Source organism: Protopterus annectens, chromosome 6.part0 (genome assembly GCF_019279795.1).
Source record: "Protopterus annectens isolate FY-2018-M chromosome 6.part0, PAN1.0, whole genome shotgun sequence".
NCBI lineage: Eukaryota > Metazoa > Chordata > Ceratodontiformes > Protopteridae > Protopterus > Protopterus annectens.
In genome coordinates this window covers 112410786-112554964 of record NC_056737.1, presented here as the reverse complement: position 1 = coordinate 112554964, position 144179 = coordinate 112410786, and positions in this window count along the sequence as shown.

The following is a 144179-nucleotide window of genomic DNA, read 5'->3' as shown; positions in this document are numbered from 1 at the left end:
ATGTAGGGGGATGATGTGGGAGATTTTCCAGATGTCTGGGATGATTCCCACATTGATGGTTCTGTTAATTAGGATGGATATGGGGAAGGCAATGACTTTGCAAATATTCAAAAGGTAACTGGTCGGCTGAAGGAGTACAAGGTTTAAGTTTTAGTAAGATTTTGTAGATGAGAGTGGTTGAGATAGGTTGAAATTGGAATGTTGGCAAAGATCCAGGTAAAGAGGTTGGGAGCCTTGTGTTGTCCGTGGAAAGCTGACTAGCTAGAGATTGTATGGTCTCTGTGAAGTAGGTGTTGAAGTTGTTGGCCATTTGATATGGGGTATTATGATCAGCATCTTGAGGGAATGGTGTGCTAGAGTGGCCAGAGTGAAGGAGTCTATTTAAGTTAGTCCAAAATTTCTGTAGATTCTTTTGGTATGTTTGCTGTAGTTTACAATAGTAGTTCTTTTTGTCAGTGAGTGTAGCTTTATTTGTTATATTTCTTAGCTGTCTGAAAGTTTGTTGTTCAGGGTAAGTTCTGTTAGCTCTCCACTTAGCCCATGCTTTGTTTCTAAGTAGAATTTTCTGTCTGGTTTCTTTTGAAAGCCAGGGGGCTGATTTGGATTTCATTCTAATAGATCGTTTAGGTGCGTGCTCATCAAGGATTGCTATAAATTTAGAGTTAAAATATTTAACAGCCTCATCTAGTGGTAGTATTTTTCGAGGTTTCCAGTCACAGGCATTGAATTCATTTTGGAATAGTAGAGGGTTAAAGTGTTTCTTGGTTCATGAGATCCTATAATTAGGGGTGTTAGAAATGTCATTCTTTTGTCTTATAATGTAAGTTCGAGTATGATCACTTAGATCATCTGGTAAAGTTCCTACATTGTAAGTATGTGGATGTTTACTAATAAGTATCCAGTCTAAGGTGCTCTCTTTTTTGTTTGGTTTGTTAATTCTGGTAGTTGAGGTGATAGTTTGAATAAAGCTACAAAGATTAATGTGTGAGGAAGGGTTATTAGTATTTATGGTTTCCCAGTCAGTGTTAAAGTCACATAGTATTATTGTTTCTTGTGGGTAAGTTGAGGACACCCAGCTAAGAATATCTTCTATTATAATGTTGTTATTACCGGGGGGGGGAGGTAGATACAGATGACATAAAGAGATTTGTTAGGGTTGATTTGAAGTCTGGAGATGAGGACTTCAGCCTTACTGTTCAGAGGTGGGTTATAAGTTATAGAGGAGATCAGTAGGCCATTTTTTTATAGGAGTGCTACTCCCCCGCCCTTACATTTTGAGCGGTCTTGTCTCAATATGTTATAGCCCGGGGGGATAATTTCATTATCCTTAGTTCCAGGTTTTAACCAAGTTTCTGTAAGGCAGAAGTTGTCAAAGGAGTGACTATCAAGGAGGGCATGGAGATGGGCAATTTTGTTGTTGATACTGTGGATATTGAGATGTCCTATTAGTAGAGAGTTGGTTTGGATTGGAAGGTTTGAGGGTGTGGTGCAGTGAATATTTACTGTAGAGGCATTGGTTGGGCCAGGATTAGGGTGGATGTCCCCATCCTGTAAGGTAGGATTCATTAGCTTAAATACTGGGTTGTATGAAGTTTCCATTTTCTTACTAAGAGGTTATTGTACTTAATGTGTGTGCGTTGATGGAATTGAGGTAGCAGATAGCAAGGAGTGGAGATGATGTTAATGTGTATATGGGAGTGGGAGATATCATGAATGGTTGTTTGTTTTGGAGTAGTTATGGTGGAAGTGATCAGACTTTTCAAAAAAGGTTAGGAGCTAGGCAGAGGTGAGGTCAGGTAAAAATATGGTTAAGAGTATTCGTTGGTTAGGATAACGTTCATTGTAGTTTGCATATTGTTATGAATACCTATACAAATACAATGGAGGTAGACTGGGATAAGATAATAAGAACCTAGTGAGAGTGGGAGAGACTTAAGGAGAGGGAGGAGTAGTGCTATAGGGTATGGAAAAGCACTTTAAGTAGAGATACTAGAGAGAGTTAGATGAGTAGGGTATAGCTAAGTGGAGTAAGTGGTTGGGGCAATGGATTGGTTGGATGAGAGAGAAGGAGTGGTTTAGGAAGTATAAGTGTAGGACCACTGGGGGTGGGTGAGATTTGGGGGTAGGGTAGGAGAGCGGAGTGAGCCCGCAGGGAAAATGGAGCGGGTTCAGACAAGAAGAGAGGTTTTGAGGGAAAATAATCAGTGATTTGGGAGGAAAGTCCAAAGTAAGGTATCTAGGAGGTGAGAGACTAAAATAGCAGAGTAAAAGGAGAGATGACTAAGGGTTGATTCAGAGGCAAAGAAATAGGTTCAGGAGAAACAGAGGTAAGAGGGAGACAAAAATAAGGTTTAAAGGCTGAAATATAGGAGCAAGGTAAGTGATGGATAAGTAGGTAGAACTACTGCCCTTTAATGGTTATTGCAGGTAATGTATGTAGAGTCTACCAAAAGGGGTTTTAGAGAGACTAGGGGATGGCAGAGGTGAGAAGAATAAATATATAATTTACAAGCGGGGGGAGAGTTTTAGAAGAGAGGCTAAGGAGGGTATAGGGAATGTGACTATAAGAGACAATATGGGAGGGTGTAACTCAAGCAGGCAGGATGTAATATAATAAGAGACTATGGCTGCTGATAGTCCTGCAGGTAATGCTCACTTAAACTAAGACAGGCGTTTATTGCAGTTTAAGACAGTTGGAGTATTTTGTACATACTTCCAAATAACTATTTCTGCTTCTCAAGGCAGTATAACATAGGGAAGACAAGACTCTTTCCAATCTCAGGAGTAGGTATCAGACACTTTACAGAATTCAGGATTATCTCTGGGCCTCAGGTAGATAGCAGGAGACTGAAGCTGGGGGTATGCACTGGCAGGTGGGTTGCACTCTTAAAGGAAGCAGAAAGGAAAAGGTTAAGTAAACTGCTCTATGGATACCCAAGCAAAATTAAAGCAACTGCAGTTTTACTCCGATGTAGTTAAATACACTGTATACAAAAAAGGCTTCAGAGTAGTAGCTAGTCATAAACTAAAAAAAATATTTAAATATCAATGTTTAAATAACCATGAAAATCATTAAGTAGATTTTAGAATACACTGTATCACTGTATACAAAAAGGACTTCAGAGTAGCAGCTAGTCATAAACTAAAAAGCATATTTAAATATTGATGTCTAAATAACCATGAAAATCATTAAGTAGCTTTTAGAATACACCGTATACAAAAAAAGACCAGAGTAGCAGCTAGTCATAAACTAAAAAACATATCTAAATATCAATGTCTAAATAACTATGAAAATCATTAAGTAGCTTTTAGAATGGCAATTAGGCAGTATCAAATTATCAGCGATAAGGAACTAGCTAGAATATAATGTAACTAGGCATGCTCTAGGTTAAAATATACTAAATAACCTATCTATATGCTTATATACAAGTCCAGCACTTTAACAGCTAAGAAGCGATTCAGTTATTCAGTTAAACAGCCGTTAGAAAAAAGATGCCAGACTGAAGCATATCCTGAGGGTTGAAGCACTGGGGGTGAGAGTTTCTCAGGACTTGTTAAAGAATTAATGTAACAACTGGGAGACTGCTTACCTACGCAGATCCTGCTGTGCTGAGTTACAATTAGCTCAAGCACTATGTTAATAAGGGTAAAAAAAAAAAACTTGTAGTTTTTTTATCAGATTTAAATTGTAGGGCAAAAATTTTAGGAGAGTAGGGTGGAAGTGTCTGTTCCAATACATAAATATTACACGTTCGCCATTAGGAACTAGTGCACAAGCAAGCACTGGTTTTCAATTAATTTCCTTGAAAGCTGAAGTAGTTTGGAGATTTAGGGTAAAAGTATCTGTTCCACTACTTAAACATTGCTAGTTCATCTATTGGGAAAATACAGCTGAATGAACAATGGTGTAAAAAATAAGCCAATTTAAATTTTAATTGTAGGAAATAAGGGAAATAGAAGCAAATGCAGTACTCGTTCAGCACTTAAGCATAGTAAAGAAAAGCATGCAAACGAGTCTCTTTATCAATCAGGTATGACCTTAAAAGGATACCAGTATAGCAAGGTGATTAAAAGGTAGTTTACAAACACAAAACAGAATCAGCGTTCACCAAACAGTAAAATAGCACTTGCAACTACTTCACTATCATTTGCCGAAACATTAAATATGGGCTGGAGTCATAGTAGACAGGAATAGAAAGGTAAAATGACCCAAAACACTTTTATCCCTCAGTTTATGCAGAGCAGGCAGTGTTCAAGACAGTATAAAACTACTAAACATTGCTTTAGATTTTGACACTCAGCATCCTTACAACCTGTAAGGAATAGGAAAACCATATACATTAATTCCGCAGTATGAATTCAAACACAACATCAGCAAAATATAAACTTCAAGTGAAAAAGGGAATTACCCTCTTAGAAAACATTGTTTTATAGAGAGACAAAGGCAGAGGTAAGGTACAATCAAAACTTAAGGCAAACGCTACCAACAGGGAAAACTCAGCAGCCAGGAGTGGGGCTAGCCTAAAAAGATGGCACCCTGAAAGGTGGGGTCGATTTATAAGCTTGGGATAAGGGGAGGAAGTTAAAAGAAGGGGAGGAGGGGCTGGGCAGGTACGTGCATGTTGGTACTAAGTGGGGGAAGGGAGGAGAAGGGTGGATGTACGAGAGAAGAGGGGTAGTAAGGGAGAGGACAGAGAGAGAAGAGGTGAAAAATAAAGCAAGACATAAACTAAGAAGACAGGTTTTGAGGGAAAATAATCAGTGATTTGGGAGGTAAGTCCAAAGTAAGGTATCTAGGAGGTGAGAGACTAAAATAGCAGAGTGAAAGGAGAGCTGACTAAGGGTTGATTCAGAGGCAAAGAAATAGGTTCAGGAGTAACAGAGGTAAGAGGGATACAAAAATAAGGTTTAAAGGCTGAAATATAGCAACAAGGTAAGTGATGGATAAATAGGTAGAACTACTGCCCTTTAATGGTTATTGCAGGTAATGTAAGTAGAGTCTACCAAAAGGGGTTTTAGAGAGACTAGAGGATTGCATAGGTGAGAAGAATAAATATATAATTTACAAGCAGGGGGGAGAATTTTAGGAGAGAGGTTAAGGAGGGTATAGGGAATGTGACTATAAGAGACAATATGCAGGGGGGGTTAACTCTAGCAGGCAGGATGTAATATAATAAGAGACTATGGCTGCTGATACTCCTGCAGGGAACGCTCACTTAAACAAACTAACACAGGAGTTTATTGCAGTTTAAGATGGTAGGAGTATTTTGTACATACTTCCAAATAACTATTCCTACTTCTGAAGGCAGTATAACATAGGGAAGAGAAGACTCTTTACAAACTCAGGAGTAGGTATGAGACACTTTACAGAATTCAGGATTATCTCTGGGCCTCGGGTAGGTAGCAGGAGACTGAAGCTGGGGGGTATGCACTGGCACGTAGGTTGCACTTTCCAAATAACTATTCCTGCTTCTCAAGGCAGTATGACATAGGGAAGACAAGACTCTTTCCAATCTCAAGAGTAGGTATGAGACACTTTACAGAATTCAGGATTATCTCTGGGCCTCAGGTAGATAGCAGGAGACTGAAGCTGGGGGGTATGCACTGGCACGTGGGTTGCACTTTGCAAATAACTATTCCTGCTTCTCAAGGCAGTATAACATAGGGAAGACAAGACTCTTTCCAATCTCAGGAGTAGGCATCAGACACTTTATAGAATTCAGGATTATCTCTGGGCCTAAGGTAGATAGCAGGAGACTGAAGCTGGGTGGTATGCACTGGCAGGTGGGTTGCACTTTCCAAATAACTATTCCTGCTTCTCAAGGCAGTATAACATAGGGAAGACAAGACTCTTTCCAATCTCAGGAGTAGGTATCAGACACTTTACAGAATTCAGGATTATCTCTGGGCCTCAGTTAGATAGCATGAGACTGAAGCTGGGTGGTATGCACTGGCAGGTGGGTTGCACTTTCCAAATAACTATTCCTGCTTCTCAAGGCAGTATAACATAGGGAAGACAAGACTCTTTCCAATCTCAGGAGTAGGTATCAGACACTTTACAGAATTCAGGATTATCTCTGGGCCTCAGGTAGATAGCACGAGACTGAAGCTGGGGGATGTGCACTGGCAGGTCAGTTGCACTTTCCAAATAACTATTCCTGCTTCTCAAGGCAGTATAACATAGGGAAGACAAGACTCTTTCCAATCTCAGGAGTAGGTATGAGACACTTTATAGAATTTAGGATTATCTCTGGGCGTCAGGTAGATAGCACAAGACTGAAGCTGGGGGATGTGCACTGGCAGGTGGGTTGCACTTTCCAAATAACTATTCCTGCTTCTCAAGGCAGTATAACATAGGGAAGACAAGACTCTTTCCAATCTCAGGAGTAGGTATCAGACACTTTACAGAATTCAGGATTATCTCTGGGCCTCAGGTAGATAGCACAAGACTGAAGCTGGGGGATGTGCACTGGCAGGTCGGTTGCACTTTCCAAATAACTATTCCTGCTTCTCAAGGCAGTATAACATAGGGAAGACAAGACTCTTTCCAATCTCAGGAGTAGGTATCAGACACTTTACAGAATTCAGGATTATCTCTGGGCCTCAGGTAGATAGCAGGAGACTGAAGCTGGAGGGTATGCACTGGCAGGTCGGTTGCACTTGCAAATGCTACCAACAGGGAAACTCAGCAGCCAGGAGTGGGGCTAGCCTAAAAAAAAAATTGAGTTTTTTTCTCTCCCATGCTTAAAGCAGCAACAGCAATAATAATGGGAATTGTGCCTACCAGCCCCCCAGCCAAGAAAAGATAATCACCTTCTGAATATCTCTTTGCTTGGTGGTTGGAGTGAAGACACAAACTGCTACAAGGGTCTATATTAAATCAGTGAATGCTTAAAAAAGTGAACGCTGATTTATCGACCCCATGTAAGCAAAAGCTTACAATCCCGAACACTTAGAACAGCGATTTTTTTTCCCAGGGAAAACATGTTCTGTTTATTGTGGTGATGAGGTTTAGGTCCCTAAAGCGTGTTGCTCGTAGGGATTGGGATTTCATTAAGTGGAGCATGTCTAAAAGCTCTGGGTTTGACATAGCTTTGTGTGTTAGGCAGAGATCGCCTCTGAGTAGGCGATATGCAACGGAGTAAAGCTGCAGTTTTTTGAGGCGGTCTGCATAGGGCATCTCTTTGAGGCCAGTAGTCCTCTTTGTGAGGTATTTCTGTGGCCTTTCCAGTTGTTGTAGATGTCTTGTGAGGTACATACCAAAAGGGGCATTGTACTCTATAATGGGTCTAATGATGGTGTTGAAGTATACCAAAGCATAGGGATAAACTAACAGATTCACATGAAGAGCATACACGCTCTACTCAAAATAGCCCAGTGCCAAGAATCTAACCAGAGATATGTGCTGGCAGATGGCAGTGCAGTTCACTGTACCACTGTACTACTGAGCAGTTACCTTCACACACTCACATCCTGCTCCTGCTAGATCACAAAAAATGGCCTCTTATTATGTGCAGTGCTTATGCTTCTGATGAAAGTGAAAGAATGGCTACTAATATACTATACTGACATTTGAAATAGTTTTCACGCTTGCTGCTATTTGCTAGTCCAACATTCAGGGAAAGGCAGCTCAGCACATTCAATAGTAAAGCCACATAATCTTACCTTCTTTGCAGGTTGACTGTTCAGGCTTGGGATTTTGCAATACACCATCACATGGCTCTTCAGGTGGATTGCATCCCTTAAAAGCATATTTTAGTGGTAGATTCTTTTACCAGGTCTAGGACAAACCATCGTGAATGGATGCTTTACAGGGAGGTATTTCTGGACATTGGACATTGGTGAGGTACTCCTCAGATAGACCTTTATGCCTCTCCTCTGAACAGGCATTTTCCCCAGTTCTGTTCCAGACTGCCAACTCCTTTGGCTTTGAGAGTGGACACCATATCTTTTTCTTGGAAGGGGATGTTTCTGTATGCTTATCCTCCTCTTCCTCTACTTCTCCAAGGCCTTATACAAGATCATATGAGACACACTCAGAATCTAGCTGTTGACACCCTTTTGGCCCAGACAGCACTGTTTCCCCCTTCTCTTTATCCTAGCTAGAAACAATCATCACAAGTTCTCATATATTGGATCATTTCACACAAGACTGGGGATCTCTCGTTCACTGTCATTTGTCCACACTTCATCTGACATGTTGGGCGATAGGGATTTAATTCCTTTCAGGCACCAGTTTTCTGAGGATGTGTTTTGGCATTTGCATGAGGACAGAAAATCCACTATTAGAAAATTCTATGTAGCTAAATGGAAGAGATTTTCTATTTGGTGTCTCACGCATCACTTGGATCCTTGCCTTGTGGGGGCCTCTGTAATCCTTTCTTATTTGTGTGAATTGCTCAATGTTGGTTTGGCATACTCTTCTGTTAAAGTGCATTTGTCAGCCATTTCTGCCTGTCTGCCTCTGAGTCCACATTTGGCTTCTGGTTTTGAAGTAAAACAGTTCCTAAAAGGTGTCCTTTATATCAGGCTTCCAAGAAAACCTATTCCTCCTTCTTGAAATCTTAGTTTTGTTCTTGAAAATTTGACTCAGTCCCCTTTTGAGTCTGCCTTTTCTTCTTCCCTCTAACATTGTACTTGGAAGACTGTATTGTTGGTGGATCTTACTTCTGCCAAGAGGGTTTCTGAACTCCAAGCTCTCATAGCGGTTCCTCTTATTTTTTTCACAAAGATATGATCTATTTTTATACTTCTTTTATGCTCAAGGTACAGAAGGATAGCTGTTTCAACCAGCACCATGGGCCAGTAGTATGAAAGAAGCACTTTTACTGTAATAAGCCAATTGCTACATCAATCACTATATGATAAGATTATTACAATTAGCTCTATGCAACCCCCCCACATGCACAAACACACACACACCACACACACATGCACACATACCAGAGTGTCCACTGAAAAGCAAAAAAAAAGGAATGTTCCTTCTACTGGCACACCAACCAGGAGGTCAGATGCAACTCAGGTCCCATTTCTCTGCCCTCCCCCAACCCTCCTTCAACATATTTTATTACAAAAAATGTTTTAAACTGTAGCAAACTCTAAATGTAGCAAACAGTTGCTACAGTTTATACCTTACTTGCAAAGAGTGCTACAGTACTTATGGTTTAAAGAAAAAAAAGTCTTCTTTTTAACCTGTATTAAACTGCTTGCTACAAATGTAGCAAACATTTGTTACAATTTATACCCCGCCTGCACTTTTATTTTTATTTATTTATTTTTTTGCATTTAAACTATAACAAACTATTTGCTACAATGTAGCAAGCAGTTACTACAGTTTAGACCTCATACAGAGTGCTATAATGCTGAGGTTTGACCACAAATACACTACTGGCTTTTAAAGTATTGCAGTATTGCATTAAAAAGAGATTGGGATCAGCTGATTGCACCCTCCCACTACTTTGCAGCTGGGGCAGTTGCCCCTCTTGCCATATACTAGCTACATGACTGCCAAGGTGGTTAATGATTTGTCCTTGAATCAGACCATTAATCCTGCCTCTTTTCTTCTCTCTACAGACTTCTAGCAAGATGTTGCTACATACCTTGGATTTACATAGCTCAGATACTACTTGGATAAGACAAAACATATCAGAAAATCTGAACAACTATTTGTCACATTTCATGCCAGGAAATTGAGCTTGGCAGTGTCTAAGCAATTTATCTCCTCCTGGATTTCTAAGGCCGTTTCTTCTTGTTATTCATGGCAAGAAGCAATAGCTTCTTCTGGTGCATTTTTCAAGTGTCTGGATACTATATCCATCTTGGAAGCTGCTATTTGTCTTCTGTTCACATTTTAACCAAACATTATAAGTTGAATGTTATCACCAAGGCAGGGCAGGATTTCCCAGGGCTATCTTTCATGGGTTTGTTGAGGTCTGCCTTCTTCCTGCTTCCTCCTCCTCCCATACTTTCTAGCAGCTTTTGTAGTCTCCCAAGAGTAAAGAATACTGCAATAATAATGAAGATGGACATAGTACAGTTGTGTACAATTTTACCATAGCAGTGGATGTCCTACTTCTCACTGTTGCAGTATTCTGTTTTCCCTCCTGCCCCCTATTGTTTTCTGATGCCCTTCTTCTGGCCAACATTTCCCTATTCTATCATTATCTCCTGGATATGCATATTGTTGTTCCTCTGGGGTTGTTCCATTCACCTGGGGCACTTCAGTTCTGAGGATTAGGCATATGCAGATCACATATGTGCCATACACCTTGCTCATAGGATATCAATCTTACGTCTGATGCCTGGAAGGTGTAAATGCTTTCATATATTGGCTGGACATTAGGTCATCCTTGATAGGAGAGCCCAAGAGTAAAGAATACTGCAACAGTGAGAACTAGGACATCTACTGTTTTAGTAAAATCTTATACAACTGCACTTTCTCCCATGTTTGTAAATTCTGGGTTTAGTATGTGTGCACTCCTAGGTTACATATGAACTATCTTGGCCAAGGTGTTTGTGTTTACAAAGACTAGTGATCTCCAGGTCTGTAAGTCTGGTGTCATGTAAGTATCCCAGTTTTTAGTGGGGGGTAGCTAAAGTTGCCAATGGATATGGTAAAAGTGAGATTGTCCAGTAAGTCCAACAATGAACTATAGGTTTCTTGGGCCACATAAAGTGACCCATGGCTTGCAAGGATATGTATTAGGGATTTTGCCAATGGAAACCTGGACATGGAGAAGCTTAAGTGTGTTATCCTGTTTTGCTAGTCTTGAAGTGACTAATAATAATAGGCTAATAGGCTTAGAAGCAGACGGTCCATGACATGCGGCTGTACGTGTTGATGTGGGTGTTATTCTGAAAGATGCATTCAGGGCCACTGAGAGTATTTGTTATATGTTCTTCATCTAGGTGGTCTCTGGCATTTAGGAATGTTACATTTAACTGCCTCAGCATATGTAGGTCCATGTATCTGCTTTAAACTGTGTGTGATGGCTGCAGCCTGCGTGTTATTGACAACCTGAGTGACATTACGAGTGCTTTTATGTAACAGTTTTGCCTCCATTGCATTGTATAAATACATCTCTCACATACTTTATGTTTGTTTGAGATTTAGCTGGATGTCAGTAAACATGAGGCAATTTTCACATTTCCTCAGGATGACCATAGACACCAAGCTGGTAAGAGAGATAGTGGGAAAATTCATATATATGGGAACAGGCCCTTTTTATTGATTATATGGTTGCAGTGAGAATATAAAGTAATGTCAGGAATATCTGGTTTGAAGTTCTGGGAGCAGTGCTTGCCACTGCTGTTGTCCTATGTGCAGCTAGGCTTAGGTGAAATTTTAAGGGTGTTTTACAGGAAAAAGTCAAATCAAGGTGTTTGAATTTATACAGAGTACTGTCAAACACTTGAGGTGAAAGTTCTAAAGTAAACCCTGATGATTTATGGATGAAATATTTAGGGAGCTCTTCTGAAGTCATGTTAGACAGCAGCTAATCAAACAGTGCTTACATAAAAGAAAGAATTAGCTTTGTCAAAAATGATGAAAATGGCATTCAGCTAAATGGCTACTGCCTGGCTACTACTAGTTTTGGTCTTACCCCAGCTTCAGGCTATTTGGTGATCAATAGTCTTGTAACAGATGATGCAAGTGTCTATAGGCTTGTTGTAGCCTTTTTCTGTAGATGCTTTAAATAGCAATGAGACCAATCAGGGTGGTCCCACACAGATATTCACTGCCCAATCAGAGACAATCAAGATATCAATGCCATGTGATCTTTCTTTCACCAGGAGCAAAATATAAGCAAAACTTCCAAGCTGGCACCTATGAAGAAGTTATTAAGCTTTCCAGCGATCAGTAGTCTCTGGGAAATAATGTCCCTATGCTCCTTCTCTCAACAGGAGCAGAACATAAATACTAATTCCATGATGACTACTGAGAAGCAAAATGTGGGGTGTCCAATAATTGGTGGTCTTGGATTAGATGTAATCCTGTAAAGCCATAATACAGAGCATATAGCAGTTATGAATCCTCCTCTAGACACCTCAGTAATTACAGCTAACTTGTCTGATGTCATAGGTTCATAGGTTCATAGGTTCGTAGGTGCTTACAAGGCTAATGACTACAAAGGCCTTTTTAAGCCTAGCCATGCATCCCAAGTCTTTGAAAAGTTCTGGTACCCTCGATAAGTGTAAGCAGGGGTGTGGGAGATGAAACATTTACAAACAGGGGCCTGGCAGATAAACCATTTACAGGTTGTTTGTGTCCATTAAAGACATAGCTGTCAAGCCAGGGATGAATTTCCTGCTCCCCATCCAACTGTCAAGTTACACTTGAATTGGGGCAGGGAGAAACTCTAATTTACATAAATGTGGAGCCTGTTCCAGAGACGGGGTAGTCTCTGAGATACCTACCTATCTCTCCAGCAGGTCCTATTTATATCACAAGCAAGGCTTATGTCTTTAGAATGGGTAATTCTGGTGCTGTTTGTTTTGTGGATATGCAGGAGGTCCATCAGTGTGGGGTCTGACAAAGCCCTGTATGCCAGGCATAGATCTCCCCTCAACAGCCTGCAGGAGACAAAATACAGGGATAGGGCCTTGAGGCAGTCTGCAAAGGACATTTTACTTATGCCCTGTATTCTTTTAGTGAGGAACCTTTGTGGACGTTACAATAGGTTCATAGGTAGGTACTAGGCTATCGGCCCAAGGGCCTAAGTAAGCCTAGCCAACAAGGTTCCCTGTCTTACGCCACCCAAAAAAGTTATTTTCTTGTGCCCCTGTCGAGCAGAGCCACAGAAGTGATCCCTGGGGTGTATTTCCTATTTCCCATCCACTTATCAAGATTTTTCTTGAAGAGTGCTAATGATTTACTTTGATTGACATAGATGGGTAGCTTGTTCCAGAGTATGGGAAGTCTCTGGGACAGGAATATATCCCTCCAGCATGTCCTTTTTATTGTGGTGACAAGGTTTAGGTCCCTAGAGCATGTAGCTCAGAGTGATTGGGATTTCTTTAGGTGTAGCATGTCCAACAGCTCTGGGTTTGACATAGCTTTATATGTTAGGCAGAGATCACCTCGGAGTAGGTGATATGCTACAGAGTAAAGCTTGAGTTTTTGAGATGGTCAGTGTAGGGCATCTGTTTGAGGCCAGTAATCCTCTTTGTGAGGTACTTCTGTGGCCTTTCCAGCTGCTGCAGATGTCTTGTGAGGTACATTCCAAAAAGGGCATTGTACTCTATAATGGGTCTAATAAGTGTCGAGTAGAGGGGAACAATTACCTCTTTTTTCCTAAGTGAGAGCCCTTTTGTGATGAAGTGTGCCACGTAGAAGGATTTCCTGACTACTCTGGTGATGTGATTATCAAAGGAGAGACTACTGTCCACCTGGGTCCCCAGGTCTCTTATCACACATTCGGCATTAAGTAGACTGCCGCCTGTGTGGTAGTTCATGGGTACAGAGTTTTTACCAAAGGGGATGATAATGCACTTTTTGGCAATGAGCTTGAGGCCATGCCTCTGACACCAGGCATCTGTCTCAGTGAGGCCCTTCTGTAGGATGTCCACATAATTTGGGGACTCAGCTATGGCTCCCAGTTTGCAGTCATCTGTGAACTTCATTAGCCAAAGGCCTTCTGTGTTAGCCTGTACTTCAGAGAAGTAGATACCAAACAGGAGAGGTCCCAGGACTGAACCCTGTGGTAATCCACTTGTTACTGGTTTGAAGTCAGATTTGGAGTCTGCAACTTTTACAGTGTGGGTTCTGTCAGTGAGCCAGTCTGGCAACCCATCTTGTGACGTAGGGATTTATACCTAGTTTAGTGAGTTTAGCTATAATTCCAGAATGAAGGATGATGTTGAAAGCCTTGGCGAGGTCAAGATAGGCTGTGTGAACCACCTTACCCTCATCTATAGCTTTGGTGACTGCCTCAAAGAAGTCGATCAGGTTCAGAAGGCATGATCTGCCTTTCACAAACCCGAACTGGGTGGGGTCCAGAATTTGGAGGTTACCAATGTCTTTGTTTATAAGTTCCATGATGACACGTTCCATGGACATACAGACCAGGCTTGTCAGGCTAATAGGGCGATAGTTCCCAGGATCAGTGGTGGCTTCCCCTTTGTGGAATGGGATAACTGCTGCTGTGTGTCATTCAGTGGGTACAAAGCCTGATGTGAGACTATGATTGAACATGGTGCTTTGGTGGGGAGCCTGTTCGTTCTGAAGTTTGTGTAAAATGCAGACTGGGATGTTGTCTGGTCCCATGAATGCTGTGTTTTTGGCTTTAGAGAGTGTAGCTTTTACCTGCGTAGTTGTGATTACAGGGACTCTGCATTCTTCCTTTATAGTTATGGGCCCTTTAGGGAAAGAATCAGGAACAAAGCCAAAAAAGTATTGTGGACATCAAATCCCAAAATCAGGACATATTTTAAATATTACTCTTTCATACTTGGAGAGTTGGCCGAATACAGATGTGTGTAAAGCATTCATAGAAATTCACGTGCCATTATTTAGCAACTGCAACATTGAATGATTGGCCAGAAAGCATACACTTTACGGCAAACAAGCCACTAACATGACACAAATGAGGGGGCATTCATATCTCTCATGTTAATAATGTGGGCAGAAGTCCAATAATCATTGTCAATTTTTAAATATTACTATAGAATGGTAGCAGAACAGCTTGCCTTACATCAGCATGCATTTTCTGTGCTATAAGTCGTGAAAACCTCTAATCTCTAGCACTGATTGCAATTCTTAGCAATTTATCAGAAGGACCACAACAAAAATCTGAATAAATAGCAGCAACATTCTGGAAAATCAAAGAATGTTAGGAGGGTTGAATTATGGACAACTGGTATATACTCTGTCTGCCCTGCAAAAAAGTCTGCCATTCAGTATACCTGGTTGCCTGGCTGTGCCAGAAAACTGAAATGCACAGCTAGGTTGTGCCTGGCATATACACAGCGGCCAGTATAAACAACCAAAGTTCTGGCATACAATAATGAGAAACCTGCATACACCTATGTACGGTCACATAGCTATCTTTACTTCACAAGTGGTATGAAGGTAGGATTTTCATTCTACTGTGTCCAGTGTAGGTGAGGTATGTCTTTAATGTGAATTTATCATCCTCTACAGTTATGTTAATTATATTGAAACATTAAATTGGTAGACATTATTAGCTTTGAGCAGTGAGGGCCATTAGGATAGAATAATGCCCTTACAGCCTTTTTTAAATACTCAGGATCATAAAAGTATTGCAGATGGGCATACAACACCTTCAGACAAGGTATTGCCCTGTAAGAATGCATCATGTTCCTTAAATGTGTGTGTGTGTGTGTGTGTGTGTGTGTGTGTGTGTGTGTGTGTGTGTGTGTGTGTGTGTGTGTGTGTGTGTGCCTATTTATGAAATTGGCTCGTACCATATGGCATATGCTGTTTCTCACAGTAGCCCTGAAATCTAAACATAGTACCACCAATGCCCCTCAGATGTTAAGTAAACATAGCCATATAGTGGCAGAGACTGTTCTATGCGCTCAACATACTCCTAGCCTGTGATGGTGCTGTGCCCTTATGTTGACAAATGCCTTTGGTTTTACATCTGTTTTGTACGCCAGCAAGCAGCAGTTACACACTTGATAAATGCCCTGATTGTTTGCCCTCACACTAGAGAGCTTAATGCTTGGCCCTTATCTTCTCTTTTTTAATATACTCAAGTTAAATATTATATATAAAATGGACGTTTGGGAGGAAGAAAGTTGACGGGAGAACTTGAAATATGAAATATTCTCATACTGCATTGAATTTTTTTTCAAGGCAACATTGTGGGTGCTGGATGATTATAGATATCTAATCAATTTCTTTTAGTTCTTGCTAGCTGCTTATCCAGCTGCTACATCTACCAAAGGTTATTGACATTTATGTGCATAGGATGATACCTCATGACCACCACTGCCCCTCCCCCCAAACATATCCTTTCAACCGCAAATGCCTTCAGCAAATACCAGCTATGCACTCTAATGTTAATAAAAATATGCTGATGGGTGCTTGTTCTGCAGCATATAGTGCACCATTAGTATACGCATCGTACTGAGCAGTAGTCAGGGCACTGAACATTTACAGCTTCAGTACACACACTATAAGGAGACTGCAGAAGCCTGCTGTGAATCACGCTTGTTTTTACAAAAGACAGATCAGCCTCCTTGATGTCTCTAGCATACTGTTCGGAGGGGCTTTGTGAGTAGCCTTGCATGACTTTGGGTCTGGGTTATAGATGTAAAGCATGCTAACTGGTTGTCAAATGACTAAACCTGTATTAGCCCTTAGCAGCAGTCTTCTACTAAGTGTTTTATATCAGCTTTTTGAAGGTAAAGGAATGCAGTTTTACAAAGGGTTCAAAATGAATAGAGGAAAAATGTGCAGATGTCAAATGCTTCACAGCTCAGCTAGTTAATGTTTCAGACTTCACAATGTTGAAATGCTTGATGTTTCACCTGCTGCTGTTTTTACCTACTGTCAGTGTGAGCAGTCAAGCAAATCTCTGAATAAAATAGGTTGGCCTTTAGGTTCATTGCTGAAGACAAGCGTATGTGGCAATACTGCTAAATTTTCTCTGCTTTCAGCTTAGACAGATTAGCTATAATAGTTGTTTTCATTTTGTTTAGCATCGCATCAAGTATTCTGCAAAGAACTATGGAAGGAACATTAGCCCTGGCCAGCACTGTTGATGTAGGAGCTATCTTATGTATCTTTCATATATTTACAGAAACAATTTCACATTCTTAAATAAAACCACACTTTACCAGCTGATTTAACTTTAAATAAGGCTATTATTTTATAAATGATTCAATAGATCTAGCCCCAAAGAGAGACTGATTCATATTTCACTCCGTTTGTAAGGTAGGTGAGTGGGTGCACTACATTCGCATACCTCTAATGTGTACAGATTTTTGCAGAATGTCCAAATTTTTGCCTCATATTTTTGGTCCGTTTTTCATAAAATTGTGTTTTTTCTGGCAAATTAGTGATAAATCATTAAAGACTAAAGTCAGCAAATAATGACAAGACAATTGATTTTCAGACTTCATACACCAGAAAAGTCATGCTAATGCAAAACCTGTTATTCTATCAACTTTCTAGGTTTGTAAGAGCAGTATTTAAAAACTGTCCATATTTTGCAGCCTCTGTCCCACTTTTATTTATGGCTTTGTCCAGATTTCTTGCTCTTAGGGGTTGAGAGGTATGTACATTACTTTTTATTTTATAACAGATGTGTGCTTATTACAAAAAATGCCATTTTCTGTTAGCTATAGAGTTTGTATCAGTTTTCATTTGTCTTTTGTCTATGTTTACAGCATCTATTCTTTTTCTTCTTAGGTTATTTACAGTGAATGGAGCATCATGATTACACTATGAAAATGGGAAAAAGATGAGCTAGTTAAGCAACTTTTGACATTAGAGAAGTGCCTAACAACCTTCTTAAGCACTCCTAAGCACTGTTAAGATCAGGACTCATGCTAGAGATGAACAGCTGACAGAGAACCAGAGGCACTGGAAGCTGTTGAAGACTGGGGGGGGGGTGAGAGAGACACTTAGTGATCTAAAAAGGGCAATTTTTTAAAACTATTTATTACCACAACACAGGTTCACTTGGAGAACATTTTAAGCTTAGCCAATTTCCCTTTTTTGGTGCATGAATTAACATTTCCTGATTGGTCTTACATATCCCATGGCTGATAATTATATATTAGCCCTAGTGAGAATAAATGTGATCATACTATAGATACATTGAGTGGACCCATGTAAGGGATGCAGCATTTAGGAACTGCCTCTATCCATTACTGCCATACAGGGCAATCCTGGAGTATGTTTTCTATTATCCATCCTTAGATCCAAGTTGTATTTGAATATGGACAGGGATGAGCTTTGTTTTACTTGAATGGATAGTATGTTCTGGAACTGTGGTAGCCTCTGTGATATATCCTTCTCTCCACAACATTTAGTTTAGATACCTGGACTGAGTATGTCTGATGCCATTTGACTTGGTGATGTTCAGTAGGTCCATCTGTATTAGGTTGGAGGATGCCTTGTATGCCAGACAAGTCACCTCTAAGCACTCTGTAGGATATTAAGTATAGTGATACATTTTTGAGGTGGTCCATGCAAGACCTACTGTTTAGGACTTGTTTCCTTTTAGTAAGGTATCTCTGTGGCTATTCCAATTGTTGCATGGATCTGGACAGATGCATGCCAAAGTGGGCATTATATAAAATGATTGACCTAATGTGGGCTTTGTAAAGGGGGACAATAACATCTCTAGATCTAGTTAAAATCAATGTGTTTATAAGCTGTGTAATATAGAAAGACTTTCTTATGACTCTGGGCACTTGTTGGTCAAAAGTTAGGTCACTGTACATGCAAATTCCCAAATGTCAAACAACTGGGTCAGTTCTCAGGAGGCATTGTCAATTTGGCAGTTCCCTGGAGTAAATGAGATAATGTATTTCTTAGAGTTTAGTTTCAATTCATGATTCTGGCACCAGTTATTGTTTGGGACAAACCTTCCTGCATGATGGCTAAGTCATTTGCGGATTCAATAACTGCTCCTAGCTTGCAGTCATCTCAAACTTATTTGGGCAAAGCCCTTTGGTATTTCCTTCTACTTTTGAGAAGTATTTGCCAAACAGAAAAAGTCTCAGCACTGAACCCTGGGGGACTCCATTGGTGACTTATCTCTTCCCCTATTTTGATCTACTGCAACCTGTGAGCAAGCATACATGTATGCATTATTTGATTCACCTTCCTGATTGTATTTACCTGATTGTATTAAATTATATTCCTTGTATAATACAGCACCCCTTGTTAGAATGTGTTTTAAACTTATAGTTTGGAACAGTCTTCTAGTAAGCAATGAAACAAAATCTATGAACCAATAATGACAAAACTACCCATTTCAGAAAATTTCAACCATAAAAGGCCACTCAGAATTCTGTCATTACAATCTAACAATATCAGCAAATATGCAAAATCTCTGCAGAAGTAAGTCATCTAAATAATTCTACATTAAAGGGATCTGTAACTAATGAAGAGGTTGCTGCTAGCAAACAACTTTATATTTCATTATTTCATCTACAAAAAAGTGTCTGTTGCCCTTGAAGAATAAATTGCCTATGCTATATTAAAAAAAAATGATAAGCTAGTAATTTTGCAATGGGGAATGGATGGCAAACTGATAACAGAAACATGGTTACTAGGTAACTCCCCCAACGAAAGACATTTATAGGACTGCATCATCCACTGCCTTTAAAGTACAACACCAGCAATCCATCTCCATACTGAGAGAGGAGAACCCACAGCCTTGTGCATCAAAAGCCAGTATACTACCAATAATGCAAACAACTTAGCATAAGTAGCACTAAACTTCTCTTCCCCTGAAGCTCTCAGCTCCTTGTAAAATCCATTTGACACTCAACTAAATCTTTTAACTTCACACAACAAGAAATCTGGAAAAAAGCCAAAATTGGGGGGGCGGGGGCAAAGGCCAAAAACGAGGTACACTTTAAATATTGTTTGTTTAATCACAGAAAGTTGCTAAAATAAACTGTTTTGTGTTGCCATGTGTTTCCTGAAAGACAGGAAGACTGAAACTTAAAGGGCTATCATTATTTAGTGAATTCAGTTCTCACTGATTTGCCAGAAAACCACAAATTTTAAGAGGAACAGACCAAAAGTATGAGCCAAATATTCTGTGAAAATCTGGACAGTTGAAAGCTATGGTTGACTCCCTGAATCACAAGTGGTGGTATGGGTAGAGAATTCAGGCTCTTGTTTGACCTGACTAACACTAACCACCATGTATACCTAACTGGGGCATTTTACACACACACACACACACGCACACACACACACACACACACACACACACACACACACACACACACACACACACACACACACACACACACACACACACACACACAGGAGCAGCATAACTCCTGCAAATAAAAGAACAAAACTCTCATTACTGGCCTGACTCTGGCTCTGGCAGCACCAACAGAACAGCAGAAGCATAACTCCTGTAACACAGAGCAATAAGAGAACAAGAACAGCTAGTTTAGTTAGTTTAACATCCACATGCAAATCCATGTTAGTGTGAAAACTCCACTTCATTATTTTTTTCTGACAGGTCTTGCAGCTGTAAAAGTGAGGGGATCCCCCTCACCCTGGCTCTATGGTTCCAGAACCCATGCAGAGAACAAAAAACGGAAGTTAAAACAGCTTTAAAACCTGTTATTATTTCATACTACCACACTTCTAAACAAACAGTTTGTCACAACAAAGTGCCTAACAGTTTTAAAAGCCATTCATATTTCAGAGAGACACTGTTTCTTTCTGCTGTCTTTTTGCTAATGCTTTGAAGGCTGGTGAAACACTTTCTACACTTTCCTTTTTTCAGTAACTGGTAGTACATGGAGTGAGTAAAGCTTCATGCACTAAAAAGCACTATGATTGTCTCACAAACTGTTAATATGTGCTCTCCACATAGATGCCCAATTTCACCTCTCAAGCTTTGCTCTCAGATTGAGTATCTTGACAGCCATGTCTCGAACACATAGTAAGTTGGTTATGATAGGATACCTGATCAGAATTCTCTGCATCACACAGATACAGCACATGCTGTAAGAACATTTTAAGTTTCAAATTCAGTGTAACACAATACTAAATGTCTTTACCCACTAAACAGACAAAAAATAGTCCAAAGACTGAACAGGTAGTCATATTCAGAATATACAGAAGAGATATGATCAAATTGCTATGTTATTTTGTAAAATTAATAATGTAGGTGTTATTGATCCTTTGTGCTCTGCATTGTAATTTTGCATAACTGTTGAGTTGTGATGTCTACAATTTTTTTCTTAACTGAAAATAACATTTGTTTTTATTTTTGATCACTTTTTAAGATTGTTTCAATAATCAGCTGTCATTTATTTATTTTAATTTAGAAATGTTTAAGCCCCCAAAGTCACTGAAGGCATGAAGGGAAGCAGTTACAATAACAGAAAATGCATTTGAACTAAGGGGCACATTTATAAAGCTGTAGTGAGGGATAAAGGCCAATGTATACATTACAATATGAAAGATAATAGGATGAATGAACACTGTAAAGTGTAAACAATGGACAGTGATCACAGTAATATGGATGAAAACTATTATGGATTGCACAGCAAAATTGGTTGGGCATGCAGTAAGTGAAATATGGTATGTTGGTTGTTACAACCAGTGACTTCTAAGAGAATCCAATAAGTGCAGTCTTTGTGAGAGAAACAAATGACACTAACAAGAAATACATTGCATCATCTTTACATTTATCTACGCTGTCTTCAAAAATACAAAAAGAAATATTAAAATTATTAGATTTCTAGCTGCCATTTATGAAGATAAGGTATTGCCCCGTAATGCTAGTATCTAGGTCTTATAAAGGCTCTCTTGTTTTTAAAGAGCTATTTGCACAAGGAAGAAGGTCAAAATTATTTCAATTAAATTGTATTAGTATTATTTATGAAACAGACATTTCAAGATAGGAACAGCTAAATAGCTGGCATCTCAAAATAAAAAATAAAACAAGTAAAAAATGAAAAATACACATAAAGCAATGATCAGTTATGTCACCCTTATGTAGTAAGGGTGTATGCATTATCATAATCCTAAAGTATAATTTTTGCTAGTAAGTGGATTTATTTTGCTTCAATGGGATTTACTCCTCATATAAACTAATGAATTTACTTCCTCCAATTCTAGCCATCCACTAATTTCTACATTCATTATTTTCTACTTCATGTTGTATCTTGCCTTTTCCTTGTCTTAGGTCAGTATACCAATGCAGTTTGCCAGTGATTTCCTTGTATTTATTTGGCCCACCTACAGGAATTCACCTTTGTAATACCCAGCACAGCCCCCTATTGAATCTTCCACTTCTGCCTTATCACACTTGGTCCTACTACATTGCACATCTACTGTCCTTACCTTCTCTTTCAGTATATTTTTTTCATTTCTCTACAAGTTGTCTTTGTTCCAGGTTTCAGCTGTGACCACCAGATCAGTTGCTGTTACAACTCTTGTTGCTTCAACTCCCATCCTTGAATCTACATCTGGGTTTTGTGGTCACTGGCATGGAGTGAAAGGAAGGTGTAGAGCAAGCTGTAAGTAGTACCACCTCCCAGTTTAGACACTATCAGTGAAGTGGAAAAGAGAATGAGACAGCAGATATTTGGGGTTGAGGGGTGCAGGGCTTGTAAAATTATCCTTGATGCTCACCTGTTTTTTTCCCAGCCCTTCGCCTCCTCTGGCATGACTACATATTCTTTGCAGGCTTGGCAAATAATAGGACATACTCTTCTAGGAAGTGCTTGCACTTTGCCCTAGGACAGTGACTCCCTCAAGGTCATCTGTCCCTGTCCCAGGCCAGTGGTCACTCCCTCCCAATTTCTTCCAGGGACTGGCTGTACTGTCAAGCACCAGAGCCATTAATCAAATGTGGGTCACCTGAGCTGTTATCAGGGCTTCATCTCTATATGCCACCTGTGCAGGCTTACTCTCTCCAGGTGACTTTTTTCTTTTCTATGCTCATCTTCATCTTTCAGGCTGCTGTGTTATTCATTCACTCCTCTTGAGAGTCCATTGTGCAGACTGCTTACTCAACCAATCAGACGTCACTCACCTCCATGGTACTTCCATTTAAAAAAAAATTGTTTCATAATAACAATTTTTGTTCATGGCTTACTGCCCCTGATATTTGCATCACATATGGATATTAACTCTTCCTTCCTCTGCACAGGCTCAGTGCTCATCAACATCTTTACTTCCTTGTTGAGCTGTCATATGTGTACCTTTCTCAAGTGTTGTTTATATGGGAATATTAAGATTTGTTGCGTAACACCTTATTGAAACATGAACTGTCATGTTTCTTTAAGCCAAGTCATGTGAATGCTGCTATACTATTTTGAGATCATATGATGGAAAGAAATGGGAAAAGGTGAGTTTCTTTTTTTATTACTTTTCCTTTATCTCTGACTTTATGCACCTTCAGGACTAATATATTTGAAGATGGAGTGTTATTTGCAGAACTCCACAGTGGAGATGCAATGCTCTGAAACACCTTGAAAAAATGTTGATTGCTTAGTTTTTTGTTAAGTTTTCACTTACAATGATGTTTGTTCACATTCTTGTGGTATTTAAATGCAGCATTTTGTTCAGTTGAGACCTGATTTTCTGAGACTCACCCTTTCCTAGATCCCACCTTATGCAGTTATAGCCACTGTTCTTCAATTTTGTGTGCTCTTTCACTGCTCACTTTTCTTTTTCCCAGTTCTCATTTAGGTTCATCAATATCATCACTGTCTTTCTACTAATGCCTCAAGTCTCTAGTTATCAAAGCAATAGTAATTGTAATGGTGCTTCCTTTCTCTGCATAAAATAAATTACACCATGATTGTACCAAGGTAATCTCTAACTTACATGTATAAACTCCATACCCTTTTATTTAGATAAATTGCCAAAAGAAGAGGCCATAAGATCATTACAATGATTTGTGGTTCCACTCATTTTGGATCTGATCATTTATTAGATTTCTCACTTTTCTTCTTAACTTGTCATCACTTCCTATATATTTCACGCTCCAGCCCCGTATTCTTATTACTCCATTCTGCAACTATCTTTTCTCTACTCTCCTTCTGTTCTAACTAGATTATATTTTTAATGTTCTGCCTGCCTTAGTATGTAATCATCTTTAAACTCCCCAGGAATCTTCCCCTTGTTCAATTCGTTTTGAGTTTCTAATCAGTCTTACTTGTTCCCACATCATCTCTTCTATGACCTCCTTTAAGGCTATTTTCATTTTCCTAAGTTTCCTTGTAGTGCCCCACCATTGTTATATGCAGACACAGAGCATTTGTCTGTTTTCTCCAGCCCAGTTTCCTTACCTTCCTATCTTTCCAATCTTTTCCAGCAAACTTCAGAGTTTCTCTTCATAAAATACTGCCCATTGTTAATATCCAAAACAAACAAATGGGAGTCAATGCCACCCAATTACACATCATTGTCTTACCTACACCTTATTTCAGTTGTCGTTATTCTCTGCTCATTTCATACAGACCTGCCCAAGCTATTTTGGAAAAGTGGAATTTTTCCTATCCTTTGGATGCAAGACCGCATACACAGGGAGAGAGAGAGAGAGAGAGAGAGAGGCTGCAAACCCATCCAGTTTGCTTTTCAAATGTATTTAACATTCCATCTCTTCTCCATCTTTCACTACTCTTTTACCCTTATTCCCCTGTCTCACACTTACTAGAATTCCTCCAGATAATTCCTTTCCAGCATATATTCTTTTAGTCCATTTCATAAATCCACAACCATTTCTGCAAAAATCAACTTCAGAAATCCAGGGAGTAAATCTTCTTTGTAACTGGCTGCTTGCATTGACCCTTGCTGCCTGCTGAGAGTAACCACTTCATATCTCCCAAACATGATCTTGTGCACCAATGTCATGGTCCCATGTCTCTTTTCATCTCTAACAAAAAGTTTTCCATCTTCTGTAATTTCCAGTTACACCCTTCTCCTCAGTTCTTTCATACCCTTCTGGTGACTTTCCCCTGGCTTTCCTTTAGCAGCATGATGTCTGCTTCTTTGTACAGCATCCAGAACTACTCTTAATCAGTTCCTTTTAGTTCAGTAGTTATCCTCCTGATGATGCAATGACATCCACATAAAACAAAGTTCAACTCTCTACATATTCATGTGCAACTTAGATCTACAGATAAGAAACAGAAAATTTACTCCAAGACTGCCCTTTGTACTACTAAATGACAGATGATGCTCCTAAATGCTTTATCTCATGCATTGTCTCCTCAAATTATTTATGGCAAGATCCCAGTTATTATCATTAGGAGTAGTATATAATTATTGAACATGGGATGAGTAAAACCAAGCTATATCCAAATGGGACAGGTTATTTTGAGCACAAAAAGGGAAACTGTCTGAGTTTAAAATGGTCTGCAAGGACAACTAGCCTAGTACTTACTTATGAACCTATGGCCTTCAACTGTGCTCCTGGTCAGTCCAGTACAGTTGAGGTCAGCACCTGCAGATGATTTTCTTGACCTCTTTTCTTTCAGTTTCACTCCACAAGTCTGACATTTCACACCAAAGTTTGTATTCTCAAGATATGATACTACACATTTGTCTGCCCCGCACTGAACTTCAACTGCCATCTTTCTGTACATGAGGTCAGCCTTTCCAAATACTTCTTGGGTTTCCCTGCATGTTTACTACTAGTATACCTGTCTTTGTGTCATCAAAAAAAGAGGTTGATCATGTTTCTATTCCCTTAGATTTTCCAGTTATGAGCAGCCTTAAGAGGACTAGACCAAAGAGTGACACCTACAGAACTACAAAGACTGACACATACAGTACAACCAGGACCGATACCTGTTGAGCTACAAGGACTGACACAAGAAGTACTACAGGACTGACACCTGCAAAACTACAAGGATTGACACCCACAGTAAGACTGAGACTGACACTTATAGTACGACCAGAATTGACACCTACAGAACTAGAAGGAATGACACCTACAGTACTACAAGGACTGACACCTAAAGCACTATAAGGATTGACACCTAAAGCACTACCAGGACTGACATGTACAGCACTACCAGAACTAACACCTACAGCTATACCAGGACTGATACCTACAGCATTCCAAGGCCTGACAAATACAACACTACCAGGACTGACACCTACAGCACTACAAGGACTGACACCTACAGCACTACAAAGACTGACACCTACAGCATTACCAGGACTGACACCTACAGCACTACAAGGACTGATACCTACAGCACTACCAGGACTGGCACCTACATCACTACCAGGACTGACACCTAAAGCACTACAAGGACTGACACCTAAAGCACTACTAAGACTGACATGTACTGCACTACCAGGACTAACACCTACAGCACTCACAGGACTGATACCTACAGCACTACAAAGACTGACACCTACAGCATTACCAGGACTGACACCTAGAGCACTACATGGACTGATACCTACAGCACTACCAGGACTGACACCTACAGCACTACAAGGACTGACACCTGCAGTACTACCAGGACTGACACCTACAGTACTACCAGGACTGAGACCTACAGCACTACAAGGACTGAGACCTACAGCACTACAAGGTCTGATACCTATAGCACTACCAGAACTGATACCTACAGCACTACCAGGACTGATACCTACAGCACTACCAGGACTGATGCCTACAGCACTACAAGGACTGATACCTATAGCACTACCAGGACTGATACCTACAGCACTACAAGGACTGATACCTACAGAACTACAAGGACTGATACCTACAGCACTACAAGGACTGATACCTACAGCACTACCAGGACTGATACCTACAGAACTACAAGGACTGATACCTACAGCACTACAAGGACTGACACCTACAGAACTACAAGGACTGATACCTACAGAACTACAAGGACTGACACCTACAGAACTACACTAGTTACTTTGTTAATTCCTGGCATCATACATCTCACTATACCCTTGTCCACAGTTTACATGCTATATGGTTTTACAACTGATGACAAATATTAGACAAAGCAGACCATAATGAACATTTATAAACTGTAAGGTACCTCACTGAATGTCATCTTTTATAACATCATTACCTGATACTGTTGATAAACCATAATCAGAAAAACAAAAATGTAAGTAAAACTAATGAGAAGAAACCATATTGCACGGCACATTTTAATAACTCCGAATTTGAACTTTATTGAATAGATCATTTAAAATGTAAATGCTTTCATCTAACTTGTTGTAGACATCTACAGAAAAATAAAAAAGACCTAAGGTCAAATGAAACATATCTGTGAGAATCTATAAAGGATGAACAGGAAGCTGAAAAAAATAATAAATAGCATAAGGTCAACCATGGTCTCTTACATTTTAGTCAGTAGAGTGCTGAGTACTATGATTCAAATGCAGTGGCAAAGATGTCCAAACAGGAAGGGAACTCTATCTTAATTGACCATTCACCCTCTCTCTCTCAATCACTGATTCACCAAGCACACTTCTTTCGTGTTGGGCGATAACTGATAATTATGGAAATGCATGTAAGAAATAGTGATTGTGATATATGCTATATATTGCATGCTGCAAACAGCATAGATGGTGCAAAGTCATTGCAAGACATTATTTAGAAAATGACAGTAAATTGCAAGTAGCACCCAGAGGAGGATAAAGGCAGCAATAGGGGAGGCACAGATGATCAACAGACTAGTAATGTTTTTCGGCTTTTCCCGGTTAGGGGTCGCCACAGCGGAACTCTGGTCTGCTAATGATTGGCAGTGGATTTTTACTGCGCGAGTTGCCAGCCTGACACCCAACCTTCAAAGATGGCACACACATTCACGCTCACCCCTACCTGCATGTCTTTAACGTCACTCGACTGTGGGGAGGACATGCAGACTCCACACAGAAGGCACTCTAGCTGAAAATTGAATGGGAAAACCTCTTGCTGTGAGTCAACAATTCTAACCGCTGCACCAACAGACTATTCCAGATGAATGCATATGATAAACTGCCCCTAGCATCTCCAGCGGACCAAATGACAGGAGTAAGAGGCTTAAACCATGTTAATACCAAGAAGAAGTTCTGCTTAAAATACTGACAGAAGAGAAAGAGTTTCACACTGCAACAAAGAACATAGCAGTGCAAGAGGTAAAATATTATTCTGCAGACATTCTTAGCTAAGCAAATGATCAACTGATGCAGGTGGGAAGATATGTTGAAGGTTAGGGCTACAGTGGGAATGAAAGGCAGTCTGGAATATGTGAGAGTTGATATATATATATATATATATATATATATATATATATATATATATATATATATATATATATATATATATATATATATATATATATATATATATATATATATATATATATATATATATATATATATATATATATATATATATATCCCTATCACAACACAGACACGCCACAAACCTGACACTCAAAACAACGACACCGAAAACGCACAAAACCGACAACTCACAAAACCGAACACCATAACACCGACACCCAAAACGTAAACTACACATAACACACAACTATACATGCACTACCCCTAACCCAAACCCTAACCCTAAGGTCCGACACTACCGCACACTTACCCTACCCGCACCCTAACCCTAACTCACTTAACCCGCCACTAAACCTACATTCCGTCACTATCGCACACTTACCCTACCTGCACCCTAACCCTAACTCACTTAACCCGCCACTACACCTAAAGTCTGTCACTACCACACACTCACCTTTCCTGCACCCTAACCCTAAATCCCACACTATCTCACACTTACCTGTCCGCTCCCTAATGCTAAATCCCTCACTATCGCACACTTACCTGTCCGCTCCCTAATGCTAAATCCCTCACTAGCACACACTTACCTGTCCGCTCCCTAACACTAAATCCCTCACTAGCACACACTTACCTGTCCGCTCCCTAATGCTAAATCCCTCACTATCGCACACTTACCGACTCGCGCTCACATGTTGCCCATGTCAGTGTTTCGGCTGTCAGGATTTAACATTGTCGATCATCTGTCTGGTCGGTCTTCTCAAGTCGGTCTTCTTAGCGTTGGTGTTTCGGCGTGTCGATGAAGTCAAGGGGACCCATACACACATATATATATATATATATATATATATATATATATATATATATATATATGCATGCATATATATATATATATATATATATATATATGTATCTATATATATATATATATATATATATATATATATATATATATATATATATATATATATATATATATATATTATATATATGTATATGTATATATATATATATATATATATATATATATATATATATATATATAGAGAGAGAGAGAGAGAGAAAGAGAGAGACATGGGTTGGGGTTAAATACAAATAAAATCATCTGATAGATATGAGAGAGAAAATTAGTATGTGTAAACATATTAACTCGTCTGAAAGAAAATATATCAGAAGCGGAGTATGCCAACATTTTAACCTTGATCTATGAAGTTCCAGAAAAAAAGTCTCTAAACGCATGGATAGAATATTAGCAGAATTAGAAATATCTTGGATGCATAACAAGAAAGTTAGAAATGGAAAACTGGACAAATACTTTTGCAAGTTTTAGTGCCTTAAGTACAGAGGACATTGAAAGCAATTAAGAAGCACCAATACTAGGATGTCAGAAACATGGGCAGATGGTTGGTCAGTACCACTGATGGAGTTGATGAATATCAGGGATGATTTTCGAATCTGTGGTGTAAAATATGAACAGTCAAAGCATGTGTTTGAGGGAATTGAGTATGTGACAGTCTGTATGTATTAAAGCGTATTGTTTACTATGAACTCTGAGTGAACTCTGAGCAATGAGAAAATGCTTAGAAGCAAGAATCTGCCTGAAAGCAGGAAATGTGCCTTATATTGAAATACATCCAATTTTCCTTTTCTTACCTAGAGATGTGATGATGTGAATTGTCTTATGTTTACGGGTAAACCTTTGATTGGTTAATTGCCCTGTATGATGGTCTAATTGGTTCATTCTTTTCTTTTTGTCCTGTCAGCAATATCACCAGTATATAAGCTTGTTTATTCTTTTGTTCTGGGAGTCTCCCTGGTGCTTTCCACGAGGCTCCCGCATGTGTGTACTGTAGTTAATAAAAGCCACTGAAAGAGAGAAAGAACTGTATCTGTCTTCATTTTGAATTCTGAAACATAACAATTGGTGCAGTTTACTCGGATCTGAATTGGGAACAAGCTGCAGCAGTCGGGAAGTGAAAGAAATACTGCTAATGAAAGGGCCCACAACAGATTTTTCTGTTTTTGCAGTGTTTTCTTCATCTCTCTGTCTATCTGCCTTAAAGATTTGAACATTTTTTTGTGCAGTGAAAAAGATATCATTTCTCTCATTCAGTCATTTTAAGGTAAGTGGCATGCATTTTTTTTCTCTGCTTCTAAATGTGCAGTATGAGAGTGGGATAATATGGAAATATTAAATATGCAGTATGAGGGTGGGGTAATATGGAAATATTAAATGTGCAGTATGAGAGTGGAGTAATACGGAAATACTGGCATCATAAGTATGAAAGGAGGAATGAAAAGGGGTAAAAAGACGTTTATATAATGCCTTAGCTAAACTTGTTTTAAACAAGTATAGCTTATTGTGTGAAAATGGGAGTGAGTGCAGGAAAAATAAATGAGCCAGAAAGAGGTACACCAGCTGGTTATATGTTTTATCGGGTGTCCCGGGACAGTTGTATGTATTTAAACCAGTGGATCGCCCTAACTAAAAATGATGGTAATCTTGCCTTTCCTGAAAACGGTAGTTTTAATAAAGATATATTGATTAATTTACAAAAGAGGTTAAAAAAGAAAGGAAGATTACCAGGGCTGTGTAGGGCAGCATTTAATGATTGGATGTGCGAAGCCAAAGAAAGGGAAAATGATTCAGTCATTAGTAGTCTTAAAGATAATCAAAAGAAACTAAAAGAGCAGATAAAGGAACTGCGACATACTGCGACTAATCTAGATATAGCAAACGGGAAACGTTTAAAGGAACCGCCCTTTAAGGGTTTATATCCTGTACAAGAACTAAATAAATTACAAATAACTGAATCATCTGAGGATGATAACCCCTGGTTTCCCCCACCCCCTACAGCTCCGCAACCGTTATACCAGCCCTCACAAGTTCAAGACGCAGCAGTAAGCTCTACAACAGAGGGTGGGGGTTGGCGGGGAAAAGAACACACCACACTCCAGTCTGGAAGTGGAATCCAGGTATTAGACAGTCAATCTAGTAGACAGCTTATAGAGCAACCTGAACAAACAGAACCCTCTAGTAAGTCATCACCTAGATTAACCCGCTCAAAAACAAAAAAACATAAGAAAAAGGCACAAATGCTTTTTGACCCTAGGGCTAGCCAGTCGAAGAAATATTATAATAAGAAAGCCGTATACTTACATAAGGGTAAGATTTATAAACAATGTCCAATTCTGATTGAAGGCAATGATAATCACATTGGACCGGATAAATCTAATCCGGACTCTGACTCTGAATCGGGCACCAGCCCATCAGATGAAGAGAAAATATTTCCGTTAAGAGAAGTCCCAAATCCAGCCTATGCTAGAGATGCAGGGCAACCGGCCACAGTAGTAGAGCCCTGGGCATGGTCGGCAGTAGATTTTCAAGCCATTACCAAATCACTTCTGCCTATTCGCAATAACCCAGCAAGGTTTCAACGAGTGCTGGCAGGACATATCTGCTTGCAAAATCCTACCATAGAAGAGGTTAGAGCTGTCCTACAGTACACTGTACCAGCTGATCTTATGAAATGTATCTGGGATCATGCTAATGTTCCTACACCAATACCAAAACACAACACGCAAGGGGAAAATGGATTTGAAACGGTTAGACAACGTATAGTTGATTCTATTACTGTAATTGTACCACCTATCCTGAATTGGTCAAAAATCAAATCAATCATACAGAAAGAGGATGAGCCTATAGATGAATACTTACATCGACTCACTGACGCATTTGAGGCATATTCTGGGTACCCTGAACCCACCGAAGGACCAGCACAAAGCGGATTGTCAGCCGCCTTTGTGGATGTGCTACGCCCTCAAGTAAGGGACAAATTAAAAGAAGTGTGTTTAAATTGGCCTAGTTTAGGCCTGCATGAGTTAGTCCAACAGGTACAGAGCAGAAGGATTTACAGGAGAAATTAGTAAAAGGCCAAATACAAATGTGTAATGTTTTTGGTCAATGGGGTAGAGGATGAGGACGGGGAAGAGGAAGGGGTGGACGCCAAGGACCCGGGAACCAGAATAGACAAAATTGTCAGAACACACAGTCGGCTCCACCCCAAAATTCTAGTAATCAGATGGAATGTTTCAACTGTGGCCAATCAGGCTATTGGAAAAACGAATGCCTATATTTGGCTGAGCAATCAGCACCGTACATTGATACGACACAACAATGGAATTCTACTTGGACACCGTCCAATCGGCAGCAGCCTCAATGAAGGTTTTCTGAACAGAAGCAACAGCAATTGTGTCCTTTCATTCCTGTGGATCAGAATGGACCACATGTAATGTTACTAGTTAAGAATAAACCCTACCCATTTTTAATCAATACCGGAGCAACTAAATCCATGATAGCTGGCAAAGCAGCCATGACTGTTCCCCTCTCTGACAAAATAACTAGAGGAGTGGGCATCTCTGGTATACCTATCGAATACTCGGAAACTATCCCAGTCCCAGCTACCTTGGGACTCCTACAGGATAATCATGCATTCCTAGTAGGACCTTCGGCACCGTTAAATCTTTTAGGGAGAGATTTGCTGTGCAAAATGGGGGCTACCATTTTTTGCATGGCAGATGGAGTTTATCTCCAAGTACCTACAGACCAACAAGATAGTACCCTAGCAGCCCTGGATGACTCAGCCATTTTACAGACAATGTGCACCCAGCCACATTCTGGCACAGATGAATGTTTACATTCCCTACCCTCTCACTTGTGGACTACTCATGACAATGATGTCAGATTTTTGCCCTCAGCTACTCCTGTTAAAATAACCCTACGACTGGGAGCAAAGTTACCATGAGTTCCTCAATACTCTTTGATGAATGAGGCTATCACTGGTATTGCCCCTGTTATTTCTGCATTAGAACAACAAGGGATCATAGTACCTACTATAAGTCCATGTAATACCCCAATATTGCCGGTGAAGAAACCTGGAAAACAAGTTTATAGATTTGTTCAAGACTTGCGGGAAGTTAATAAAGCTGTTTTACCCATCTTCCCGACTGTACCAAACACAGCTACTATCCTAAGCTGTATCCCACCTTATGCACAATATTTCACGGTGATAGATATCTCATCAGCTTTTTTCTCTATTCCAGTACATCCTGATAGTCAGTATTTATTTGCATTTACATATAAGGGCCAACAGTATACTTGGACTCGATTGCCTCAAGGATATGTAGAATCCCCAACCTTATTCTCTAGAGAGATGCATAGATAGTTACAGGATCTCTGACTACCATCACGTTCCGTTCTAGTTCAATATGTGGATGATATCCTGATAGCTTCACCGGACTGTGATTCATGTAGGGAAGATTCCCTTTTGGTGTTGAATTTTTTAGCTGCACGCGGGTTCAAAGTTAATAAATCCAAATTACAATTTTGTTAGGACAAGGTGCAGTATTTGGGACATATCATCTCAATGGGTTCTTGACAAATACTCCCAAATCGCATAATCTCTATTCAAAAAGCCCCATGACCTGTAACACAGAGACAACTTCGAGGATTCCTAGGCCTAGCGGGATATTGTAGACAATGGGTACCTAACTTTTCAGAACTTTCAGCCCCATTATTACAACTTTTAAAGAAAGAAATCACAGACCCTTTACCTTGGATGTCACAAGGACGCTTTTCAGGCTATAAAGACAGCCTTAGTAAATCCTCCAGAACTAGGATTGCCTGATTATTCAAAACCATTTATTTTCTTTTGCTGTGAATGAAACAAAACTGCCTTGGGTCTCCTGGCCCAGCAACGCACTGGAGGCTACCGGCCTATTGCTTATTATAGCACACAACTAGATCCGGTTGCCTCTGGTTACCCAGCTTGCTTGTGAGCAGTGGCAGCTGTTGCTATTTTGATTGATATGGCAGCTCCACTGACACTGGGACACCAAACAATTTTAGCTGTCCCGCATGCAGTTCAGGCATTACTGTTAAAAACCAAAACACAGTATCTCTCCAAAGCACGTCTTACTAAATACGAATTGCGTTTAATCAATAATCCCTCCCTGCAAGTAATACACTGTCCACCACTGAACCCTGTCTCTTTAATACCGACATCGGATGAGGGCGAACCACATGATTGTGTGCTTGTAGTTAAGTCTGCTCTTTCTCCTAGGTTACATTTATATGATACTCCTTTGCAGAATCCGGATTTGATTCTTTTTGTTGATAGATCCTGTTTACGAACAAACTCCGGAGAATTCCAAGCAGCTTGGTCAGTCTGTACACCGACTGAAGTTTTGCAATCAGCATGATTACCCCCAGGAACTTCTGCACATGCTGCAGAATTGGTAGCCCTATCGCATGCTTGCAAACTGGCTAAAGACAAATCTGTCACTATATATACTGACTCCCACTATGCCCATCCTATGGAAAGAAAGCGGATTTTTGACTTCCTCTGGGTCTCCTGTTAAGAATCATTTTTATATAAATAACTTATTACAGCATTTATTGTTACCATCTCAAATTGCTGTTGTAAAATGTGCAGCCCATCAATCCAATGACTCTTTCGAAACCAAAGGCAATAACTTTGCTGACTGGGCTGCAAAACAGGCTTATCTTTCACAAACTGTTCAGGGACAATTTTTGCAGCCTCTACAGTCAATAACTACTTTTGATACTACAGTGCTAAAAGCATTACAAACTGAAGCTCCAGAATCAGAAAGAAAATCATGGCTGGCCCAAGGTTGCTTTAAACGCTCTGATCTCATTTGGCAATATTCAGATGGCAGACTGGTCTGCCCCAAGTCCATGTTAAATTCTCTTAATAAAGCATATTACTGCCAGCTCATGTTGGGGTACAAGCATTAATAAAACAAATCCAAAAAGACTGGTTTGCCCCAGTTCTTTCTGCTTCTGTACAACATTTCTTGAGCACGTTTACAGTACAACATTTCAAAGGGCACCATGGCTCCCACACAACCCATACCTAAACCATTGGGACCATTCTGCGCTTTGCAATGGGATTTTATTGAACTTCCACCTTGTACTCATTTTAAGTATGTTTTAACTGTTGTGGATGTTTTTTCTGGGTGGTTAGAAGCCTACCCATGTGCTAAGAATGGTGCTATTTCTGTTGCTAAGAAACTTTGTTATGATTTAATACCTCGTTTCGGTGTTTCCTGTCAAATATATTCGGATTGTGGAACACATTTTACTGCTCAATTAATTGATTCAATTTGTAAAATGTTAGGCATCACTCTCAAGTTTCATTGCCCCTATAGCATCTGGCCTTATCGAACGCATGAATCAGACACTCAAAACAAGACTGGCTAAAACTACTACTGAAACGGGCTTAACTTGGGTACAGGCACTACCTCTAGCCTTGCTCTCTATGAGAGCTCAAGTACATTCTACTAAAGGTCTTTCTCCTCACAAAATACTCATGGGCCGCCCTATGTGAATGCCCATGACTCCACCACCGCCCTTTTCTGAATATGATGAATTTGATCATAGCATTCTCTTGTATTACACTTCTCTTGTTTCTTTTTTACAGTTTCATCATCGACAGGTAGCAGCAGCTCAACAAACTCCTGATCCTTTCTTGTCCTTGGCACTACAACCAGGAGACTGGGTATATGTCAAGTCATTTTCTCGAAAAACTGCTCTTCAACCACGATGGAAGGGTCCATTCCTGGTTCTACTGACCACTTCTTCAGCAGTTTGGCTGCAAGGTTCACCCACCTGGATTCATATATCACATGTCAAGAAGGTAATTCCGTCTGAAGATCAGCAACCTCTACCTTTTGTGGCTCCAGATTCTCCAACTATTGCTACTCACAAAAAAACACACTCACATATAGCTCACACATATATATGCATATATCATTAAGTCACTGAGCTGTTCAGGATTCTAGTTTACTTACTTATTATTGTTCATGATTCCTTCCCCTTCCCCTCCCCCCCCTTTCCCTCCCCCCTCCCGCCCCCATCCCCCCCCCTTTTTTATAGGATCTGGGTTTTGGGCACAATAAAACAGATAAATTAGAGAAAAGCAGTTCTGTATCGCCAACAAAGGTAGACAAATGCATTGAAGGTGATATGGTAAAAAGAAGCTAGATGATTGTTGTATTATTGGCTTACAGCAGACTTTCTATTGAATTCACAACTCAAAACATATCCTAAAAGCCTACAATCTGGGATCAATAGAAGTGAGAAGAACATAGCTAGCTAGATATCTGCCTGCATTTCTTTACTGGATAGGTCTGAATAGGCAAGACCTTTTTTTGCAGTGGCCGAGAGTGAAAAGTTCTATAAACTAAAAAACTATTTTGCTATGATACCATGCCATAAAGACTAGTAGAAAAAGACATGAAACTCAGATGAGTTATGGATTCCTTTTTGACCTTCCATTTATAGGATTTCCATATATCCTCCTCGAGACTAGTATACAAAAAACTTTGTAATTCATCTAACTCATCACCTCCCATCTTTGAAAGGATTCAGTTCAATAATTTATACTTAAAGTCACAAAAAAGTTCAACATGCATCACAAGGTAATACAGCTGAACTGATTCAACTCAGAAAAATGTAATGGCCTCTGAGAGCAGACACTGGGTTGTCCCTTTGGTTGTCACCATTATGAATTGGATTAGCATGTTTCTTTTTTTTTTTTTTTTTTTAACCAGCAAAGACTTCTACTATGATAAATTAATACCTGTGGATGAGCTGTAACCGGCACACATTTTGAAATGTTTATCCCACCACAGTGGGTTAAGTCAGGCTGCATTGGCTGTGATTTTTTTTTTTTTTTACAGTAGGATTAGCCATTAATTAATTAATGACTGCTGACCATTTGTTCTTCCAGAAGCTGCGTAAGAGCCATTGTAGCTGGGATAAATTGACAGATTCATATAGATCTCTTGAGTTTCTTGGGATCCTCGTGGCTCTGGACAGGAGATTGTGTACAAGTGATTGCGAGTTCCTAGACAGAAAATGGGTTACATTTGAAGTCACAGGAGGGCAGCATTTATTCAGTGCATGACTGAATATAGCAAGAATGGAATAACATATAGCAATAAGTTGGGTGGCTATGATGGCCCTTAAATATGTTGACAGGTATTGACAGGTGGAAATTCCCCACCAGCAAGGGACACTGTGATATAACACTACTCAGATTTTGCATGATATGAAACAAAAAAGCGTTGATGAACAGATAAATTGTATTTTCAGCTTTATGTCTATTAATAACTATAGAAACTTTCAGAGTTAACATTATGGTATATAGCCAAAGACAACATGGACCATTTGTCTTTTAATGGGAAGCCAAATACTACACATATCACTTACCCTTCCACTGGAACAGATTTAGAAATCAAATAAATTAATTTTAATTTGGAAGGGCAAAACAAAGGGAATACCAGATGAAAAAAGGACATATGAGGGAAAGGTAAGTCTGGAACTTAATATGATAGCAAGGTCCCATATCCAGTGACTGAAATGAGAAAATGTAAATTATCTAAAAGTCTGTTAATCTTGTTGTTGAGGAAAAGTTAACAGGCCTTTGAGTTAAGGAGAAAAATCTAAATAACATTACAGCTGAGGTGAAAAACAGGCAAATGACATGATGGGAACATATTGTTCTGTCACTGAAATTAAAGGAAATTCGATTTTAATAAAATCAAGTAACTTTTAAGCAGCATTCATTTTTGTTTGTTTGTTTCTTGTTTCGTTTTGATTTGTTTTTTTCTTTTTGAAAACTACGATTTCATTTATTGTAAATGTTTGTATTGAGTTTAGGTTGTTTTTGTGTATTATGTATATTCATACTGTAGTATTTTTCATTTCAGAACCATGATTGCAGTTTGATTTTTATTCAGCAATGAGTAACTAGTGAGGGTACATTGAATCTTGTCTCATAAAAACATTTTTTAATGATTTCAGTATTTGTTGATAGCATTTTTATACAGGTATGTTTTGTCTTGATGGATTAGTTTCTGTTTTTTTTTTCTTTTGGCATTTGATGATATGGGCTTTGATTTTGTAATGTAAATCAATCACAGATTCATAGATATTCCAAATCCACTGTGTCTAATGACCATTAATACCTTACCAGCACTCTTCTTTAGGCTGCACCTCCTTTCTCCAAGAAGGCCACTCCAGTCAATCCCAGAAGAAATTTGTGGATACTCATCCAGTCATCTAGTTTGTGTTTAACAGAAGATGGGCAGTTGCACTGTTTAACATGTGGGAGGAATTTATTCCAAAAGTTTGAGAAGCACTGGAATACAAACATTTCCTACCAATTTGTTTTCTTTATTTGTTGGTAAGGACTTAGGTCCCTGACTCTAGTATAAGTGGAGATACTGTACATGCAGAGAATCAGAAGGTCCAGGAGAATTGGGTCTCTAATGGTCCTATAAGGAAACAGAGATATCCCCATAACAGTCTGAAAGAAACTGAATAAGGGGATACTGTTTCAAGCCACTCTTGGTACCTCAGGGACTTTCACCCTGTGACGTTTTTGGTTTTGAACCTATGGAGTCATTCTCACTGGTTGATTTGTTTTGTGACATACATCCTAAATGGGGCATTCTGCTTGATAATTGACCTGACAAATGCAGAATATAAGGAAGTGATTACCTCTTTTGACAATAACTGGACTAAATAAAAGGACTTCCCGACAACTGTTGAGATATAATTGTGAAAAGATATGGAGCTATCAACCCACGTGCCTAGATCCCTGATTATATTATTGTTTTGCATTGGTGTGTTGTCTATACAGAACAATGAGTGGAGGTGTGATCACCAAAATGATGATACTATCTTTTTAGTATTTACTTTGAACTCTTTTTAGTACAATGAGAGTTTACTAGGGAGAGTTCATTGTGGAGCATTCAGGTGTCAGGGTGACTTAAGAACAATCCCCAGTTTGAAGTTATCTGAAAATATCCTTACCGGGGGTCTTGGCTTTATCTGAGTAGCTAATACCAAAATAAAAGAGAGAGGTCCCAGCACCAAACCCTGAGGAACACTGCTAGTTCACTTTCTGATGAGGTACCTACAACTCACACTGTGTGGGTTTTGCTTTTCAGCTAGTTTGCAGTCCATCTCACCACATGTGTCAATTTTTAAAGCATTTAACTTTTATATGATGCCAACATGTGGAAATGTGTTAAAAGCCTTGGCCAGGTCAAGATATACTAAGAGAACTGCATGCCCACCATCTATAGCCTCTGTAACCCTTTCAAAGAACTTTACCTAGTTAAATAGACAGGATCCTACTTGCCACAAGACTTTTGATATTGCAGTTTATGAGGTTAGTTGTAATACATTTCATGGCTTTGCAGATGAGGCTTGTAAGGCCGACAAGTCTGCAATTACCAAGGTGAGTTGCAAGATCACCTTATGAAGGGATATCACGACTACAGTGCAGCACTCATCAGGGATAAATCCAGTAGCTAAACTCAATTTACACAATTTAATGAGTATTATCTACAAGGGTATAGTTAACATAAATAATTAATTAAGCAGTAAGTTATATTGTCAGGTCTGACAGATGAAGTAGTTTAGTCTTACTTAGTGTTTTCATTAAATGATCTTTATAGATAATTGAGGAATAAGACATTTATTAATTTCTGAGCTTTGAATAAAGGTCTCAGGGATGAAGCTGGAAATTTGTTTGCAAGGCTACTGGTAATACTTATTATGTCAGAAAAGGAAATGTCATTATGAATACATTTAGAAAACAGTATTGAGTATTTTTTTTATTTTGTTATCTAACATAGCTTAATAGGAATGTATAACTATGTTTAACTTCAGATAGCAGCTGAAGTTCAAGGACCACTATAGATGACCTCATAGTGTTCAGCATTTTCTTTTGTAATGCTTTTGATATTATCCTTGAGTAGATGTTTTTTGGATCTACTAAATAATTTAAGAAGTTTCTTTTGTTGTATAGATTTTAGGTCAGTGGATGTATAGCTGTATGTGAATTTTGACATTTCATCACAGAGTAGGTTGAGGTTTGCATTTTGCAATCCTTAAACTCAGTGGGGTTTGCTGTAGGAGCTTCTGAGAGTTTAACAAAGGTCATAGCTTTATTGTCAGACTTTACTGGGGAAACAGAGGATTAATGGCAGCCATATGTGTAAGAAAGTGATCAAGAATGATGTGCCCTCATTAGGTTTATTTACCAACTGCTTAATGGAATTTTTATTTACTAAGTCCAGGAATTTTGGGGACTATCTAATGTTAGATGTATAGGTATCCAAGTTTATTGAAGGGTATTTGAAATCACCTACAATAAGTGAGTTTTTGTTAATAGGAAGATCAGTTAGAGCACTGAGGACTCTTACATGGTCATCAATGTCCAAAGAAGTTCTGTAGCAAGTTCGCAGTTGATAAGTAATCCTTTCTGGACTGATTATAGTTCAAAGAGCTCAGTTATGAATCCCAGGGTATCAGGTGGAGGTAATATTTTCCTTAACAAATATGGAGTCTCCACCACAGTTACCACTGGGTATGAAGGGATGAAAAGCACAAAACACTGGTAGAGGGAGTGCTCCCTTTGCATTGAATCCAATTTTCTGTTTTACAAATACAGGAGTGCCTCAAGATCAGGCAATCTAGACTTCTGGCATTTAACAGTGCTATCTCATGTGATCTGATTCTGAGACTGATACATTAACTACTTTGATATGTCCACCAAATAAACTCTGCATTAAAAGCCACCAGGGGTAGCAAAGGCTTAGGTCAGTATGCAGAAGCCTTGAAAACAGAAGTGGAGGCCATCCTTAGCAAAGAAAGCTGGGCTGTTGAGCATCTCATCCCATGCTAGTATATACTGGATTCCCCTGGAATAACACCAGCCATTTAACCAATTATTTTAACCAATTATTTTAGCCAATTATCTTTTCTCTATATCTGGGCATTACTCAACCTGATAAACCTACCAACATAACAAAACAAGCAAAGGAAATATGAAGGTGTTACTCATCAATGCTAGGAGCCTGAACAAGAAATTTGACTCCTTGCAAGCCCTTTTTTACCCTGGAAGAGATTGACATCTGTGAAGTGACTGAGACATGGATTAAAATAGCAGAGAACACTCCAATTGTGCAGGGCTATAATGCCTTCCACGCGTTAAGACCAGCTACTGCATGAGGGAAAGATGGAGGATCACCAATCTACATCTAAAGAGACTCACATTAAGGTTGGTAAGGCACCATGATGCACTACAGATTCTTCATATCCAAATTACCATCAGAAAGTTCCTGTACTGTATATTGGCTATATTAGCTATAAAACTCCATCTATGATGGAAGACATCCATATGGCTAGAATCACTCAGTACTAAAACCAATACCATTGTCCTCAGTCATCTAAACTATCCAACTCTAGAATGGGAAACCTACACCACCACTAGTGCACAAGCACTGAGATTCCTGGACTTTATCGATACAAATTCCTTAGAACAATTAGTCAAGTACCCACTTGGGGGAATAACATCTTGAATCTTGTCCTTGTATGGTAGTATATTGCACCATCCCTTGGGTATCTTCATCCCTTGTTAGGTCTAACTATAAAGCAGTCTCCATTGAAATATAAATGAAACCAGAGATCCCTTCTACCCAATGTACCTTTTTTAAAAACTATTTACTCCTAAGTGATACATTGGCACGCTTCAAATCCCCACTAAACCCAGTTAACTCTACTGAATACACAGAAATGTACACCACACACTATACCAGCATGTAAACAGCTGCATAGATGCAGCTATACCCCATAGGAACAAGTGTGGGGCCAGCCTCAAAAACAAACTTGCATGGTGGAACCATAATATGAATAAGTTTTATAATAAAAGTTAACACATTTTGACAAAAGCAAAAATAGTAATTCCCAGAATATTAGAACCCTTGTCATTGAAATAAACAAAAAAATCAGCAGCCTAATAAAATCCACCAAAGCCAATTTTGAGTCTAAAATAGTTACCTGACTCAAAGACAATCACAAGACATTTTATAATTATGTTCATAATGTCAAAAACACAAAGCAGTAATGCACTGAGCTGATTGTGAATGATGTTACCTACACTTAGGCTGAAGATATAGTGAACCTACTGGCCAATAAACTTAGCTCTTACTTTACCCCTTTCTCCCCTATGTCTGTCCTTCAAGATATAACTGAAACCTCCAGCTATCACACAAGGCCAAGTCCATAAGTGCTACCAAAAGATAAAAACACTGAACTGATGGGTTCTGACAACATCCGTGGATGCATCTTAAGTACCATGAACATGAGTCAGCCACACTCCTAATACTGTTCAGTCTCAGCCTCCAGACAGGTTTTGTACCAAGTGAATGAAGAAAAGTTACAGTCCTTCCCCTGCATAAGGGAGTACCTTCCACAGACCCATGCATTTACAGGCCCCATAAGTCTAATCAGTTTCATATGCAAAGCCATGGAAGGATTTATCATGGGATTTATCAACCAGGACATAGAGGAACCTTCAAACACTAGACCTGTCTCAGTTTGGATTCATTAGGGGCAGGTCATGCTTACTCAATCTGGTGGATTTTTTTGAAAAGGTCACCAAAGCAATGGATGAAGGCAAAACAGTATACACCACATAACTAGACCTGGCTAAAGCTTTTGACACAATTCCTAATTCAGGCATAGTAGAAAAGCTAAATAAAATGGGAGTAAACCCCTATGTCATCCACTGGGTGGTCAACTGGCTCACAGATAGGATGCAGATAATCAAAACAGGGGAAGTTACCTTCATAAAGAGACCAGCCACCTGTGGAGTCCCCTAGATTTCTCTACTAGGACCTCTCCTGTTTGGCATCTCCTTTTCTGAAATAAAAGTCAATACCAAAGGGAACTGGCTGACGAAGTCTGAAGATCGCTGTAAGCTAGGAGCAGTCTTTGAATCACTAAATGACTTAGCCATCCTGCAGAAAGTTTTGTTTCAAATAAATAACTGGTGTCAAAATCATAATCTGAAACTTCTTCCAAACCAGTTCTGATGGAACAGCACATCAGTAAGTCAAATGACATCAGAAATACTCACTTTGGGGATCTAAACCTCTTCTGCAGCACCAACAGAATAGTTTGAAGAGACAGGCATATTTCACAGAGGATACCACTGCTGTGGAACAGACTCCCCATCCAGTTAAATGAAGTTCATCTCTGTCCATTTTCAAGTACAACTTACATCAGTGGATCAGAAATGAAAAATGTATCTCAGGACTGACGCTGGGCTACCAATAGACAGACACAGCTCCTAAACTCTTTCTCATGCATAGGTCTCCTAAAATTATTTATGGTACGATGTCAGTTATTCTCATTAGGGCTAATATATAATTATTGACCCTAGAGTGTGTAAGGCCAATCTACATCCAAATGGGATAGGTTATTTCAAGGACAAAAAGGGAAGCTGGCTAGGCTTAAAATAGCCCAAAAATGCAGCTAGCCAGGTACTCACCTATGAATCTATAAGATAAAGGAAGAATTCCATTCAAGACTAGTGCCTTACTAACATGCATGGAAAGTTCTGAAATGTCTCTCTGTATATCCCTCATAGGTCTGCATCTCAAGTTGTTCACTCCCATTTGTACCATTGCCATGTTGTAGCTTTATTTGACAGGAGTTAGCGTCCTTATGGCCCTTGTAACATTAGACATCATAGCTTCTGAAAGACAACTCATTGTAATCTTTTCCATGTCCACTCTCATGAGTGATGATTCAATGTTTCTGACAGAAGAGTTACCTACCACATAAACATTTCTACTGCTGCTGTGGTTCAGTGTGTTATATTCAGAGTATTTTTACTCAGGGTGACCCTCTGTGGGAACTGTGCATAAGGTATACAAGTAGCCTGATTTTTGCTGAGACTTAATCTTCTTATTTCTAACATGGTTTGGGATGATTGTGTTACAGCCTCAGAATAAGACATTTTGGAAAAGAAAACAATTGTGGTGGTAAACTATGAAGTCTCCTGATCGATTAGGTATTTACCACTCATAAATGGAATTATTAGAGACAAGTATAAAATTATTTATATCTGACCATAAGGCCATTTGTACACTGCCTTGGGAAACCTAGTGCTAAAAGGCTGACAACAGAGGTGAAATTAATTTTGTCTGGTATGTAGATGTTTAGATTGGTAAAGTAAATACAGCTATAAGCAGATAGGGGTTTTATGAAACAGAAAATATCTCAAGAATTAGCATTCAAAGGGGAGAAACTTTCCAGTTTCATCCCGTAGTGATCACTAGTATAAGCAGATACAACAGATAAAATAAGACTGTTGTGGTACCAAACAAAAATACTATAGTAAAGCCAGGCAACTCAATTATCACCAAGTTTAAAACAGCAATAAAGATTGGCATGGTGGATACCCTCTATTTTTGCCCTGTGGAATTCAATCCAAGGGCACATTTATTTTAATAACTCAAGTGGAGAGACTTTGCAAAATTATATTTTTATGCTCACTGACAATAACCAATAATACAGGAGAGGGACTGGAGTTATGTGGTAAAGTTTTCATAAGGGAGGACAACAAGGCATATACTGGGTATAAGAAAATTATAACAGGTTGGTGGGGGGAGGATTCTTAGCCATTTAGTTCTTATAGCTCTCAGTAGAAGGAAACTTGGTTTAATACCAACAGTTCAATCACTTAACCTCACTAACTAGACCTTTTAGGTTTACCAATATAATCAATAATCTTCAAATGGAATCATAAACACACTGCTGTTTCCCCAATACTCAGTCCTCAATCCCATCCTGTGTTCCCTGTTCATGAATAATCTTACCAATGACTTCTTAACTGGACATCATACTATAGACAGATGTTATTCTACTTCTTAAAGCCAGCAAAAACATGTATAACTGTCCAAGCTCAACTTCAAAAAAGTTTCACTGATCTATGTTAGTGGGCATATAATAATTCACTTATAAAACCCTCAAAAACTAACACTATGTTCTTTGCAGCAGCCTAGAAGCTACTTAGCCTACCAGTCTTGACAAAATCAAACTTAGAAATTAATGTTATTCCAAATGTATCAGAATACAAATATCTAGACCTTACTCTTGATGCATCAATAGCATTCACAACACACACTAATGAAGTACATTACTTGGATGTCAGTATAAGAAAAGATTTTCCTAATAATAGACATGTATCAAAGGTTTACAGAAAAATGTTATTCCAGTTCCTACCTTCATTTTGACAGCAATCACCCCCTTTTTCAGAAATGAAATATCGTTAAGGGTCAAACGGTAAGGATTGCCCGGATGACATCTGAAAGGGATGATCTGGTCAATTAATTAGAATATGTTCATTCACATTTTTCAGAGAGAGGGTATCCAGGTAGTTTTATAAAACCCTTGAAATAACAAATTTTAGAAGGCTGTGGGACACTGTCCCTACCCCTTTTACAAAGGGTAGAAGCCGCGAATCCTGGCAGAGAACCAGTTGATCTATCATGCTCCAGGACACCTTACTTGGTGATCACATTTAATCAGGACACAGGCTGGGTAAAAAAGGATATCAATACATTTTGGGACGTGTTCAAGAAAATGCCCAATAGATTGGATATATTTAATAAGCAGCTAAGGTATAGTTATAGGAGAAACCACAATCTTAAGGAGATTTTGGAAAAGAAAAAATATGAGGAAGACAACAGGATGGTTACAAAGAAGGGAACTCACAAATGTGGAAGATGTTCACAATGCAGTTTTATAGCTAACTGTGAAACTTTAAGGATTCCTAGTTTTCCATTTACATTGATGGTGGTGGGTTACCATAGCTGTTTTTCCAAAGGGGTGGTATACCTTGTTTATTGTACCACCTGTTGGGCATTTTATGTGGGCAAAACTGAGGGTAATTTGAGACAATGAATTTATGAGCATATGTATGACATAAGTCAAAGTAAAGAGACCAATGCTCTGTTTAGACATGTCCTACAGTGTACTGCAGCTGACTATAAAGTTTGGGTTCTGGAGTGTGTGGAACATAGTGATATGGGAGGGTCTGCGAAAGCAGGCTTGAATACAGGTAAATGATCTGGCAGTTACAGTTGGATGCCTGTATGTTTCCAGGATTAAATGATCACATTTCTCTGGCTACAGCCCTTAAATTAAGGGCATTAAAATTAAATTAAAATAAAACTTCACTAAGCCCTTGGTTGGTTGGTTCTCCAAATAACAACAAAAATTAATTTTATTTGTTTTCCAAGTTTAGTCTACAAAACAATAGTATTTTATATACACATAATATTTTATTAATGTTTGTAAAACATTTATATATTTAAACATTTACATATTTCATATGTTACATTTATAATGATTTTAATTTTTTATATATACCTTTATCCCTGTCTTTAAGATAACAACAGCAAAGGGTTAAATGTTTATTGGGGTGTGTTGTATTTTTAACCAATGAAGTGCTTTCCTAATTTATTTCAACTGAGTGGAACTTAGTTTGATGATTCTGATGAAGTTTCATAGCGCTTAATCTTTGGATGTTATATTGCTGCTTTTTATTAAAATAATTCTTTGGACATTGTTGTGCCACATATTTTTTGAGATATCATTATTTTTGGCGATACAACTGTTTATTGAGGAGGGACAGCCTTTACTGGTGCCTACCACATAAAAATGCTCCTACTTAAGCTAAAGCCTTGCTCTCCTTCTGTGGATAACCTACTTCCACTCTTCCTTAAACTAGCTACACACTCCATTGCTCTCACTATTTCTATCCTCATTAACCACTCTATATATGACTTGACAGTTCCCACACTTTGGAAAAAAAATGTATTCCATACCTATTCACAAAGGTGGTAATTCCACAGACCTTTCAAACTACCGGCTTTTAGCTATACTGTCCCCTCTCTCTAAATTTCTAGAGAAATGTGTACACAGGCAATTGCTGGACTGCCTACTTCATGAAAACCTACTCACCCCCACCCAACATGGCTTCCACCCCTACCACAGTAATTCTACTGCTCTCATTTCCTTTACTCACTCAATATCCCTAACCAGAAACCAAAACAAACTAATTTGTTGTCTATTTCTAGATCTCTACAAAGCACTTGACACTGTCTCTCATGACTTTCTCCTCTCCAGACTCTCTGATCTTAACCTCTCTCCTTCTACTATCTCGTAGTTCTCCAGCTACCTCTCCAAAAGACTGCAGTCCATCAAATGGCTCTCCACACATTCTCCCTTCCTCCCCATTACTATGGGAGTTCCTCAAGGGCCAATCCTTGGCCACTAGTATTTAACATCTTCAGTAATAACCTCCACAATTCCTGTCCTCACTCTTCTCTCATTCAGTTTGCTGATGACTTCACCATCATCTCCAATAATCTCTCTGACCTACACACCCTTACTCAAAACTCATTTAACTGTATAGAAAACTAGATCTCCAACATATTTGTGTATGTGTGAATACAGAGCTTCATACAGGCAAGAATAGGTAGAGTCATTATTTAAGCTGTAACTTTTTAACAAAAGAGGAGGTAGTATTCAGTGCTACAATGTTGCAGAAGGCAAGAAAGAATGCGCTGTAGTATGGAAGCAACAACAGTGTGTAGATTCAGGTACTTTATCAAGAAACACCTATACATGTGATGTTAGTACCATCCTGATAAGATTATGGAATCATAAACACAGAGAGTTGGAGCTAGGTGAACACAAGGGAAAATTTTGGAGAAGATCAGAAGGCAAGAACATGGAAGAATAATAAATGGCAGTTACAGTAAATGGGACATAGTAATGCATGGTGTCCAGGATCAAATCACTGAACATGGGTCCACAATAATGCATACAAACTATGGAGCAGAATTAATTTAGGTAGCTAGTAAAATAAACAGCATGAGGTAACCAAAAAGTGCCCTACAGTATGACTTATCTCATGTGGCTTTGGAGGACAAAAAAGAATGTGGTTTGCATTACGAGTACCTGGAGGAAACCCACGAACACAGGAGAACAACATGCAACCCCACACACAGCAGGCCAGCCCGAGAATCAAACCGAACCTCTTGCTGTGTGAGACGTGCACAACGTACCGCCACTGTGCCTGTGTTGATTGAATATAAGGAATAGCGAAAGCATAAGGACAAAGTTAAAAGTGGAATATTATTGCAAGACCAATATGCTGCATTCTTGTACACAAGGAAGTAAGACTATCTAAATTGAAGCCATGTGATGGGATAATAAATAAACTCTTGAAGACATAGCTAGGTAAAGAGTCATTATTTAAATGATGAGTCCTTAACAATATACAGCTTTAACATTTTTTAGCATTCTGCATGCAGAAATGTTTCATACCATCAAGTTTCTTCTTATGAAATGAATAAGCATACAAAAAGTGATACATTTATTGATGCTTTTTAAGGCAGAAGTAAATATTCACTAACTTCTTAACAACCTTCAGGAACTAAAATAGTCAATGCATCAGAATATACAAAGATTTTAGTGCTGAACAGAATTTAGGTTGAAAGTTATGGCAGATTACTTTTATTTAAACTAGGTTCATGTTCAAAAAAGGACTGGTGCAATAAATAGATCGATATAGATATACAGTTATATACAATTTACTTTTACCCCTGGATTTACTAAACTCTGTGTAGGAATAGTGTTATTCCTACACAGAGTAAATGGTGCCCATGTCTGCATCTCCCTCTCAACAGCATGCCTTGCATATTAATGAAGGTGCACAACTGAGGGGGAGCCATGTATACGGATACTGAATCAGTGATAGGGGGTGTGTTACAGTGCTAGCAGATCTGTAACATGCCACCTGCACTCTCAAAGTGCTGTATGGCACTTTACAATAAAGAAAGTGTCCTCATACTCTTACATGAAGAATGTGAAGTGAATGTCATGTAGGGGGTATGTTACAGTATCCATAACACACTCCCTACATTGTGAAAGTGCCATACAGCAGTAAAAGAATAAAGATAGTGTCCTCAAACACTTATTTAATAATTTGAAGCTTATTGTTTAATTTGTAACTAATGGTTACATTTCCTTTTTTATTTATTTTTCTTCAAAGGTTAAGCATAATTGAACGGGTTTGGGTGGTGCTTTGCTGAGCAGTGCTTAAACGTATTGAGAAGGTATATAGAAATGTATAGCTGAAATCTTTACAGCCAAGTTAGCTGAGTGGTTACAGTCATGTCTTCATGTGCAGTAGGTACAAGGTTTGAATACCAAGATAGGTCATGCAGCTTTTACATGGGAAAGCATTTTTGTATTAATTTTTATTTTATTTATTGATGTAGTTAGTGATATTTGTTAACCAGAGTAGTGTAGCTGGTCCATAATCCCAGTGTCAGTGAAGATATGAGGTGAAAATCACCATTTAAATACAAGTGTCCGATAGAGTACAGTCGCACCCTAAGGTAACATAATGAAAGCACAAAGGAGGAGGTCATGTAAAGTAAAATGCATACACTTAATAATAATGTATCAATAATGAGTAATTAATATCCAATTCTTATTTTTTAATGAAAAATTGTATTTGCCCTTAGCTCAGTGTTGCTAAGCACTGCTAAGCCAAGCTAAGCAATGCTTAAACAGGACCTGTCTTAGCAATAGTTAGCAATGCTCAGCTCCACTTAGCTGGTTTGGGAATTGCTAAGCAGTTCCATTCTAAGCACTCCTCAGCTCAATTGAGCAGATTTGTGCACTGCTAAGCATTTGCTACTTTAGGCACTGCTCAGCTCAGCAGGTTTGCACACTGCTGAGCTGTGCTTAGCATTTGTGAAAAGTGTCCAATGATGGCAAAGGGTGGAAATATGGCCTTATTTGAACTGCACAGGCAGAAATACAACCTGTTAGAGTTTGATCCCTGTAGGCTCTATGGCAGGTGCAGGAGAGGGAGCCCATTTTGGGGCACAGCGCTGGGGCATGTTGGAGTCCAATGTCATGGCTGGGCTCCATGTCAAGAACCATGATGACAGACTGCTGCAGGGCCAGTACCAGGGGTCAGAATGCAAGTCTGAGGGCTGGGACAATCAGGGACATGAGCTCACCAATGCCACTGACATCCCCCCACACCCGTGAGCAGGTCTATCATCATTATGACAATCTGAAACAGAGGAAGGCAGTGATCTTGGCCCAGTGGATCCAAGATGCTCATGCTCGGAATGCCCCAAAAGTTTGTAAGTATATCATCTGGTGATTTATCAAATTGTAGTATGAATATCTGATAGACAGGTATGCATAATGGTGTGGTTTCCCCCATCAGCTGCAGAGGAGAGGGCTCATAACATTGAGGCCCATGTAGAATGACCGGCAAGGCTGCACCGACAGTGTGGTGAGTACAGATATAACTTGCAATATATATATATATATATATATATATATATATATATATATATATATATATATATAGAGTCCAATAAATAAGAAAGTGTAATTGTTTACTGCCATTACGTATAGTGTGTTCTGAGTGTACTGAATAAATGTGTTGCCAGACTAACATTGATGTAAGTGACTATTACCAGGTACTGTGTAATACAGATGAAGGCAGAAAACAAGCTACTATTGATGAAAGAAAGCCTATACTGTAGTAATACTGTGCAGGAATGAATCTGTTAATAAAGTACACTGTGATTGCTACTCTGAAAGTAATAAGTGACATTCATTCATCTACAGGATATGCAGAAAAACTGAATTTAGAATTTTGAATGTAATAAACCACTGTGTAATAGCACCCTAAATAAAGCTTATTCCCACAAACTGTTGTGTTTAATATGGTCTTTTGTTGAAGAAATACAAGTGTACAGGTGCTACACAGCAAATGTGGCTATGAGAGCATGCATTTACTGAGATTTGTCTTATAACCAGCTGTTATGCCAAACTGTAGATGTGGAGCTGTAAAACAAGATACAATTAAAATTAATATATGCACTGCACTAAGATCTAAACCTTGAATAGTAATGTGTAATGTATTATAGTGCATTCCCTGCAGCATTGTCTTGTGTTAACCTTTGCATTTTAGCTATATGCATTCCTGAATGTAGGTATGCTGATGCAGGCAAGTATTAGACTGTAATAGGTGGAGACTGCAAATATATGATGTGCAAATATGTATGGGTTGGGTATGCAACTAAGCACCCTGCTATGGTCTGTACAGATCACACATAATCACATCCACTAGGGGTTAAATATGTATACCTGCATTCAAAGTATTAATACACAGTTCACTATCTATCATGCATGACACTGTGACACTCCACTTATATTACAATGTCAGACTTTGCAACCAAGTGATTTTTAGGCACAAATCAATCAACCATCAAACAACGGTGCCTCAGTAGCTCAGTGTGATAAGAAATCAATATGTTGTTCATTTTTGCACAAACAGACCATGGTTTGAATCCAGGGACTGGTATGAAGAGGTGTTTATAGTTGCACACAAGTAATCCTGAATATTTGTAGAAACAGGTAGTAACAGATATTTTCTCCACAGGGATCACAGGTAAAGAAATGTTTGTATTAGCTGTATGAAGGGAATTCTAATAAACTGTGTACACATGTTCCAGTGTCTAACCCCATGCCTACAAATGGCAGCAGGATAGCTATATACACCATGCGCTCTTCCCGATACATGTCTGTCAAGTGTCACACTGTCACGGCTAGTGATCACTGTTGCCAGTAACCTTGCACACAGATATAAATCCAGCAGAAGTATGCCATTAGTACACTCACACATCAGTGCAGGGTACACCTTGTTAGTCATATATGTAACCCTCACATGTATTTGTCCCTTCTAGTCATGTACATAGAGTTGTCACAGCTTGCCCCATAGCATTCCAGATTGACAGATTAACAGGTATGTATGTGCTACAGTAGCTATAGGCCTCAGGTAGATGTAAAGTGAGGGCAGACCTGTAAGGTTATTGACCAGTACTGCTGTGAAAAATATAGCCTACACAGTTGGTAATGGAGTGTTTTTCTCTCCCCCACCCCTTATCTGCATCAATAATTATTATTAATATACTATGGTTATGTTGTTCTCAAAACATAATGTTGGGACTTATGTTCTGTTATTGTTCATATATTTCAGTGGTTGCATACTAGCAAACCTTGCTCAAATTCCATTGTTGGTGGCCGGTTGTCATAGCTGGTACTGGCATGCTGTTACAATAATGACTGTTATTCCATTTATGCATGTGTTCTGTTTGCTACAAAGTTTTTCCAATTCTATTGTCCTGGGTTGATTGGAACAACCATGCATGCTGTTATAACTAATGTTGAAATGTTTTGTTCATGACTAACCAATACACTTTGACAAACCTCAACACCATAGCATGTTTGGGTAGGCAGATCCTAGCAGATCCACCTGTCCCACCTCATCTGTCTGCGGCACTGGGTCTCATCACATCTGGGAACCATCCTCTGCTGGTCCTGCACAACCCACGGGTGGAACCATCTCAGGGGATGAGGCCCATCCCCCGCTTGGCACAGGCATGGAGAGGACCCTGTCACCTGATACCAGTTTAGAGGTATGGTGCGCAGGGTCATCCAGTGGGATTTGGATGACTGCCTGCACCAGATTGAGGGCAGACTGGTGCATTTCAAGGGGCAAGCTGGCCCCGTCATCCAGCCCCAAGCACAGCCACCTTTGGGGCCATGAAGAGGCAGTGGTGAATTGCCAAGGCTGGGGACCTCAGTCCCACTGTTTCTTTCTGGGGGCATGTGGCCTTCTCATTCCCAACCACCCTCCCTGTCCAAGGTGTTTACCCCCCATGTGTCATAAACTGCCCCTGTTTGCTGTCTTGTCGGTCCTGTCTGTCTGTAAAAGCATCTTCTCCTACCCAACGTACCTCCCCAAACATACCAACAACCCTTCCCCAACATCCCAGGCTCACCTTAAAAAAAGGTGCATCTGTCCCCACAAAAAACATCTCACCCTGTACATAGCTCTCCATTTTGCCCCCATGTACACTGAAGTTAATAAATTTCCCCATAAATTACTCAACAAATTTAGGTCAACCACACCCCTCCCTGTGGAGTGTGAGGGTCTAAATTCCAAATTGTCAACATCATGCACAGCTGTTGCTGCACAAGAAATGGAGAGCTATGATCCTTTTCTACACCCATCCTGCACATACCTAGCTGCCTTTCATAATGTTTTTCCCATGCTTTCCCCTTATTTCAACAGTTTCCTAGCACCCCTCTTTTCTTTTCTTTTTTTGAAAATAGAGCAGGTTTAAGCAGGGACAAGAGACATTAAGCGAAGCTAAGGGGACCTAATCACCTCTTGGCATTGCCTAGCATTTCGCAAACCCAGGCAAACCCACTTAAAACTGCTTTAATCACTCTATCGCATTCAGCCACTTTTCTGCCCAACAACAAAATAATCAGCTCTCGCAAATTTCAAATCGAGGAGCCTGTCCACTACAGTTAGAGCAGCACACCACTATGCCAAACCAGCTGTGGGAATTAGTATTACTTTTGTAAATATATCATGCATTACAGTCATTTAACATTAGGGAAAAAAATACATCATTGCCAAGTCTCAGAACCAGGATGCTGTCACTTGAGTCAGAGTAATGCACCACTAAGCCAAACCAGCTCTGGGGAATTAGTACTGCTTTTGTAAATATATCATGCAGTGCAGTCATGTAACATCAGGAAAAAGAGACAAAGCTGCCAAGTATTGAACCCAGGGCCTTCTGAACCAAAGCAAGAGCAACACACCACTACATCAAAGCAGCTCTGGGGAATTATTGCTGCTTTTGTAAATATATCATGCACTACCGTTATGTAACTTTTGGAAAAAAAGACACCACTGCCAAATTTTGGACCCAGAACTGTCTGGACTACAGTCAGAGTAACATACCAGTAAGCCAACTGACCACTGGAGTACAACAGCTGTTTTTACAAACATATCCTGATTGCCAGTCACACAGTACTCCTATATATAGTGGCCCAAATCACAGTGTACTTGGGCCTCTGATGCAAACATAGAACCAGTACAGAGACAAATAAATGCTGATGGATATATGGAAGGCCTACAATATCAGGTAGAGCTGACAACTGCACAGACTGTTGCTGAATATCCACAGTTGTGCCCCCTATTTATGGCTGGGTCATCATAAAACCTACTCTGTTCCTGACATTCTGGCAAGACAGTGCAGATTGGTGTTACAACATCATGACAGACAGCTCCGTGTCACACGTCATACTCATCAGAACACACATGTCCATGCTAATCCTGTGTTACACACTGTATGCATGCACATATATCTTACAAATACACCAGCCATAATAATGACTCGGTACCTCTATCTGTTATATTTCTAGCATCTGTCACATCTAGACGAACACAGTCATGGCCCACATCCCAGTCTGTGGCATGACAACTACACTCATGCCAATACAACATAGGAATAATTAAGCCCTGCAATGTCCAGCAATACTGGTTGCTCCTATTGCAGTCACTGCCACCTAGCACGTTAAAGGCCTGCAGGGTGGGACACATTTCACAGTTATGAATATGTGTACTAAATGTTGCCTACCACTCTCTGGATGACACTGTTATGTAACATATGCACCACAAGCACATGCCTCACCTGGACTGTTGTGGGTACCCTCAACCAGGCCATGCTGTGATGCAACAGCTGACACTGCACCCTCACTGACAGTAATAGTTGGCTCTCCCCCAATGTCTTCACAATCCCTATTCTGACTCCTGGCCATTTTGCAGCAGTGGTGGCATGCTACACATGCAGCAGTATGTCCAGCTACCTGCTACAGACCTAACATTGCTCCGAAACACCTAGAGCAGGGCATCCACACAACAGTCAAGCATAAAGGGTTGGGGGGATGTTGAGGTTTTAAGGGAAATGTGTTCAGTCTCCTCCTACAAACATACACAGTTGATAGACCAGCATCAACTGTAGCAGCATGCACAGTCAGATAGAAAAGGATGTATGACACTCACATCTGCCTGTCTCCTTACTCACCCCAATACACATTTATACAGTACACTGCTACAAAATCTGAAAGTCTGTTAACAATGGCCAGACATAGAATGGAAAACTGTGGGCATAACACATCAATCCAAGCAGTGTACAGTATTTCTACCTATCCTCTGTGATGCTGTAGCTCCCACACCTTGATAATGTCCTTCTCACAGGCCAGGAAGGCCTTAATTATAGCACTGTGTTGCCATGCCATTTGCTAATGGAAAGGCAACCCAACTGTTCTGGATGCAATTAGCAAGTGGGAACCACAGATTGATGCACAGGCCATCACCTGTTCATCAGCATTACCTACAAAAGGGAAGCTGCTGCCTATGGTAAACAGGTCTGACACTTTCTTCATGAAGACAGACTTTGATTCTTTACAACACTATAAGTGGATTTTTTCTCACAAAGGAGTACAGCACTATACCAGCTACGTTATACAATTAAGCATGTAATGGAATGTAGATGGTGGGAGGCACTTGTGGAAAATAGGAATTTGAACAGTGTCACAACACTTCCTGGACTGACAGGTTTCTGTTAGTCTGCTGTTCAGCACCTATGGCCATCCCTGATGGCTCTGTCTGCAGTTACATAGATCAGAGCTCTGGCCCCTGTGTCACCCCAGCAATGGTCAGCTCACATGACTACTACTAGATTGCCTGTTCTACAATATTGACTGTGATACCACCAACCCAGTTAACTGTGATGTTGTAAATAATCATATGTCATTTGTGAATATTAATATGATACATATGCTTGTCTTACAAATGTAACAGAACTATATTTTTTGTGGATATTAAACTACTGGTGAAGAAGTGTGTGTTGAACTGTATGTTATTTACTAAGCTCATATCTCTCAGCTGTCCAGATTTCTGCAGACTGTCCACATTTTAGCCTCATATTTTCAGTCATTTTCCCATACATTTGTGTTATTTCTGGCAAATCACTGGCAAATCATTAAAGTCTGAAGTCATAAAATAATAGCACATATATGAATGTCAGCCATCATATCCTTCAGAAAATTCATGCGAATGCAAAACCTGTTATTCTATCAACTAAGTTTGTGAGAGCAATATTAAAAAAGTGTCACTATTTTTGGGCCTTTGTCCCCCCTTTATTTGTGCCTTTGTCCACATGTCTTGCTCTAAGAGGTTGAGAGGTATGACTGAGCTTCAAGAGTGTAACCACAGTGTACCATACTGGAAAAGCACAGAAATGTATATAAACTATTACCTGTGCAAATGTATGTATTAATAGTAAAAGCTGGAAGCCTCGAACATACAGAACATACTTGCAAAACTTCTCGTAAATAAGCTGAACTTGTTTTACAAATGTGTTATCTCAGTTTCAGTGCAGCAAGCAGACATAAATGTCTACAGCTAGAGGTTTTTGTATTTTCTTGAAAGATAAATAATTACTAGTTTGAAAATGTAAAAGTGTTTAACTGTGTTATGAATTCCAGTTCTAGACAAACATCTGAGAGATATGTACTTCTGACACAGAGATGTTAAAATGTATGTTAGTTGCTGTTAGCCACAGAACTGAAGGCAGGTGACAAATAGTGATGTAATCTGAGATAACCCAGCAGTGATGTTGATTATTAATTTCAGACCTGTCTCGGAGAAAGACCTTTGCATTTTGTATGTGTCTTTTTATCTGACAATATCCAATCATCTGCATTTGCCTTACTAATAGTAAGGAACTAGGGAAAAGTAATTTTGTTTGCATAGATGGTAGTATAGTAAAGATTACTTTAGATGTTTGCTGTATTTATTTGAGACTGTTCTGCAATGTTGTCTTAAAATATTTCCTGTGATTCTGAACTCTCTAGTGACTGTATTGATTGAGTAGTGTTTTGTTCCTTTATTAGTTATTATTAAATGTAGTTAAACCTTGTAATTGTGGCTAGTCTGTTTAGAGCTAAGTAAGCTTTTAGAGTACCTGAATATGTATTTGATGACACTGTATAGCCTGCTCCAATAGCCTTGGTCTTGGTCACACTTGCCATTTGGATAATAGGCACATAACACAGTAGGATTCTTCATCCTTTGGTAAGGGCCTTAGTGTAGCTGATAAAGAGCTGGATTGTGGCAGTCATAACTACCTTTTAGTCTGTGCAGAAGGGGCCATAGCTAGTAAACCTGTGCCAGCCTTTCCCAGGAGTATGTCTGTGTTTGATTTATAAATCAAATCTCAAAGTGTGTGTCTGTCAGCTACTTTGGCAGGACACAAAGCACTGGTCAGACAGAGAGGGTGATGGAGGTTTTGGTTTGACTGCTCTGCTGGGATGTTAACTGTATAGCTGTGCCAGTGGGAGTCTTATTGATGATCTGGGGAGAGAGAGAGAGAGAAACCAGCCCCAGACTGGCTGTGATCTCTGTGTGCTCTAAAGGGTAATTGTACTTTGCTATGTGTGTACTTGTCATCTTCCCATTGTGTACATCCCTCACTGGTGCTAGTGATGAGGATTGAGGCTTCTTGCCTACTGGACCAGTGCAGGGGTGTCACACTGACAGTACGTACTGGCGGATACAGCTGGCACATCACATCATGTACTGTCATTGAGCCCCTGTCAGTCTGACAGTGTCATACAGGATTATTTCACAGATTGTCCCAGTCTTCCTGACCATTCCTGACATACTCTGGCTAGGTCAGTGTGTACTCCACACCTGTATCTGATTGCCTGACATCTATAGCTAGCATAACTGGTGAGCCCCTGTAGCAGAACAGCAGGTTATATTTACTAATAGTGGAGGGATGCTGGCTCTGGCTCAGCAGTAGTGTGTACATATTGAGCATATAATGTAAGGGAATAGATAGAGTGCCAGATATTCATGTACCATTACTGTGTTCTCAGGCATCTGGCATGTCACAGACACATCCCCCAAACTCTGTGGACAACCATCATGTACTGTCCAACTGGTGTCCAGAAATACACATTTGTCTGGTGAGGGGGGATCTACATCTATCAGGCACATGTACACATTCCACAAACATCTGGGTATTGCAGATGTTAGACAACTATGAGGAGGTCACCCTACACCACATATGCACTGCTGTCTGTTATTGTGTACCTCAGATGTTCCTGAAATGTCCACATGCACCTGTAGTAGCACTCATCTATTTGGCAGATGTAGGCTGGATAACATGATACTATAGCATTGCCCATAGAGGGCACCCAGCAGTCAATGGCAGTGATGTGTGTGGACACATAGCAACACAGTCTGTCAAAGCAGTCAGGCCATTTCTGTTATTCCTGGTACCATATGAAGTTACTAAGCTATGGGCCCTGAGCAGCCATATGCCTAAGCCACATGTTAGCCCATGTGTATGCAAGGCAGTAGTGGATGTCCCCGTCCAACAGGGACAAAGGTGGTATCCCAAGGGTGTATGTGCTGTTGACATTTGAGCAGGTTACACCTGCAAAGGTGTAGGTAGGTACCCTATCTGATGTAGACAGGGTTCCCATTCCACCTCAAGGTGATTGTATGGGATACACAGGTGAGCTGCCAACAAGGCCCATTCCTGTTCAGGTCACTCACCAGGTGGAGGCTGTGTTTGTGTGTGTGTGTGTGTGTGTGTGTGTGTGTGTGTGTGTGTGTGTGTGTGTGTGTGTGTGTGTGTGTGTGTGTGTGTGTGTGTGTGTGTGTGTGTGTGTGTGTGTGTGTGTGTGTGTGTGTGTGTGTTAACAGAGTGGAGCATGATTTGCACTCATGCAGCAGTCCCAGCAATGTGGAGTCTATGATTGCATTGCATGCCACAGTGAGGTCACTCCTGAGGGGTATGTATTAAACCAGGTAAAGGGTTGGCCTTATAGCCTGCCCAAGTAGCCGACAGACACACACTTTGAGATTTGATTTATAAATCAACACAGACACACTCCTGGGAAAGGCTGGCACAGGTTTACTAGCTATGGCCCCTTCTGCCCAGACTAAAAGGTAGTTATGACTGTCACAATCCAGCTCTTTATCAGTTACACTAAGGCCCTTACCAAAGGATGATGAATCCTACTGTGTGATGTGCCTATTCGTGTACAGTAGATGTTTGATGGTCTGCTATTCCCTGGTGGGGAATCTCTGTGATGTCCCCAGTTGCTGCATGTGCTGTGTGATGTGAATGATGAACAGAGAAGTATGCACACTAATGGTCCTTGTGGGAGGAACATGAAACATCAGGATCAGGGGGGCAATGCATGCTGTAATGACAGTATGTTGTCGATACCCACACACATATTGTGCTGATAGATGGCAGGAGTATGATGTGGGTGTTAGCAGTTGATACTGCTGGCAAAAGTGGTTGTGCAGGGTCTGTACATAATGGTGGCCAATGAATGCGGTCCTGTGATGTGTTCCCCTGTTCATGTCTTTCAGGTGGGATGCACAGAAGATGGAGTCTGCCATTCTCAGAAGCCGAGACTGCTACTATCGTCGATACCCTCAGGCTCCATTACCAGGTACTGTTGGTAAGGAGCCGGCAAAACCTGCAACAATGCACTGCCCTGTAGGCTGAATTGGTAGCAACAGTCAATAATGTGGGCCACCAGGACAGGAGCTACAAACAGGTCTGACAATGTGCCACAGATGTCATATATACAATGCAAGGCAAAGGGCTGCCGCTGTGGCCAGGGACTGTGCTGGCACAGGTGGAGAGCATGCTACTTAAACACCACTCTCAGCCACTGAGGAGTTCCTTGCAAACCTTGGTTCAGCCACCAGTCCCAAGAAACCATGACTACATATGTAGTGGAGGTGGGTGGCACAGATTCCACAGCTGAGGAGCATCCAGGTAAGGCCCCAGTGGGCATCATGTGGTTACTGTAGCATTCATAGTGGCAGCCTTTGCATACCTGTACACATATATCAGACCAATCTACATTTGTGGGTGGGGATTTGTAATGCACACATGCACACACATATTGTAAATGTCAGCAATTTGGTTAGTATCACAACTTGTAGTGTACATGTTCATAAATGCATATATTATCCTGCACCAATGCTACATGTGTGTGTGCTACAATAACTCTCCCCCACAACTCCATAGGTCTGGTGTGGCTGGGGAACATCAACCTAAAACCGGTGCATGTGGAACTGTCATGTTGTGGCTCACCTATACCCTAGGCATGTTAAGGGCAGCCAGTTTTCCATGCACACAACTGTTAAGCTTAGCCATATTGCAATATGTGCATGTTCACTTGTGGTGGGGTTCACTGCACTGCATCACCTTGTTCATCACAGGAGCCTATTCACAGGAGCTGTAACATATTGGCACATACTTTTGTGTAGGTGTAGCCACTGTGCTATACAGGAGTACATTAGTAGTGTGTACATGGGTGCACTGTGTGTGTAGCTGCACTGCATGTTGTTTAAAGCATGTCCAGAGTGTGTCTGTTGTGGTCTGATTGTGTGTCATGCATGGCATCAGTCAGAAGGTGTGGTCTGTATAATGCCTTTGTGGCACCTCATGTGTGTGTGGTGTGTGTGTGTGTGTGTGTGTGTGTGTGTGTGTGTGTGTGTGTGTGTGTGTGTGTGTGTGTGTGGATCAACAAACATTATAGTGCAGGAAGTAATTTACTTATGTTGTCTTCCCCTCACAGGTGAACATGGGGGTTGGTATCTCTCCCCCTCACAACCTAATGTCAGTGTCTCATTGGACTCTGATGATGATGGTGGCCATAGTGAGGCACAGGTGGGGTTGTTGGGGGCTGGGTCTGTACCAGTCGGTGACATGCAACTTCAACCCACAATGTCCCCGCACATGGTCAGTATGCCCACACACACCCACTCCCGAGCAGCCACAGATATTAGAGAGTCAGAGGGTGGTTGTATCAAACGGGGTAGTGTGGTGACTATGGCATCTGTGACTGTAGACACTAGCCATAGCCAGATATCTGCTGAGGTCCAACACAAGCAGATTGACAGGGGGTGCTCAAAAGAGGACTGCTGCCCATCCAGCCCCTGTCAGAGGTGTCATAGCATGTGTCACCTGATGCATGTTTCGGTCCGTCATGGAGGTACAGGCATGTTATGAATGGTACACCAGATGGACACTCAGGGTCATGGATGCAGCACTTCCTGGCATGCATGACACCCTCCACGGCATTGGTGATGCTGTTTGTCATTTTGCTGATGTCATAGTTAGATGATGGGGTGAGACATTGTCAATCCTTAACCATGCAATGTCTGTGCTTGAACACATGGTGGGAGTAGGGCATCAGACACGTGGATGTAGGTCAGCAACAACATCAGTTGAGAGCCCACGTGGCTGTGCACATTCAAACTCCCAAAGTGTCAGTACCACCAGCACTACTAAAGCAAGGGTGTTGTCCACACCACACTGTAACAGGCCATGGGCCCATGGTCCTGGCCAGTCCCATGAGGGACACATACCCAGCATACAGCAGTCACTGTCAGGAAGTAGTACCACATCTGAATTGGGCATGGTGGTGCCAGTGACACTCCTGGCAGAACCAGTTCCCATGTCCATGGCCAGAGACGGTGAACTGTACATCCTGCCATGTATGGTCTATGGCTGTCAAGCATATCTTCATGTAGGGCTAACGCATGGCCTGACTGTGTGCATATACACACACACACACACACACACACACACACACACACACACACACACACACACACACACACACACACACACACACACACACACACACACACATTGCTATCACATGCAGGTCACCATCAGACACACACAGCTCCTCTCCATGGCCCACCTGAACACCACCCCTCCAGACACACACACATGATGCCAACTATATTGCTCAGCCTAGGCCTTTGGCAACCCCACACCCACACCCTGTGCATGTGATGATACCTGTGCCACATCCCTGTTTTCCATACCATCAATGCAGGACATGCTAATATGTGTCTGATGCACAGGATGAATATAGTAAAGGTAATAGCAGTGAATAGCGTACTAGTGATATGCCGTGTAAGAAGCTGTCTCTGGCAATTGTCATGGGTACACATTGATGTACATGTACCTTTGTGCCATGATGCTTTATTGTTGTTAGTACTGCTGACTGACTGTTGTCTCACAGACCTTATTATGTTTCTGTTCCAGGTGTCTGCGTGTGTACGTTGTGGGGAGTTGCTGCCATTACCAAAGCTGGGTATGGCAAAGTGGAAACACAGAAACCTTTACATCGCCAAGGTATGTCTGCATGCAACAGTGTGTGAAGGACAATGGGAGCAGACAGTGTAAACTTGCATGCATACCCCTTGACACAGCCAGCTTGCCTTCATACATGTCACTTTGGTGTTCCCTAGGATCATAGGTTCGTAGATATACAGGGGGCAACAGAATCATCAATCAGCACCTGTTGCCACTGGCATTGCTGGATACAGGTTGAACCCCTGGGACATATTTTTCTCCCATGCACTCAACTGTGATGCAGTTGATGAGGGTATGCATGGTACTGTGTTTGACATGTCTGGGAGTGTAGTCCTGACACAGGGAAGCCCCTGGGAGTCAAACCTGACTCTCCAGCATGTGCTTTTGCTATCTGATATGATTTCAGGCCTCTCATGCTGGTAATACGCATATAGTTATGTTCTTGTATATGGGGCAGCTGTTGAAAGGTTGAGCACAACATTGCCATCTAGACATGCAAAGCACCTATGGAAAATCTGACTGATAACCAGTGGGACAGTACTGATTACAGGCTGTCTGCATGGCACAGGTGTTGAGGCCCATGACTGACCTTGGTGTGTGTTAACATAGCCTTTAAAGTTTTTGCAGATGTCTGCATAGGTGCATAGCAGACCGGCCATGCTGCTAATGTATTGTTGTACTGACTGAGGACTATGCAGAGGTAATGTCCACCTTATGTCTGGATGCAGTCTCTTTACCTACGTGGTGAAATACATACAAGCATTTTCTGGCCACTGACACTACTTGTTGCCTTAATGCAAGATTGTTGGCATCCTCAGTACCCAGGTCTGTCATGGCAGTTTGTGTGTTTATGTGGTTGGTAAAGATGTGGGAAATAGTGGAGCCATGTCCTTGCCGTATGGTATGCTGATACTGTCTGCATTCAACTTGAGGCCAGGACCTTGTCACCATTCCATACCCACTGTATGGCCCATTGCAGTGTGTTAACAGCAGTTTGTGGCTCAGTGACAGAATGCACACTACTTACAGTTGACACAGCCTTAGGCAGTACCTACATATGTGGATGGTGGCAGTTAGCATTCATGCCTATATAGATGTGGGTCAATGGGGGCAGGAGGAAGTCACAGGGCCTTCACATGTCTACATATCGCATGCACATAGGCAGCACAGATTACGGTTGCCACCTTATCAAATGTAGACTGTGGGACACATGTTGTAGTAATGTGACAGTTGGCAGGACATGCCATACCCACAGCAAGTGCAACACATAGGATTTCCTTTGGTTTGCTGCTATGACACCTTCCTTGTGTGACATTACCTTAGCTTACATTATTTCTCATAACATTAATGTGCTTCTGATGTGCAATAACTGATCTATGCAATTTGTAGATAACTTTATGAAATGTTTGGTGTCCTACACTCTGGGGACCTATGTATTGTTTCAGTTGTTGTCACAGGTCACACCTTGCCAAACATGGACTGCAGCCTGCAGGTTGATACAGATGGTGGCCATACCTCTGACTTCTACATAAGTCTGCAGAATGTCCTGATGTTTGCCACATCTTTTTATTCCATTTATCATAACGTTGTGGTTTACTGGCAAATTTTTGTGAAATCATGACAGACTAACATTACAGATTAATGGCAGTTATTGTCATGCCACAACACATACCCTTTGAAAAGTGCATTCAAATGCACAACCTGTTCTGGTATCTACTTTCCATGCATATCACAGCAGTATGTGAAGGTTGTGCTCAATGTTTGACATTTGTCCCACTTTTCCATATGGCTTTAACAAGATGTCTTTCTGTGAGGGTTTGAGACATATGCTGGTGGCCGCAACACAGACTGCTGCAAGGGCTTATACATACATACACACACACACACACACACACACACACACACACACACACACACACACACACACACACACACACACACACACACACACACACACACTCATGACCTGCCCTCGTTGACAGTAGAACCTCTACCTGCTAGTTGTACATACAATACTGCTATATACATAACACAAGCACCACAGAGCTACTATAGTGTTGCAGTGTCTGCTACTACTATTCAGGTGGGTGACAGTTGCAGGGGCTGTTAGAACACATCAAAAACAACGAAGAGGCACCAAGTAGCAAGCAGCAAGTAGCAAACAACGACCACAGTATCCAAAAAGTTCTTTAATAAAATCTCTGACGTCTCGGCCAAAGCCTTCAAGGAGAATAAAATTGTATACAAGCATCCACATTTTATAACAAACTAATAACTCAATTAAACAATTAAGCAATTAATTAAGCAACACTCTCCAATTGAACTCAGCATTGAGCCCACAAGGAGACATAGTTTTATACTTTAAAATAAGCAGAGCTTTTGCAGTAACACAGTTTTAACATCCTGCTGACAATACATTATTGGCTTAACTTGTTCTAAAATAGTGGCTTTTAAACCTTCACTATTTTGTTATGACATTCTAAAAAATGCAAAGCTACAGGGCTTTCAATATTACCATTCTTAATGTCCCTTATATGCTCTAACAATCTCAGTTTAAAGGCCCTTTTTGTTTCTCCTATGTAATACATATTACATGGACAACATAGAGCATAAATAACCCCTATTGACTTACAACAAAACTGCTTAACAGGAGTAAACTTAACATCATTAATAAATGGAAAACATGATGTGATGTATTTGCAACCTTTGCAATTTCCACAAGGGAAAGTGCCAACTTGGCATGGTTCTTTATATAATGAAGGTGGAGGCAAAATAAATTTACTTTTAACCAAAAAATTTTTTATATTTCTACCTCTCCGATAGGAAAATTGTAAATTAACATTCAGCCACTGTTCAACATTTTGCAAGAAAGTAAAAAAGACCAAAATTGTTTTACTATATCAAGAAATTGAGAAGTAAAACAACCATAAGTGGTTACAAAATACATATTTTCCTTACAGTTATTATTACCATTATATTGAGCCACATTTTTGCAGGGAAAGTAACTATCTACACCATCAAAAAGCTTAACTCTTTTAACTAATTTATCAAAACATCTGTTTAAAATATCTTTGTTATATCCCCTACTCAAGAAAGATTCCACCAAAGTATTCATTTCTTGCTGAAAAATGTCAGGTCTTCCACATAATCTATATGTACGTAACATTTCCCCATATGGTAAGGCATCCAACGTTGAGGAGGATGACCACTAGTTCCATGTAAATAAAAATTAGTACCCTCAAATTTTCTATTGATCGAAGTAATAATTTTAGTACCATTAGAAATATCGAAAATAGCATCCAAAAATGGGACAATAAGTCCCATTTTTAGACCATCAAAACTCATAGAGAATCTATTATGATTAATATCTTTAACAAATGCTTTAATGTCACTATCATCAGCATCCACCAAGAATATTAGATCATCCACGGACCTATAATAAGATATTACATGGGTCTGAAAAAATCTATGCTTGTATATGCCCTCGTTGACAGTAGAACCTCTACCTGCTAGTTGTACATACAATACTGCTATATACATAACACAAGCACCACAGAGCTACTATAGTGTTGCAGTGTCTGCTACTACTATTCAGGTGGGTGACAGTTGCAGGGGCTGTTAGAACACATACCTATCTTATGTAAAATACAGACTGACATGAGTATTGCACACACCACAGTGCCTTTGTGTTAGAAAATGTGTAACTGTGCTTCTAAAGTTGATGACATCTTTAGGGGCCCTGACTAGGTTGGCAATGGGGGAGACAGGGTTGAACAGGCACAGAAAATAGTTTAACCATTGCATACACACAGGGGATATGCATACAGAAACACATACACTCACACAGTTGGCAACCATCAGATTTAGAACACCTACCCACCTACTTGTATGTATTATAGTGCTACATACATATCGCATGCACCATGGAGACTATATGCCAAGGACATAACTCGCAACCTTTTACACCAGTTAATCCTAGGAATGCCTTCATGAATGGTGTGATAAACCATCCAAAATAGGGACTGTTCTCACATATTGCTCTCATAAACCTAGACAAGTGATAGGGTAACAGGTTTTGCATCAGCATGACATTTCAGACAGGTATGATGTCTGAAGCTGACATGTCTGTCACTGTTTATGATGGCAACTGTCACGTATTTACCAATGATTTGTCATAATACTCCATTGTTATGAGAGACAGACCACATATATGTTGCAAACATCTGGACATTCTACATAGATCTGTACAGATGACTGGTATGGCCTTTAGAGTTTAACTTGGTGCATCTAATGACATCAAGAGGCCCTTTAAAGTAATACCATGGGGAGGGGGTCAACAGGCCTTAAAATGGTATAAGCAACACACACAATAGCCACAGGAGATATGCTTCATACACAAACATGTATATACAGTAGTATAGCTGGTTTTGCCACAGGGGATATGCTTCACACACAAACACATGTACACAGTAGTATAGATGGCTGCATTGAGATTCAAACCCCTACCTACTTTGATGCATGTACTGTAGTGCTGCCTTCTTATTGCATGCACCATGAAGCTTATATGACTACAAACTGTCCAACAGTGGATCTAAGGTAGATGACATGAACAGGCCTGTAAAGTAATGCAATGGGGAATCACCAGGGTGCAACAGGCCTCAAAATGGCAACACACAAACAGTATCACAGTTGCCAATATTGTGATTAGAACCCCTATCTATCTAGTTTTGTGTACTATAGTGCTACATAGTTATTATGTGCACCACAGAGCTTACATGGCTGAAAGGTGCTTCTAAGGTGAATTACATCACCAGGCCTTGTAAAGTAGGTCAATGGAAAGTTAGTTTACTGAGAGTTGAACTACTGCCTGTCTAATTACACATACTAGAGTGCTACATACTTATCACATACACCACGTAGCATACAGGGCTGAAGAGTGTCCAAAGATACTTCTAAGGTGAATGACATCAGTAGGCCTTGTAAAGTAGGTCAATGGGAAGTTTGCTCAGTGGAAAAGGCCTCGAAATGCTTTTACCCATAAACACACACAGCTACCAGTGCTGAGATTAGAACCCCTGTCTATCTAATTATATGCATTACAGTTCTATACACTTATCGAATGCAGCACAGAGCTTATAGGGTTGTTGAGTGTCCAAAGGTACTTCTGAGGTGAATGACATCAGCAGGCCTTGTAAAGTAGGGCAATGAGAAGTTTGCTGAATGAAAAAGGCCTCAAAATGCTTTCACCTACAAACACACACACACACACACACACACACACACACACACACACACACACACACACACACACACACACACACAGCGGGCAATGTGAGATTACAACCCCTATCTCACTATTATTAAACAATGGAGCTCACCTTCATCCTGGTGCATGCCACTGGTTACAACTGGTGTGCAAATTTCTGCAGCAGGACATCACTCTATGGCTTTCAGGGCATCTCCCTCTCTTTGCCTCTCTCTTTGTCTCTCTGTATCTCTCTCTGTCTATCTGTCTTTGTCTGTTTCTCTCTCACCCTGTCTCTGCCTGTCTATAATTTATATACTTGTATATAGGTTCATAGGTTCATAGGTGTGTTCTAGGATAATGGCCCTGACACATTTTTTGGCATTGAGCTTAACACCATGGTTCTGACAGCAGTCACCAGTCTCAGTGAGGCCATTCTGTAGGATGTCAACACCACTTGGGGAGTTAATAATAGCTCCCAACTTGCAATAATCTGTGAACTTTGTCAGCCAGAGTCCCTTTGTGTTGGCCTGAACTTCAGAGAAGTAGATATATATGTTACCTATATATATGTATGTCTATCACAGTCAACAGATGCAGATATATCACATGTGTGCCACCTACAGATAGCTGAGGGTAATCCTGTATGATGGGGATGAGGAGGCACAGTTAAGGTTTACATAGCTGCTTGTATGCAAAGACACATCTGGACAACACAGTTGTATAGTCAGATGTGGGTTTAAACATGGGCTGTAATTCCCTACGTGTAGGAACATGCCCAGTATGAATGTCTATAGTAAGAGTGGGAGTCCATTCCACAGGTAGTTGTACTTCTGTCTAGGATTTGGTGTGCTACAGCTGATTGGCTGATTTACCTGTGTAAACAGTCTAGCACCTCAGTGATATACTGTGTGAGGAATCTCCTGGCTGTGTGCTATCCTTATTAACTGAATCATATCCTGGTGTGGGTACAGAGTGCATTGGACTGAGCTGAGTTTTCCATAATATGTGTGGTATATTCTACATAACACCGTGATTTCCTGGTATGTCAGTGGCAGATCAGTATAGAGTAATGTGAGGGAGCATTTACAGATATTTGTTTACTGACCCCATACACTGCAGGGAACTATGTTACAGTAGAAATTGTTCTAGTGTGCACATTCTATGTTTGTTTGGCCAGTGGTTCCCCTTCCCATTATATGTGTTTCTTTGCCCTTCTGTAGTCCAGTCACAGCATTTGTTTACAGTTGCTGCTGTTATGTATTTGTAGTTATGGTGTGAGTGGGGTAGAAGTCGTAACATCACGCACAGGGTTACAGACTTCACACCTCTGACTGTACCTGTTTATCAGGTTGTCCATCACTGTGCCCCATACATCTGCATTGGTCCTCAGATGGTTTGTGTTGCATTAATATTATAAGGTTACAGGTTGGCCATAGCTCTCAAACTCGTACAGATGGATATCTGGACAGGCTCATAAATAATAGTCAGACACAGCCCAGACAAGGGGGTAGGCTCTTAACATTAATCTTCCAAATGTACACAGTTAGTAGAATGGTTTTGTATTATCTTGCATTTACTTATGGGTATGGCATCTGCATCTCAATCTTTATTGCTTTACTGCTTTACTGCTTTCACCTTTGTAAGTCCCTGGCTGCTGTTCGCTCTAGCCCTAGCGTCTTTACATCTGTACCCAGCTCAACACTGTTTTGAACCTGCCGTAGACACAACCCCTCTGGTGACTTAAGAACCTGACCTAACTCCAGCGGCTGCATCTGCTTGACTCCTTTTCTTAGCACCCTCCATCAAGAAAGGAAGAAATACCCAGCTCAACACTGTTTTGAACCTGCCCTAGCCACAACCTATCTGGTGACTTAAGAACCTGTCCTAACAACAGCGGCTGTACCTGCTTGACTCCTTTTCTTAGCACCCTCCATCAAGAAAGGAAGAAATACCCAGCTCAACACTGTTTTGAACCTGCCCTAGCCACAACCTATCTGGTGACTTAAGAACCTGTCCTAACTCCAGCGGCTGCATCTGCTTGACTCCTTTTCTTAGCACCCTCCATCAAGGAAGGAAGAAATACCCAGCTCAACACTGTTTTGAACCTGCCCTAGCCACAACCTATCTGGTGACTTAAGAACCTGTCCTAACTCCAGCGGCTGCATCTGCTTGACTCCTTTTCTTAGCACCCTCCATCAAGGAAGGAAGAAATACCCAGCTCAACACTGTTTTGAACCTGCCCTAGCCACAACCTATCTGGTGACTTAAGAACCTGTCCTAACTCCAGCGGCTGCATCTGCTTGACTCCTTTTCTTAGCACCCTCCATCAAGGAAGGAAGAAATACCCAGCTAAGCACTGTTTTGAACCTGCCCTAGCCACAACCTATCTGGTGACTTAAGAACCTGTCCTAACACCAGGGGCTGCATCTGCTTGACTCCTTTTCTTAGCACCCTCCATCAAGGAAGGAAGAAATACCCAGCTCAACACTGTTTTGAACCTGCCCTAGCCACAACCTATCTGGTGACTTAAGAACCTGTCCTAACTCCAGCAGCTGCATCTGCTTGACTCCTTTTCTTAGCACCCTCCATCAAGGAAGGAAGAAATACCCAGCTCAACACTGTTTTGAACCTGCCCTAGCCACAACCTATCTGGTGACTTAAGAACCTGTCCTAACTCCAGCAGCTGCATCTGCTTGACTCCTTTTCTTAGCACCCTCCATCAAGGAAGGAAGAAATACCCAGCTCAACACTGTTTTGAACCTGCCCTAGCCACAACCTATCTGGTGACTTAAGAACCTGTCCTAACTCCAGCGGCTGCATCTGCTTGACTCCTTTTCTTAGCACCCTCCATCAAGGAAGGAAGAAATACCCAGCTCAACACTGTTTTGAACCTGCCCTAACCACAACCTATCTGGTGACTTAAGAACCTGTCCTAACTCCAGCGGCTGCATCTGCTTGACTCCTTTTCTTAGCACCCTCCATCAAGGAAGGAAGAAATACCCAGCTCAACACTGTTTTGAACCTGCCCTAGCCACAACCTATCTGGTGACTTAAGAACCTGTCCTAACTCCAGCGGCTGCATCTGCTTGACTCCTTTTCTTAGCACCCTCCATCAAGGAAGGAAGAAATACCCAGCTCAACACTGTTTTGAACCTGCCCTAGCCACAACCTATCTGGTGACTTAAGAACCTGTCCTAACTCCAGCGGCTGCATCTGCTTGACTCCTTTTCTTAGTACCTCCATCAAGGAAGGAAGAAATACCCAGCTCAACACTGTTTTGAACCTGCCCTAGCCACAACCTATCTGGTGACTTAAGAACCTGTCCTAACTCCAGCGGCTGCATCTGCTTGACTCCTTTTCTTAGCACCCTCCATCAAGGAATGAAGAAATACCCAGCTCAACACTGTTTTGAACCTGCCCTAGCCACATCCTATCTGGTGACTTAAGAACCTGTCCTAACTCCAGCGGCTGCATCTGCTTGACTCCTTTTCTTAGCACCCTCCATCAAGGAAGGAAGAAATACCCAGCTCAACACTGTTTTGAACCTGCCCTAGCCACAACCTATCTGGTGACTTAAGAACCTTTCCTAACTCCAGCGGCTGCATCTGCTTGAATCCTTTTCTTAGCACCCTCCATCAAGGAAGGAAGAAATACCCAGTTAAACACTGTTTTGAACCTGCCCTAGCCACAACCTATCTGGTGATTTAAGAACCTGTCCTAAATCCAGCGGCTGCATCTGCTTGACTCCTTTTCTTAGCACCCTCCATCAAGGAAGGAAGAAATACTCAACTCAACACTGTTTTGAACCTGCCCTAGCCACAACCTATCTGGTGACTTAAGAACCTGTCCTAACTCCAGCGGCTGCATCTGCTTGACTCCTTTTCTTAGCACCCTCCATCAAGGAAGGAAGAAATACCCAGCTCAACACTGTTTTGAACCTGCCCTAGCCACAACCTATCTGGTGACTTAAGAACCTTTCCTAACTCCAGTGGCTGCATCTGCTTGACTCCTTTTCTTAGCACCCTCCATCAAGAAAGGAAGAAATACCCAGCTAAGCACTGTTTTGAACCTGTCCTAGCCACAACCTATCTGGTGACTTAAGAACCTGTCCTAACACCAGGGGCTGCATCTGCTTGACTCCTTTTCTTAGCACCCTCCATCAAGGAAGGAAGAAATACCCAGCTCAACACTGTTTTGAACCTGCCCTAGCCACAACCTATCTGGTGACTTAAGAACCTGTCCTAACAACAGCGGCTGTACCTGCTTGACTCCTTTTCTTAGCACCCTCCATCAAGAAAGGAAGAAATACCCAGCTCAACACTGTTTTGAACCTGCCCTAGCCACAACCTATCTGGTGACTTAAGAACCTGTCCTAACTCCAGCGGCTGCATCTGCTTGACTCCTTTTCTTAGCACCCTCCATCAAGGAAGGAAGAAATACCCAGCTCAACACTGTTTTGAACCTGCCCTAGCCACAACCTATCTGGTGAATTAAGAACCTGTCCTAACTCCAGCGGCTACATCTGCTTGACTCCTTTTCTTAGCACCCTCCATCAAGGAAGGAAGAAATACCCAGCTCAACACTGTTTTGAACCTGCCCTAGCCACAACCTATCTGGTGACTTAAGAACCTGTCCTAACTCCAGCGGCTGCATCTGCTTGACTCCTTTTCTTAGCACCCTCCATCAAGGAAGGAAGAAATACCCAGCTCAACACTGTTTTGAACCTGCCCTAGCCACAACCTATCTGGTGACTTAAGAACCTGTCCTAACTCCAGCGGCTGCATCTGCTTGACTCCTTTTCTTAGCACCCTCCATCAAGGAAGGAAGAAAGTAGGTTATCGACTTAGTCCCATTTGTACAGTAGGCCTCTGTCAACTATTTTTACTAGGGTTCTAAAGTTCACTTTGAGTTTGAGCAACCAGCAGATTTTACCCCACCTTTCCAGCTACCCAACAGCCAAATCACCCCTCACTTACAATAATCTTCCATAGCTCTTCTCCAGTTGGCTCCCCCATTCACTCTCTGCAATTATTTGTTTGTCCACTAGGTGGCACTCTTATCCTTTCCTTTTCTCACTGCCTCTCTCTCTCTGTCCCACCTCTGTAATTATAGTATATTTCCTCTTATCTCCCTTCATCTGCATCCTATCCAGTACTTACTGCCTCTCTCCCTGTTTTACTCCTGCAACTGTACTATACTTTTCTAATTCTTGACCTGCTCCTCCTCCTATTCACCTTGTGGTGAAACAGTAATTTACCCTCCTTTGTTTTACGTTTGTTAGATTTCTGTGTCAATCTTGACCTTTTCTACTCTACTCTACCCTATAGTTACCTGCATTTCTCATAGTCTCTTCTCCAGCTTCTCCTTCAATTGTCTCTTACAGTTGAACCTCTCATCTTGACACTACCCCTTTTCTATTCTGTATTCCCTGTCTTATCCTATCTCTCCTGATTTACTTCCCATCTCTACCTCCGGTTTTTGGGATAGTCATATTCCACTCCAGGTCTGCCTAACTCTAGCTCCACCCACCTACATATGTTGTACACTCCCTCTCTTCCCATGCTGCCTCTAGTCCTCTGAGAAGTTACTTTTAGCCCCTGTCCTGAAACGCACCTTTCTTTTACTGCTTTCACCTTTGTAAGTCCCTGGCTGCTGTTCACTCTAGCCCTAGCGTCTTTACCTCTGGTAAGTAGAGTCAGTGGTTTCTGGGATACTTTGGATGCCTGCTCGATGAACTGAATGCTTATTTGACTGTGGCAGTATTTATTGTGGATGGAATGTTTTTTAGTGAGATTAACACTGTGATACAGCATTTTTGTTTGTTGCTAGATGGATTGTTCCCTTGCACTGTAAAGGTTATTTAACAAATTGCCTTGCTGTTCCTGTTTTAATATTTGAGAGAACGTAATACATTACATTATGGCCAGCATGCTTTCCTCACGCTCAGCTACTGACACAATTACTGTATCTTAAGTTACCGCTATTTCATCAGCAGTGATGGTGATCGTGTTGTGACCCATGTACTGTCTATAGTAGTACCTATCTCCTAGCCCCGTATCCACTAACCTAATTGTAATACCTGAGACTACTTGCCTCATACTGAAGCTGCTCAGAACATTGTTGTCCATTTACCTAGTGTGCTTGTTTGAGCAGATTACCTGTGGAGGCGACAACCTGAATGCCTAGCGATAGTGGCTGTGTCTCCTTCTGTTAATAGCACTGAATACTTATTCTGATAGTGTACATGTTATATGATGGTGGTCTGTCCTATTTTATGTCTGTAATATGTTCATAGCCTACACGGCAATTTGATACTGTGCCACCCACGTGGAGCTTGTCTATTCAATCTGTTGGGTTATTTTTTCATTACCTAGTCAATTGTATGCGAACCTCGCTCCTGCAATTGTACTACTCCTATGAAGGTGCATTGTCCAATTTGTGCTTAGAGATATTCTAGCCGAAACGGCTATTCATAATGCATGCTTCGTGGAGCCAACCTGAATGCTTCAGAAACCTCTACTACTTTGTCCAAATTAAGCGCTTTAGCACTATTTTAGCCGAAATGGCTATTTTTAACTACACCACTCTCGTGGAACTAACCTGACTGCTTAAGAAACCCCTACTACCTTTATGCTTAAGAAACCATTCTATACTTGTCCACATTAAGCGTATTAATGCTATTTTAGCCATTTCGGCTATTTATAACTCTGCCACTCTCATGGAGCTAACCCAACTGCTTAGGAAACCCCTACTACCCATTGACAGCCTTGTGTGGCTAGATGTTAACGTGTCTCATTTCCATTATACCTGCATTCTTGGTTACTGCATCAATTTTAGGTGATGTTTGAACTACTTTAATGAAGACCTTACTCACTTAATTTTAGTTCTATTGCACCTAGATTGCATGTTAAACTCATGCTTTAACTGCCATTAGAATTGAATTTATATTCATTATTTTACTCTTGCTTATAATGCCTACAAGAATTGCATATACATTTATTAGTAACTATGACTGAATGTGAATGTTAAATGTTAAGTTGTCAAACTAGCCTTCGATCTTGCTGGATGGGTTCGGAGCCGATCCTCGGCTCCGACTCGGCACTTGCTAAGCTTGAGAGCTAATTTTACCAGCTCGAGGCAACCCTATATCCCATGATGCAAGGCGTGACTACCCAGATCTCGTTTGCCGCTTCGCGAAAAGGTCTCCTTTTACCAGCTCAGGTAGAATTTTAGTATTTTTGTACTAAAGTCAGTGAGGAAAATTTCCATTTTCCTTATTTCTTTTTCTTAACAGTTAGAGTAAACTAGTACCTATCTATCTTGCCATATATTACCTTTCTAATTTGTATTAGGGATAGTTTTTTTTCCTCCCTTCAGGCCTTAAGCCTCCCTTCCATTATTTTTCTGTCAGGAAGTCTGGGTGTGTTAGTCAGTTTCCCCCTTTTTATTAGCTAACTGTGTGACTGGTGTGTGTGTGTGTGTGTTTTGTGATGGCAACAAATGTCAAAAGAAGTAAAGGTCTCAGGCTTCAAGAAGTGTGACTCGTGCTGTCAGAAAATGTCTCTGACAGACGGTCACACTTCTTGTGTGTACTGCCTGGGACCTCTACACCTGCAGGACTCCTGTGCTATTTGTCACTCCTTCAGCCAGAGAGTCCTGCAGGAATGTAGGAACAAATTAATCCTACGTGGCTTGTTGAAGCCAGAGGGCTCCCCGACCAAGACTGGGTTGGGAAAGCCCTCTAAGCCACCTAAAGCCCAGGCTGTTGCTCCTAAGCCTTCGGCGGTGGCTCCGACTCCTTCGGAGTCAAGATCGGCTCCGGCTGGAGCCGATCTTTCTATCTCTGAGGTGATGGTATCGGTGCCGGCTGGTTCCGATACACTTGCACCGATGTCGATGTCGGCTCCAGCCGGAGCTGACGTATCTTTGACCAGGACTGGTGCCAATAAGCTGTCGGCTCCAACTGGAACCGAAGGGTCTTCGGCTCCGATGGCTCCTTCCAAGAAGAGATCTCGGTCCCCTTCCCTGGAGTCGATTCGCTCGGCTCCGGGATCTCCTCTGCTTTCGGAGCGGAGCCATCGGAGCCGATCTTCAAGGTCTTCCAGGCTATCAGACCATGACTTGGAGAGGGTGGTAAGTAGACTGCTCAAGTCACAGGCACTGGCCCAGATGCTCCATAGCCCATCTCAGCAGATGACCGCTATCCTTCATCCCCCTGAAATTCCTCCTCCGACTCTCCTTCAGAGTTTGGAGCCGGAGCTTCTCGGAACGTTGACCATGGGTGCGCCAGAGCCGATACCTCCCCTGTCGGCTCTGTCGTCTTCGACTCCGATTTCCTCCATGAGACCTTCCTTGGAGGAATCCGGTCATCGAATCTCCCTTGTCGGCTCCGAGGGGGCGAGTGGCATCGGACCCTTGTCCGACCCCGCTCTCCCTCTTGGAGCTTCGGCATTGGTGAGCTCGGCACCGACATCAGCCTCGGAGCCTTCTCTTTCGGCGGGACCAGGGAGTCCTGTTTTTTCGGAGCGGGAGTCTTCTGGCCTCCCTGGAAGGGGAGCCTTTGAGGTGATGAGGAGTGTTCTAGCCCCGGAGCTGAGTCAACGGTTAATTCCATTAGCTCCTCCCTCTTCGGTGCCTGTCGATGTCTCTTCCCATTCTCTTGTTCCCAGACCCAGAGATCCATTGCCCTCAGGTTTCCCCATTGGGAAGAACTTCCTCTTCCGAGGTTTCTCCTGATACTTCGGGAGAGCCCCCGCGTAAGAGGATGTGCAAGAGGAAGCACACAGACTCCCCCGAGTCTACGACATTAGATACCGACTTAGATGAGTCGGAGGGTTCCCCACAGTCCCCCTCTGAGGATGTCTCCTTTTCAGACATCCTGGAACTCCTTAAGCAGAGGGGGAACTGGCCTTCCATTAACCCCTCCGAGGATGAGTCGGTATTCCTGGAGGCTTTTGGATCTCGACCCTCCACCTCCTGGGTGTCTCCACCTTTCGACCCGCTCATGGAAGTGGTGGCTTGAAAGGCGTGGGTGGCCCCGGATTCTGTGGAACCAGTCCCCAGGAGGCCTTCTAAATTCATCACGGCCCCCGCAGACAAACAGTTTCTCACCAAGGGTGTCCCTGTTGATGCCATGGTGGTGGTGGCTGCCACCAAGAAGGAACTTGCCGATCCTTTTGTACCTGTCCATCCTCCTAACAAGGACTCTAGGACCATGGATAGGTACGGTAAGCGGATGTTTTCTTCAGCGACCTTTGCTATGCGCTCGCTGAACTATCTCTGTCACTTTACCCGGCTTCAGAGAGACATTCTCAAGGAACTAGGTGAGGTAGTTCAGGATCCGTCAGCTACTGGGGCTCAAGAAAAGATTGCCTCACAGCTCGGAATCCTAAATTCTATAACTAACTCCTCCATGCGGCTCATTTCTTATGCAGCCGATGGAAGTAGAGCCGCAGGCACAGGAGTGGCTCTTAGGCGTCAGTCCTGGATGCGGCTTTGTAATTTCACAGACCCCTTTAAGGCGTCCTTCACTAATACTCCCTTCGATGGTTTGGCTTTGTTCGGGCCTCAGGTGAAGGACACATTGACCAGGTGTGAGCAAGACGGCAAGACTCTTTCTGCCGTAGGAGTCCATTTCTCCACCCCTTCAAGACCCTATCCCAAAGGTCAGAAGGGAGGGAAAATGTGGTTCCGTAAATCTCAGGGAGTCATGCCGGATGCACGTGGTCAGTTTACCTCCAGAGGCAGAGGGGGTAATAACAATAGACACCGCCCTAGGGGCAGAGGGGGTCCGCAGAATCAGGGTAGCAGAGAGCCTCTCTCTGACAAACCCTTCCAACACCCCTGAGGTGTTGCCCGACTGTCCACCCTTGGAGGCAGTCGGGGGAAGATTGTCGCTGTACCCAACAGCCTGGCGTTCCCTTTCTCAAGACAAATGGGTACAGTCGATCATATCCGAGGGTTACAATATCCCTTTCATGAGATATCCTGTTCCTAATCAATCCCTCCCAGACATTTCACCCGGTCTAAGGGAGTTGGCAAAGCTGGAGGTATCAAAGCTCCTAGCAAAAACAGCCATCCAACTAGTGCCAGCAGACCAAGTAGGATCCGGAATCTACTCAAGATTCTTTTTAGTTCCCAAAAAGACGGGAGATTGGAGGCCAATTTTAGACCTCAGCAAACTAAACAAGTTTGTCAAAAAGGCAAGGTTCCAGATGGTCATGCTTCAGTCCATTCTACCCTTTTTGGGCAAGGACAACTGGATGTGCTCAATAGACCTTCAGGATGCGTACTATCACATAAAAATTCACAGGTGCTCCAGAAGGTTTCTCCGCTTTCGGCTGGGGACCAGTCATTTTCAATTCAGAGCCCTGCCCTTTGGTCTCACTACAACCCCACAGAGTGTTTACCAAATGTATGGCAGTGATCACGGCTCACCTGAGACGTCAAGGATTCCAGGTGTTTCCATATCTAGATGACTGGCTCCTCTCTGCCACCACCAGGCATCAACTTCTCAAGGCCAGAGACTACACTCTTCACACCTGCAACCAATTGGGGATTTCTATAAACTACGAAAAATCTTCATTGTCTCCTTGCCAATCTATTACCTTTATAGGCGCAGAATTAGACACTGTCGGGATGTCAGCAAGACTCACAAACCAAAGAATTCTGGACATCCAAAAGTATGTTCAGATCATACTACTCAGCAAAAAGATCAGGGCCAGATTTGTCCTGAAAGTGCTAGGTCTTATGGCTGCGGCCATCGTGCTGCTTCCTTTAGCTCGCTTCCACATGCGTCTTCTGCAGTGGATGTTGTTCACCCAGTGGTCCTTCCAGCAGCTTCCCATGCGCCACGAGATCTTCGTGGACAATCGCAAGAGTCACCTAACCTGGTGGATGTCTTCTCTGCAACTCCATCAGGGCCGACTGTTTGTTCCCCCAATCCTGGTTGCCACAGTCACTTTGGATGCCTCTCTGATCGGGTGGGGGGGGCATTATCAGGGCAGGATGGTCCATGGGACTTGGCAACCCATAGAATACCATCTGCACATAAATGTCCTAGAGATGAGAGCAGTGCTTTTAATGTTGCAAGCCCTCATCAACTTTCTTCCTTTAGGGACTATTGCAGTTCAGACGGACAACATGTCCGTAGTCTGGTATATCAACAAACAGGGCGGGACCAGGTCCTATCCACTGTGTCGAGAAGCTCTCAGATTTTGGCAATGGGCAATCTCCTCTCATCGGTTTCTGATAGCAACGCATATCCCCGGGAAATCCAAACTCTTAGCGGACAGACTGAGCAGAGCTATTCTCATGCCACATGAGTGGTCTCTCAAACAATCAATAGTGGACGAGATTTTTCAGAGTTGGGGCGTCCCTTGCTGCGACCTTTTTGCTACACCCCAAAACAGCAAAGCCCAGACTTCTTCTCCCTCTTTCCACTACCAGGCCATCCCCCCAGAGACGCTCTAACCCAGGATTGGCCCCGGGGACTTCTTTATGCCTTTCCTCCATTCCCGCTGATACCTCAAGTGATTCAGAAAGCTACCGTCTTGAGAGCCAAGTTGATTCTCATTGCCCCTTACTGGCCTCAACAAATTTGGTTTCCGTCCCTACATTGTCATCTCTTGGTTCAGCCTTGGCATTTAGATCCAATTCCAGATCTGCTGACCCACCATTCGGGTCATCTGCACCAGGCCATTCATTCTCTCAACCTCACTGCTTGGTTGCTCCACTTCCTTCCTTAGCCAGGCTCCCTATGATTTCTAATCCCGTGTGAGATATCATAGTAACTTCTCTAAAGTCCTCTACCAGAAGGATTTATGCTAGCAAATGACAGCGTTTTTCCTTCTGGGCAAAGTCCAGGGACATAGATCCCTTTACTGCTCCAGTGCAGTCAGTCTTGGACTTCCTAGCTGAGATTTTTCAGTCGGGTTCTTCTTCCTCTACAGTTAAGGTCCAGCTGGCAGCGATCTCAAATTTTCATGTTGGCTTAGCAGATCAAAACATAATGTCTCACAAGCTTTGCAAAGCCTTTCTTAGAGGGATCTTTCTGCTGAAACCTCCAATCAAAGATCCCCCTCCGCAATGGGACCTGAATTTAATGCTGGCATCCTTGATTCTGCCACCCTTTGAACCGGCTGCTGCATGCTCATTAAAATTTCTTTCCTGGAAGACAATTTTTCTGGTTGCTGTTACTTCAGCCAGGATGGTGTCTGAACTTCACGCTCTCTGTGTCCATCCCCCATACTTGGTTTTCCACAAAGATAGAGTATCTTTAAGAACTAATCCATCTTTCTTGCCCAAGGTTGCTTCCCAGACGAATATTAACCAATCTATTGAATTGCCAGTTTTTTTTTCCCTAATTATTCTGACAGAGCGGAACAAAAACTTCATTGTTTGGATGTCCATCGCCAACTCAGATATTACTTGGACAGAACTAAACAATTCAGAAAATCTGATCAACTGTTTCTTTCTTATGCAGAAAACAGGAAGGGTCTTCCGGTCTCCAAGATGACCTTATCCAGATGGCTGTCTTCTACCATTTCTCATGTTTATCTCCTTAGGGGCAAGCAACTGCCCTCGAAACCAAACGCACATTCTACCAGGTGCCTAGCCACTTCTACAGCATTTCAGGATAGGCTACCTATTGACACCATTTGTGCGGCAGCCACTTGGGCCACTCCTCACACCTTTGTCTCTCATTACAAATTGGACTTGGCCTCCAGGGACAGGGCTAGTTTTGGTTCCACAGTTCTCAAGAGTCTGTTCCATTGAGCCACCCAGGATAGAGGTGCTAGGGACGCGGTCCCATCCAGCAAGAATGAAGGCGAGTTTGACAACTTAACATTAAGAAGTTATGTACCTACCATAACGTTCCATGTTAGTTGTCTTCTCTCGCCTTCTTTCTTGCATCCCTCCCTCCTTCCCCCTAGCCTGGACAACCTTGAAGTTGTACTCTTCTCTGGGTATGGTTCATTCTTTCTATGGACCCCAATAGGAAGTGTCACTAGTCTCTAGTGGTTATTTGCTTTGTTTCTTTCCACATGTAGTTCCTCTTCTTCCTTCTGGGAAGAAGGTTACTGGCAGGGTTTTCTATAGCTACCAAATGAGATCTGGGTAGTCATGCCTTGCATCATGGGATATAGGGTTGTCTCGAGCTGGTAAAATTAGCTCTTGAGCTTAGCAAGTGCCGAGTCGGAGCCGAGGATCGGCTCCGAACCCATCCAGCAAGAAAGAAGGCGAGAGAAAACAACTAACATGGAACGTTATGGTAGGTACATAACTTCTTATTTTAGTTCTATTGCACCTAGATTGCATGTTAAACTCATGCTTTAACTGCCACATGAATTGCATTTATATTCATTATTTATTCTTGCTTTAATTGCCTTCAAGAATTGTATATACATTTATTTGTAACTATAACTGAATGTAAATGTTTTATTTCACTATTACTGACTTTATAGCCCTGATACCTGTGCTAACTCTGTTCTATCCTCTTCATTTGTCTCCCTTTCTCCCCAAAGTACCCAGCTCAACACTGTTTTGAACCTGCCCTAGCCACAACCTATCTGGTGACTTAAGAACCTGTCCTAACTTCAGCGGCTGCAACTGCTTGACTCCTTTTCTTAGCACCCTCCATCAAGGAAGGAAGAAAGTAGGTTATCAACTTAGTCCCATTTGTACAGTAGGCCTCTGTCAACTATTTTTACTAGGGTTCTAAAGTTCGCTTTGAGTTTGAGCAACCAGCAGCTTTTACCCCACCTTTCCAGCTACCCAACAGCCAAATCACCCCTCACTTACAATAATCTTCCATAGCTCTTCTCCAGTTAGCTCTCCCATTCACTCTCTGCAATTATTTGTTTGTCCAGTGGGTGGCACCCTTATCCTTTCCTTTTCTCACTGCCTCTCTCTCTCTCTGTCTTACCTCTGTAATTATAGTATATTTCCTCTTATCTCCCTTCATTTGCATCCTATCCAGTACTTGCTGCCTCTCTCCCTGTTTTACTCCTGCAACTGTACTATACTTTTCTAATTCTTGACCTGCTCCTCCTCCTATTCACCTTGTGGTGAAACAGTAATTTACCCTCCTCTGTTTTACGTTCGTTAGATTTCTGTGTCAATCTTGACCTTTCCTACTCATGTTCTACCTCACTTACCTATAGTTACCTGCATTTCTGATAGTCTCTTCTCCAGATTCTCCTTCAATTGTCTCTACCCGCTCCGTTCGCCCTACGGGCTCACTCCACTCCCCTACCCTACCCCCAATTCCCACACACCCCCTGGGGCCCTACACTTATACTTCCCTAACTACACCCTCTCTCTCTTCCATCCCATACATCATCCTACCCCACATACTTTAACCACACCCCTACCCTCTAACAATTACTCACAATAATCCACTCCTTAGGGTACCTCTACCATATCCTCCTACTCTTAACTCATACATCTTAGTGCCCCCTCTCTTCTCTTCTTGTATTCCTTTATCTTCCTCTCCTCCACATCTTCTCCCTCCTTTTATCCCTACACTCAAGTTCTTATTTTATTTTTTTCTCCTCTAAGATGCTTCTCCCTAATCTAGCCAAACCAACACGTATAGTTATACTCTTAACTACCCTCTTCTCAGCCTACTTTCTTACCTCCTTTGAAAAACTGCACTATTTCCAGCTTAACCATTCCCACAAACAAACTACAATTTATACATACATATCCCTAAGTAGACATTCTAACATAACTTCCACTCCCAGTTACTTACTACCTAAATACCACAGACTCTCCCACATTAAACATGACCTACCCTCAGAAATAAAATTGAAAATTCTAATTTACCTTAGAAACAATTCAATAACAAAACTAAAAAATCCCACCTTAAAAGATTGAGATATCCACCCCAACCCTGGCCCTACCAACCTTACTAACCTAACTACTCACCCTAGACTCAATAGCTCTCTCCTAATAGGGAATCTGAATATCCACAGCATCAATAATAAAGTACCTCACCTTCATGCCCTCCTAGACATTCACTCCTTTGATATCCTCTGCCTCACTGAGACTTGGTTAAAACCAGAAACGAAAGACAATGAAATTATTCCACAAGGCTATAATATAGTGAGACTAGACCGAACAAAATGTAAAGGTGGTGGAGTAGCCATTCTATTTAAAAATGGACTTCACATCTCTACCCTACCATCTTATCCAACCCATGATAGCAATGCAGAAGTCCTCATAACTAAGCTCCAAATCAACGCAAACAAATATTTATACATTATCTGTATTTACATACCACCTGGCAATAATATAACTACATTAGAGGCTTTTCTTAGCTGGGTGTCTTCTACTTACCCCCAAGAAACAATTATACTAGGTGACTTCAACATTGACTGGAAAAGTGTTAATGCTGACAATCCTACCTCTCATATCAACCTCCATGGCTTTACCCAAACCATAACATCTACAACAAGAATTAACAAACCTAATAAAAAAGAGAGTACCATAGACTGGATACTCATTAACAAAGTGAAACAAACCTACAAAGTAGTAACCCTGCCAGATGATGTAAGTGATCATTCGTTGACCTACATCACAAGAGAAAAGAAAAACTTTCCAAATCCCCCCACCTTTAGGATAGCACGCTCTACCAAACACTTTAACGCAGAATTATTTCCAATTGAGCTCAGAGCTTGCAACTGGAACCCTTTAAAATCCCTTCCACTTGAAGAGGCTGTAAAGTATTTTAACACTACTTTCTTATCTATGCTTGATAAGCATGCTCCTAAACGTTCCATCATAATGAAGTCCAACACAGCCCCATGGCTCTTGAATGAAACTAGAAATCAAATTCTGCTTAGGAATAAAGTCTGGGCCAAATGGAGATCTAACAGAAATAGCTCTGATCATCTCCATTTTAGGCAGCTTAGAAATAGTACAAAAAAGGCAATACTTACAGACAAAAAAAAACTACTACTGCAAACTTCAACAAACTCATCAAAATAATCCACAAATGTTCTGGTCTTGCATAAATAACCTCCTTTCCCCAGGTAACTCCCTAACAGCCACCCCACTTGATGCAGATCCAAATACTCCCCATCAAACTGACAATACCTTTAACTCTTTCTTCACTGAGACTATACAATCTCTAGCTAGGCAACTTATCTCTCATAACTCCAGCCTTCCCATCAACTTACCACACTCTTCCTCGGAATTCGTACTACAACCCATTTCTACTTCTCTCATCTACAAATTTATTCATAAACTTAAGCCATGTACTCCATCTGCTGACGAACTTCCTTCCCAATATCTCCAAAAAGCAGCCAAAGTAATTGCCTACCCTATTTCTACACTTATAAATAGGACAATTCAAGAAGGAACCATCCCAGATATCTGGAAAATATCCCATATTATCCCCTTACATAAAGCTGAGAACTCCAATGATTACACTAACTATCAGTCAATTGCTCTTTTATCACCCTTAGCAAAAATTATGGAGAAATGCATTCACCAACAACTTTTACATCATCTCTCTCTACATAACTTAATAGCAAGCTGTCAACATGGCTTTAGACCATCACATAGTACCACCACTGCCCTCCTATCCTTTACAGAGACCATCAATAGTAACCGCAACAAATACATCCTCTCATCTGCACTCTTCATCAACCTCTCTAAAGCCTTCAACATGGTTAACCATACCCTCCTAATTAATATTCTTGAATCTCTTTCCTTTGATTCTCTGGCCACTAAATGGTTTAGGTCATACCTCATCAATAGGCAACAGGCAGTTCTCTGGGAAAATCAAATTTCTTCCTTTTTACCTGTCACCATCGGGGTCCTTCAGGGCTCCATTCTTGGTCCACTTCTTTTCTCCTTATTTATTAATGATCTCCATGTAGCAATTCCTCAAGCCACCTGTATTCAATATGCAGATGACACCACACTAATATGCTCAGCAACCTCTCCGACTGAACTATACTCTCTTACTCAAAATGTTTTTAATACTGTAGAAACATGGTTTACCAAACGTTGCCTCCTTCCTAATGCCAAAAAAACAAAACTCCTTCTCTTCACACCCACTACTTGGTCCACCCCCATAGACTTCTCAATCTCTTCAAATAATGGCACTGTCATTTTCCTTGATTCTACCACCAAACTTTTAGGAATAACCATTGACAAAAATATCTCATTTGATCACCATATAAACAATACCATTAAAATAGTCAACAGAAAAATAGGATTCTTATATAGAATAAAACCTTTCTTAACCTCAACAGTGAGAGCCAAGATCGCTCACTCCCATCTAATCTCAACTCTTCTGTATGCCTCACCTATATTTACCAACCTCAAGAAAACTAACCTCAACAAATTAGCAACTTCCTACAATAATATTGCCAGATTCGCTACTGGCAATCCCTTCAGAACTCATCACTGTTCTAATCTTAGGCAACTAGACTTGCTGGAATTCCAAAACCATCTGATAATCCCCCAACTCATTATTGCACACAAAATATTTTACCAACCCAGTAACACCCCTATACTCTCAAAACTCTTAATCCCATATAATAATCTGAACTCCTTACGCTCTTCTAGCAAACTCCTTGCAAGCTTAACTAAGTCTAATAATACAGCTGGTGACTCTCTGTTTACTAACACAGCAGGAAAAAAATGGAACCTGCTACCCAGTGAACTAACACTAATTACATCCTTGCCACTCTAAACAAAAACTAAAAAAATACCTCCAAAGGCACTGGCTATGCCCTTGTAGTAACCCTGACTAACAACTGCCTTTTACCCCTGTTTCTTCCTCTTCTAACCATACTTCCAAACATTTAAATACTTAGTCTTGTAATTAAGACTGACACTATTTAAACTCTAATAACTTATTGCTTAAATTCTTTAACCTGATGTGAACTATTGTACATAATAATTACTGTATTATATCTGATTTAGCTTTCTTAAGCTATATTATGTTCACTGTACTTTTCTTAAGTGTTTTTGATCTCTGATATGTTATAACTACCTGTTTCATTTAGTTTATTAATCCTAATTAACATGTAACAATTTTTTTTACATATTTGTATATCTGTGCGGAGCTTTTCTTCCCGGACCTCTACTGAAAATGGATATATATCCAGCTAGACTAGCCCGGTTAACAAATGTAAAATAAATAAAATAAATAAATATTGGTTTGCAAATAGTTTGGCAGACAAATGCAATGTTATGACAAGCAGAACAGATATATGCGGCATAAGTGTGGACATTCTGTGACACCCTGTCATTCCATGGGTATGGATGGTACCCACTGACTTGTTGTCAGTACTGACACAGTGACTTGGCAGCCTTTATATCCTGGCACTTGACTGACTTGTCACAACCTGTTCTACTAGGCACTGTGTAGGTTACGCAGAGCTGTGTAATGTCTGTATGTGTGGTCCCCTGTCCCTCCATTGTCCAGCTTTCCTGCAGTAACAAATATTGAGTACTGGTCAGTGTGTACAACTCCTAGCACTGGTGTAGCTGACATGCAAAAGATTTGCCATGGCCAGTCTCAAACCATGGGCCCTAACAACTACAGTACTCAGATCACTAAGCCACAACAGACACCAGTAAGTGCTGTTTACTTCCTGACACTATTACTCACAAACATACATAGCACATTGAACCCTGCATATAGTAGAAATGGAACAAGGTATCAAGTTGATTGTGACAGCCCTGGGAATGTGTAGCCTACTCTCACCTTACAAACATAAATGTTACTGCAGTTCTATGTGAACATGGGTGTATTGAGGGGAGGGGGCATACCTCTCAACTGTGCACATCTTCACAGACTGTCCAGATGTTTGGCTCATATTTGGGGTCCTGTTTTCATAAAATTGTGGTTGTGTGGCAAATAATAGTGAACTCATTAAAGACTGAAGTTAGAAAGTAATGACAGACATTTGAGTTTCAGACTTCTTGCCCTTCAGAGAATTCATGCTACTGAAACAGCTGTTATTCTATCAACTGTCTATGTTTGTAAGAGCAATATTTAAGACTTGTCCCTGTTTTCAGGCCTTTACCCCACATTTGTTTATTCTTATTTTGATGAATTCAGATTTGCTGACGAAAGCACTTAATTGGTTTGGATTTAATAAACCTGTGTTTGGAATACCTGCTTTGTGGTATATTTGGAATTCCTTCTTCAACTTTTGTGCTTCCACATTTGTTTATGGCTTTGTACAGATTTTTTGTTGTAAGAGGTTTAGAGCTATGTATGGGACTCCAACACTGACGTCCATGCATTTGTCCTTTGCCCAGCTGTTTTTAAGTCCCTCACATAGTGCAGTAGATTTTGCTGGCTTAGGGCCTACTGCATATTGTGGGTCAGCCAGTAATTGGGAGAGAATTCCTGTTGTCTCACACAGCTGTCCGTTGTCTGCTGCTATCCTGGTAATCCACTTCATTCCCAGGAATACATGGAGCAATACCATACATATGCTACCACAGTCTACTACCCCATTCATTTATTGTTAATAAGAGTGACTTACCTTGTGGCAGCAGCAGTGGAGAGAACAGTGCTTCAGGGCTGATTCTGTCAGATGCAGGCAGTACACGGCCTATACATGGTAAGATATAGGTAGTGTGATATAGCTGGCATCCATTTCACTGTGTGTATGTGAGTCAGAGTGAGGTGTCAGTCCCTGGGCCCCTTGAGTGTCAGTGTATGTGCTATGCGTTGCCTCTTTATCAAGGCCAGGGCATACTAGGCACAACTACATCTGCCTACAGGGACAGGCTCAGGGGGTTCCTCCTCCAAGTCCCCCTGTGCCTGTGAGGACTTGGCAATGGTTGGGGGCTGTTTCTTCCTCCCCTGTGATGTTCCTGCCATAGCTATTTCCACAGGATCATATTGTGTAGCATGGCAGATACTAAGAACATCTGTGCACATGTGGCTGGAGAGTACTGTAAGGCTCCACCAGATATATCAAGGCAGCGGAACCATGACTTGAGCAGCCAAAACACATACTCTATGATGTTCCTAGTTTGTGCGTGTGCCTAATTATGGCATTCTTCAGTGAGTGTGTGTGCATTTCTGATGGGTGTCATCATCCACAGTTCCAGTGTGTAATCAGCATCCCCCACTAGATGGCTAAAGGGCATGTCCCCCCTGAAAAATGCCTGGTATAGCTCTGAGGCATGTCAGATGTGAGAGTCATAACTGCCAGGGCTGCCAGCACACACAGTGATGATAATGCCCTAGGAATTGCACACGACCAGACAGTTGATGGAGTGATACCCCTTGCAGTTGATGTAGACTCTACCCTCCTTACTGGGTGGTGCTTGGATGTGCACATGAGTGCAATCTATGGCACCCAGTTCCTCTGGGTAGTGTGCTACATGGTGGAAGAGATGCATATTGCTGGTCTTCTCCTCAGGGGTATTGGGGAAATAAATGTGCCTCACTGGCATGTGTTAGCATGACATCCAGGAACTGGTGGAGTACCCTGGATGCGGATGCCTGTGAGATCTTCATGATGTCCCCAGTAGGTCTTTGGAAAGTACTTGTAGCTAGTATTCTTAAGGCTACACATACCATTGTTTCCACTGGGATGGGTTCCCCTCTGTTGGCTCTTGATCTGAGGTGAGGCTGGCAGAGCTCGGTGAGTTGCTGTAGTATGTCCCTGTCTACCCTGTAGTGCTCAACTATTTCCAGCTCATGTAGATCCTGAAAGGTTAACCTGGGTATGAACACTCTTATCCTCCTCAGTCTAGGCCAGTTGGCAGCATCATCTTCATTACTGGCCTCAGCCTGTAGCATGTAGAGATGTAGCAAAGCAGCAGCAGCCCTTATTATTTTTGTCAGTTAAAATTCACAAGTGTGTACTCCAATGGTGCAGAGTATGTTGGAAAAATCAGAAGGAAGGATGTCTGGATACTTTATACTGGTGTGCTGCAGATGCTGCCTGTGTGATTGACTGACTATGACACTTTCCACCTGGCAGCTTCATTATTGAGGAGTTTGAATAAGCCACTGTGAGTGGCAGAGGGCGTATTAGTCATTTATAGTTGATTGTCTTTTCTCAGCTATTTCCTTTTATTTTTATTTCCCAATTTCCTTCTCTTCTAAGCCCCATTTCAATCCACACAAACCCTTGGAGCTAGTGTAAACAGTGCTGAACAGAAAGGGCCCTCCCTTGTACTTGAGCGTACTCAGCTTTTCTTTAACCAGCTAAGCACAGCTTAGCAGTCTCAGACACACACCCCTGCTTAGCTGTGGTTAGTTGAGCACAAACTGGAGTCGCTGAGCTCCAATGTGCTTACACAAACTGTGACATACCCCTTTTCATGTCAGCTGCCTCTTCTGCCTACATTACCATGTTGTAGCCCTTAAACAGTTAGGTACCTGCGGATACAGTGGCCCATTTTGCTATTCAGTAAACTTAGCTGATTTACATACACCTAATTATGTATACCCTAGTTACTGCACTACACTAGAGTATGTGTCCTTAGCAACCACTATAACCTCCCATTGTATGACTCTGCCTACTGGCCAGTATAATGGGAAAGTTCAGTATAGCTTTATATCTCATATTTTGCTATTTTAATTTTAATTTTACGACCTATTATGTTTGTGCATCGCTGCACAACACTGCTTAAAAATGACATATGTGATGATAAAAAAAATAAAAATCTGATTTTCCATTAATTGCATCACTTTTAAATGTAAATGGCCATACTTTTGGCCACTGACATGCCTACTGCACCTAATACATGCTTTTATTTGAGTTGCCACAGCCTCTTTTTTATTTTTACATTCCGGTACACGGTTAGTAACTGTGTACATTTTCCTGCAGACATGGCTCCTACACGGATGCCTGTCTGCTTCCTGGATCAAAAGTTCACCTCATTTGCATGGTTTCCACCAGGAAATGAGGTCATTTGCATTATGTGATTACCTCCATGTCTGAACAGTGCTGGAAGGTTCATGCACGCCCCCAGCCCTGTTTCCTGGATCGCTCGGCAGACATGTTCCGTGTCCAAACTTTAACACTATTCCTACACGGAGAATAGCTCATTGTAGGCTTTATTGAATTACCCCCTTCATTTTTCACTAACATGAATGTTGACATCCTGAAGATAAACCACACTATCTCAAAAGTGGAATCAACTTCCTGGTACGCATGTGTCGAGGTTGCTTCTTGGTGCATGCAAACATTACATTAAAAAAAATAAACAATATCCACACCCCATGTGGAGGGCTGCTCCTCCCACAACCCAGGCTAATTATATATATACTAATTCTGAGATTGAACAATCCCCAGGAAAAGGGAGTATTCTCCTACCTGAAGACTGTCGATCTCACACACCTGTCAAATTTACACGGAACAGGGTTTGATTTTCACATGGGGTAATTGGCTAGGCTTAAAATGGCCCAGAAGGGTAGTTAGCCTAGAACTAATCTATGAACCTATATTATATTATATATAGATGGGTCTGCTTCATACCATTTAAATTTCATAACACTGAATTTCATAACATTTAGGCCATAACATCAAAAATTTAAAACATTGAAAACTCAGAACATTGAAAGTGTGCTTCATAAAACTGAAAACTACATTGTACAAGTAAATAAGATCCCCTCCACCTACAACACCTAATAAACACACTTTCTACTATGTTTCTGCAAGGGGGACAAGCTCCCCTGCACCACACATTTGAGGAGCTCTGTCCCCAACACCCCCGTACATTAAATATACCAACTCCAAGACTGCACTACAGTGGAAAAAAGTTAATTTCCTAACCTCAGTGTATGCTGATTGTGATACAGTGAGGTTAGGAAATTAACATTTTTTTCCCACAGTAGTGCAAACTTGGAGTTAGTATATTTAATTTACAGGGGGTGTGGGGGGATGGGGGGTGCAGGAGGGCTTGCCCCCCTGCAGAAATGTAGTAGAAAGTGTGTTTGTTAGTTAGGTGTTGTTGTAGTTGGAGGGGATGTTATTTACATTTGCATTGTAGTTTCCAATGTTATGAAGCACACTTTCAATGTTCTGACTTTTCAATGTTTTAGGTTTTCAGTGCTTTGGAATTTAGATGTTTTGGTCTTAATGTTATGAAATTCAACATTATGAAATTTCAATGTTATGAAGTAGACCTATATATATATATATATATATATATATATATATATATATATATATATATATATATATATATGTATACACACACACACACACACACACACATATATACATATATATATATATATATAGAGAGAGAGAGAGAGCTACAGCGATAAGTAAGATGGCTCAGCACCACAGTGGATAGCGCTATTACCTCACAGCAAGAGGTTCCTTGGTTTGATTCTTGGCTGAGGTGCCGTTTTTTGCAGAGTCTACATATCCTCCCTGTGTTTGCATAGGTTTCTTCCCACATTCCAAAGACATGCAGAAGGTGGAATGGACACTCTAAACTGGCCATAGGTGGAAGTGTGTGATGCAAAAAAAATACCACAGCAGAGCTAGCCACCCAGAGGTGTAAGCCTTGGTTCTAGGTTAGTGATGCTGAACTTTTTGGGTGCGGACTGTCAGAAATTCAGTAGATGCCTAACATGAGTCTGCTGTCATGTCACCCCACAAAAAAAAATAAATAAAAAAATAAAACAGCATAGCTGTCAATACATCAGGGATAAATCTGCTAGTATATTAATTTGAAACACTGACAGAAAATGTGTACATGAATTAATATACATTTTCTGAAGTAAAATATATAGTCTTTGAAGTTAATAACTTCCTTACCTCTGCAACAGCATTGTTGTATTGGCTTCTGGCACAAAATAATTTAATGCACTTCATATGAGCAACAAATGCAAAAGTAGTTTCTTTGGTAACTTGGGTGTTGGTGAACACTGGTGTGTCACCCAAAATTTCATGGCATGTCACCTTTGGCATGTGTGTCATAGGTTCGCCATCACTACTCTAGATGATTGTCTCTGTTGAAGTGACACTCTGAGCCCATGTGCAAAAAGGGGTTGTGGATGAACGGATATATGTATGTACATATCTTGATACACTGATGAATTAACACGTCAAATGGCAACTGATCAAGCATAAATCAGATTTAAAAAACAAAAACAAAAGAAAGTAAAGTTTTTCTTTCGAGGTGGGGTAACCCCATCACACTCCATGTACCCTGTGAGATAAGTTGATTCATGGCCAGATTTTATTTCTTTTCAACAATTTCAACTGTTGACCACTCGTCTGTATTATATATATAAAGACTGAAAATTCAAAATACTGAATACATTTTTAATACAAGAGGTAAGCCCCCCTGCTCCCCTCATGTGGGGGGCTGCACCCCCATACCCCCTGATAACTATATATATATATATATATATATATATATATATATATATATATATATAAATATATATATATATATATATATATATATATATATATATATATATATATATCAACTCAAGATGGCAAAACAGTGGAGAAGAGGCAAATTCCATCATTCAGTATTTTGAGTTTTTAGTCTTTTAGTTTTCAGTCATTTGATAGTAAACCTCTATATATATGGGTTCATGTCTATAGCTCGACAACTTACTATATCGACAGCCACTTCACCGACATCTGAAATAATCGACGCTGCAACTCACGGACATTTAACAGGTAAGAAAATTAAATTTTGCTAATCATGCCTACCATGTTTTAATAAGTATGGCAGTGTTATGTATGTGTGGTAGGCATGATTAGCGAAATTTAATTTTCTTACCTGTTAAATGTCCGTGAGTTGCGGCGTCGATTATTTCAGATGTCGGTGAAGTGGCTGTCGACATAGTAAGTTGTCTAGCTATAGACATGAACCCATATATATATATATATATATATATATATATATATATATATATATATATATATATATATATATATATATATATATATATATGTCAACACACACAGAAACAGTATCAGGACGCTTCTTGATAAGAGCAGCATAGCCATAAATTATTAGTACAGCACCATTTGAACTAGGAATTAATGTCATACTGGTGTTAGAAGCAGAATGTACCTCACACTTCATGGATAGGGAATTATATATTAGTGTTCATTTGCACTGAAGTCCCATTTCTTCACTTCAGGTGATCGTAAGGGGGGGTTAACTTGTGTACAGTGGGTTTATTCTATACCATATTGCATGCTGCTCTGTATCATGTAACTAAATTAACACAGACAAATCTAAAGATATGTAAAACTATTTGACAAAATAATCTAATACTTTTAACATAAAACAAAATGAGAATGGCACAGTCTTAAACAGGTAGTACACTTTTTAATATGCTTTCTCCATAAATGGCAATGCATGATTAATATACAAGAGTCCTAACATGTCTGTGTAATAAGGTTGTTTTGTAGGACTAATGTTTTTCCATCATAAATTATAGGTCATGCTTAGAGAAGAAAAGTGCTTTATTTGCCACAGTTAGACATGTTTTACAACCATTTGTTGGGTATATCACATTCTCACCAGCTGTCTAAAACATTATGCAAGATGGTGAGGTTGAGAATTAATGCCACTCATAAATGTGTTGCAATGTGAATGAATGGCATTCCTTTTCTTGTAGAGAAAAAAGTGCATCAGTTTCATTAACGGTATTTAAATTAAAATCTGAATCATTATTGTCTTAATACTAACAAAGCAAACAGATTCACCAAACACTGCTTGCTCTCCTCTCATTACTGGTTAATAATGCATAATTTTAACATTATTGTGTACCTGTCCATCTACTTCATAAACTGCATCTTCCTTTCAGGAGAATTTTCTGATAGATATTGCAAAACCGCATTTTGTGTTTTCATCAAGTACAGAAAATTATTTTCTGCTAAGACAATACTGACTTTCTGATTATTCTTTGGATAAGAACCTGAAAATAAGCAATCATAATTCATATATGCACAAATTATTTCCTGTATAAAATATTTGTTCAATCTAAGTATCTAAACTAATGCAAAAGCACAAAATAAAACTTTTCATATATGACAAAGTAAAACATTTCTCCACGGTTTCTTTAAGTTCATAAAAGCAGATATTTGCTGAAAGCACAGAGATTAGCAGAACTCTGCTGGAGGCATTTGCATTCCAAGTGTAAGTCCAGAACTTCCACTGTGTATTTTTTTTAATCTTTACCCATAATACATTGTCTTAGTAAAATTCCATTAACCTAATGGTCAGAGACATAGGGGGTCTGGCAGAAATCCTTAATAATCAGGCTTAATCAAGTAAGAAGGCTTACTCACCAGCTGCTTGTATGACAGCTATAAAAAAGGATTTGTTACATTACTATTCATAGCATGTTGTCTGTAGTGTAGTGCAGGCATGCAAACCTACCAGCCTGCTTCAACACATGCTGAGGCTTTATGGGCTAGTAACCAGTATAGCTGTATAAGTTTATATTCATCTGCATGCCATTTAGACTCCTCTGTCCTTATGAGCCATTTTCAACCACCCTTCATCTCTCCCACATTCATAAAGTTCACACACACACACACACACACACACACACACACACACACACACACACACACACACACACACACACACACGCACACACACACACATGTAGCTGTTTACACATAAAGCCACATAATAACTCCAATGTAGAATGCTCTGAATGTTTAATATTACACAATTTGAGGTTTTTTTGCTCTAGTTCCAAAGCAGTATTCCATGATCTCATGCATGGTTGATTATAACCATATAATTTCCAAAGCTGTATATATAAAAGTAAAAATGTGGGGTGAGAAAAATTAAATCTTAAATTACCATTTTGCAGGAGTTAGAGAACAAGCTTGCATTAGCAAATACTTTTCAAAGCAGGTACAAATAAAAGCAGTTTAGAAAAAAATCCAGGAAACAGGTTTATGAAAAGTAGAGGCTTTGCTTCCCCTCTGTTTGTGTTCTGAGAAACAGAAAGTACCTGATGGGGAAAGGTAGGAGATTGGAATGTTCAGGAGAAAGACAAAAATGAATGGATTTGTCTTGAGCAAATACAGTGGTCAAGGTGGAGTATATTGAAGACAAGTGGACTGGAAGTCATTCAGACGTCTGAAAATGAAACAGTCCCCAGGATTTAATAAAATCCATGTAGGCACAGTGTACAGCCTACATGGAATGTATCCATGTACATGGCCATGATTTCCCCTCAGCAGCGTGCCATGCATATTAATGATGGCGCACTGCCGATGGAGAGCCAAGGAACATGGATATTGAATCGGTGTAGGTAGAGGTGTAGGAGCTACCCATGGCTCCAGATGAGTGCAAGGCTCCCTGTAATGCTCCCCTTTAGTGTTGTAATGTTGTGAAGTGTGTCAGCTGTATAACATGTCATTTTTATGATGTGTTATGTTTTTTTAATTGCTTTTTTAATGTTTTCATTTTTTTTCCAATGCGGAGCTCAGCAATGCCAAGCTAGGCTCACTTATAAACAGCTGACACCAGGCAAATATCTAAAAATAGGAAGCAGATGTAAGTAATTATCATAATTAATTTTTTTTAATTTATGTTTGCGTGGCATGGTGTGGAGCACAGCAGAGCCAAGCAGAGCTCATACATATATGGCTGACACCTGCCAGACATCTAAAAATAGAAACCAGATATAATTAATTATTTATTTATAGATGTATTTAAGTCTATTTGTGTGGCATGGCATGATGCTCAGCAATGCTAACTGGTAGCTTAGTAGTATAAAATAGGGGATATCCACATGACAGTATTATGTCTGCAAGTAACTGGGCATCTAAACAGGATAGAGCTACCTTACTGGAATATAGGGATAAGAATCCGAATAAGACCTCCCCTACTAGACTTGTCACCACTTTTAGGTGTAATATTAATATACTCAGAGACATTATTGCTCAGCATTGGAGCATTTTATTGGCTGATAATGAATTGTCTGAGATTCTACACCCAGATGGTTATGTTCTTTTCTTTGGGGACAGACATTGTGTTCCCATTTTAGTCATTATAAACATAGGGCAGGTTCAGAGTCTTTCAGTAAACAACTATCATTAATTGGGAACAACTTGATTGGCTGTGTACCCTGTGGACATTGTACCCTCTGTAGATACATTCTCAAGTCTAAACAATTTACCAATAAAAATACAGCTATGGTATATGATATCAAATTCTTTGGTAATTGTAGTATGGATTGGCTTATTTATTTGGCAACTTGTTCATGTTCCGCTTTTTATGTTGATCAAACCTCAAGGCCCCTACGGATTCGTATATACGAACATATGAGTGATATTAGGAACAAAAGGGTCTCTAGTGCCTTATGCAAACATTTAACTAAACATAGCTCAGCACAGTTTAGATTTATTATTATTGATCACATTGAGGGTGATAGAACCAATGATGTGGGCTGACTTACAATATTAAACCAAAAGGAGTGAAGTTGGATAATTAAACTAGAGGGTTTACCCCAGGCTTAAATGAACATTTGTAATTAACTAATATGAGGCATTTGTGCCTGTGATTTTATGTATATAATGTGTCTGTGTCATTCACATACTTGTTATCACTAAGGAAGACAGGTTATGCCAAAACCTGTCTGATAATTTTTATGGGTATTGTGTTTTGCACATTACCCTGATGATGCTGCTACATTGAATAAATGCAGGTTTGTTCCACTAATTTGATGCTGGCCATTTTTTTTCTGTTTGAGTTTACCTTGGTGTGGCCGTTTGCAACTGCCATATTTGCAGAGCCATATTTTTTGGCCCATACTGACCAATGCTAACAGCTTGAGAGGTATGTATGTGCTACATCAGCTATAGGCTAATTGTAGTTACTGTACTTAAAATTGACACTACACACCTACAGAGTATTTATTATGAGTGTTTTCAGGGATATAATCTGCATTGTCAGTAATAGAATGTTTTTCTCTCTCCCCACCTCTTATCTTCATTTATTTATTACTGTTATTTATTATTTTGATTTAATATTAACATATTTTGTTAAAATAACTACATTTTGGAAAAAAATAGTTGATTGTTATTATGTTTTATTATGATTTAATAATAACACATTTTGTTTAACTATATTTTGGAAAATGTGGTTGATTATTATGTTTTATTATGATGCAATATTAACATATTTGGTAAACTAACTGTTTTGTTGGCTCTATGGTTTACTTCATACTGGCATGTAGTTACCATACTGACTGTTATGTTGCTTAATGTTGTGTTGCAAATAGTCTACATTAATATGTATTTGGATGAATAAATATGATCTTTGATTCTGTTAATACTAACAATGGTTTGGTTATTACTAACTGTAGCTTATTGCTATAACTCATTTACCAAAGCACATCAAGGTAGGCCAGATCCAGCTGATCCCCCTACCTTGCCTCAACCGGCCATGGCACCAGGTCCCAGCACATTTGGGACACAGACCGGTGGTGCCCCCTCCGCTGCCCCTGCATTACCTGTGGCGTCAGGTAGTACAGCCCAGTGGGATGGGGATGGGCCCCTAACTGGGAGCAGTGGCAGAGTTGTCACCTGAGCAGACCTGCAAGTCTTGGTGCACAGGATAGTCCACCATGGCTATGACCATCACCTGTGTCGGATTGTGGGCATGCTGGTCAACCTGTTGGGACAGCCTCACCCTGGTACCCAGCCTCCAGCGCAGCAACCCTCAGAGCAGTGATGGAGCAGTGCTGACAGTCCCATGGGTGGGGATGTGAGTCATGCTGCTGCCATCTGGAGGCACATGGGACACGGATTCCACAACACCCTCCCTATCCAAGATGTTCACCCCCTCATGTGTCACACACTGCCCCTGTCTGCTGTCTTGTCTGTCTTGTCTGTTTGCAAATGCATCCTCACCTAGCCAACTTACCTCCTCCACATGTACCTATGTCTCTTCCCCATCATTCCACTCTCACCTTAAAAAATGGGCACCTGTCCCAAAAAAAATATCCTCCCATACATGGCTCTCCATTTCTCACACATGTTCAGCACCTGTCCCAAACAATATCCTCTCATACATAGCTCTCCATTTCGCACACGTGTTCACAGGACACACTTAATTCAGTCCAATTGGGGTGACAGCACAGTTATGTTGTCCTCACCCTTTTCTCTGGGGTTTGAGATTCCAAATTCACCTCCAAATTCTGTCAAGGTGCACAGTTGTTGCTGTACAAGAAATGGATAGCTATGGTTCTTTCCTACACCCTTCCTGCACATAACTACCTGCTTTTTGATATGTTTTCCCCCTGCTTGCCCCCATTTCACCACTTTCCTATCTCCTCTTTTTTCTTTTCTTTATATTTTTTAGCATGGCGCAGCATAATGTGCCATATTGTGCAACTTCTCTAAGCTCAGCTAAATAGAGCTATATGTGTTTCCAACATTGCAAGACACATGTACAAAATAAACACTTCTGCCATGTTTTGAATCCAAGCCCATCACACCTGCAGCAAACTACATTTACCAGCCACAACACACAACTCTTAATTAAAGCGGGTGGTTTAAATAAAACATAGTAATTGCTAATTACAATCATTAAGTGTGTTTCATCAGAGCTGCATGCCTTGTTGCACTGAGCAAACTGGAATAAAAAATAATGGAAAAAATGGGAGTGTACCTTGGACTCTGGTGCAATAGTACACCACTAGACAGCCAAAGACATGATAATGGATGTAACTGAGGCCTGTGATATCAGGTAATGTGCCCTTTTACAGCAACGTGTAGAAAGTCACCTGCTAGGGCATTCATGGCAAAACACATATTCAACTGGGACTCTGATGCAGAAATACATCTATATTAAATGCCTTGCATGAAGCACATTTTGCCATACACAGTTCTGCATTCAAAACCAGTGTTATGTTACATTTCAATTACATTGTTGTGAAGATAGCAATTAATGAATGACTCGTGTACTCATTATTCACACAAAGCATTGCATATTAAATAACTGCTTTTCAGTGCTGGAAGTCACAGGCTTGCAGGTAGCGACACACTTCACATATCCATATAGCATTACTATATGTCACCTAGTACTCTGTTATTGATACAGTTGCCTAACATATGCACCTTAAACACATGCTGTAATTGGAGTGTAAAGGGTACCCTCAGCCTGGCTCTGCCTCTACAACAAGGCTGACACAGCTGACATAGATACACCTACAGCTTGTTGTCCTCCAAAGTGTTCATACTCTTTGCCTATGTCTATTACCTGCAGCAGTAGCTGCAGCCTGTGGTACACGCAGCTCTATGTAAAAGTTTCTGCTACAGACCTACCGACTGCAATGATGCAGTCTCCTCAACCCAGTAATGTCCATCTCAACAGGTAAGAAAAGGGCCCTGTTCTAAATGAAGGCCTTATATATTGCACAGTGGTTGCATGTCATTGGCTAATGATATTGCAACTCAGCTGTTTTGGCTTCAGTTAGCATATCAGAGTCAACAGAGTGGCTTAGAGGCAAATACCTGCTAATGAGAAGCATGTTAAAATGCAAGCTGCTAGCTATGGGCAGACATTCTGTATGAGACTTTCCTCACACAGAGCACACCTTTATGAAACATTACTAGCAGCACATTTTAATAGAGGAGTACTGCACTCCCCCAGGTATGTAACTGTTTTTTGTGTATAACAGGATGCACATGGGAGGATACAGGTATAGGGAATAGGGATTACAGCAGTAAGCCTGTCTTAGACCTGTAGTAATGACATGTCATTGATACAATGTTGTCTTCCACATACAGAGGATGTACAATATATCAGGGTTGCATTGTATTTTGTCATTGTGGCACACTGGTGTTGTTGGACTGTCTCTGTATAGTGGTTGTAATAGCACACTATTTGTCTGGCACTGGTTTTATGACATGTTATTGGGTAGCTGGCCTTAGGGGACAAACCACAGTGGACTGGAATGTTGAATGCATAATCATACAGCAGAATCTCTCATGGCACACAGGGAACTACCTCAGTAATGTTACTGTCTTGGTTGTATCCACACACGTAGTATGTTGTCACACTGTGGGGTATCACATGTGTGAGCAAGCAGTGGATAGTGCCGGCCATTTTGTTCTTGCTGTATCTGTACATAGTGGGCAGCCATGTATTTGATCCTGTAATGTGTTTCCCTTTTGGTATGATTTAGGACTAATGAATCATAGATGGCATGCCCCCCTCTCAGATGTGGAGAATGAACTAATACTTCAAGGACTATGGCAGCATCATAACATTCTCCTATCCAGAGGGAGGCATAACAGGGAACATTGGGCTGCATTGTGGGCAGACCTTGTCCAGGATGTGAATGAGACTGGCCACCAGGATAGGCCATATGAGCAGATTTGACACTGTGCTACAGACATGGTGAATGCTGAATGACAAAGGGCAGCTGATGTAGCCATGGATCAAGATGTCACTAGCGGAGGGCCTGCAACAGAACAAGCACTCTCAGCCACAGAGGAATTCCTGGTGAACCTAGGAAAACATGACAGCTCCCAGGCATCCATCACACCATACATCATGGAGGTGGGTGCCACAGTGTCCACGGCAGAGGAGTGTGCAGGTAAATTTACTATGATCACCACCGTAATACTGTAGCAGTCATTCTGTCAGGCTGTGCATACCTTTACGTGAGTGTCAAGTCTATGTGCTGTGGGGGGGGGGTTAAGCTCAGTTGTACACTCATACTCAGAATGTCACCAATACATTCAGTAACACAGTAGCTACTGTACATGTGAGATATATGCCGGTATTACCTTGTTGAGCTGCAACGTGCAGTGGTACTGAAATTACCTCACCCTCAACTTTTAACAGGTCCATCAGGAGTTGTCCAAGGCCATGATCCTGCTCCTGGTAAGTTTGATACTGTTTTGTTATGGACCATATATATGCTATTAAGGTTAAGGCCAGGATAATTCCCTATGTACACATAATGTGTGTGTGTAACCAGAGTAGAATGTTTGTATGTTTCAGTCTGGAACAGTTACCTAAGTTTCCTAGAGTGGGTAATCACAGGAATGTAGCTGAATGAGCAGAAACCCTTTTGCAGTTATAGTTCAGAGCGAATAAGCCTCTTGGTGTACATATGGCAATTAATCTGACGTGCCTTGTAAAAACTGAAAGGTCGATGGTACATACCTTAGGCATTGAAAGTTGTATTTGTGTATATTTTTTAAGATAGGTGTACTGGGTTTTATCATAGAATCATAGGAGGTTACTAGGCTAATGGCCCTGGGGCCCTTACAAGATTATCCAAGAGTTTATCCACAAAAAAGAAAACTTAGCCAACACCTGTCACCCCTGTAAATGAGGGACAAAGGTGGAACCCCTGGGACAAATTTGTGGTTTCCCATCCACTCATCAAGGTTGTGCTTGAAGAGGGTCAGTGAGTTACTCTGTTTGACATATATGGTAAGTCTATTCCAGAGACAGGGCAGCCTCTGGGAGACAAACCTGTCTCTCCAGCAGGTTTTGTTGATGTCGCATATTAGATTTAGGCCTATTGTGTGGGTAATGGGTGAGGAGTTTGACTTACAGATATGGAGCATCTCTAGGAGGGCAGGGTCTGATATTGCCTTGTAGGTGAGATGCAGATCACCTCTGAGAAATCTGTATGATACCGAGTAGAGTGATAGTGATTTGAGCTGTCCACATAGAACAGGTGTTGGAGACCATGGATTCTCCTTGTGAGGTATTTCTGTGGCCCTTCCAGTTGGTGCAGGTGTTTGGAGAGGTACATACCAAATGAAGCGTTATACTCAATTCTAATTCTAATGAGGGAGGAGTACAGAGAGGTAATAACCTCCTTTTTCCTGGCTATAATCCCTTTACTTATGAGATGAACCAAGTAAAAGGCTCTTCTGACTACTGCCGCCACATGATGGTCAAATGTGAGATTGTTGTCAACCTGAGTAGCCAGGTCTCTCAACACAGGTTGTGTGCTTAGGGGGTTGCTGTTGATGTGTTAATCAGTAGAGGCCATGTTTTTGCTGAATGGTATAATACATTTTTGCATTTAACTTAAGGCCATGACTTTGGCACCAGTTATTTGTAGCTGTGAGACCCTCTTGCAGTATGTTAACATCACTTGGGGAGTCAATGACAGCACTCAACTTACAGTCATCTGCAAACTTGGTCAGACACAGGCCCTTTGTCTTTGCCTGACCTCTGAGAAGTAGATGCCAAACAGTAGGGGTATCAGGATAGATCCCTAGGTAACACCAATAATGTCAAGTCTGCCATCAGAGGTGGTGGCAGTTATTTTGATCTTGTGGGTCCTATCTGTGAGCCAGTTAGCCACCCATCTAATGAGATAGTGATTAACACCAAGTTGTGTTAGCTTTTTGATGATGCCCAAGTGGGGGATTTTGTCAAAGGCCTAGGTCAGGTCAAAGTAAGCTATATGGCCTTGGTGACAGTTTCAAAGAAGTCAACTAGGTTCAATAGGCAAGATATGCCCCTGACAAATCCAAACTGGGTGGGGTCAAGTGCTTGGAGATTGCCCATGTCCTTGTTTATGAGATCCATAATAATATGCTCCATGGCTTTACAGATAAGACTTGTCAAGCTAATGGGGCAATAGTTTCCTGGGTCAGTAGTGGCACCACCTTTGTGCAAGGGGATGACAATGGTGATTCTCCACTCTGTTGGAATGAAGGCTGTAGTTAGGCTGTAGTTGAATAGGGTGTTCAGTGGCAAAGCTGGTTCTTGGCAGAGATGGTGCAGAATACAGCCTGGGGTACTATCAGGTCCCATAGAAGCTGTGTTCTTTCCCTTGGATAGGGCCTTTAACACTTGATCTATGGAGATGTGAGGTGTTGGACAAATATTGGGGATGTTGACTGGGCCTTTGGGGGAGCAATGGGGGTGGTAAAGTTTGCGCTGAACCTGTCAGCTAGCAGGTTGTCTAAGTCAACAGGATCAGTGTAAGTGGTACCATTAAGTATTAATTCAGAACAAACTTGGGCGTTCCCATGGAGGTTCCTAACATAACTGAAGAAGGACATGTGGTTTCCCATTGTTTTGAAGGCTAGTTTCAACCCATGATTGGCTTTTGAGGTTTTCACTAGTGATCTAATTTGCTTGTTGAGGTGGAGGAGCGAGTTTTTCCAATTTGGAATTTGTTCCTTTTTACTCCTGGAAAACAGTTTCTTCCTTTTGTTGTAAAGCTTGTTGATAGAGGATGTCCACCAGACAGGTTTGTGTTTCCTCTGAGGAGCAGGTTTTAGTTATGTTGGGTATGGCTGAATTAATGCAGTTGTACAGGTGCTTGTATATTGCACTGGCATACTGTTCAGCATAGTTGTCTGCATCCTCTGAGGGGGGCAGTGGTGTGAAGCTGCTGATACCCTCCCTTAGGAGGTTGTAGTCAGCTTTTGAGAGGGTTTTTAGCCTGGTTATGGCTGGGGAGGGATTGGGTTGGATAGAAACTTAGAATGAGACAGATTGATGATCTGATCTCACCAGGGAAGAATATACTATGGGAGTGGTGCATCGGTCACCCATGTTGGTGAGAAGCAAGTCCAGTATGCTATCTCTCCTTGTGGGGGATGAGACCAGCTGGTCTAGTGCATTAGAATTTATGAAGTCAAGGAATCATTGGGTAAGTGCATTAATGCAGAAATAGTTCATCCAGTCTATGGTGGGGTAATTGAAGTCACCAAGGATCAGGGTGTTAGGGGGGTACCTTGATGGAGTCAAATAGGTCCAGGTAGGAGGAGTGGGTGTCCTGAGTCATGGAGGGGGGTCTATAGCTGGCTAAACTTGGATGGGTGTCTTGCCAACTGTCAGTTGTACCTGGAGTAATTCCAGTGTGTCATGTTGGTAAACCAGTCTGGAGGTGTGCCTGCCCTTAATAAAGATAGAGAATCCACCACCTTTAGTCTTTCCAACCTCATTTTGGGGTCAGAAAGTGTGGAATGAGGTATAGCCTGGTAAGACGTGGGTGCTCTCCACAGCCCTCAACCAAGTCTCTGTGACTGCACAGATATCAGCATCTTCCAGTGTGAGGAGAGTCTCCAGTGAGTGCATTTTCATGTTAAGAATCCTAGCATTGAGCAACATGACCTTCAATTTGCTTTTTGACAGATCTTTTATGTTGGAAAATGTATGTGTTGTTTTATCAGGTATAGTGTCATATTGCAGACATAAAAGGTACATTGTACTGGTCAAGTGTCATGTGATTTACCTGATGTCCTTGTTATAAAGGCCTTGAGTCAAATGTGTATTTTGTTGTGAGGAATTCTGTTGTGAATGAAAGCAGACATGAGAAGATGTTTGACTGGTAATGCAGTTGTGGATCCTTATTATTATGACTCTTTGTAGATTTACAATACATAATAGTGCAGGTAGTGATGTACTGCTTTTGTCTTGGTTTCCACAGTAGAACGGGGGGGGGGTTGAGGTCTTCCCCTCACACAACCTGATGTCATTGTCTCTTCAGCCTCTGATGATGATGATGGCCACAGTGAGGCACAGGTGGGGTTGTTGGGGCTGAATCTGTCCCAGAGGTTGACATCCCTCTTCTTCCTCCATTGTCACCACACACAGTCAATATGCCCACACATATCCAGTCCCCTCAGGCCTCAAATATTGGACAGTCAGAGAGTGGAGACATTGAACAGTCCTGTGTGGCAAATATGGCTTCAGTAAGTGTAGACACTGGCCACAGCCAGAGAACTGGCAAAGTCCCACACAGGCAGATTGACAGGGGTGCTCATAGGAGGACTGCTGTCCATCCACCACCTATTGCAGGTGTCACGTCATGAGTCACTTGACATATATTTTGGGCCATCATGGAGGCACAGGCACAATCTGAATGGAACACCAGACGTATGTTTAAGGTTATGGATGCAGCACAGTCTGACTGCCTCCACTGCACTGGGGACACCCTAAATTGGTTCACTGATGCAGTGGACAGATGGTGGGCTGAGACAGTGTCTGCCTCGGACTGCACATTGTCTGTGCTGGCACATGTGGTTGTAGTTGGGTGTCATATCCATGGATGTAGGTCTGCAACACCATCTGCTGAGAGTCTATGTGGTCATGCACAGTTACTCTCCCATAGTGGCAGTACATCCAGCGCTATAGAGGGGAGTGTGCCGTCCACACCACAATGTGGCAGGCCATGGTAATGTAGTCCTGGTCCCAATAGACAGCAGTCACTGTCAGGTACTAGCACCGCATCTGACTTTGGGCATGGTGGCCAGTGCAACTCCTGGCATAGCCAGTTCACATGTTCAGACCCAGAGACAGTGAACTTTCAACTCTACCAGATATGGTCCAAAGCTGTCCAACATGCACATGTGTAGGGCTAGCACTGAGCTTGACTGTGTACATGCACCCACTCACACACCACTGTCACATGCAGGTCACTTGCAGACACACATGGCACCTCTCCATGGTCCATCTAACCTGCTCCCCTTCCTGACTCACACACAACATGCTGTCAACCATTTAGGCAAGCCTAGGCCTCCAACACCCCCACACATCACCCTCTGCGAGTGATGATAACTGTGCCACATCCCTGTCACCCCTCCCATCGATGTAGGGGAATGAAGCTATGTGTCTGATGCACAGGGTGACTATTACTTGACATGTACTTGTGTAATGCAGTATTGTTTTGCCATGCCACTTGTAGTGGTCATCAACATACGCTGTATGCTAGCTTGTGTCATGAGTACACAACATACTTTTTTGGACCTTATGTTGTATGATGTTGCATGATGTTGTACTGGCCATAATGTTACACAATGACAGGTATGTCACGGGCTTGTTATATGTTTCTGTTCCAGGAGTCTGAAGGGATATCCTATGGACACACAGCGGCAGTGAAGTGACACAGCATGGCATGGCAGCACAGTAGAAATATGACTTCAGCAATTACAGAAGTGTACATGCATGGATCCATAGGTTCACATCTGTATGTGAGTCTACCAAGGACAATGGTGGTGGTCAGCATACTTATGCATTCATAATTTGTGATAAGGTCTGCTACAGGGCAATGTGTGACCTTGCTGGAGTGCATATGCTTCCTATCTGTAGGGAGCATAGTAGAAGGATGACTGACTGTAAGGATATTAACCTACTATTTGACAGTAGTACTACATGCTTGCGGGAGACATTTGTCTAGTAGACATAAACACACCCTTGAAACAGACCCTGCCTAATGGTACACAGAGAACCTCAGTGCACCTCAGCACATACTGTCTGTTTGATTGGCTGGGTGGCCGTCATCTCAATACATGGCATCTACCTGAGTCTCCCTTGGAATGGGGCAATGTGTGCTGGTCCTGTATATATATATATATATATATATATATATATATATATATATATATATATATATATATATATATATATATATATATATATATATATATATATAGATAGATAGATATATATGTCTCTGATTGTGAGGGTTGTATGGCCATTATTCTTGTTAAGTTCACATATCCTATGGTTCGTATACTGCTGTAACAGGGGATTGTGCAAAGATTATGGTACTGAAGTGGCTGAAAAAGACTGGAAACATGAGTCACAAAGCATCATAGAAAATGATGAAGTTTATATCACATGGGATCACCCATTACCAACAGTTCAAAAGATAGATGCTAGAAAAACAGATATAGTAGTCCAAGAAAAGAAAACAAAAGTAGCATTGATCATTGAAATTATTACACCCAGTGACTGCAGTGTCTTGCATACAGAGAGACACAAAGTCATAAAATATCAGGATCTCCAGGCAGAAATGAGAGCAATGCGGAAGAAAGATACCCAGTCAGTTGAAATAGTAGTAGGAGCAACAAGTCTTATAAAAATGAATCTATAATTATATTTAGGAATGTTACCAATCCATGTAACACCATATGAACTGCAGAAGGAGTCATTACTGGGCACATTGGTGGGGGCTGTGAAGAGCACTTTTGACTGACATCAAAGATTGAAACAATACTAATTTCATGAACTTAAATCATACTTTGACTTAGAAATGGGGTCCATTTCCATCATGGTATTAGAAACCCAAAAGAATTGGAGAAATTAAAGACTGTAACAGCCTCACACACAAACATGGCCACATTCAGGCTAGCACCACTTTTACTCACTGCATACAGGACACCCCAAAGCAAACACATGCTTCAAGTTGGCTCTATGTAGATTGGAACACTTATCTATGTACTGGTTTACACTGCAGATCACAGTATCCAATGCATGCAACACAACTTATGTCTGCTAGTAGTATCAGTGTAGAATATATAATGCTTATTAATATCAGCAAGCCTTGTTGTGGTCAGTTATTTGGGGGGCCACATCAACCACTACAAATAAAATGATGCAAAACAATATGTCTAAGTCGCAAAGGTCATCATGCATATGCCATATGGATAGACACATAATGCCAGGTGGAGTAAGATTAGAACCCCTACCTATCTAGGCTTATACACTACAGATTACAGTACTTATCACATGCACCATGGCTTACATCTGACACTATACTGTCAGCTGGTATTCTTAAGGTGGCTGACATCATCAGGCATTGTAGAAGAGGGCAGTTTGGAAGCCAGAAGCAAGTTATAGGTGCAAAAAGTGCATAAGCATTGCTGCTGGATAGCCTATGAGGGCATGCCTATTGTTTTGCAGGTGTGTGTGTGTGTGTGTGTATATATATATATATATATATATATATATATATATATATATATATATATATATATATATATATATATATATATACACACACACACACACACACACACACACACACACACACACACCAAGTGGTCTGCAGTGAGATTAGAACCCCTATGTATTTAGGATTATACACTACAGATCACAGTACTTATCACATGCACAAAAGCTTACATGTGATAGTACACTGTCAGCTAATATTCATAAGGTGGCTGACATCATCAGGCTTTGTAGAAGAGAGGATTTTGGAAGCCAGCAGCAAGTTAAGGGCCCAAAAAGTGCATAACCATTGCTGCTGGATAGCCCATGAGGCCATGTCCATTGTTTTGTAGGAGTATTTACACATACACACCAAGTGAGCTACTGTGAGATTAAACCCCCTACCTATCTAGGCTTATACATTATAGATCACAGTACTTACCACATCTACCGCAGGTTATGTCTACTGTAAGTGTGATTGCAGGCACAATACTTGTGCATTACACAAACTAGGATTCCATTGAACAAGATCTGTGACATGCAGAGTGATATTGGTCTATACTCTTATCTGCATCTAGTAGTCTAGCAGTGAGATAACTGTTGTTATCCTAGCTATATGTGTACAGTCACCAGTATAGCCATATGTGGGTGCTTGCAGTTAGATAGGTGACACCGTGAGCAAGGACAATGTGCTTTGTCCATATGTGCGTCGACACCATTATACATTACAACACCTGCTCACCTGTGTCTATCAATGTGGTGACATACAGCAGGCATAGGGTCTGTAGGTAAGTGGATTATGTACTGTTGCACCCTTAGTTTGGATCCTTTGAGCAACATTATGGCTGTGTGATAGTGCAGTTTACTCACCAGTATTAGGGTATGTCAGACAATGCAGACATCCACACACTTATTTCTGTATATAACATGGATGTCTATATAAATGTAGCTATGTGTGCGTGTATGATATGTATGCATGTTATGTAGATATATGAGGGGAGTCTATGTATCATTTTAATATATATAGCTATATATATATATATATATATATATATATATATATATATATATATATATAAGTATATATCTATTTGACACTACATAATGATAGAAATACTATGCATGTGAGACAAAGATACTGACAGACAGATATGTATACGTATATCTCTGTATGTATAGACATTTATACACAAGAGGTCATTTCAATGAAGGGCAAACAGAATTGCGTTCATATTTACTAAGTGCATGGACATGCCCAGTGGAACTGTCAGTACTTATAATGTGATTCCAGGCCACACCTACCTGTATTCCAGTTTGAAATTTTGTAGGTTACAGACATTAACATCTGCCCCTGTCTCTGCAGTACTGCACTTCACTCAAAATGTCCACAGCATTCCCCAGCTGTGTGCTGTACTTAATATGTGACTGAGGGTGGTAATGTTACACCACCAACAGACTGACAGTCTGCATACTGCTCAACTGTACTTATTTTCACAGAATGTCCAGAGTTTTGTCTCATACATTTGGTCTGTTCCTCAGACATTTGTGGTCTTTTGTTGCTTTACTGAATGCTGACATCAATACATTCTACTAACTACAGACAATTATGTGTCAGACTTTATATCCGTCGGAAAATATGTACTACTGCAACACCTTTAATTCCAGCAACTGTCTAGGTTTATGTGACCAATATTTAAACTCTGTCCCTATGTTTGGTCCTTTTTCCCCTCAGTCTTTTTGGCTTAGTCCAGATTTCTTGCACTAAGAGGTTAGAAGACATTCTGTGAAAACACCAACATACTACTACCTCACATGCAAAAGATGTGAGTAATTCCAGATTAGAACCATCAACACCATCACCCATGCTATATTCCATAGTCCTCTGACCCACATAGGTCACTAGACAGAGAGGAGTCATTCATCACATGATCAACAACATACATATGTTCATTGTTATCCTGCGTGATGAGAGACATACAATGTTTGAGCGCTATCTATGTTACAGGCATGAGATTGCCCAGTACATTGATATGTTACATTGTACATTGAACTGTTAAAACAGTTATATGGGTACACTGCTGTATTGGGGGTGGGGGAACAATAGCACATGATCAGCTTGGGTAGACAGTAGTCCAGATATCATGTGTGCCCACTGTTTAACATCTCCCTTGTCTGATGTTGTGAATATTCCAGCCCTGAGAACTAGTGAAAATTAAGGAACACATACTATTAGACTGGGTATCAGTTGTCCCATGTGGATGTTAAGTCTGACCAAATAGCCTACTATATTTTCTTGCATAATAGTAGCAGATCCATACATATGATACCTAAAAGATAAAAGATAAAAAAGAATATACAATCGCATTTACGTACATTACCAATCCATGTAACCCTGTATGAATTGCAGAAGGGGTTATTACTGGGCATATTGCGGGTGCTGCGAAGAGCAATTTTGGCTGACATCAAAGACTCAAGCAATACTAATTTCATGAACTTTAATCATACTTTGACTTTGACTTAGGAATGGGGTCCATTCCCATCATAGTATTGGAAATCCAAAAGATTTGGAGAAATTAAAAAAAATGATACCTTATTATAGTAATCCTATATAAGTATTATAGCAGATCTGTAGTTCAGAGCTGACTCTGTGTGATGCAAGCAGTACACAGCCAATACGTGGATAGGTACAGGTTGTGTGGGTTGCCTGGCATCAGCTATTTTAATATATGTATGTGAGTAGGAGAAAGGTGTCAGTCCCTAGGGCCCTAGGTTGTCAGTGAATGTGCTATGTGTTGTCTCTTAGCCAATGCCAGGGTGTACTGGGCATGCCTACATCTGCCTACAGGGACATCACCAATGGGATCCTCCTCCATGTCCTCCTGTGAATGTGGCTGTGGTGACCTAGGCACAGGCGAGGGGCTGTGTATCTCTTCCCTATGCTGATCCTGGTGCAGCTGCTTCTGCAGAATCATATTGTGTAGCAAGGCACATATTGTGAACATATGTTCACATGTGGCTGGAGAGTACTGCAGGGCTCCACCAGATATATCGAGGCACTGGAATTGTGATTTCAGCAACCCAAACACATGCTCTATGATATTCCTAGTTTCTGTGTGCCTCATTATGGTGTTCTTCTATGGCTGTATGTGCATTTCTGATGGGTGTCATCATCCATGGTTCCAGTGCGTAGTCAGCATCCCCCACTAAATGGCCATGTGGAATGTCCCCCCTAGAAAACATCTGGTACAGTTGAGATGCGTGCCAGATATGGAAGTCATGATAGCTGCCAGGGCTGCCAGCACACACATTCATGATAATCCCCCTGGCACTGCACATGACCTGGTAGTTGATGGAGTGGTACCCCTTGTGGCTGATGTAGATTCTACCCTCCTCATATGGTGGTGCCTTGATGTGTACATCAGTGCAATCTATGGCACCCAGTACCTCAGGGTAGTGTGCTACATGGTAGAAGGGTTGCATATTGCTGGCCCTTGCCTCAGGGGTGATGGGAAAATGTATGTGCTCACTGGCATGTGATAGCATGGCATCCAGGAAATGGTGGAGTATCCTGGATGCTGATGCCTGTGAGACCCCATCATGTCCCCAGTTGATCTTTGGAAGGTACCTGTGCTGTTATCCTAAGGGTTACACATACCTTTGTTTCCACTAGGATGGGTTCCCCTCTGTTGGCCTGAGTTGAGGGTGGCAGAGCTCAGTGAGTTCTTGTAATATGTCCCTGTCCACCCTGTAGCGCTCTACAATCTTCAGCTCATGTAGCTCCTTGAAGGTTACCCTGGACCCGAACACTCTTCTCTTTCTCTGCCTATGCCTATTGTCAGCAGCAGCATTGACTTCAGCATCTAACACATACAATTGTAGCAGACCTGCAGCCACCCCTAGCATTCTTTCAGTTAAAATTCCCCAAGTCTGTACTCCAATGGTGCAGAGTATGAGGGAAAATCAGATTGTAGGGTGTATTCATACTTTATAGTACTCTACTGCAGGTGCTGCCTGTGTGATTGGCTACACACTGCACCTGCCTAATATATCACTGACATCATTTAATGGCCCTAGTTTAAGTTAAACAATGATCAATGCTAATTAATACATCATTGGCCTTTTAGATAATCTGAGCACTGTGGAGCACCATGCAAATGCGCACCACATAGGTAAACACAGCTTAGCAGTTAGTGCATCCCCCTCAAACTTGCACACTCAGCATGGCGATGTGCCACACCAATAGGAGCAGCTATGCTCCAATCAACTCAGAAGTTAGTGGACACACCCTATCTTGATGTCAGCTACCTCCTCTGTGAACACCAACATGGTTCTCTGCCTACACGGAGGGGGTCTGTGGACACGGTTATCCCATTATGCTATTCAGTAACTCCACCTCATTTGCATAGGGATCAGTGCTCACAACCTGGATACTACATGCTTCCAAGCCCTTCCACGTTAGCAACAGCAACACTATACTACTGTAAATACTACACATAGTGTCCTGTAAAACATTTCTGCCTCCTGATATTAATATTTGATTTTTGCACTTTTTTAAGGCATGTTTCTGCACTGCAGCGCACTGCACATACATGCCCAGATTATTAAAAAAATGTTATTTTAACATATTTACTTATGGAACACACAGAGCATAGTTTTGCTCATATATGTGTACACTATGCAATCTCTGTCTTTCTCTGTACATCTTTGCAGCCCCTTTTGTCTGTCTACAGTCTTATGCATGGCATTTTTCTGTGTATACTGTGGACACTGACATAGGGTCTGCAGGCTGCCTATTTGCTTGCTGGATCACTCTACCTGTCTCATTTGCATGAGATTTACCTGCTTATGAGATGATTTGCATGCCACAGATGTTTCTGTGTTGGCCCGCTCGTGTGCGCTGCTCAGTAGTGCTTACTGAATCTAAAAATGTTCACAGCAATGTTAGCAGTGTGGCACAATGCCTACATGGAAAAAAAATGTGTAGGTTTTATTAAATTCCCCCCAGTATTTTTTCCATTGGTGTAAACTACATACCAAGCAGGAAAAGTTTGCACTTTGCAGAATTTAATTTCAGACTAAGTAAGTAGTGCTTGGGAAATGTACTCTTTTTACAAAAATCTTAGGTTCTTCTGCAATAAGCTCTACATGTGGTGCAAGGTTCTTTTTCACTGTCTCTAGAATAGGAATGAAAAATGCTGGCTATAGACCCTTCTCTATGTACTACTGAAAGATTTAATGGTTTCATATCAAGCACTGGAAGAGCAGAAGGGTAAGATTGATGGGACATCCCTTCCTCTGACTGCTGCTTCAAACAGTATACCATTTGTATAGGTTAGTACTAGGCTAACTGCCCTTGCAAGTCATTGTAAGCCTAGCCAACTATCCCTTGTGAGACTCAAACCCTGGACCTTGTGTTTGTAAGGCAAACACATTAACCATTAGGTCACCCTAACAACCCCCTTTTTTTTCAACAAAGCTTAGGCAATTTTTTGCAAGTTAGTGATAAAAAAAAAGTGAGCACTGAAATAATGTAAGTGGGTGGACAGGTTACTTTCAGTTTGTGTGCAGTTTATATAGTACATGCTGGTAAAATCTTATTAGTGAAAGCAGAAGACAAAAAGGGCCAGAAGCAATACCTTTAGGACATGTGTGCGGATAATTAAGAGGTCAGGAAGTTTGTCTTGGATATGGATTTTTTTAATCCTAATTAATAGCTGTCTGCAGTTGGCTTAAAAGATTAAAGAACTGTTCATGAGCTGCTTTCTGTGATCCAGAGGTGCAAGGTTTGATTTCCTCAGCCTCCATTTCCTGACTGTTTGACTCTGAGTAAGATATTAACCAGACACTGCTCCCCAGCTGAGTGTGAAAAACATCCCTGGAGAACAGTGGTCTACCCTAGAAAACAAATGCAAATAAATAAATATTGTCAATGCTATGAAATATGAGTTTGTCACTCTGAAGGGTAATAGAGATTGTGTTGAAGGTGTTGCTCAAATCACCGAATCAGTACCTGATATAATTTTTAAAGACAGTAGAGCTGAGGAGGTACTCTGTTCTATATGTAAACAATGATGACAGCATGTTGACCATAGAAGTTAATGTTTTAAAAGGTTTGTGTGGATAGAGGCTTTTCTAGTGTTTACAGAGAGCATGAAGGAATGAGATAGATTTCATGTACTTTGATGGAAGCTATGGTCTTTGAGAATATATATGCCACTTTCTAAGTCATGATGAAATTGATATGTCAGCTGCATTTAAGCTTTGAAAGCCTGCACTAGATAAACTAAATGTGTTTTAATCTGCAGAATGTGTTAGTATTCTTATAAACTGCTCTCTCACAGAAGGATATGTTCCACATCTATGGAAAAATCTATTATTACTCCACTACATAAAGGTGTAAACTCTCACGACCTCTCAAACTCATCCCCATCTCTATACTTTCCCCACTACCCAAAATCCTTGAGAAGTGTGTACACACACAATTACTCAAGTACCTCATTGATAATAATCTTCTGTCTCCCACTCAACATGGCTTCTGCCCAGAGCACAGCACTACTACAACCCTGCGCTCATTCACTGATACTGTCAACAAAGTCTTAGTTACAAATCACCCCACTTCGGTAATCCTATTGGATCTATCTAAGGCTTTTGACACAGTATCACATACTAAACTTCTGATCCAATTAACAAAACTTGGCTGTTCTCCCACATTCCTCAACTGGTTTACATCATACCTAAACAATAGGCAAAAATCTGTAAAGTGGCATAACATCCAATCTGATTATCTGTCAAACAGCATAGGAGTCCCACAGGGTTCCATCCTGTGACCATTACTCTTCAACATCTTTATTAATGACCTCCACAAAGTCTCTCAACTAGGTAAAATTATCCAGTATGCCACTGATTCGACAATAATCTCTACTTCAAACAATTTCTCTGACCTCCTCACAGTTACTAAAAATGCTTTTACAGAGATTGAATCATGGCTAAACAATTCACAACTGCTACTAAATGCCAACAAACAAAACTTCTATTATTCTCTTAAAAACCACCAGATATAGACTTCAAAATCTTATCTAAAGATGGAACTGAAATAGAAATAGTAAAATCTGCCAAACTACTAGGCATTACAATTGATGACAAACTCACCTTTGAGACACACATTCTCAATGCAATAAAGAAAACACATTTTAAACTTGGCAAACGTTATAGTCATAAACTTTACATGGACAAAAACACCAAAACAAAACTGGCAAGTACCTTACTCATCTCTGCTCTACTTTATGGTAGTGCCATCTTTACTAACCTTCATTCATTCCTCAGCAATAAACTTAAGTCTTGTTACTATAAAATAGCTAAATTCACCTCAGGAAAGACTAATCGCTCACACCACTGCCAAGCAATCTCTGAACTGAACTGGTTGATTTTCCCAAACTATCTTTGCTATACCCAACTAATGCTAGCCCATAAACTAATTTATAAACCAAATACCTGCCCAGCACTCTCATCAATACAACAAATTATACTCCTCCACGTACCCTAAGATCCTCCAACAAATTGCTACTAAGTGTAACCACACCCAACAAAAGAGTTGGACAATGCTTGTTCTCCCATAGCATTGCTAAAAATGGAACTCCTTTCCCTCCCATATTACCCAAATAGACTGTATAAAGACATATAAAGTAGCATTAAAAACTTACTTCTTACATAACCTCAAATGCCAATGCAAATCAAACAAACCACCATAAAACCTTCAGTACTATTTCTAACTCAGTTCCATAGTTCAGAATAACCTTTACCCTGACAACAACACAGCTCTATTGCTGCTATAGTTGTTCAGCAAGAACTGCCATGTTTTTTTCATGCAATGCCAAAAAGAAACAACTCAAGCTTTGTACTATACTACCAACTATTATCTAAGTTTATATAAGTTCTGATACATACTGATAAGTTTTATATTGTCTATGTATTCTACTTTTATAATTTTTTTAAATTGTTGCATATTTCTGCTTTTAAAAAAATTTTGTCAAGTGTCTATATTTTTATTTGACTGCATTAATTGTGGAGCCTCTCTCCCCAGGCATCCACTGAAAATGGGTTCCTGACCCAATGGACTTTCCTAGTCAACAAATGTCAATAAATAAATAAATAAATAAATAATAAGTTCCAAAATGGCCACCAACCTATAAAGACTGCAGTTACCTAGCCCTCCAAATACCAATGTAAAAAACTACTTTTTCTGACAAAAATTGTGATCCAGAGAAAAAATAAAACTTGATAGTCATCAAGACTAACTGCTACAACTTGGAAAAACTACCAAAAACAGAGGCGAATACTGAAAAATAGGAAGATTACCTTTGATACTGCCAGGATTCCTTCACATGTGCTCTGCTTGCTGGCTGACTGAAACACCTGGAGGCTAAACATCTTCTTGCATCTTCTAAGCAACAAAAGAGAAATAATGCCGACTGACTCAGATACCATGGACTCACAAACTACTAAAACTAAGTTTTCAGCACTTACATCTCCAGAAAAAGACATTAATACTAAAAGACCTAGAACTGGCAAATAAGAAACCACTAAATCATCTAGTAAAAATAAAACTGAATCTACAAATCTTGATGACCTAAAACTTGCTCTACAGCCTCTACAATTAGCCATACAAACTCTCAGACCAGCTAACATCTTTTGGGGATTCCATTAACCACACTACAACCATAGTGGAAAAATCAGAAGCCAGAATCTTTGAAAATGAAACTAAAATCAAAGAACTCCAGAAGGAATCTAAAGCTTACAACAAATCTATACAAGAAATGCAGCAAAGAATCCTGGACCTAGAAGCAAGATCCAGATGTAATAATATCATCTTGAGGGGTATACCAGAAAGTATTGAGCAAAACAAACTACTGGAATCAATTCTGGCTATATTTGGGACTCTACTTGAAAACACCACTGAAGCAGGCCAAATAACAATAGAAAGAGCACACCAAGCCCTACGCCCATCATTAGACTGCACTAAACCACGACAAGTGTATGAAAATTGCTTAATTTCCAACATGCAACCAGAATCCTTACATCTGCAAAAAAAAAAAAGAAATGTGATCTGGAATGGAAATTAAATACTTTTTGCCCAAGATTTTCCTCTACAAATTAAAATGAAATGTCAAAAACTATCTCCATTTTGTAGCTTTTTGATACAAAAGCAAATCAGATTCCAAATAAAATACCCCCACACACTTCACTTTCAGCATCAGGGGATCAAATACAACATCAGCAACAACTCAGAAGTAAAGAAATCCTTCTTAAATCCCTTTAACACTGTTCCTGAACTACCTAATACCAAAAATAGCAAATAAAATGAAAAAAGCAGCATTGTGGTATAAATAAGATGATCGCATGTTACTGAAATAAGGTAAAAATAAGCTTCTCACCATTTTGGTACTATTTATAATCCAAGAGAAATAATTCATGGATTTCTCAGCTGAAAACAACTCTCTGGTTCCATTAATACAGTGTACAAGGATCCAGCCATCTCAATCTGCCAGTCACTTAGTCACTTCCTGTTTAACCCCTGAGCCTAACTTCCCAGAAGCCTATTCTTTCTTAAAATGCTACTACCAAATTACAGACATCTTCATGCAAGGAAAAAAAAGAAATCTCCAAGAACTGCATTCATACTAGGAGGGGACTGGAACTCATTCCAAGCCCCTGATATTGACAGTATCAACACCAATTCCAAACACAATAACCATGCCATATCAGCACTCAAGGAACTTAAAAATGACTTTAACCTATTTGACCCCCATATATTACAGCCCAATAACTCCCTCAAAAATAAGCATACTTTCTACTCTATGTGTTATAAGTCTTGGTCCAGGCTGGATTTCTTTCTCATTTCCAATATATTTACCAAATACAACAATTCCTTTCACACAGAACCCAGATACCTATCAGATCATTCTAAGATTAACCTATGTATTGTTTGGGATAACAATCAAACTAACAGTAACCAATGGTATAACTGGATCCTTAACTCTAACCTATTAAGGAAAAAAGAAATTCTACCACAAGTAGATGCTATCATGGACCAAGCTTTAGACAATTTACTCTATAATCACCTGCCTATGGAGATTTACTGGGTCTCTATTAAATCCATAATTATAGGTCCCTTTATAAGTAAAGCTTCATATTATAAAAAGAAAACTTCTCCAGGAGGAAGCCACTCTTAAAAATCAAATCATTAAGCTTGAATCCCAACTCCAGTCATCCTTTAAACAAAACATTGAAACTCAAATAATACAACTCCAACAAAAGCTACATGATTCCAATGCTGAAAACCTAACATACCAAGAAATTAAAACTTTAGCGAATTACTCTGAATGGGCTCACATGCCATCTACATTCCTGGTGAGGCTTATTAATCAAAACAAACCCTCCCCGAAAATAACAGAATTTATCTACCAAGATAAACTCTATCACACTACTCAAGATATCATATGCATCTTTGAAAGTATATATATACAAAATCCTACAGTCCATCAACCCTCACTCATAATAAACAGGACCTAGATGCCTTCTTAAGCCAATTAAATTTTCCCAAAATCAGTCCAGATCAACAAAAAATGTTATCCTCCCTGATCCCCCAGCAAGAAATTATTATGACAATCAAGAAACTCAAACCCAACAAATCACCAGGTCCAGATGGTCTTACGGCCGAATTCTACAAAGCTTTGCCACAAAAATCATCTATCTTTCTTCTCTATTCAATCAATTTACTTCCAATGGTGTAAGTGATATACATCGAAATGCATCCAAAACAATTATCATACCTAAACCAAACTCCCACCTCAAAACCCCCCTGAACTATAGACCTATAGCCCTAATAAATCTTGATATGAAAATATTTGCATCAATACTAGCAAACAGAGTTAAACCACTCATTCCAAACATTGTTTCCCCTGAACAATCAGGTTTCATAATACACAGACAAACCTTTGATCATACCCTTACCCTGGACACCATGATCAATCTCTCTACTCATACACATACTCCAATCTACACCTTAGCTATTGATGCCTCAAAAGCATTTTAAGACTCAATGTAAACTTTTTGCTCAATATCTTGTATCTCTTTATCATAGCCAATAACTACATACAAGCTATCAAAACACTATACTCCAAGGCTCATACTTAACTACAAATTAATAAACACCTATCTTCTCTAATTGCCATTGAGAATGGTGCCAGACAAGGATGTCCTATGTCCTCCTATCGTTTTAATTTATGCATTGAACCCTTTTTCTCCTCATTTCTCAGAAAACTTTCCACCATATCCCCAATACCTTTAACACTAAAATTACCCTAGTAGCTTTTGCTGATGATCTAATTCTTCACTACTCACTACCTAATTCAGACCTCCAGAAACTACTATCCACTACAGACACCTTTTCAACTTTCTCAAATTACAAACTAAACCTAAAGAAAACAAATATCTTCCCCATTAACTCCCTCTGTCAGCTTCCCACATACTCCTTAGCAGCTGGTATTAAAACTAACAATTCATTAAAATATCTAGGAATATCCTTTCACCAAGATTCTAAACAATCATATATAAATAACATTATTAATTGCTGATCAAACATACAACATGATATGGGCAGATGGACAAAACTTCAACTTCCATTCCTAGCTAAAATAGCCACAATCAAAATGAATCTTCTACCCAGATTTCTATATATATTTAATGCCTCTGTGATGATTGAGGAGGATTGAGGCTCCTTGCTTGCTGGGCCAGGGCACGGTCATCACAAGTGGTGGCAGTGATGGAATCTACTTCACGTACTAATTGGCCTGTAGTGGTGTGTGATAGAATGAATTCCTATAACTTATGTACAGTGATCTCTGAAAGTGTTTTGTACTCTAAAACAGCCACGCAGCGTATACTCAGAGTTCAGATCATAATTGTTTTATTTCTTTTGTTAGCTTAGTGTTAATTAGGGTGAGCAGGCAGCATGTCAGCAGAAGAGTATGGAAAGCTGACAAGGAGCCAGCTAAAGGAGATGTGCCAGACTAGGGGACTGGTGCATGGAAACCTGACTAAAGCAGACCTGATTGCAGCCTTGCTTACAGCTGCATCAGAGAACAGCAGCCTGGAGGACAATCATTCTGACAGTGGAGATACAACATCTTCAGAGAATGGACAGCTCAACCTTTCTGCAGTGGACTTAAAAATCCAGCTGGAGCTAAAGAGACTTGAGTTGGAGGCCAGGCAATTGGAACTAGAAGCAACCGAGAAGATGAGGAGTCTACAAGCTGAGGAAAATGAATGGCAGAGGAGGCATGAGAGGGAAATGCTGACTCCTCGCCAGAGTCATGGAGGTAATGGGGAAGGGAGTAACTGGACCCCGGAAGCACAAAAGGTCAGTATATAGAAGAACAAAACGGTGCATAGGTGGAATCCAAAATTGACTTTTATTTAGTGCTTTCATCAGCGATAAACTATTGACTTCTTCAGAATATGAAAACCATTACATTTCATCTTTTTATATACTCATTGAATCATGTGACTAAACCAATTAATTCATTGGTCAAATCTCATTCAAAATTGAGAATCAATTGTAAAATTATAGAATCAATTAAAAGACAGCAAGGAGGGCTAAAATGGGATACATAACCACAAAATAGTTATAAAGTCTCTTAACTATAAAAAACTAACTAATATTGCACTACCCATGACCTACAAATTCATTAATAATTACTTAGAGATGATATTCAACTTTTAGCTTGAGGTAACTTGATATGGAAACTACTTCATTGAGCCGGGGGGGGGGGGGTTGAATTGCATTACACTTGAGTTGCCACATCAATTCAAGAAATTCTAAAAATAATTCATGTGGACCCCCTCTATCCTTCCGAGTCACTTGCTCAATAACACTAAACTTGAAGCAATGGCCTGGTTTTTCTTTTATATACTTATATAGTGCATTTTTTCATTGCACTTCCTTATGTCATATAAATGCTGATATATACATTTATTTAAACTATTGACCATCTTTCCTATGTAAAAACTTGGACAATTTTGACATAAAGCTATATATACTAATCTTTTACTAGTACAATTAAACCTTTGCCTCAAGTAAACCTTCCCAAATCCCTGTATTTTAAAACCTTCATTCTCCATAATATGGGGGCATTGTTTGCAGCAACCACACTTTTTCATAGTGCCACAAGCTCTAATAATTGGATTGGCTTCTAATAAATTTTTAAATGACTTATCCTTTTTGTATACCACTACTGGGGGGGGTCCCTCAGTTTGTTTTTAAATTGCTGCTCCATATCAAAAAGTGCCCAGTTATTTCTTAGAATGGTTTTGATACTCTCAAATGATGGACTAAAGGTCAATACCATAGAATACTGATATGTTGATTTGTTACTTTGTGGTTTGACCTCCCCAATATAGATGTAAAATGACCCTCATTCCTCTTGTTAACAACCTCATTGAAGATAGGGTCAATAAATTCTTTGGGGTACCCCCGTGCCATTAACATGTTCACCAAGGTCTCGACTTCCTTCAAGAATAATGTGTTATCGCTAACCATTCTAGCCAACCTAACTCCTTGCCCCTTTACCAAAGATCTTTTTTGGTGCACAGGATGTGCACTTGAAAAATGTAGAAGGGCATTGGAATAGGTTGGCTTACAATATATTGTGGACACGAACATATGATTTACCTTGTCTTTTGATATAGTAATATCAAGAAAATTGATGGTATCATCATCTGTTTCCATGGTAAATTCCAAAAAATGTGTACTAGAATTTAAGACAGCCAAAAATTCATGTAGCATGTCATGATTGCCATCCCATAGAATTAATATGTCGTCCAAAAAATGACTGTAAAATAGACATCTTTTGAATAACTCTGTCTTAAATATAACAGACGTTTCCCACTCAGCTAAAACAATATTAGTGAATAAAGGCCCACATGAAGCCCCCATCGCTACCCCTACCTTTTGTTTAAAGTAGTGTCCCTCAAACAATATAAAAGTGTTTTTAAAAAACAGTTCCATGAAAGTTTGGAACATTAAAATCCTGGTATGTGTTAAACCAGAATATTTGCACAGGAAATCATAAAACATATTGACCCCTTCTTCATGTGGTATACTAGTGAACAAATCTTTGACATCTATAGTAGCAAAGATAAGATTTTCTTTATATAATTCATGGGATATTTTTCTAAGACAATCCCAGGAATCTATTAAAATATGTCCAAATTGCTTTAACACATCTTTACAACCTACGTCAACAAATTTTGCGATTGAAAAGGTCTTGGATGCTTTAGCATCAACGATGGGTCTCATGGGGGAACCCGAGATGGACTTATGTATCTTAGGTACACCTGATTTATGTTTTAATTTTAAAGATGCAGAAACAGATGCTTACCCCATGCCTAGGACAGATGAGGCTCTAGAGCAGCTGGGTGGGGCTAAGTATCTTACAACCATTGATCTTACCAAGGGTTACTGGCAGGTGCCCTTGACTCCCAGTGCTAGAGAGAAGTCAGCCTTTGTGACTCCTTTTGGCTTGCATGAGTTCACAATGATGCCCTTTGGGAAGAAGAATGCCCCAGCGAGTATACAGAGGCTGGTAGATCATATCTTAGCAGGAGCAAGAGGGTTTGCCCTTGCTTACATGGATGATATTGCTATCTACAGCCATTCCTGGCAAGAGCATCTTCATCATGTCAGGGAGGTGCTGGGCAGACTACAGATGGCAGGGTTGACCATTAAGCTGAGCAAATGTCAGGTGGGTATGGCAAAGGTCTCCTACCTAGGACATAGAGTGGGGAATGGTAAGATAAAGCTAGAACCTGCCAAAGTGGAAGCTATTCAGGCATGGCTTACACCTGTTACCAAAAAGCAGGTGAGGGCATTCTTGGGGACAGCAGGGTACTACAGCAAGTTTGTTCCCAATTATAGTACCATAGCTGCTCCCCTCACAGACCTGACAAGGAAGAGCAGGCCAGATAAGGTAGTGTGGACCCCAGAATGTGTGCAGGCATTTCAGAAGCACAAGGAAGCTTTGGGAGGATCCCCTGTGTTAGCCAGTCCGGACTATAGCAAAGAATTTGTTGTGCTGGTGGATGCTTCAAATTATGGGGTGAGGGCCGAGAAGAGCACCCAGTGGTTTATCTCAGTCATAGGCTCCAACCCAGGGAGGAATGCTATGCAGCGGTAGAAAAGGAATGTCTAGCCATAGTGTGGGCATTACAAAAACTTCAGCCTTACCTGTATGGAAGAAAATTCACTGTGATGACAGATCACAACCCTCTAACATGGTTAAATGGAGCCAGTCAGCAAAATGCCAAGTTGCTAAGATGGAGTCTGGGGTTGCAAGTATATGATATGTCAGTGCAGCACCGCAGTGGGAGTAGCAATGCCAATGCAGATGGGCTCTCAAGACAGGGAATGGGGTGAGGTACACCCAGATAGACCTGACACTCTCAAGCGATGTTTTTCAAGGGACACTTGAAAAACGTATTTATTTTATTTATTTTACATTTGTTAACCGGGCTAGTCTAACTGGATATATTTCCATTTTCAGTAGAGGCCCGGGGAGAAAAGCTCCACATAGAGATAAACACAGTTACATAGTATACAAAAAATAAGCTGTGGTAAAAAGGAGGAGGAGGTGGGGATATGCAAATATGCAGGAACAAATCATAGGATTCATTATTAACATAACATAATAGGATTCATCATTCACACACAAAAAAATAAAAACTTATTTCACATTATTTTATAGGAAGGTTATAAAAGGAGAGTAAAAGAGAAAAGAGAAATATTCAAAATGAAAAGAGTGAGTAGATGAGAAAAATCTAATACTTTTAGCAAAAAGAAATGCACCTAAAGGAGGAGAAGGATATTAGAGAGCTAGCACTTATAAAGTGATGGTAGTAAAGCTAGTAGAAGAAAAGAAGGAAGAAGGAGAGGGAGAGGGAGGAGTAGAGGGGATTATTGGGAGATCTAGTCAGGGTTACAGCAGGGACATAACCATTGATTTTTGAGGTAACTTGCTTGAGTTCCCCGGGGTGGAAGAGATGTGACAATTGGGGAGAAATAGGCGAAGGCTGCCAGCCTAGTCAAATAGAATTTGATACATAATTCTATCAACTGTATAAATAAATGTAAAATACAGGCTTGTGTTTTTAAATGTAAGAAAATACTGTAAAATGTGAACTTCAAAATTATTGCAACATTGCCATCTGCTGTAAGGAAAACCAAGCCAAGTATTTCAAATGTGTCTTTTTAAGTTGAAAAGATCTTATGAATCTCTTTAATGTTTTACAATTCGGCTCCAGTGCGGCTGGATGAAGGTTTCATCCCCATTGTTTTAAGGCTAATGTTTATGACCAGAATTTAGATGCGGAAGGTGCTTTATTGCTCTAGTTTCTGTTAGAATATACATGTGAAATGTCTTCTATTGTTGTAAGTTTCTGTGCAGGTGTTAAATTGCTAAATAATGCAGTTTGTTTGCCTGGGAAAACCTAAGTGTCAAAAATGATGTGATTTGGGGAGGGACCCAGCAAACATGTTTGTTAGTAATGTTTAAATATTTTTTCTCATAAGAGACTGAAAGTATTTTGATCTGGACATCTAACTTATCAGCAGTCTGCCTTATACTCACATGTAAGTTTTATCCCTGTGATTTCTTGTAGGAATAGTTAAAGCTAGTAAAGATTAATTAGGTATTTTTCATTGAGATCAGACCTGTCCTACTGTATTATTTTAAGTTTCTGTGTGATCTCTGAATTCTTAGACATCTCTGTGGTGTAGTAGTTTTGTTTTGTGTTTTAATTATTTATTATTAAATATTTTTAAAACCTTCTGCCCTTTTAAGAGCCTTTTAGTAGCTGATATTTTTAACTGGGTGGTGGCAGTAATTACTACCATATAGTCTGGGTAAAGGGGCACAGCTGGTGAATCTGTGTCAGCCTTTCCCAGGAGTGTTTGGGAAGTTGTATAAATACCTATCTCAAAGTGTGTGTGTGTGTGTGTTGTGTCAGCTACTTGGCAGGGACACAAAGCACTGGTTGGACAGAGAGGGTACTGGAGGTTTTAGCTTGCCCAGTTAGGCTGAGACCTGGACCCTATAGCTGTGCCAGTGGGGAGTCTTATTGGGGACCTGGAGAGCAAGGGAGCAACCAGCCCCAGACTGTAATCTCTGTGTGCACTTAAGGAAAATTGTACTTTACTGTGTGTATTAGTTATCCTTTTCTCTTCTAGGAGACAACCTCCCTGGTATTAGTGGTGAGGACTGAGGCTCCCTGATTGCTGGGCCTGGGCATGGTCATCACAGCCTCCAATACCATTTTCAACCTAAAACATTTCAAAGCCATTCACTCCACAATTTCCAAATTTATTTGGGTCCCCAAATCAGTCAGAATCAGTTATAATAAAGTGTCATACTATAAAGACTATGGAGGGTTAGGGTTGCTGGACTTTAAACTCTACTATGGTGTCATAAACTGTAATAGACTAATAACAATAGCCGACCACACCCCTTCACCACAACAATGGTCTCCAACCTGGGTCAAGCTATTACACAACTATATCAAAACACTATCCATAAACCCCAAATCCCTGCCTTTCCTTTACAACGAAAATTTGAAAAATCTTAAAATACACCCAATCATTAAACATAAAATCACTGTCATACAAAGGATGTTCAAATCATTAAACCTATATTATGCATTCTCTTCCCTACAACCTATCCACCTTAACCCCAATCTCAAAATGAATAACAACATGATTAGCCTAAACAATTACCCCCCCAAGAAACTAGCCATCTGTGATATATTTCCCTTCAAGAACAATACTATCACTGAAATGAGAACACAATTAAAGCTCCCTAAAAAACTATACAATCATTTTAAGGTAAATTCAAGACCTTAGCCAATACATCATAGACAATTCTGATATCAATGCAAATGACATTCAAACCTGTAAAACCATATGGAACCTCCTATCCTCAAACAAAAGAAAATGCTATCTAACTTCAACAAACTTATTCTATCAAACAAAATACAAAAATAAGTTATTTATTCTATTTACTGGAAGGAAATCGATCCTTCAATCACAAACAAACAAATATCTCAATTGATTCAGCTTAGCTCCAAACTTATTCCCCTTAGAAAATGTAAATATACACAGATCATGATACTCCATCATACCTCTCAACCTGGAAACATCCAAAATCTGGACAAAGGCTCATGAAAAATAGGTACAAATCTGTACGCTGATTAACATATAATTTGCATACATAATTATGTGACCCCACCCACTCCGGTTGAATTGTGGGATATCAATTTTTAAACACAAACTGAACAGACAACCAAACTATGATAATGCAACACAAAATAAGCAGAAGAACAATAGTGTTTTATTTATACTAATATTTGAACTTGTGCAAAACTAAAATACAGTTTACTTTTATACAAATAAATTAACTGCGGCTGGCAGTCTGTGAGATATGAGATATAAAATTATGCATTGCATAAAACATCAGTAATGGATAAACTGAAATTAAAATCAGCAGAAGTCAGAGATACAGCTCCACAGAATTAATTTAGTTATTGACTGCAGATATTATGGTTTTGCCTCTCAATCTTTTTAGAGTAAGAAATCTAGACAAAGACACAAATAATATGGGAGGACCAAACAAAGGCACATAAATACTATGAGTGACACTTTTAAATACTGCTCTTCCAAACAGACTGTGCTGTGGACAGAACAGATTTTCCATAGCATAGAATGTATTTTCTGATTTTCTGAAGGATGAAGTCTGAAAATCAAAATGAAAGATTTCCTGCAGTAATCCATCCCCTCAGTAGCTTCCAAGTATGCACAAGCACCAAAATGAAACATTTCCTGCAGTGATCCATCCCGTCAGTGGCTTCCAAGTATGCACAAGCACCAAAATGAAACATTTCCCCCAGCGATACAGCCCCTCGGTAGTTTCAAGTATGCACAAGCACCAAAATGAAACATTTCCTGCAGTGATCCATCCCGTCAGTGGCTTCCAAGTATTCACATGCACCAAAATGAAACATTTCCCTGAGCGATCCATCCCTTCAGTAGCTTCCAAGTATCCATGCACCAAAATTAAACATTTCCCCCAACGATCCATCCCTTCAGTAGTTTCAAAGTATGCACAAGCAAGCACCAAAATGAAACATTTCCCCCAGGCTCGATTTTGATCAGTTTCTCCTTAATTCTCAATGTAAACTAAACTATAATATGGTCTGTGTAACCTCAACTTTTGCATGGCAATCTGATACATTGCTATTTAAAGTTGTTGGATTGCTAAGCCATTGTATAACTCCACTTACAGAATTATTTTTTTGGAGTCCATATTTGGTGTATGAGAAGTTGGCAGCCATGTAGTGTGACCTAATATTTTAAATGATGCACTGCAAATATAATGAAGGCAGAAAGGCAGGGCATGGCATTGTAAACATTAAATTACATCACCATGTACCGTAGGAATTATGAAATCTGGAGACTGCTAGGAGTTTTTATTAGGCAATGGCAAAACCTAACCAAGCTTCGGTAATCATTTAGAGTTATGACTGAATCAAGTTTGTGGCGGCGTTACTGCATGGGCTGCACTAGTTTCAAATTAAATAAAAACTACTTGATATAAGTAGGTAGAGATAAAAAAGTAAGCCTAAGTGGAAGATTCACAATGCAAATTAAGGTATTATGTTGTTCTCAACTACAGAAGATGGATTCTGTTTGTTAGTCATTTGTTCATGAAACACACAACCAAAAAAGCCACAGAGGAAGTCTCAAATTATATTAAAGACTACCAGGCTGAAAGAAAAGCCAAGAATATAATGTTATATCACTTTTATGGTACTTGTAGTCCCTTAGTTGGAGTTATTTGATAAAATATCTCTAAACCAGTTGTGAATCTGCTAGATTTCTAAATGGAAAATTGTGGCTAATGGCATATCTTCAGTTGTGAATCTGCCAGATTTCTAAATGGAAAATTGTAGCTAATGGCATATCTTTTGGATGGATGTCTTGAGACCTTTAAATTTAATTATCTATATTTCTATTTTCAAGCATAATGGAAATTCCTCTTCTGTATGGTGATAATGGATTATCTTCATCTCATTAATATATGTTGTGCAGTCTGACAGCAACAAATACATTTCCATGAAGTATGGCACAGATATATTTACTGTTAGATATAAGAAAAGTCACTAGTAGTGCACAACAGGTGCCATTTCTGTCACTCACCACACACACACACACACACACACACACACACACACACACACACACACACACACACACCTTACCCTGAGTAGTTGCTGCTATTAATCCTCGCTACATTCCCATGCTCTTCTGTGCTCGGCGAACGCGAACTCCGTCGGCTCGGCTGCCATTAATCCTCTGCAAACTGCTGCTTGTTCCCCATGTTAATCCCGGCTCGGCGAACTCCATTTCAGCACTTCCCGCCGTTTCCACGGCCCGCCAGCTTGCAATTAGCTTCCGTTTCAGTGCTTCCCGCCATTTCTCAGTCAGCCGGAAATGATGATGTGAGCTCCTTGAGCTCAATTCCGACAGCGCGAAAATTTTAAAAAGCAAAGAAAAATCGTAAATGAAGGGGTGCCACTCAGGAATCATGGCACCCCTTCATTTGGACCCGAAAACTCGGTAAAAACTGAGTAATTCGGAATGGTTGGGAGGTCTGTACTCCATAACACCTATCTCTCTCCAGTCATTATAAATAAAATATACCCAACCACCTCTCCATTCTGTTCCTATTGTGATAATCATAAGGCTGATCTATTCCACATCTTCTGGTGCTGCAAGTGCACCTACAAGCTATGGTGCTCACTTAGATTCCAACTAGAAAAAATGGGCTATGAAAAATCCACCTTATCTTGGAAACTAGCTCACCTACATATCATCCCCACAGGCCTGACTAAACTACAAACATGAATATTAATAACACTAGTTTCTTAATACTACATTACATTACTTTGGAAGGATAGAGCATCACTCACATGGGAGGGTTTCAAACAATTAGCTACCAAATACCTACTAGCTCACAAATATTTAACCTACACTGAGAAATCCCACACTCACTTTACAGAATTTTGGAAATCCTTTTTGAACATATTCTAGCTTGAAGTTGGTATACATACTCAATGATGGAATTTTGGCATATGTGCAAATAGTTCTTACTGTTTTGCATTTATGTTTTATTATTAAGCAATGTATTCTTTGGTGACATTATTACCTGTCTATTAATATTGTTACATTTCACTGTATCTGTTTTCACAAAAAAAGGAAATAAAAATATTTTATACAAAACGTAAATAAATATACATACATACATACATACATACATACATTTTCAGTACCATGAAAATATCTTAGAACTTGTGACCTTTTCCTGTGCAATGTACATACAATGTGCATTTCCAGAGACAAGAAAAGATGTATGATCTTGTAACAGCATGCTGATGGGCATTCGATTTATGTTTTTTTAGGCTCAATGGAAGGGGCAGAAGAGTATGTCCAATCAATGTAGCCCCCTTTTAAAATTCACTATTTTCTCAATGTTTTTAAAAGATTTTATCATGGCTGATTTATAGTAGGATGACAACTTTCAGTGACTAAGGTATGGTGATGATGTGTATAACTAAGGCAACTATGAAAGTGCTGCAGGAAGAAAAAAAAATACGTATCAGACATACCCAAACTGGGGATTTGGCTTAGATGTTTTTCTGTGATGTTTACCAAGGCTTGTTTAAAAAGAAGGATGTGTGAATCCAAAATGTTGATAAAGGTCATATATAAAAGACTGTGAGTGATAACATGGAGATAGTTGGGCCAGCCTAATCAGGAAAATGGTGGATGATTATGTGACAGCACTAATGCCAGAGGTATCAGACACATTTATAAAATGTGAAATGCATTTAATTATCTTTCATTTTTCTGGTCTGATGGTAATTTTCCTTCCACTAGTCTTTAGGGATATGTAGGTTAGATATCTTTTTAACTCTGAGGAAAAGATATTTATTTTTATAATAAGCTGCCTATGTTTCATCCTTAAATTAAAACAGCCCAAGATGAACGTGCACCAGGTTTGTAAACTACCCATACCTGAAAGAACTCCACAAAGCTGGTGTGGCCTAGGGATGTAACATACCGATATTATCTTCATTCATTTTGAAATGATGAAATATTTTCTCCTACCAGGAAAGAAGTAATTTAAAAAAGTATTTTCCATAGTATCACAACCCTCATGTCTATAGGCTTGCATCAGCTGAGGTTAGCCTTTTACTGCAGAAGGAGGATTCTAGAAATTCAGATAAAGAATCTGAAGGTGGTGAGGAATCTTATTTTTTAAAGCTTGTTTGGTCGTAGCTATATAGCATGATAACACAGGAAAATTCTCTTTGTTTTGAAAAAGATGACTTTGGAAAAATAGAGTTCATGTAGAGAACGATGAACGGGCAACAGATTGTGTTAGGAAGTGTTCAAAAACAACCAAAGAGGATAAACAACTAGGTTTCAGCAATGAAGTTGACAGAAATACTCAGATAGTGAAACATCCTATAAAAGGAGGTGAGGAGAATAAAGAATTCTCTGGTGAGCCAGGAGTACAATTTCAGAAGGAGCAAACAATGATTCATAGCAGCATCCTACATTAAGAGCTGCCAAGCTTTTTTTCTTTCATAAACTAATACAAATAAGCTTTGCTGCTGCTGAATATCTGCATTTTGAAAAAAAAAAACACAGAATATACTGGACAGGCCAAAAATCAGTACTGTGGGCTTTGAAAATATTTATTGTGTAAAGTGCTTTCTTATGGGCCAAATAAATGACTGCTCTCCAGTTCAAGAAAATTCATAATAAGAGGGAAGGATGAGAGAAAAACAAGACTTTGAGATTTTTCAGCAAGGCTGCTGAAGCAGAGGAAGGCTTAAGAAAATGTGAGGGATAAGCTAATGAAGAGTAGAGTGCAATGTTGATTCCAGTTTCCATTGGCCTTAGCATTAAACATCGAAGGATACCAGGCCTATTTGAATTTCCTGGGGAAACCTGGCAACTGTTAAAGAGAAAAATGGAAGATATTAGAGCCCAACAGGTTTAAAATAGCACAAAAGTCACAACCAGAAATGGAGCCGCATTGGCAAAGCTATAAAAAAATAAACTTTTTTAAGAAGTATAGAGAAATGAAATCAGCATAACAATTGAGAAAGTAAAGAAACTGCCAAAAGTCAAACAGAAAATGTGTAATAAGGAGCAGAGCTTCACTTCAGAGCCCAAATAGGACAAGGTCTACAATCCGATATGCACATTGAACAAGTAGAAACGTTACTGCAGCACCAGAAAGTTCTTTTAAGTGTAAGAGCAGATGAATGACTGGACAACCAAGCCTAATTGGAAGCTGAAAAGCGAGCCCAGTGAACATGCAAGGCAGCACACAAACTAAAGCCCCATCAGGAGAAGGTTGCAAAATGAAATGAGCAGCAATTCAGCTGAAAGCTTCATTGAAAAAGAGGGCTTGCCAATCACAAGGAAAGCAGTAAACAAAGCATTTCACAGAATGGAAACTTGATTTGCATTTTAAAAGGTATCAACCAATTTGTGTAAGCCACTCAAACCACTAATGACAGAATGCATACTAAACCGTCAAAGTTAGCTGTGTTGACCATTATGAAAGATGTTTGAACTTTTAAAAAGACTGTAACTTTAAAAATCACAAGATAATGGAGTGGTGACAACCACAGAGAAAACAGGACTATGTGAGTATAAATGATGCAGAAGGGAAGGGAAGAAAAGACGTCATAATGAACTTCGTTAGATACTTGGACATTATAACTTGAGGGCTATAAGTATGAAACCAAATAGAAAAGATATACATTAAACATACAATATATAGTTAAGCAAAAGATAATTGTAGCAAGAAAAGCATGAATGTTTTGAAACTTCACGTATAGCTACAGAAGAAGAACTGAAACGAGAAGGAGAGGAGTTGTAGCCATATGATTTTCCAGGAACTGTAGAACAGTGTAGAGGAGGTTAATGCATTAGAGAGAAATCCAACACAGAGAAGGAGATTCACAAGAGGAACAGGGAGTACAATTTCATAGTGATTAGGTAGAAAATGTCTAGGGTAAAAGAAAGGAATAAGGCAGATAATGGAGGTAGTCAAAGGGAAGAGTTTGAGAGAAGAGTTCAACAGATAGAGGAGGAAATATCAAAAAGAGGTGAGGCACTGAGGTAAGTAAGCAACCTACAGTAGAAGGCAACAGGAGAGATCAACACCGCAAGAGTTTCAAATGAATGGGGTTAGGAAACAGGAAGAAAACTAGTGGGTCATAAACAGCGATCAAGGAAATAGAACAGTTGCCAGTGAGATCAAACTAGTACCAGCAAATGAAACCAAATAGACATGGACAATAAGGCTGTCTAAAGATTAAGGAGGAATCTCTCCAGCCTAAAGGGAGTAGAGGGAGAAAAGAAATAGGGAAGGATAGGGAAGAGGTGAGGACATTGTTATGGTAGTAGTATGGAACATGGGAATCTTGTACCCCACAGAAAGGAGTAGGATCATTAAAGTGTGCTGCAGAACAATGGTAGATCTTATAGAGCAGTCACAGGTAATAAGGGATGACATGCTGAGAATGAATGAATATCAAAGAATAGGAGGAGTTCATGACAGAGGGGAGGAAAAAGAAGAGTGGTGATCTTATTCAGAAAGAGAATAAAAATAGAAGAAGCAAAAATAGTGAAGTAGGTGGATAAGAAAGGAAGAAGAATGATAATATGTATGTATATATGCATGTGTGTAAGTATGTATGTGTGTATGTAGATATGTATGTAAGTACATACATATCTATGTATGTATGTGCGTATGTACATATGTATGCATGCAAGTACATATGTGAGGATGTGTATATGCAAATGTGTATGTATGTACGCAAGTATGTACATACGTGTGTATGTACATATGTATGTAAGTATATACATATCTATGTATGTATATGCATATGTACATATGTATGCATATAAGTACATATGTAAGTATGTGTGTATCCATGTATGTAAGTACATATGGGTGTGTATGCACATATGCATCTATATAAGTATGTACACATGCATGTATGTGTGTATGTACATATGTATGTAAGTACATATGTATTTGTGTATGTACATATGTATGTATGTATATATATATATATATATATATATATATATATATATATATATATATATATATATATATATATATATGTATATCTGTATGTACATATTAATGTATGTACCTTTGTATTTATGCATAGATATATATATATATATATATATATATATATATATATATATATATATATATATATGCATGTGTGTATATACATGTGCATTTATGTATGTATATATGTATGTGTGTATGTACATATGCAGGTATATAGGTTTGTATGTATGTATGTGTGTATATACATATTATGTATAAATGTATTCAACTCTGTATGTAAGTACGTATGTTTGTATGTGTGTATGTACATATGTATGTTTATAAGTACACATGTATCCCTGTATATACATATGTACATATGAATGCATGTAAGTGCATATGTATGTATGTGTGTATGTACATATGTATGTAAGTACTTACGTATGGATGTGTGTATGTACTTATGTAGGTATGTAAGCAAATATGTATGTCTGTATGTACATATGCAGGCATGTAAGTGTGTATGTATACATCTATGTGTGTAAATACATATGTATATATGAATGTATGTGCGTATGTACATATGTATGTATGCAAGAACACATGTATGTATGTGTGTATGTATGTATGTGTGTACATGTGTATGTATGTGTATTTGTATGTATGTTTGCTTGATTGCATTTATTTATTTATTTTCAGTTTGCTAACTGGGTATGTGGGCTATTCATCAGACCATTTTCAGCCATGACTTGGGCCCATTAGGTTACACTTGATATTACAAATATGAAAAGAACACAGACAAAATGAATAGTAATGATGACAGAGCAACACCTAAATAGCAAATGGCAGTGAAGGGGTTTATAGGACAATGGAATGAGCAGCAATGTGATATACAAAACAAGTAAATGATACAGTGAACTCTTAGTTAACCGGAACTCAAGCAACCAGCACTCTCAAGCAACCGGCAAAAAACTATCAAAGAAATGCATTACAATTTGCATGTGTTGCACTTTCTTTTTTCCCTCTGCAGAAACATACCTTATGTTTTTAGAGTTTAGAGTTTTAAAAAGGAAGATAGGAATAAATTCCTTCACTCCCCAACCTGAGAACAAGCCAAACCAATCAAATAATATATGGTACAGTACTAGTCAGGCTTATTTTTAAAAGTAACTCTCAAGCAACCAGAAACTAGTTATTCGGTATCTATCAATCCCCATGGGTGCCGGTTAACTGAGAATTTACTGTGTATACATTAAATATTTAGTAGGAACTTAGATTCAAATAAGTGTATGTAATAATTTCTCATAATTTAAGATAGATTAGAGTGGCGACAGTAAAAACAAAGTATAGCATGTAAGTCTTAAGGATTTGTATCATCATGCCGTTTTAATTAACCCTTTTCTTTAAAACAAGAACAGGTGGTATTCTTCCAATGAGATTCTTTGAGTCTACCTTTGAGTCAACTGATAGAATTTTCTTGTCCTATGTCAGCTGGAAGTTGATTCCAGATAGCAAGTACAAGCTTAGAGAATGCTATTTCCCCATGGCAGTTTTAAATCTGGGGATACTGTGGGTAAGGGTTTCTTTGTGTAAATCTCTAAAAATATGTCCTTGTTGTCTTATATGCAACTCAGATTTAAGTGGGGATTAGAGACCAAGTTTAATGATTTTAGTGACCTAGTTTAATGATTTTATAGATCTGTGAGGCAGGCAATGGGTTAGCTCCTTCACTGACTGGCAGCCATTTGACCTTGGTTAGGAGTAAGCAGTAGGGATTTCTGTAGTCAGCAAGCAGAATGAATTTATAAATTTTGTTTATTGCAATCAATATTTTTGTGTATTTGTGCTAGACTAAAAGGTTTGTAGGGGGAGGGACTATTTGGCTTTAGGGAACAAGGAATATATTCCTTGCTAGAGAAGTGGGTACAAGAAGCTGAGCTATTTTGTAACACACTTTTAGTAGGGAGAGGGCCTTTTTTAATGATTGTCTGTATGCTTACAGAGTGAGACTGATGGGTCTAATGTTAGTCCTAAACACCTTTGTTCCAAAACATATTTAAGGGAATTCCTGATTAAGACTGACATGTGTATGTTGGGGGTGAGTTGGAAGCTTTTGTGATGGTCTGAAAATCATGATACTGGGTTTAAGTGTGTTATTAAAGGGTTCATAGGGAGTTACTGGGCATGCAGTCTCAGAGACCATTGATGAATGTAGCTCAATTTTCCAACTGCCCCAAAGCATTGCCTGGTTAAATGACTTACTCAAGGTCACACAGTAGACAAATGAAAGCTGAGGAAATCAAATGCTGTACCACAGCAAGCAACCCATTAGCAGCTCCTATCCTTAATCCTTTGATCTGACTGCCAGACTGTATTAGTCAATTACAAGTCACAAATGTTAGTGAAACTATCTCACAGTTTCATCTGGAGGTTTGGTAGATTCTTGCATTCCTCTAGGATGAGGAAGTCATCTGTATACATTATAATTTTGAGATGTGAGAGGTCAGAGGTCAAATAATTAATAAATGACAAAAGAACAGAGGACCCATAAAAGAACCCACCTGTACACCAGAATGGTGTATGCTTTTGTCTGAGAAGAAAGAATTTGAGTAGACTTGCATAATGCATTTGTCAAATGACAACTGTTAAAGAGCATAATCATATTTAGGTAAGTGGTGGACTAATGCATTTTTGAGGCAATAGGAGATGTGGATAAGGCTGACTTATTTACTGGGATAATTAAATAGAAACAATAGGAAAGGATATTGGGCCTTAAACACGTATTGAATGGATGGATTGCCTGCCTGCCATAACTGTTTGACTGTCAGCTCTCCTGCATGAAATCCATGCATACTATGCATCTTAGCAGGACACAAATCAGTAATAACCAATTTAGATTAGAAAAGCTGTGATCACCAATAATACTGCAAGAAATTAGTCTTGGAATTACTAGTGGAGTAGAGTCTTAAAATGGCTCATACATGAATTCCTGTATCCCAGGTTCTCTTAGTCATTGTGGTAGTGATGGGTGTCATTTTTGCCATTGCAAGTTATTGTGCCATAGACTAGAATGGAAGTATTGGAAATGTTATTTTATTTATTTATGTGCTTTTCTTTACTGGAAAGTCTGATTGGGTGAGTAACCCCTTTTCAGTGGAGACTCAGGAAGAAAAGCTGTATAGTGAATACACAGAAAACATGACATTATAATATAAACTGAGACAAGTGTATTATTATGCAATGATACACAAGAGCAAGAACATTATAACAAAAAACAAGACTGGTACATTATTATGCAAATAGTGACATGAGTATTGTTATTACAAGTGACACTGATATTATTACATACAATAGGAACCTTGAGCATTTGATAAAAAATGTACCACTTGTTACAAGTACACTACATGATGGGTGAACTTTTTAAAGAAGAACCTTTCTAACAGTGCATGCACATTTGAGTCATGGATTGAAATGTAATCTGTAGAAATTCTGTTGGCTGCTGCACAGCCATGTAGATGTCAGTAATGAAATGGTAGCATTATGGTATGAGGTAGGAGGGGACAGCATGGGAGAGGATAAGCTGTGAGGGTATTGAATCTAGAATGTCTTTTGGGAGGAGTCATATTAATAGACGTAGCAGAGGAGTAAAGAGTAGGTAGAAGTATAGGAGGAAGAGAACAAAATGTTCTGCCCCAGAGAACTACCACATTGACAATATCTCCCTAAGAACTGACCCAGCTGTTCGAGATTTGAGAACTTATGTGGACAGCGACCTAACTTTTAGCCAATAAATATCCACTGTTATAAGAATGTCTTTCTATAATGCAGAGCTTATAAACAAAATGATTGTGTCTAGATCTAGGGATGTCATTGCCCCCCTTTCCTCAACTCACATTAGACCAGTCATTAAATATAATGCCCCCTTTGGCATGTATCTTTCCAGACACATGCAACAAATGGAATGCTCAAAGAGATACCTTACTTAAAGTATACAAGGCCTAAACAACATGTCTTACATGGACTGACTGAAAGCCCTGTCGTTATACCTAGTATCCTACAGACTAAGTGATGACCTGTGTCTGGCACACAAGGTAACTTCTGACCCAATACTCTTCTGTTACATAAAAAAAAAAAAAAACAGTCTGGAGGGACAGGTATATCTCACAGAGAATTCCACTGCTCTGGAGCAGACTCCCCATCCCTATAAAGCAAAGTTCAGTCCTGTCCATATTCAAGTGCAATCTGGATTTATGGAAGGGAAACAGAAAATTTACACCAGTACTGCCTCCAGTACTACTAATGGACAGAGGTAGCTCCCATGCAAGAGTTCCTCAAGTTATCCATGGTATGAACTCAGTTATTCTCATTATGAGTACTATATAATTATAGACCATGGGATGGGTAAGGCCAATCTCTAACCATATGGGACAGGCTAAGTCAAACATAAAAATGGAAAATAGCCAGGTTTAAAATGGGTTGTAAGGACAGCTAGCCTAGTACATACCTATGAACTGATGACCCTATATAAGGGAAAAGAGACTCAGAGCAGCAGAACAAAATTAAGAAGTTCACAGAGCCAGGCAAAACAACAGAATTCCAGAAAAGACAAACATTTATCTTCATTATAAACTGGAATTGATAATTACAATTAATGGGATGCCATGATTTTTTTAAGCCATCTAGTCAATATTTTGATGATTTTATACTTACTGCAACTGCTGGATATGATAATATGCCTAAAATGATTCTGCCATTGCAGGACCACTGACAAACCCTTGTAAGAGAACTTTAAAGTAAAATATTTATCTTAAGGGTTATGTTTATCATCTTATAATCTAATAACATGATTTTTTCTTTATAGGACATTTGACAGTTTAGGACACCAATGACAACAATTACAATGTTATCAACAAAAAGCCAGCACCCAACTGGAGCATACATATTTTAATGTGTAAAAACACAAAAAACAGACTAGTTTCGGACCAATGGACTTTTTCAATGTCCGGGCTGAAACCGGTCTGTTTTTTGTGTTTTTGCACATTAAAATATGTATGCTCCAGTTGGGTGATGGCTTTTTGTTGATATGTATTTTGGTTTTTGAGCCTGAGCACTTGCCATCCTTGCAGAGGTTTTGGTTGCTGTAGTAACAATTACAATTTTACCATAATTCAAACATTTATTACCTTATAAAAATAACTTACTGTATTTCAGACTCATCCATTGATAAGACTGTGATGAATATAAAATGAATGTTTTCTTGGTATAGTTGAGATCATAGATGAATATTTGCTTAAGAATAAGAGGAAAAAGATGTACCCATTTTCAAACTGGTGGATGTAACCCTTCAACCCGTTACCTATGCTTTTTGATTAGTCTGATTAGTTTGATCAGTAAGGCTAAGGAGAAGACTTTGTTGAATTTTTTCCTCTTTCATATTACTGCATGCACTGATCAAAACCAGCCTAGCTTTGTTGGCAATCAGTCACACTTCACTAATTTGATTCAGTTTTATGCATATGTACTAGATGGTACTGAAAATCAAACCATCCTAGCTATTAATGCATTAATTTTTTTCTTTTAGTACTGGCTGTAAGAACACTTGCTCAGAGTAAATGTAGGTTTCCATTTTTCAGAATCTAACATTCTAGCACAAGGCTCCATTTTGGACCTATTTTGTTGGAAAATATTTATCTACTCCATTATGGAGCAATACATTTGCTTATAATACTAAAATAGCATAATGTGTAAAAAAGGTGAATGATCATTGGGATCTTCATTCTGGGCTTGGCAAAATAACAGATACATATAATTTTAGTTGTAGTATTCAAAAAAGTGATATTGTGAATATTCAACATTGAACATGTTTATTGTGTTATATTAATGGGAATACCATCCAGGCTACTGCAGGAAAGCATATTTACTCTTTCTATATACCACCTGAAGCTTTGGGTATATGATATAATTCAGTGATAAGACATATTATTATATACAGACACTTTTTGCATGCATTATAATTTTATACTCTTCAGTATTTTAGCAAGTTATTTAACAAAAAAAAAATTCTTGAGCATATGCAGCAGTTTTTAATTGGGCTTATTGCCAAAGTTAGACCTTTTGAGAATCCACATTGATTGACAACACTAAACCTCCACTCTGTGACCTATATATTAGAGAGAGATCACCTTTATAAAGGCTGCTAGTAATGTAGATACAGCTTCAACCTATTAGTTAAAATAACTGTTTTGAAGACTAAAAATTATTAGTTCTGGATATATGTTAAACACTCCAATACCAGTTTAAGATTGGGATATTTTATATTGGAACACCAAGATTATGGAATAAATTACCACTCTTAATATGTTATTGGAAATGTTTAAGAGCAATTTACATACATTTTGTGGATTCAAAATTTACATTTCCTTCCAGTTGGTACATACTTTAATGGGCATTCTGCACTGTTAGACTGCAAACAGCCTATGACTCAAAAGAAATGTGATGTTTTGGCAATTAAAGAAGCTGTAATAAATAACCAAGAGCAAAAGAGCTATAATCACTAATTGTGATGAATCAAATCTGAAGTTGTCAGTGGAGTGCAGTCCTAACCATCTCCTTCTTGAACTGCTTGTTGGTGGCCCAGATTTCCTGATTGACAAGGAAGAGCTAAGAGTCTTACTGTTGTGTCTGGATGTCATTGATAGGAACCAAAGTAAGACAAACTAGCGAAACCAAAAAGACAGCTTGGAAACACTAATGCAAATTCTCTCTCAGTTTAATGAAGCACTTTTCATCTTGCACATGTGGCAAGACTTCATCAGAAACTGAACAAACTTCAACACAAGCAATATATACACACCCTTTTTGTCACATGACACTTCTAATTAAAATCTTGTGTCTTAAAGGCACATCCACGTTATTACTACTTAAAACATTTTTTAAAAAACAGATATGACTGACAATATTTTAGAACATCTCAACCCTTCCCTTGCTTCAGAATTTTTACCTGTAATGGTGATGGAAATATATATATACAAACATACATATACTAACAATACTATATCTCAAATTATTGTGTTGACTCTCAAAATATGATATTACTTAGTTAACTAAGAAGTCAGAAACTTACATATCCGAGTCAAATGAAGTCAGATATCACAAATATGAACGCATTTTGTAAAAATGCATACACACATTAATATTTAAGATTTTTCAACTTCAATATACTGTTTAAAGATATTGTCCCATTAAAACCCGGGTAAAACATTGCCCCAGTGCGTATTTGCCAACTTAACTCAAGTTGCTCAAGTAAAAGTGTAAGCGGGCCCCCCCGACTATCATCAACAACTGAATCGATTGCTTTGAACAAAAATGAATGTTGTGGATAGGAAATAATGGGTCTAGCCAATGCATTGTCTCTGTTAAGGGTCTTTATTTTATATAGATGTTCGTATACTCATTCTTTTAACCTTCTATCCATTTTACCTATGTAAAACGCTGCACAGCATTGACACTGAGCTACATAAACCACAAACTTGGACTGACAAGTGTACTTCAATTTGATTTTAAAACTAATATTTTTAACTTCAATGTCTTGTCCTGTACTCATGTATTTACAGTAGTTACACATTTGGCATTTGTACATGCCACACTTCCACTGTGGAGTGTTTTTTTTATGTTGTAATAATTCCTTTAAATTAGTTCCCCCTCTTGTAAATAATCCAGGGTTTGCTTTTGACCTTGTAAGAAAGGTAAGGATCTCTCCTAATTATTTCCCAATTTTTGTTCAAAATTGACATTATTTCCCTTGCATTACTACTATAGGGTGTTATTAAACTTAAATTCCATACTTCTTTTTGTTGTGATTCTCTGTCACTTATTATAACACTTTGTAAACCAATGGACAAAATGAGTTTATACAACCCTTGTTCTCTCTTATATTTTACTTCTTCCAGTAGACACTCAAAAAAGACCACTGGGTAACCTCTCCTAACAAACATTGACCTCAAATTATTACATTCATCCCTGAAATCCTGGTCCAACGTGACCATACGGGCAGCTCTCACGAGTTGGCCCTTCACCACTGATTTCTTTTGGTGCCATGGATGGTAACTGCTAAAATGTAATAAAGAGTTTGAATATGTGGCCTTTCTATAAATTTTCGCTACATATGCATTCCTTTCCATATCTTTACTAAGATCCACATCCAAGTATGAAATCCTGCTAATTTCAAATACACGAGTAAAGGAAAGGAAATCTGTAGTGTTGTTAAAATAATCTACTAGTTTACTAGCTGCTTTCTTATTTCCTTCAAACATGATAAAAATATCAACCAAAAACCGTGTGTAGAACTGGATGTACTGTTTCACTTCTTGTTTACCAAAGATAAATTCTTGTTCCCATGAGGCCATTACCAAATTGGCATAACTTGCCCCACAGGGTGACACCGGTCTTTTGAACATATAACTTATCATTACATAAAATGAAATTATTATACAAAATTATGTCAAGCATTTCCTCTATTAAAGCCACCTCATCAGAGGCTACTGCTTTAGCTCTCAGGTAACTACTGACTCGTTCGATGCCTTCCACATGGGGGATAGAAGAGTATAAATCTACCACATCCACTGTTAAAAAATTGAAGTCAGCATTGAATTCTAAATTCTTGATTTGTGACAAGAACGACCAAGAATCTTTACATATGTATTTCTCTTGAGTTACATGCTTCTTCAACTTTGGTCTACCCATTTTGCCCAAGGGTAAGTTATACTTGCCCTAGCATCCACTAAAGGTTGCACAGGTGGATTATTCACATTTTTATGTAACTTAGGGATACCAAACAAAACAGGTATCCTTGGGGAAGGCATAGATAAATATCTAAACAAGTCAGTAGTAATCCTGGTTTCTAACAACATTTCATATAAATGAGACTTTATTTTACTATATGCTTGATTTAACTCATTACGTGAAACCAACTGATATGTGGAACTTCGGACTATTTGGTCCATTTTATTGACATAGTCCTCCACATTCATAACAACAAGCCCCCCTCCCTTATCTGGGGCCATAATACGGACTGGGGCTTCTTGAATTAGTTGTAATAAATACAGTTGTTCACTAGTAACATTTACAGATGAAACATTCTTCCTTTTATTCTGCTTATGATTACTACCCACCCCTAAAGCATTATATAAATCCAACTCACAAATGAGTTCAAAACATTGCAAAGTTGGGTGTAAAGGGGGACAAAAAGTACTTGAAGGATGTAATGCACTAGACTGAACCATAATATTGTCAACAAAAAGCATAGACAAATTGAGTTTATGCACAAATAATTTTAAATCAATTAAAGTTTTAACTAAGTCTGCTTTTCTTGTGGGGAGGAAAGTGTACCCCTTGGCTAATAGTTTCACCAATGGTTGATCTATAGTAACATCATAAAAATTGTAAATTTTAAAATCTTTATCATTACTCATAAAGATGTTCCTTAGTCCAAAATCTGCAGCATTAATTGTCGGGGAAGCTGGTGCAATAAGAGGTGGTATCATCTCCTGCGTTTCCAATTCTTCCCTTTGTAGTTGTTGTTGGAATGAGATTTCTTGTTCTTTGATCTCAGATTGTATTGGTTGGCTTGATGCTGAAAATTTTGGGCGTTAGCTGATGTATTGTTCACAATTGACTGTTGGGGTAACATAGGTCCCTCACCTGATGGAAGTGCACTACTATCATTTGAGACAGATAGACCATGTGTTAATTAATTTCTGTTTGTTGTGTTACACACAACTACATTCATATCAGCATTGCTGGATTTTGCTACTTGTGAACTTGGGGGTGGGGGGTAAGCATTCCCCTCACCATATGCTTTACGGTCTCTAGCTAGTTTTTTTACTTTAATTTCTCAAAATTTCATCATTTGTTGGTCTATACTGTCAAAAATTCTGTTGTAATCAAAAGCATATCTTGAAAAGTTTGCATGACCCTTAATAGCAGCATCTAAGCTAGTAGCTTCTTGTTGTAAAAGGTTAATAGAAGTCTCATAATTTTTAATCATCAGGTTCAACAGGGCAAGTCCCTGAATGTTAAACAACTCAATAAGTTCTTTATGAAACATTGAACCTGGCTCTAACCCCGTAGGGTATTGGTGGGAATGCAAGCCCTTGGGAACAATGTTTTCATTGACACATTGACGTAAGTAACTTCTAAAGAAAGTTTTTTATATTTGAAAAGGTTTTTGTCAAGGTCTTGCAATAATGAAACTATGTTACCTGAGTCCTCTGTTTCAGAAGGTGTTGATTGGTTGGGTTGCGATTGGAATAAAGGAATTGGCGTTTCCAACCACTGAGTAAAAGTTGGCAAGTCTTTCATGGTATTAAATCCTGTAGAACTTCTCATATTAAGTCATTTGTCAGTTATTATATTGTTAGTAAGATTGACACTACCTGGCTGATTGTTGGAAAAAACAGGTAGAATTGTTGAACTGGATGCTGAAGCTGTTGAACCTGTAGGTTCTGTGCAATTTGGTGCCCTTTCGCCACCTGGACTACTCCTCTGGTGCAATTGTTCAGCTCATGTGACATCACTTCCAGTTGGTATCACACTTCTGGTTTGTGAGTTCAGATGGGGAGGTACTGAGCTAGTATCGGGATGCCTACCACCTCCAATTACCAACGCAGCAGCAGAAGGTTGAACAATGGCAGGAACAGAAGGAATGGCATCCACTCTAGTCTGTAACTGGCTCACATGTTGAGATAATTGTTCTATTAACTGTGCCAAATACCCCACTCCATCCTGTTGTGGTGGGGTCAAGTCAAGAATGGTTGGTGTTCCACAAGGACTGTCCAAAGCCATAACAAACTCCAACAGACAGGAACCAAAGTAAGACAAACTAGCGAAAAACAAAAAGACAGCTTGGAAACACCAAAGCAAATTCTCTCTCAGTTTAATTCTCTCTCAGTTTAATGAAGCGCTTTTCGTCTTGCACGTGTGGCAAGACTTCATCAGAAACTGAACAAACTTCAACACAAGCAATATATACACACCCTTTTTGTCACATGACACTTCTAAATAAAATCTTGTGTCTTAAAGGCACATCCACATTATTACTACTTAAAACATTTTTTTAAAAAACGGATATGACTGACAATATTTTAGAACATCTCAACCCTTCCCTTGCTTCAGAATTTTTACCTGTAATGGTGATAGAAATATATATACAAACATACATGTACTAACAATACTATATCTCAAATTATTGTGTTGACTCTCAAAATATGATATTACTTAGTTAACTAAGAAGTCAGAAACGTACATATCCGAGTCAAATGAAGTCAGATATCAAATTTTTTGTTATTTGTTCAAAGCAATCGATTCAGTTGTTGATGATAGTCGGGGGGGGGCCCGTTTACACTTTTACTTGAGCAACTTGTGTTAAGTTGGCAAATACACACTGGGGCAATGTTTTACCCGGGTTTGAATGATACAATATCTTTAAACAGTATATTGAAGTTGAAAAATCTTAAACATTAATGTGTATGCATTTTTAGAAAATGCATTCATATTTGTGATATCTGACTTCATTTGACTCGGATATGTAAGTTTCTGACTTCTTAGTTAACTAAGTAATATCATATTTTGAGAGTCAACACAATAATTTGAGATATAGTATTGTTAGTATATATATGTTTGTATATATATTTCTATCACCATTACAGGTAAAAATTCTGAAGCAAGGGAAGGGTTGAGATGTTCTAAAATATTGTCAGTCATATTTGTTTTTTAAAAAAATGTTTTAAGTAGTAATAATGTGGATGTGCCTTTAAGACACAAGATTTTAATTAGAAGTGTCTTGTGACAAAAAGGGTGTGTATATATTGCTTGTGTTAAAGTTTGTTCAGTTTCTGATTAAGTCTTGCCACATGTGCAAGACGAAAAGCGCTTCATTAAACTGAAAGAGAATTTGCTTTGGTGTTTCCAAGCTGTCTTTTTGTTTTTCGCTGGA